At 50.8% G+C, this 135,611-nt stretch overlaps 11 protein-coding genes across 13 annotated transcripts in view; 5 read left to right on the top strand and 6 right to left on the bottom strand.

Annotated features, from left to right (window-relative positions):
* LOC142604036 (uncharacterized) overlaps positions 1-4,966 on the bottom strand; it is a 7,512-nt gene extending 2,546 nt beyond the window's left edge. Inside the window, exons 1-8 of the mRNA XM_075767921.1 lie at positions 4,824-4,966; positions 3,698-3,817; positions 1,619-3,526; positions 1,353-1,465; positions 1,212-1,270; positions 898-1,055; positions 572-734; positions 297-488 (exon numbers count right to left, since the gene is read on the bottom strand). Coding sequence (XP_075624036.1) covers positions 297-488; positions 572-734; positions 898-1,055; positions 1,212-1,270; positions 1,353-1,465; positions 1,619-3,526; positions 3,698-3,817; positions 4,824-4,872 — 2,762 coding nt within the window. The 5' untranslated portion in view covers positions 4,873-4,966. The remainder of the gene's footprint in view (positions 1-296; positions 489-571; positions 735-897; positions 1,056-1,211; positions 1,271-1,352; positions 1,466-1,618; positions 3,527-3,697; positions 3,818-4,823) is intronic.
* Positions 4,967-6,505: 1,539 nt separating this feature from the next.
* On the bottom strand, positions 6,506-9,574 carry NDUFAB1 (NADH:ubiquinone oxidoreductase subunit AB1). The gene is made up of 5 exons (XM_075767660.1): positions 9,376-9,574; positions 9,173-9,295; positions 8,816-8,903; positions 7,477-7,588; positions 6,506-6,677 (listed from the first exon to the last, which is right to left on the bottom strand). The coding sequence occupies exons 1-4, from the start codon at positions 9,526-9,528 to the stop codon at positions 7,497-7,499; spliced, it is 456 nt and encodes a 151-aa protein (XP_075623775.1). The 5' UTR covers positions 9,529-9,574; the 3' UTR covers positions 6,506-6,677; positions 7,477-7,496.
* A 1,327-nt stretch (positions 9,575-10,901) lies between these two features.
* Positions 10,902-20,290, bottom strand: PALB2 (partner and localizer of BRCA2). Its single transcript, XM_075767087.1, has 12 exons — positions 20,150-20,290; positions 20,001-20,060; positions 19,810-19,891; positions 17,427-19,349; positions 15,867-16,678; positions 15,187-15,270; positions 13,859-14,020; positions 13,290-13,375; positions 12,850-13,011; positions 12,572-12,688; positions 12,120-12,207; positions 10,902-11,102 (listed from the first exon to the last, which is right to left on the bottom strand). Exons 1-12 carry the CDS (start codon positions 20,282-20,284, stop codon positions 10,917-10,919), a joined length of 3,897 nt encoding a protein of 1,298 aa, XP_075623202.1. The 5' UTR covers positions 20,285-20,290; the 3' UTR covers positions 10,902-10,916.
* On the top strand, positions 20,276-26,452 carry DCTN5 (dynactin subunit 5). Its single transcript, XM_075767088.1, has 7 exons — positions 20,276-20,418; positions 20,593-20,661; positions 21,167-21,285; positions 21,724-21,835; positions 22,459-22,561; positions 23,294-23,385; positions 26,281-26,452. Exons 1-7 carry the CDS (start codon positions 20,371-20,373, stop codon positions 26,299-26,301), a joined length of 564 nt encoding a protein of 187 aa, XP_075623203.1. The 5' UTR covers positions 20,276-20,370; the 3' UTR covers positions 26,302-26,452.
* A 1,413-nt stretch (positions 26,453-27,865) lies between these two features.
* Positions 27,866-33,461, top strand: PLK1 (polo like kinase 1). Its single transcript, XM_075767563.1, has 10 exons — positions 27,866-28,399; positions 28,497-28,665; positions 28,782-28,926; positions 29,428-29,521; positions 30,060-30,279; positions 30,597-30,755; positions 30,937-31,014; positions 31,515-31,669; positions 32,110-32,292; positions 32,696-33,461. Exons 1-10 carry the CDS (start codon positions 28,013-28,015, stop codon positions 32,900-32,902), a joined length of 1,797 nt encoding a protein of 598 aa, XP_075623678.1. The 5' UTR covers positions 27,866-28,012; the 3' UTR covers positions 32,903-33,461.
* Positions 33,462-33,816: 355 nt separating this feature from the next.
* ERN2 (endoplasmic reticulum to nucleus signaling 2) lies at positions 33,817-47,189 on the bottom strand. Of its 2 annotated transcripts, XM_075767094.1 has the most exons (22): positions 47,006-47,189; positions 44,257-44,374; positions 43,873-43,906; positions 43,186-43,258; positions 42,762-42,834; positions 42,478-42,600; positions 42,290-42,391; positions 41,750-42,011; positions 41,566-41,644; positions 41,326-41,476; positions 40,497-40,618; positions 40,106-40,282; positions 39,592-39,841; positions 39,226-39,316; positions 38,396-38,585; positions 37,534-37,633; positions 37,140-37,339; positions 36,267-36,414; positions 36,028-36,155; positions 35,648-35,771; positions 35,267-35,334; positions 33,817-35,192 (listed from the first exon to the last, which is right to left on the bottom strand). In XM_075767094.1, the coding sequence occupies exons 1-22, from the start codon at positions 47,090-47,092 to the stop codon at positions 35,001-35,003; spliced, it is 2,892 nt and encodes a 963-aa protein (XP_075623209.1). In that variant the 5' UTR covers positions 47,093-47,189; the 3' UTR covers positions 33,817-35,000. The 2 variants fall into 2 exon arrangements, with proteins under 2 accessions (XP_075623209.1, XP_075623210.1); XM_075767095.1 differs by lacking the exons at positions 43,873-43,906; positions 44,257-44,374; positions 47,006-47,189 and adding an exon at positions 43,485-43,855.
* Positions 47,190-52,668: 5,479 nt separating this feature from the next.
* Positions 52,669-59,626, bottom strand: UBFD1 (ubiquitin family domain containing 1). Its single transcript, XM_075767100.1, has 7 exons — positions 59,480-59,626; positions 58,980-59,246; positions 58,678-58,886; positions 57,420-57,485; positions 57,106-57,211; positions 54,530-54,612; positions 52,669-53,267 (listed from the first exon to the last, which is right to left on the bottom strand). The coding sequence occupies exons 1-7, from the start codon at positions 59,508-59,510 to the stop codon at positions 53,157-53,159; spliced, it is 873 nt and encodes a 290-aa protein (XP_075623215.1). The 5' UTR covers positions 59,511-59,626; the 3' UTR covers positions 52,669-53,156.
* An 18-nt stretch (positions 59,627-59,644) lies between these two features.
* EARS2 (glutamyl-tRNA synthetase 2, mitochondrial) lies at positions 59,645-68,241 on the top strand. Its single transcript, XM_075767097.1, has 9 exons — positions 59,645-59,987; positions 60,558-60,713; positions 61,652-61,841; positions 62,131-62,603; positions 63,387-63,495; positions 64,030-64,183; positions 65,404-65,534; positions 66,900-67,035; positions 67,541-68,241. Exons 1-9 carry the CDS (start codon positions 59,882-59,884, stop codon positions 67,622-67,624), a joined length of 1,539 nt encoding a protein of 512 aa, XP_075623212.1. The 5' UTR covers positions 59,645-59,881; the 3' UTR covers positions 67,625-68,241.
* Positions 68,242-68,359: 118 nt separating this feature from the next.
* On the top strand, positions 68,360-82,781 carry GGA2 (golgi associated, gamma adaptin ear containing, ARF binding protein 2). Of its 2 annotated transcripts, none has more exons than XM_010307143.2 (17): positions 68,360-68,523; positions 69,196-69,280; positions 70,205-70,280; positions 70,785-70,883; positions 72,737-72,860; positions 73,912-74,015; positions 74,481-74,561; positions 75,479-75,616; positions 76,709-76,790; positions 77,732-77,851; positions 78,119-78,286; positions 78,542-78,597; positions 78,888-79,033; positions 79,836-80,005; positions 80,983-81,152; positions 81,587-81,697; positions 82,309-82,781. In XM_010307143.2, the coding sequence occupies exons 1-17, from the start codon at positions 68,490-68,492 to the stop codon at positions 82,417-82,419; spliced, it is 1,875 nt and encodes a 624-aa protein (XP_010305445.2). In that variant the 5' UTR covers positions 68,360-68,489; the 3' UTR covers positions 82,420-82,781. The 2 variants fall into 2 exon arrangements, with proteins under 2 accessions (XP_010305445.2, XP_075623211.1); XM_075767096.1 differs by having other exon boundaries at positions 78,542-78,612; positions 82,309-82,780.
* A 723-nt stretch (positions 82,782-83,504) lies between these two features.
* Positions 83,505-103,368, top strand: COG7 (component of oligomeric golgi complex 7). The gene is made up of 17 exons (XM_010301239.2): positions 83,505-83,805; positions 84,288-84,436; positions 84,930-85,046; positions 85,229-85,397; positions 87,327-87,409; positions 88,185-88,307; positions 90,260-90,458; positions 92,522-92,649; positions 93,255-93,409; positions 94,558-94,674; positions 95,206-95,271; positions 96,037-96,223; positions 97,241-97,381; positions 97,839-97,922; positions 99,256-99,370; positions 101,439-101,582; positions 103,059-103,368. Exons 1-17 carry the CDS (start codon positions 83,640-83,642, stop codon positions 103,223-103,225), a joined length of 2,310 nt encoding a protein of 769 aa, XP_010299541.2. The 5' UTR covers positions 83,505-83,639; the 3' UTR covers positions 103,226-103,368.
* A 5,139-nt stretch (positions 103,369-108,507) lies between these two features.
* On the bottom strand, positions 108,508-126,117 carry SCNN1B (sodium channel epithelial 1 subunit beta). The gene is made up of 14 exons (XM_075767631.1): positions 126,042-126,117; positions 123,303-123,534; positions 119,931-120,249; positions 118,628-119,030; positions 117,177-117,370; positions 116,206-116,309; positions 115,578-115,741; positions 115,011-115,118; positions 111,893-112,010; positions 111,083-111,158; positions 110,836-110,893; positions 110,484-110,545; positions 109,518-109,593; positions 108,508-109,044 (listed from the first exon to the last, which is right to left on the bottom strand). Exons 3-14 carry the CDS (start codon positions 120,239-120,241, stop codon positions 108,679-108,681), a joined length of 2,040 nt encoding a protein of 679 aa, XP_075623746.1. The 5' UTR covers positions 120,242-120,249; positions 123,303-123,534; positions 126,042-126,117; the 3' UTR covers positions 108,508-108,678.
* Positions 126,118-135,611: the final 9,494 nt, after the last annotated feature.

Below are 135,611 nucleotides of genomic sequence, written 5' to 3'. Positions count from 1 at the left end.
CCCGCCGCCCCGGCACCTCCCGCCGCCGCTATCAGCCGCCGCAGAGTGTTTTTCTTGGCAGAGCCGAGCCCAAAGCCAACCCTGCCTCCCTGACCCCGGATGGGCTGCGCTGCCCCCACCCCCCCCCTCCCCGGGCACCCACCCGCTCGCAGGGCCGGAGCTGCTGCGGGACCCCCGGGGGGGGGGGGGGGGAGCAGGGGGGAGCAGGGGCATCGGCCCTGCAGCAGGAGCACCCCTCCCTCCCCCTGGGCCCACGCTGGACCCCAGCCCCCCCCCCACCGGCCCCGCGCACCCACCTGCTGCGGGTCTGGTCGGCCCTGGCCTCCAGCAGCAGCGCCTTGAACCGGCGGATGGCGACGGCGGCGACGACGGTGGCCAGAAGGACGATGCTGAGCAGGACCCCGGCGGCCATGCCCAGCAGGCTCTGCTGCGTCACCCGGTAGTCACAACGCAGCCCCATGAACCAGAAATCGCTGCCGACGGGGCACCTGTGCCAGGGCGGGGGGGGGGGGCATCAGGCACCAGAGGGGACAGGACCCGTCACCCCAGGGCTGGTCCCGGGGACACTCACTGGCAGAGGGGCCCCCGGTCCCGGGGGTGGGTGCAGATGCCCTGGTTCTTGCAGTAGTCGCGGTGGCAGAGGGAGGTACAGGTGGCGTTCCCATTCGCCCGGGCCACGCAGGTGAAGCCGGCCCGGCAGGTGAAGAGCACGGCGCAGGGGTCCAGCGGCCGCTCTGCAGAGATGGGGGGTCCGGCTGTGCCACCTCCTCCCCGCCGAGCAGAGAGCCGGGGCCAGGCACGTGCCCACCCTGCGACCAGCCCTGGCTGGGCACCGAGCCCTGGGGGCTACGGGAGGGTCCGGCGATTGTGCAGCCCCGAGCACGGCCCCGCACTCACCCAGAGCCACGTTGCGCAGGACGGGGGCAGCGCCCACCGCCAGCCCCGGCCGGGTGCCACCAGAGCCCAGCACGGTGTTGAGGAGCGCGCCCAGCCCTGGCGCCTGCACTTGCTCTGCCGCGAACAGTGCGTCGTACTCCAGCACCACGCTGCCCTCCCTGCAGGGACACCCCACGGCGAGTCCGGGGGTGGCTCAGACCCCCATGTCCAGCACTGCATCCCGGCATCGCCACGGCGCTGCAGCGTGTGATACTCCCTGCACCCCTCCCCGTGCCAGGGAGCATCTCACGCTGCGGGGCTGCGCAAGCACCTACCTGATCCCCGTCACCTCCAGCCGCAGGAACCCGGGCACCAACATGAAGAGGGGTGAGACCTGTGCAGGGAGGAAGCTGAGCGCAAGGTGGGATGGCCCCCAGCACCCCCCCCCGCCCCCGACAGCCCCGGCCCCTGCTCACTGTTCGATTGAAGCTGTGCAGCAGCCCCCGGCGCTCGTGGGACCCGGGGTCCTGCAAGGCGGGGACAAACCCCATGTCCAGCACCAGCTCGCAGGGGATGCGAAGGAGGGATGCTGTGGGAGGAGAGATGGGGATCAGCACGACAGGGACCCCCACCACTCACCCCAGGGGGACACCACCACTGACCCCCCCCTCATGCTGATGGCCCCTGGGGGCTCTCTCCTCCCGCCATGCCCAAGCAGAGGGTCCCAAACCCTGAGACTCACCTCTCAGGAGGGGCGGCTGATCCTCCACGATGAACACCTGGGGGGCCCTGCCTGCCATGGCCGGCGTCGCTTGGGGGGTGTCAGCATCCAGCTGCCCTCCGGGTCTGCTCGACGGTTGGACCAGGTCTGTGTCCCCGGCAGCTGAGGGGGACCCGGGGCCCCCACGATGGCCCAGGGTCCCGGGGGGAACAGTGGGCTGCTGGGGGGGCCCTGGCACCATGGTGGACAGGTGAGTTGGGGGCCCCCACGTCAACCCTGTGGGATCCCCCTGCAATACAGCAGCACCCGGCTCTGGTGTGACCGTCCCCACGTCCCCAAGCAGTGCTGGGCTGGCAGTGGCAGCTGTGATGGTGGTGGTGGTGGTGATGGCAGTGGCAGTGCTGCCGATAGTGCTGGTTGGCCCCAGGGAAGACGCCGGCTGGGACGGAGCTGGCTGGCGGGGGTTGGCAAGGGATGAGGAGGGGGCCAGGCTGCCCGGCTGCCGGCTCAGTGGGGCAGTTGCTGTCCAGGGCTCGCCGTTGCCCACGTCCACTGGTGCCCCCCCCAGGACTTGGGGGCTTTCAGCAGGATCCTCCCCCGAGCCAGCATGAGGCAGCTGGTGCCCTGGGGACAGCCCTGCCGGGGCTGAGCCAAAATCGGAGCCGAGCCCTGCGACACCCTGGCTGGTCCCTAGGGAGGTCTGTGGGGTCAATGATGTGGGTGCTGCAGAGCTGCTGGTTGGGGCAGGCTGTGGGGATGGGGGGACATGGAGGGACCCTGGGCTGGTGCGGAGCACCCCGCTCTGTGCTGCAGCAGTGCTGCCTGGGGCCACCGAGGTGGGGGGCTGCCCTGGCACAGCTGGTGGGCGCCAGGTCTGATCCAGGGGGACATGGCCGTGCTCATGAGGACCGTCTGTGTCAGGTGGCCCCAACACTCCCGTGGCTGGGTTCAGGGCTGCCCCCAGGCCGGGGGACGTCACCCCTGGGATGCTGGTGGTGGTGGTGGGAACAGGCAGATCTGACCACTTGCCTGCAGCAGGCAGTGAGGTTGGGCCCGTTCCCACAGCTGGCTGGGCTGTGCTGGCCAGGGTGTCCCAATGGCCACCAGCCCCCAGGGACAGTGGAGAGGGGTGAGGGACAGAGCGGGGACCCTGCCATGCAATGTCCGTCCCACGCCACGGGTGGGAGTCAGAGCCCCGTCCCCCTGCCGGCCCTGGCAGCTCCTGCCGTGTCCCCCGCAGCGTCCCCGTGGAGCTCAGCAGCCTCTGCAGCCTCCCCGCAAAGGGTGACGTCCCGCTCACCCCCGGTGCAGGGCTGTCTGTGGCCAGCACGATGCTCGGGTGAGTCCCTGGGCTGCTGTCCCCCAGTGGGACAGTGGCACCCGGGGCCTCCACAGCCCACGGCTCCAGGGAAGAGGGGCCACGTGAGCCTGAGCTCCTCTGTCTCTGCACAAGCCCTGTTCCCGTGGGGCTCCATCCCGGCACGGTGCTGGGGGACCCCCACTGCCCCCTGGCAGAGCTGGGCATCATCACGGAGGATGGTGAATGCGAGGGGATCCCTTGTGGGGTCATGGCACCTTCCACCATCACATTTCCCACAGGGTCAGTCCTGGGGGGAGATGCGGTGGTAGGAGCTGTGTCTGGCTCCACGGGTGCTGGGGCAGGAGATGGCCGCTCGCTGCCTGCAGCTGCCTGCTCAGCAGTGCCTGCAGAGAGCAGGGCCCCTGGGCGCTCGGTGGCTGTTCCATCCCGCACTGCAGGCCCTGTCCCCTCCCTGCCTGCCTGGGGGCCTCCAGGGCTCCCCTGGGGGCTGAGGGGCTCCGCAGTCCCGGCGGGGTTCCCAGGGAAGGGCAGCAGCTCAGCCTCTGTCTGCAGCTGCCCCATGGCCTCTGACGTCGGCACCCGCCCCGTGCCAGCTCCTTGCTCCAGATCTATGGGCAGAGGCAGAAGTGGGGGGACACTGAGAAAGGCTGCTCCACAGCCAGCACCCCACAGCTGCCAGCTCAGCACCCCGGGCCCCAGCATGGCACCGAAGCACATAGCCAGCATGCGGTGCCACAGACAAAGGGCCGCGAGCAGGACGGTCCCAGCCCCAGCGGTACCTGTCCGGCAGTGCCCCCCCATCGTGGTCCCTGGGTGGGCACAGGGGACGGCAGTGCCCAGCATGGAGCCTGTTCCGCTGCCGAGACCGGGGCAGAGCTGTGCACAGCACTCCACGATCACTGGGGAGAGGGGAGAGAGCAGCACGCACCAGCATCAAGCAGCACGCGCCAGCATTGGGCATCAGCACTGGGCACCGTGCCCCCCCCACCCCCAGGAGCTGCCAGCGCAGGCAGTGGGGGTCCGCTCCCCCCCCCCCGCCGTTAACCGTGGGCAGCACTGCCAAAGGGCACGCTCAGGGACCACCCAAACCCATCTGGAAACCACCAGCTTTTGTCTCAGCAAACGAAACCAAATCCTGTCCCACTTGGTCACACTCTGCCACGTGCTGGAAACGCCCGTTTTGCCCCGAACCAAACCACCATCTGGCAGAGCCGCCACGTGCTGATGCCAGCACCACCGGGTCCCCGGGCAGAGCACCGCGCCAGCGCCAGGCCAGCGCCAGGCCAGCGCCAGGCCGGCCATCACCCTGCGCAGGACTCTGGGTCCCCGCTGCGGCAGCGGCTGCCTCGCCGTGCGTTGGGGCAGTCGGTCGGTCACCCGACTTGCTGGGGCTGGGGTCACCGTGCGCCTCTCGGGACACGATCCCCGCTAACGCCTCGCTGGGGCTCCCGCTCCTCCTCCCGCGGGAGCAGCACCCGCTGCCTTCGACGCCGCGGAGCAGCCCGGGCCGGCGGCACGGCACACGGTCGCTGCTCTCACCGGCCGCGTCCCCGCGTGTCCGCCCCGCCGCCCACCCGCCACGTGCCCCCGGGACCCCGCGGCTGAGCCCACCCCAGGCGGGTCCCGGTGACGCCCGAGCAGCCACCGCCCCCTTCCCCAGTGCCCGGGGCCGGCCCCGCCGCCGCCGCAGACCCCGCGGCCACTCTCCACCCCCCCCCCCCCGCCCAGCACGGCATCCCCCCGCCGAGGGACCAGCGGCAGGTCCTGGGACCCCGGCCGGGGCAGCACGGCTGCGGCTGCGGGGCTCGGGGACCCTGTCCGGCCGTGCCCGCTGACTCCCCCGCCCTCGCCCCCACCCGCCCGCCGGTCCCGCGTGGGAGGGCAGCGGCGTGGCTCGGCGCTCACCTGCGGCGGCCAGGAGCCGCGGGAGCCGCGGGAGCCGGAGCCGCTCCATGGCGCGGCGGCGCTGCCGGCTCTGCCGAGGCGGCGGCAGGAAGCCCCCGCCCGCCCCCGCTGCGGCGGGCGGAGGCGCCGGGGAGCCGCAGCCCCCGGCCCGGTCCCGCCCCACCGGCACCGGCACCACCGCCCCACGCCGGGGCGGCCCCGCCCGACCCCCGCCTCTGCCCCGAAGGAGCATCGGGGCGGGGCGGATCGGGGCTCGCCCAAACGCCGAGCTCGGCCGCAGAAGGGCTGAGCTCGGGCTGCGGAACCCCCCCCCCGGGGGGGGGCACGGCCGGGCCCCCGGCACCCGCGCTGACCCCGCTCCGTGCCCGTCCCGCAGCCTGCGCTGGGTGCCGCGGGAACGGGACCCCGGCTCGGCACCCCGGTACCCCGCCGTGGGCTGCACCGCCCAGGGAGAGCACGGGCACGGCTCCTCTGCGGGCACACGGCTTCCAGCCGCCCTCCTCCGACACAGGTTTACCCCAGAACAGCCGCGTTAGGAGCTGCCCAGGGCTCTGCCTCGGGTACGGCTCAGGCAAAGGCTCCCTGAGGGCACCTCTGGCTGCATCTGCCTGCGGTTCCTTCACCAAATCACCCGGGACCGCACCACCAAGCGCAAACAGCGGCCGCAACCGCCACGCCCGGGTGGCAAAGGGATGGTTCTGCAGCCACCGCCGCTCCTGCTGCGAACCGGCACCTCCATGCCAGGGAAGACGGGGGAAACCAGCACGGAAACGGTGGCCAAAACAACTGTTTCCCCCCCCAGTTCCACCGTGCAGCCTGTTTAGAAAATGTTTCAGAACACATTTGGGGTGAAGGAGCGATTAAGGCATTTCCAAAGGCACGGGCCTCACGCACAACGAAAGCGAAACTTGGGCTCTGAAGGCAGAGGGTCACCCAGCTGGCCGAGGGTTCAGCACGGTGCGATTTTAAAAGTGAAATGCGGCTCTAGAGGAAGCCCTGAGAACACCCACACCTCGCTCAGGCACCATGTGCAGCGCCAATGGATTCGGGTCTATTTTCCATCCTCCGCCACCCTGATTGCCAGAGGAAGATATGTTATCGAGTGACACTTTCTTGGCTCGCAGCCTAGCAGTGCCTCCTTGACATATGAAAGTGTTTCTTGGCTCAGAGGAAAAACCATGTAGTGTCCAGAAATAACTCATTTCTGTCTCGGGAGAGATTTAAAGCAAGCCTCCCCTGCTGAGACAGGATTACAGAAACACTGATGCGATTTTGCTTTTCGGCAGCAGGAAAATCATTCCCCCCTTTATTTTCCATCAGGAAAGCAGAAGCCTTTCACAGGGAACTTGCTTGGTTTTACCAGCACTGATGAAATACACAGTAAAGGCCACAGAAGGGCATCTTATTGAGGTTTGTGCACAGCTGCACAAGCCCTACAGGTGCTGCTGGTGCAGAGAGGAGGAATGGCAAAACACTCCCAGTGAGACACGCTCAGAGCCTGACAAACCCACACCCCTTCCCTGCTGCGCGTGGCAGAGCGTGCATTCACCCCGTGGGGTAACGGGCCCCGGCACGGGTCGAAGCCTAGTGAAGTCACTTATCCCTGAAGTGCCCTTCACATGCTGAACGCTAACATAGCGAGCCACCAACAGCGTGGAATGGAAAAGCCATCAACACAACAATGGTCTTATATATTTATTCGTTTTTTATCTTGTTTTTAAAGGACAACACATTCAGACAGTTTTAAATACAACGTCCAAGTACAACTTTCTGATGAAAGCAGCAACAGTACAGCATGTGCGCTTGTATTCATACCCGCTGACACCAGCCCAGTCCTAGTGGTAGAGACATCTCCTGTTAAAAAAAAATCCACATATTAAATATTTTATCAACCAAGAACTACCATTTTAAGGCACAGAAGAATTGGGTCAGGCAGAGACAAGACAAGACCAAAAGCGGGCACGTAATGAGTCCACAGGTCTTCTGGAGGGCTCTGAGAGCAGCAAAGGGGCGCAGCTCCCCCACTGACTTGGGAGGGGTGGGGGGGGAGGGCAGAAGCGCACACAGGAACAAACAGGAACAGGGACCGATCTCTGCTGCGCTGGCCTGAGGCCACCGGCTCATTTCCCCTGCAGCCCCTCAGGGCTGTCACTCCAATAACCCTTTCCTGCCCGTTTCCTTTCCTGCTGTTGGCTACGGCTACGGCCGTAGGAGATGAGTCGCTATGGGCAGCAGGGAGCTGTGCTATCACACACCTCTGGCCGTGCCTACCCCGCACGCTCTGCGCGTGGCCGGGGAGCGCTGAAAGATGGACTTTCATTACTAAAGTCAATTTGCCATCTGCTAAAAGATCTGTGGATAATCTGAGCGCCTGAAGTGCCATGCAGGGCGAGATGAAAGGTCGTTGAGCTCCACATCCTCTCTCCAACAGCAGATGCCTCAGGAAAACACGTGTCCTTCATCCTCCCCACTTGAAGCAGGCAGCCGCTGCCAGCTCCCTCCCAGATGTGCCCGACTCCTGCCTGCCACACAGCCGTACATTGTCACCTCACACCGGGCACTCCCCTCTGCAGGCGTCACACGCTGCCATGCATGTGTACAATGCGCAAGCCGTCGTTACCCGAGACGCTTGCAGAAGCACATTTCTACTTACCCGGCTTTGAAGAATTGTTTTTATTCATAAACATCCTTCTTATCTGCAATGTAATCTACAATCTCTTGTGGACACATTAACTTTTCTGCATCTCCATCAGGAATTTCAAACCCTGGAAGAAAGCACACGTATTTAGCCCAGAACAACAGAAACAGGAGCAAGGCTAAAGGAAGCAATAACTGCTGGCTCAGGTGCCCGCAGCTCGGCAGGGGACAAACACGCAGGGGCCGCCGTGCCGGTCAGAGCCAACACTTCATTGCTACACTGAGTTTCAAGCTGCGTTCTGCCTTACGCGATGCTGCTTCTGGATAAGGGACGAGGCAGATGGAGCAGGGCTGCCGAGCCAGCCGGCGAGTGCCCCTCACGCCTTATTAAAGCCACTGACGCCTTCCCAGAGCTCCCACAGCCACTGCTGTGACAGCGAGAAGGATGCTCCTGGGAACTCCAGGCAAACTGGAGCCCAAAGCCCCTCGGGTTCAGAGTCTGCTGTCGCGTGATCGTACAACCAACAGCTCGTACAGACTCACAGCCGGGGGCAGGGAGCACAGGGCACTCGGCCACGGAACTGGTCTGAAATATATTCCAGAAAATTTACGTTCTTCTTTCTAGTCCTCACAGCCACAGACACACTAACGCTTCACCCACAGTACGTGGTAGGTGTATGAAATATAGAGTATTAGCAAACACCCTGAAAGTGAAACATCTGTGTAGGTTTTAAAGCATGGTCAAGCCCCAGGGACATTTATGACCCAATATGACACATTAGGCATGTACGCCAAAATTTAAGAGCTTTAAATGAAAGCATGAAGAAGGCCAAAATGATGTAAAAAGAACTTGGAATATAAACTAATAAGGAAAAAACTCCACTTTTTCCTAGTAGCATCAGGTATTGAGGATGAAAAAAAACTCTGGTGAGGAAAAACCTGGAGTATCTGTGATTTCACAGGCAGGAGCCAAGATCAGCTCCAGATGCAGCCTTCATGCTAAACGTAATATCTGCTGCCCTCACTGACACGCTGCTGTCCTCACTTCTCCCCCTCCCCAGCAATACGACGAGTGGTGCCCAGGAGGGTACGGGGAGAAAAGCAGCCCGTGCTCCCAGAGGGACCGAGCTCAGCAGCAGACCGACAGACGCCTTCTCCTGCCTCCCACCGGTGCCACCAGTGCCCAACACATGTTCTCCCTGACTGAGAACTGCACAATTTTCTTTGAATTACACCAAAGAAACAACACATCTGCTATTCACAGAAAAGAACTAATACTCCTTTGCTATAGCTGCATTTAAGAATCAGCCAAAGAAAAGCGGCGATGAATCCGAGCATGCACAGCTCTGAATTACCAAATTCGTCTTCCATAGCCATAATTATTTCCACTTGGTCCAAACTGTCCAAACCCAGGTCTTTCATGAAGTGGGATTCAGCTGTGAGCTAGAAGGAGAAACATCGAATTTCAGTACGACAGAACCCGGAGCAGGACCAACGGGTCAACCCGGAGCCTTCGGCCTTCCCGGCCGCCCCGCCACCCACCTCCCCCCCGTCAGAGGGGCCGGCAGCGCCTCTCCCCAGCCCGCTAAACCGGGCGCCCGGCCCGCCCGGCCCGCCAAGGCACGGGAACTGCGGGGCCCCGAGCTCCGCCTGCCCGGGGGCGCACGGAGCTGCCAGCGGCACGACCCACCGCCCGCCCCGGCCCCACTCGCCTTCTCCGGGTCGATCTTGTCGTACAGCTTGAGGACGTAGAGGACGCGCTCCTTGATGTCCGCCAAGGTCAGGGGCGGCAGGTCGGAGAAGCGGCGGCACAGCGGCCAGGCCGCCCGCGGCACCTGCAAGAGAGCGGCAGCAGCGGGCAGCACCGGGCCGCCCGCCGCCCCCTGCCCGCCCGCCCGCCCTCCTCGGGCCCTACCTGCGCCAGCAGCTGCGGGAGCGGCGGGGCCGCGCCCGGCGAGGCCCGCGGGCAGCGGGGGCAGAGGGTGCCGAGGGCTGCGGGCCGCGGGGCGGCCGGGGGCGGCCGGGGCAGGAGGCGGCGGACACAGGCCGAGAGGACACGGGCCGCCATGGTGACCTGTTCCCAGCGGGCACCGCGCCGCGCCCGGCAGCCCGCGCGCACGGCGGGGCGGGGCGCCGCGGCCACGGGCGGGGAGCGGCGGCGGCAGCAGCGACCCCTGGCGGCCGGCGGCCGCTCCGAGCGGAGCCCCGGGCAAACCCCCTCCGGTAGGGCAGGAGGCACGGCACGAGGCAGGGAGTCGTTCCAAAGCTAACAGGTTTAATGGCATTGCACACACCCGGTGCCCGGCCCGAGCGCACGCACAGCCCCGCGGAGCCCGTTAACGGCGGCCCCGACGCACCCGAGCCGAAGCGCCAGGCTCCACCGGTGCTCGGGGCCCTCGCCCCGCCCCAGTCCTCCATCAGGCTGCTCCTGGCTGGGGCTGCCGGTACCGGTACAGGCAGACAGTCCCGTCCCGCTGCCCGGCCAGCAGGCAGGCGCTGGTGGTGGCCCATCGGGCCAGTGCCCAGCTCCCGTCCGGGTCCGGGGGCAGCAGGGCCGTGCACTGTCCCAGCAGCAGGTCCCACACCGCGATGGCTCCCGACGTCAGCACGGCTGCGGCAGAAGCATCCTTCACGTCACCCTCCAGGTACCTACGGTTGTACACCGAACAGTTACAATGCTGCAATTTGTCTGTGAAAACACTATTGCATCATTTTGTAAAATTAGCACATTTTTCATGTACAAAATTAATAAGCAAATTTAATCCAACTGTAGGAAGCCAGGTTATGTTCCATGTTGTATCTCGAGTGCACCTGAGAACAAAGGATGTCAATCCTGCTGCAGCCTCTGTACATACTTGAAAATTGTTTAGTAAGCCCAAATCTCAGTCCACTAATATTTGTGCACGTAGGAAGCACGATGACGGATGTAAGGGCATTGCAAGACTTGAGTCTTAAACAGCTTAGTCTTCAAAATGCAAGACATAGGAAGGAAAAGGTCATCTGACTGCAAACAGCTGCTTAACATAAATAAATCTAGCAAAGTGCTTTTTAAGAGCACAAGAGCTCAGAACGTTTCATTTGCAGACATTTTCTCAGGGGTTTTTGCCTGGGGAATTTACCTGGTGAACCTGGTTACAGCATTTCCACAATTACTTTGTTGGGGGAGAAAGACAAAAACGTACAGCGTGCAGAAAATCAACGCTGCCGTTCGCTGTGGTGAGCGGAGCCCCTCGCCACGCGGTGACGCCGGGAGCTCAGAGGTCAGCGCGCAGACTGGCGCAGGAAGCGGGCAGGAAACGGCCAACACCCTCGCCCCATTCCAGCCTATGTACAGGACAAACGGCAGTGACGGATGCAGCCCCCTTATCATCAGCGAGATGGCAAATGGATCCTCGCCAGCAGGGCTAATCGGGGCTCGTTAAGTGATTCCCCCCCCCCAAAACCACCTCGAAGGAGTTACGAAGCCGGCACGCACAGTCCCCCAGGTACTTGCCTTCCAGCCTGTCCTGGTGGGAGGGAGGAGAACATGACTCCCGTGCTCCTGGCTGTTTTGGGGTTGAAGGCTATCACGCGGAACGCGGGGTTTCCACAGGACTCACTCTCTTTGGCGTGTGGATGACTTAAAACAACAAACAGAAGGCCCTGATAGACAGAGGAAAAATACATCACTAAAAACAACAGCAAGAGGGGAAAAAAAGCCAAAGAATTTTCCAAAAATTAATTGCTACATTCTCTCTATAATCAAAGCCCCATGGACAGTGACACATTATTTTTACTGAATAAAAAAGAAATTGCTTACTTTCCTTATCAAATTAGATAAAAACCAAAGCAGCTGCTGACTGATAAGGGCTGATGCAATACAGAATGACATCTCAGTGACCCAATGGATTTATGCACTTATCTTTCTGCCTGAAAAAGCTGAACTTGCTGTACGATGAGGTGACATTTAAAGTAAAATTTCTGGGCCTCATTTTAATCCCTGGGAGCTTATAAATGTAACAAGAGTTCCATGCAAACCAGCACAGCTCAGAACAGCCACTGGCCAGCACAAAACATGCTGGGACAGATATTCTGAGGAAGTCTGACTCAAGCCATCGTTATCGGACAAGACATTCTTGCCCCAAAAGGTTAAACGCTCACTGAAAACAATCAAATCCTTGATAAACTACAAAAATCCATCTGGAATCATAGCACAAGTGGAAGCAAGTGGCAAAGAATCATTAGTATGAATCTTGGGTTTCATCAGTTGATACCCTTGGGGGGTATATGTAAATAATAACCACTTCAAATAGGTTTTCCGACAATGGCAACGTGCCATCACCACGCTGGCAGCTACCCACTTGTGAAATGGAAGAGACTTACCAAGCACCAGCACTGGGCAACAGTATTTCTGCTTCCCACGCCCAAGATGCTGCTGCTTTGGAATACACTTTGATGCATCACTCTCATTTTATTAGTACACTGCAGAAAGCCAAGAATTCGAGGTAGCAAGTGTGGCTTATTTCTCCTAGTTAACCTATTTTCCTTTGAAGTATCTTCAGTGTATCTAAACAGAGCTGCTATTTCAATCCACTCTAGAAAGCCTAATTCTTTAAGTCCCCACCACAGTTAGTCAGTGCAGTCCACGCGTAAACTGTGCGCCCTATTTCACATACGTACAGAGTCGGAATATGCTCGATGGCAGACTGAAGCTGGGTAGGAATAACCAATGTGCATCTTCTTCAGGAGCTGGCCTGTTTTCACATTCCTGCAGTTGATGAAAATACAAATTCTAACTGCATTTCCATCCTCTGTCTGTTATTTTCTAATCATAGTTACCCCACTACGCAAGATGGACAGTTTTGGTTTCACATAAACCAAACTAAGACACAAGAGGCCACAGGAAGAGATGTAATGCATATGATGCAAAAGCAAGTGGAATTATAGCAGTAGAGTTTATTCACTATCTATCCAACTCTACAGAAGTTAAAGTGCCAGACTGTAGGCCCTTTGACAATTATAATTTCAAATCCGCTGCCAACCAACACCCCTATATAACATCTGCAGCTAGCCATTACAGCCACCACATACATCTGCAAGCTACCTCATTTAATTGCAAAGGAAACACTGACCAGACAACAATGCTGTTCACCACAGTGGTGCCAACCAAGGCGTCTCTCATTCCTTCTACTTCAGCAAAAGCTAAAACAGTTTCTTCGGGGGGCATCAAAGTCTGTCCATCGTTGCTCCTGAATAGCAGATTAGCAAGTGAAAAAAGGCAGTCAAAATAATAAGTATGTGTTCTGTACTCAGCACATCTCCAGAGAGAACCCAACGCTTTTCTACACCTGAGATGTTTCCTTTTCTTCCACCTGCCACGCTGAGACCACCCCAAAACCAGCAGACTCACCTCCCTGTCTCTGAAAGCGATACTACTTCTACTTGCTGCTCTTGCACAGTCCTGCTGCTGCTGACCAGCCTCCTATCCTTTAGCCCGAGAACAGCTTTTATATTTCCAGTTTTTACTAGTGACTGCTTGAATGAGTCATTCTCAGAAGAATAAAGCAGGAGCCTAAACGAAAAGAAAAGTATGCCTAATGACAGAAAGAACCGTAACTCAAACATGCCATAGCATATAAAAATAAGCATGTTTAAACAGTCTACCACCTCTAGGGGCGAATAAGCAAGTCTTTATAGTTGATTTTTAGAAATCCCTTCCATATTTTCCAACTGTTAAAGCAACTGAGAAAGTGACACATTAATAAGAGATAATTTCAACCACTACACAAGAGGAGAGTTAAGCTGCAGCTATTCAGGATGCAAAGCACTAGTAAGAAATAAATACAACACCTTATTTCTCCAATCTCCAGATCTCCCAATGCTATACACACGAGATTACAGGTGTCTGGCAGAGGAACAATCTGTATTACAGGAATCTAGGAGAGCAAAACAAGAATTCAGTGTCACCCACAATGTCCCTTCAACTTTATTCCCATTTTTTAGAGTTTCAAGTAAAGTGATATGGGGCAGAACTAATTTTCAGATCCCTCTGAAGAAGCACACTTAGATTAGCTGAACTCTCTGCTCTTTACCTAATTAAACAATCCCTGTTGATATAAGAGACAAAAAGCGTCTCCAGGGAGTGTAAGGGGAAAAAGCACAAGTCAGTGGCTGTAGTGCAGCCACCGTTCAGTACATGAAGTATCAAATTCCAGCAGATAACACGCGACCACACAAGCTACCGGCCTTCTCCATCAGCAGTGCAAACCATTCTCCTCTGTGCCCGAGGGAATGAAAAATTCATGCCACCTAAAGAACTTACCTTGGACCCAAGACTGCAAGCTCCTTGTATCTTGGGAACTAACACACTGGGACAAGAAAGTTGCCCTAAATTCTGGAAATAAGGATTGTGTTCATACCTCTCCGAGCTGCCAAGTATAGAGCTTTTCCCAGCAGTCAGATGCCAGAGGTTTCCACAGGGAGACAGAACTCTCAGAAGCAGTCACCACACACAGCTTTCTGCTGCCAGCTGCTTCCCACCACATGGTACTCACATCCACAGCGCAGGAACTTGAAGAATCCTGTCCAAAACAAAACAGTGCTGGTTTTCTTCTGATAGAACATGGTTATCAGGTTCAGCCTGAGAAAAAAGCTTGACATTCAGTGTGATGAGAATTTGAGGCTAAAACGTTAAGCTCATGATGTTTAATTTTGAGTAAAATGTCAGTAAGGCACCAAGGAAAACAAGCCTGATGGGCTTCTCTCTCAGAGCAGCAAATATATCGGCTCAATTCACAAAAGTCACTTGTCATTGGAAACAACAGAGACCCAGCAGAGCCCAGAGCTGGGACAGGACTGAGGGCACCGTGGCAGAGCCGTGACAAAGCCCGAGTGCCACCTACCTGCAGTCGTGCACTTGCTTCCCTTGTTGCACACAGGAGATGGGACTTGCAGCAGTACAGACCGAGTTTAAAACTGAACAAAGCAAGGGACTTCTCCTCTCCCTTGCAAAAAAATTTTCAGCTTCAGCCATATTATTTTTGGCTGGTTATGGTAAACCCCCAGGCTTCCTTCTTGAGCAAAACTTTGCACTTCGGTTTGGAAAAGCTAGAGGTGAGCCAGCCCCCGGCAAAGTCATTTGGAGTTCAATGGGCTTTCCCACAGATGTTGCTTCCTTGGCTGCCAACCATTCTCTACCCCGTCCAAGACAGAGGAGAGCGGAAGGACACCACTGCAGGAAGAAGACCCGATGGCTCAGCTGTGCAAACAGTCCTGGGCAAGATTTGCCTTGGTCATGGCATGTACAAGCAAGGCTCCGTTCCAGAAGGGTATGAACATCAACATAGGTATTTGGCCAGTGCTGTAAGCCCCCCTTACTGGGAGCTCATTAGTGTGTTAGTGCCTGAAATGGTGTCAGGAGGCCACAGGGCAGGCAACGAGGGTACAAGGGCTGTGATTGTTTTACCTGGGGATGAGGAAAAATGCAGCAGTTTTGTTTGTTGAGACATTTGCATATGTTTAAACATTCATTATTCAGAAACACTGAAATCCTTTATCAGTCAAAAGGAGATATACAGCAATCTAACCTTTCAGTATGCTTTACCACAACTGAAGGCAGAACTGATCAAACTAGGCAGCAATCTATTTTGTTCAGCTAGCCATTCTGCATTTTTTAGTGCATTTTTGTTAAACTTGGTATTAAAGAGTTGCTACTGATTCAGTAAACAATTATCCAACGGTATCCCACCTTTAGCTTTGATATAAGCTGCAAGCTTTCTTCTCTCAGGCCATCAAGCAGTACTGGAGTCAACTGTTCTGGTACACCTTTTTTCTGCACAAACAAGTAAAGAACGAGGGTAATTCAACTTTGAAATTACATTCAGCACCTGCAAGAATGAGGCAGAAATGTGAATTCACTCTGCATACAGTTGTTGGAGAGCTATGGTTGGAGCGCCTCTTTTTGTACTTGCGTGTCTTTGAAAAACAAGAGATCCCAGACAGGTTATTTCCTGGTTTGCTTCTCTCAGCCTTCAGAATCAAGTCATTCTCTCAGTACCCGTCCTGCATGCCAGTCATTTAATCTCCTTTACCAAATCCTAGCTGGAAATTTTTCCTAAGGTAGACCAACATTATATGGGTACCAGAAACTTTTTGTTCATATACACGTTTCAAACACACGCCCTCCAATAAGCATTGAAACCCGCATCTCCCGTTTCATCAAGCAGGATTTTAAAGAATTTGTTCTTGAGGTCAAAAGACCTTAGGCAACAGGTGAAAACCGAACATTTACTAAGTCAGCTAAAAGACAGCATGCAAGGCTAGCATGCAAAGAGGTCTTTCCCCTGAAGTCAGGTGAGACTCTGGAAAGGGGGACTCAACCACAAAACTTCTAGCTTAGTACCACTGGCAAAGAGGAAAGCTTGTTACCTGTTCAGGAGAAGCTCTGCAGGATCTCTGCTGTTTGCTCTCTGACTGCTGATGCTTTTCCAAGGCCACAGCCTCATCAAATTTATTATCAGGACCTCTTTCAGCTTCCAAAGGAAACATCGTATCTTGTTCCTCCTCTTTTCTAGCAGATCCTGCACCACAGCTGTCCGAGCACAGTGGAATAGCAGACTCTTCGCATTCCCCATCATCCATGACCTGGGCAGATGTTCCTTTGGAGGGACGCTGGCTCGCTTGCAAGGGAGGTATGGAAGGTGTATTGGGGAAGACGTCACCATGTAGTGATGGTAAAACAGCTGGGGTTGCACCCACGACAGGGAAAACAGATGAGGAAATCTGAGACTCAGGCTGAGTGGGAGCACCAGCTAAGACAGGCCCCATGGGAGTAAATAGCAATTCATGGGTGGAAAGTTCCTTCTTGGAAGCTGGGCTTTGCAAATGAGGTAACTTGGGCAATCCATTTTTGAAAGGCAAAATCAAGTTAGTTCTGAGACTTTTTTCTTCTGGATTCATTTGTGCATCTTGTGCGTGCTCTGAAGCCACACCATCTCCAAACACACTAGGAACAAAACCCTCCAAGTCATTCACAGGGGAAGATTCTGATTTTTCAAGTTTTAGTAGTCCAAATTCCTCATCTGGTAAGTGAAAGTCACTGATACCCAGTCTGGGGGCCAGCCACTGGAGACTGCGGAAGGAGAAGAGAGAGCCGCCAGTACTGGGGTCCGTGGCAGGGAGGCCAAGAGAAGCAGAACCCTCTGAACCTGTTGGATAGCTACGTCCTCTTTTGCTCTCATCTAGACAAGAAAAAAACAAGAATACAAGAGAGAACATCACATTATAAAATAACCAGCAACTAGCCTTTTCAGCCTCTCTCATCCAGAGTGTGACTCTGATCTGTTTTCCAAGAAATAAAAAAGTCATATCCATCTTAACACATGGAAGTGGCACTTTTCTGGAAAGACATTACACTCCATAATTGCTCTGCATCAAGCCTTCGGCTAAAATATCACTGCCAAAGACTGCAACTGACTGAGTGCTCGGTCAGTTTGTTACGTGCTTTTCTCCCAACATGTTCTCTTTTTACAATATTCACAGACCCTCAGACTGTAATGCTGCTCTTTGCATTTCATGTTTGTCAACGCTAAAAAAAATAAATCATTATTACACAGACTTAGTTGGAGAAACAGGTTTACATCTCTTTGCTGGAAAATCAGGTCCAGTGTGAACAACATTTGCTCCAACAGCAAAGCAGCTTAACAAGTTCTTAGCCCTCCTCCTCATCCATGCACTGGTGCTCACTCCCTGTCACTGGGCTGAAGCAGAAGTTTCTGGAATTGTGCAAAGAACACGGGCCCCACAATGATCTGTATTTTTTAAAAATATCTCCTGTTAAAAAAAAAAACCAAACAGCTAACACATGTAAGACTTTCTTGAATAAAACACATGGCAGGGCATGAGCAGCAGAGCATGCACCCACTGCGACATTTCCCTGCCTTGCTCTCGGGCTCTAGGTTTAGGGAGTACTTATATTTGATGAAGTACCTTTTGAGACTTGACTGGCTCTCTGTCTTGTAGAGGAGCGCAGGGAGCAGCGCAGAGGGACATTAATCGCCAGGAGCTGCTCAGCCCTGTAGGCTCCTTGCACTTGTTGATTCTTAACAGGCTCCACTGGATATTTATCAGTCTGACGCACACTTAAGTCGGCTTCCAGATCTACTGTATGGCTGGTGAAAGTTTCATTCCCTGGGTTCAGAGAATCGCTGTTCTGAAGTGGATTTTGAACCTGTTCTAACAGAGTCTTAGGGCATTTGCCAAGCACTTGGCCTCCTCCAGGAGCAGGATCAGCACTCATTGGCTGTACAGCACCAGTCACTTCTGTCTCTCCAGACCCAAGAGCTGCAGCAGCAGACAACCTTCTCTCATCTGAAGCTGATTTTTCAAGATTAGCCTCACAGTTTTCCTTTTCACTCTGACATTCATTTGACAGCAGACTACTGCTTTCCCTTGGCGTTACGAGATCCAAACTCTCTGTAAGCTCCTGTGACACTTGATGCACAGGGGGTTTGCAGGTGGACTTTCTTCTTCCCTTTTGTTTCCTCTGCAATCGCCTCTGATCTCGCTTTGTGCTAGTGATACTGTTTTGAGAAGTCGATCCAAGCGATGTGTTGCTACCACTGGACGCAGGAAGAGATTTCTGAGGACTACCTGAATTTGTTGGATCACTTTCTGCACCAAGAAAAGGGAACGGCACGACCCCTGACTCCAAATCATTTTCAACTCTTTCTTGGGAGGGCCGACCTGAATTTCCATCTTTCTGCTTGCACTTACTTCGCTGACCTTTCTTGCTTCTGCCCAGCTGGCTGAGAATTACAGCATCGAGGTCCACTTTCCTCTGGCAATTAGACATGCGTCGAGTTGTCCTGACGTAGTATTCAACGGGAAAGAGAAGCCCATCAACCACCGTGCAAGAGTTCAGTGCGCTTTCTGGAGCTGTCACCTTTTCTGGATGAGAAATTCTTGACTGAATCTCAAGCTGTTGAGTCTCCAACAGTTCTTCAACATTGCCCATAGCAAGTTCTGTAGGAAAGGGATTTAAGCTATTAGCGTCACTTTGATTTCCTTCAAGGCTTTTGCTCTCATTAGTTATAGTGTTATTTCCGTCAGCAGGCAATACTTCATTTTCTGACATTAAATCCAAGAGCCTATGTAATTCTCCCTGATCTTCACACATACTCTCACCGTCCATTTGTTTCATTATATTGGAGGATTCTTTTCCGCCAACACCACTGGTGCCCAGTAAACCAGAGTCACCGTTCTCTGAACACAGCCGTGCAGGCTCACGACTATCAGGTGTGGCCACAGCACTTGGGGACTCAGGCTGCCAGACATCGCTGCTGTCTGTCGGCACACACGGGAACAGCTCAGGCACTCCTGGAGGGACACTGTCTTCAAGCATGTCTTGTACCACTCCTAACGCTGCATCGGGAGGAGTGAAACTGGTTTTTTCTCTCTGCACAAGTGCTGGTCTGGATGCTCTTTGAGTGTTTTCCTCAGCGTTTGGGAGACTGCTTCGCCTGAAGACTGGTGACCGAAGTTCCTCTGTACTGGCGATTTGATTTTTCACCATTTCATCAGTGTTGATTAAATGCACATCACGCACTGATTCCCTGTCCTGTGATACCAGAGCCTTTGTCCGTCTCCTCAGCTTCATCAAGCTTCTGGAGGTTTGGGGTTTCTTCTCCTCAGGCACAGGCCTAATGATTCCACAGCACAGGGTTTCCTGGCTAGCCTGCGTGCTTTCTGCAGGTGAGCTGTCCGGCAAGCTGACCTCATTATTGGAGAATTCAGGAAAGTGTTTAAATGTGACAGATACTTTCTTCTCTGTGTCAAGATCAGAGCAGGTTTTAGTCTGTAACTGAGAGGTTTCATGTTTGTCACCACTAGGAGATATGTTATCTCTACAACCTGTGGGAAAAAATGTCGTATGTTTAAAGTACTCCCAGCAAAGTCCCATCCAAGAAAAACATCACACAGTAAAACTAGACGACTAGGTTAGGAGTGAAAGAGGGGGAATCTCACAGTCGGGATCAGAGAGTGCTGCAGGCCTGGTGGGGAGGAAGGGAGAGGAGATGTTACTGTAGATCACGATTCAGCAGCACTGGAAAGGCCGGGCGTGGCTATGGGGGATCAGTGGATGTGGCAGCAGCTGCAGAGAGGGGACAGCAGAGCTGAGGTCTGCCCCCGCCTGGCAGGACGGGCCGTGGGGGCACAGAAAGGCGATAGTGGCTGGGCTGGGACCCCCGCCCCGGCCCGCCCGGCCCCGCCGGCTGGGCGAGGACAAGGAGAAGCACACGGCAGCTGGCGGGACCCTCCGGGCGCTCCCGCCGACCCGTCCCGAAGCGGGAGGCCGCCAGCCGCCTCCTACCTACGGGGCTCCGCTCCCGCCGGCCTCCTTCCGCCGCCGTGCCCCGGCCGTGGCTCCTGGCTCGCTCGGCTCGCCGCGCCCGCTGCGGACACAACACCGGCGCAGGGCTGGGACCGGCCTTCCGCCACCTCCTCCCGCGCCCGGCCGGGCCGAGCCTCCCCCCGCCGCCGGCCCCGGCCCTGCCCGCTCACCCGCAGGCGGCTGACGGTCTCGCTGTACTCCCTCCTCAGCAGCGCCAGCTTCTCCCTCAGCTGCAAGACACAACGCACCGGGCTGGGGCTGGCACCACCGCGCCGCGCCCGCCGCCCCGGACCCCGCTCGGCCTCACCCGGCCCCGTACCTTCTCCTTCTGGGCGCCGCTGAGGGCCCCTCCGCCCGCCGCCTCCCCCGCGGCCGCCGCTCCCTCCATGGCCGCCTCACCGCGGGAAGCGCGAGGCGCGCGGGCGGTGCGTCCCCATGGCAACCAGGCCGCCATAGGCCGCGCCCGCGGCGGAAGCGCTGGTTGGCGGGAGGAAGTGACGCGCCGGAAACCAGGAGTGGTTGTGCGGAAGGGACGCCGCCATGGAGCTGAGCGAGATGCTCTACAATAAGTCCGAGTACATCGAGACGGTGCGGGGGGGCTGGGGCTGGGGCTGGGGCTGGCGCTGGCGCTGGCTGGGCGCGGGTCGGCTGAGGGGGGTCGAGTCGTGCTCGCTGAGGTGCTGGGGTGTTCGGGGGCGTCGGGGCTCGGGAGGCGGCTGCGGGCTCCGAGCGGCCGCAGTGACCCGTCCCTTCTCCCCGCAGGCATCCGGCAATAAGGTGAGCCGGCAGTCCGTGCTGTGCGGCAGCCAGAACATCGTTCTCAACGGCAAGGTAGGCGGCGGGGAGAGGGTTGCGGTATCCCCCCGTCCCGTCCCGGTATCCCCTCCGACCCAGCAGCTGGGTAGGAGGGGAGCGCGGCCGAGCCGCGGGGTCCCTGTCACCACCGCAGCAGCACCCGTGCTGCTCTGCTACCCGCTGACAACCGCCGTCGGCCCCCTGGGACCGGAGCTCAGCTCTCTGAGAACACAAACGGAGCTTCCTCTGTGGGTGTGCAGATCGTGGTGCTTTTATCCACGCAACAACGCGTTTCTGCTTGTGTTTAAGCCTTGCTTTGTGTATTGGCTCGCTTTGTGCAGCTCATTGACACCATGGGAGCACAGCTAGTGGTTCCAGGCTCCTGTGTCATTTGCTTTGTTATCGCATTTCTTTTGACTAAAAGAATCCTCCGTAAGGTAACGTAATCTCACTGGAGTGGCCTGACCTCTGCACGAGTCTGCATAATAACGGGTAATGTGGGCAGAAAGTTGAGCTCGTTTATCTCTATTTTCTTCTCCAGACAATAGTTATGAATGACTGCATCATCCGTGGTGACCTGGCAAACGTACGGGTTGGACGACACTGCGTGGTGAAAAGCCGCAGTGTCATTAGACCACCCTTCAAGAAGTTTAGTAAGGGGTAAGAGGTCCCTTTCCTTTAGGGAGACTGAAGTTAAAATATATTTACCTACAAAAAATATATATCTGCGTGGCAGAGATCTGTATTCAGATGGCTGTCTTCCTTTTGCAGCAATTTGCAGAAATATGTCCCTCTAAACCTGCCTTTTCCTGAAACTTTAAGCTTTGCCTTGAGGGTTAGCATTCTCTTCAGACTACCCTATGGAAAGGCTGGGATGTATTAAAATAGTGGAGTGAAGAATGTGTTTCACTTGTTCTTTGGGCCATCCTTTAGAAGGACATCAGAAAAGACCAGTCGCTTTTTAGTCTTCCTTAGTATCAGACCTCCCTCTGGTAACGCAGCTGGAGATGGGAGACTCCACAGTGTGATTTTGGGTCTAACAGTGTTGCAGATCAGTCTGTACATTGTACACCTGAAGAAACAACTCTCCTGTCACAGGGTGGCTTTTTTCCCTCTACACATTGGTGATCATGTCTTCATAGAAGAGGACTGTGTTGTCAACGCAGCCCAGATCGGCTCCTATGTCCACATAGGCAAGAACTGTGTCATCGTGAGTGTCGTTTCTCAGTCTTTTCTTTAAACTCTTGAGTATTATTGAGGCTTTGTAACAATGGTGGAAAGGAATCCGCTCCAGCTGGAGCAAGCATATTTACTCTGTGCTGTTCCTTTCTCCTCCTTTTCCTTCTCCACAGAAAGTGGTGTTTTCAGTTTTGTTATTTTGAGGATGGCAGGTTCAGCTGACCATTGTTTGGAAAATCCATCCCAACAATATTGTGGCTAATGGGACTGTCCAGGAAAGACAGTCTTCCCACAGAGGACAAGTGGAATTGTTTCTACGTGAATAACACAAAATAGTCAAGGTTGCTGTCTCTGAGTTGGAGAAGGGCCTGCATGACTCGAGTTCTAGGTTCCAGTTTACGCATCGACATGTGTTAATGTGCACCTGTCCATACATGTGTTAGTCAAAAGCAAACAGACTTTTCTTCTTCAGAAAAAGAAAAAATGAGTTATGTTGGGAAGAGCATTCAGTCAGGGTAAAGATTTATTCCCATGATCCCTTATACAGATTGTGTTTTGAGCGGCTAAATTTGTTGACGTTCAGGTAACTTATCAGGAATAAGCAAAAGCATGTAGTTTTTTTTAAGTATAAACTTTACCTAATCTCTGTTTTAGGGTCGTAGATGTGTTTTGAAAGACTGCTGCAAAATCTTAGACAACACAGTACTACCTCCTGAAACAGTAGTCCCACCTTTCACAGTCTTCTCGGGCTGCCCAGGTATGCTCCCTGTAAATTTACTTGCACAGATAACGTGGATATTCTTATTTTAAGATGAGATTGCTATGACAAAGATGCCTGTTGGCCTAGACGTAAAGGTATAGGGCACTTGGTGAACTGAAAAGTAACAATTAACTTGTGAAACTCGCTGCTTTAGTGTATGTTAGGTAGTTGGTATGTGTTTACTCAGAATAGTATTACTAGGATGGCAAAATGTACACCAGCTGTGTCTGTCCTGTACAGTAAACAACACAGCTTTTCAGGCATCTAGAATTCAGCGGCCATTAGGCTCTGGCAGAGTGAGCACTACTCCTTCTTTGGCGGTTTCTGGCTTTGCAGGTGTTTTGGTGGTTCAAACAGTAGGAAGTCCACTTGCTTGTTATTCATATGTTAAAGGAGAGGTATGAGCTGAGGTATATGAATGTTTAGTTCCAGCCCATCAGCCTGGCTGTGCTGGAGATCTTGCTCTACAAATTGCACACTCTGTCATTTATCTTCTGATAGGAGTTTTATGGGGAACAGCAGAAGCTGTTATGGGCCCAGCTGCAGCAATCTGTCCCAGGGTGCTATGGGAACGATCTTGCTGTATTGCTTGGCTTGAGAGAAGAGCCCTTTGCTGGTCTATTGGTATTTACTTACAGTTCAAAGTCACTGCTTTGGATGTTGAAAATAAGCTTACTTCTGCTTTCTCGTGCAAGAACGCTGATGGTCATACTCTTGTTCTTCTTCCAGGACTCTTCTCTGGGGAGCTCCCGGAATGTACCCAGGAACTCATGATTGATGTTACAAAGAGCTATTACCAGAAGTTCTTGCCGCTCACTCAGGTCTAGTAGCCTATTTACCATGTTTCAGAGCAGTAAAGGCACACAGGAGTATTCTGGGGGCAGGGAGAGGGATGTTGTTCAGTGAGACCAGGGCACGGCCCTCCGCCATTCCTGAGCACTTCTGCGAATGTTCCGTAATACTAATTAATGGTCTGGCCAAGCAGTCCCTTGTGAAAGCTGCTGTGTCATGTTGTTTAAACTTTGTATGCTCATTTGAATGTAATTCATTCCATGTTGTCTGAATTGTGCCATTAAATGTTCCAGAGCTAGGAAAGCTGATCTGAATCCCTTTAGGGCCCCATCCCCTCGTTGCACCTGGGGAACAAGGCAGAGTTGACAGCGCATACTTGGCAGCCTGTGCCTGTCTATCATGTCAGTTCTGTTCCTAACCCAAAGCAAGTGGGTTTACGCTTGCTAGAAGCAACCTCCATCCTAGAACAGAAGTGCTGTGTGGCTGATGTGCGTGTTATGGGCAGTTACTTACCAGGGTTCATTAGACCCAGTGTGTTCCTTTGGAAAAATAGTTGCTGCTCTATAGGCCTCTGTGTTGAGGTGGATGGCCTCTTCCTTTTTTCCCTGTGGACTGCGATTCTCTCCAATAGGGACAGGATATTGTTCCTCATCCTGAGATTTGCTTTAGGACTTTTGGCTGCCATTGAAACCTGTCTTTCTATGCCTTGCCTGACGAGACACTTGTTAGCTTTGAGCTCTTGAAGTAGACGTCAGTCCTGTGCTCTCACCCATCACACAGGGTTAGGATTCTCATGGCTGATGCGTGTTCTACTTCCTGAACATCACAGACCTTAAAGAGCCAAAGGGCTTTAGAAAGAGGATTGCCATGTCACTCAGAGTTCAGTGCAGCAGAAAGTGGGTAACTAAAAGTAGAAATCGGAGGTGGGTGAGAGGATGCTGCAATTGTCCCCACTTATTACCCAGTATGTTTATTCACAGAAAGCTTTTTTGGTGCTTTTCTGCATTATAAAACTTCAGAAGGAGATTCAGGCTTCTTGGAAAGAATGAACGTTTCATTTTGGACATGTAATAGGAATAATTCTTGCTGGGAGCAGCTCTGTGAAAGTTGGAGACAGCTGACGCTTGTGTGCACCTGATTCCGTACCAGACAACTGGCTAAAAATGAATCTGCCTGCTCTGGTTGTGTTATATTAAAGCTTACCATCACCCTTCTCTAGCTTTTAAAACTGGGGCTCCTGCATGTTGTAGTGTAGCAGCTGGGGGCCAGGACACACGTTAGTTATGTAGTAGGTGTATGGCTGTGAGATCGGCAGCCCTGGAGCCTTCAGCTGTTCTGTGTAATGCAAAGTACTGATACATCTTAAGTAGCAAACAGCTGTACAAGTACTAAAGTGTGTAGTAACTACTGTTAATCAAATGTAAAACCACTGACTGGTTTGTTTGTATTTTTACTGTACATAAATTAAAGCCTCTTCAGTTGTTCAAGTGACTCAAGGTTGTGACTCTTCAAATCAAACTTGAGACTAGAGTGAGATTTCTGCTGTGCCTGGGCACATGAGCTGCAGTCTCTTGTTCTGTGACCATTACAGTGTTGGTGCATTAAAAAAGTGAAGTACAGTGTGAAACAGCTTCTTTCTCACCCACAAATGATTCCAGCATTGCTGTTTTATAATGGCTCTGACACAGAATGTCTTTGCTTCTATTCTTTGTGCTGAAGTGAGAATCCTAAAGCCTCTAAAGTGACTGTAAAATCCTCTCTTCAGCACTGAAACGCTAGGCACACCTATTTGGTACAGCCGTAGCTCCAGCAGTATTGCTTTGGGCACTTGGAAATGGGCTGCTTTTTGGATCTGACTCCTTTTGCACCTGTGTAAATGTGGGTTTTTTTAAAAAAAAAAAAAAAAGAGGCAGGAGCTGGAGCCAGCCTCTCATGGCAGAGAGCACAGCTGGGACAAGAAGATGAGATTTTGTGCTGAAGCTGCAGGAACTGGGCTGGTACTGCTGAGCTGTCCGATGCAGCAGATCAGTTAGGTCTGGTTTCAACAGAGTTCAAGTGTTTTACTAGAAGCCCAGGTTCAGCAGGACCGTTGTACCGCCTAGTCCCGTACTGGCTAGAAATAGCTGTTCAGTGGTAGCTGCCTTCCTCGAATCTTCCTGAAGTGGGAGTGGAGACAAGTGCAGAAGGAAGCTGTGTTCTTCCTGGGATCTCCAATGGGTTCGGGGGGATGTCTGTGTGAAAGGCCCAGGCTTGCTGCTTTTTCTACCTACATGAAAAAGTATTAACTGTACCTTGTGTCTGTACTGCAGGCAGCTTCCTAGTTGTCTTCATCTTCCAAAAATGTTTAGTTCCTGCTGTCCAGAACCTGACTAGCCCTTGCAGAAGCCGTTTCCAGTGAGGGGCTGCCCCATCACAAGACCTGACAGGTTTGGGGATTCTTGCAAGATTTCCTGCAGGTCAGATGCTTAGGAGTTTATGCTGCTGCTCACTAGTGCTGTTTTGCCTTGTGAACTTGCTGTCAGCTGTCTCTTGACGGTGGGAAGCTGCCCTGTATTTGGTCAGGAAGGAGCTGTGTGTGCTGTGTTGCCATGGTGTCACTTCAAAGTTTCAACACCACATAGTACATTTCACCGGGATCGCTTGATTCGTGGCCGCAGTTGGGCAGTGTGGAGCTGGGCTGCTGGCGTGGGAGAGGGGTGGGAAGACGTGGCTGCCAAATTAAGGGATGTGAGTTTGAGAGGGAATGGGACGGCAGCTGGGAAGGTCTGAGTGATGCCTTTCCACGATCATTTGAACAGCACAGCTGTAGTGCACGGAGGGATACATCACTGCACAGTTACGCATTTCTGGGCCTACTTTTCCTTTTAGCATGCTGAGCTGACCCTTCTGCCTTAATTAAAACCTCTTTTATTGTCTCCGTCAAGGTGGCCTCTGCCAGGGTCTAAAACCAAGTCGCCACTGAAGATCTCAAACACTGAGCACTGTTAACATTCCTTAGATTTGGCCACTTTATCCTCCTGTCCTCTGAAGCATCCCTCTGACCTGGGCTCACCTCTACGCCTCTGCCAGCTCTGGAAAGATGGAGTGTCAGTAGGTTGCAGCATGGGGAATTACAACTGTCTGATGGCAACATTCAGTCCAGCACAGTGCAATAAAACGTGACTTCCAGGGGAGGGCTTTGCTGCGTAGCCAAAGAGGAGCTGTAGGTGCATGGGGAAGCATGCCCCTCAGGGAGGGAAATTTCTTCTTTCAGGAGTCTTGTACAAACAGCGATCATTTCCAACACCGAGTTGCTGTACTGCTTCATTGAGCCTGTATGCTTTACTCCAGTTTGCTCTGACCAAGGCTGGCGGGTCACACTGCTCTTACTGCAGGGCGTTCGGAGCCTGTGGGGGGGACATGGCGGGGGCTGCAGAACCCTTCTCTCTTTTGCTGTGTCCGCCATCGGCGCTGATGCCTCTTTAGAATTGCAGCTGCTCCGTGTAAGGAACGGTGAGAGCCGCTGCCTGCGAGCAGCCGTGCAGGAAGGTAATGAAGTCACTGGCTGAGCGGAGGCCGTGTCTGCTCTGTGCGGAGCAGAATCTCCCGAGATGATCCGGCTCCACCGTGGGACTGCGCGTGCCTGGAGGGGGAAGGCAGGCTCGCGGGCTGAGGTGCTGCGCTGGGGTTTGTGCCATTTGTGGTTATTTTTCATCGGCGTTTTGTTCTGCGCCGGCAGGCAGCAAGGTGGGGTGAAGGGGGGAGAACGTGCAATACGGTTACTGCTGTTAGCAAGCGGTGGTACATGCAGGGGCAGCTCTGCGGGCCCCTGGCTGATGGTTCACTGGGCAGCGTGTCTGTGGGGCGAGTGGGAAGAGGAGAGTGAAAACATCGTTAAGGATGTCAGGCACAGCTGCCAAAATGTCACCTGAGGTGACCAAGAGGCGCCAGGGGCAGGTTGGATTCTGCAGAATAAAAACCAGCTCAGGGACCAGATTCTCGGGTAAATGTGGAAATCCGTAGGTGAGCTGGGTCTGGATGCAGAAGCGTCACCCAAATCCGCGGGGAAACGACCTGTCTTGGTGCTGTTTCTGTCCCAGAAAAGCCACGTCGGGTACAGCCGCCAGCGCCGATTTCCCTTCGCCAATACTTGGCCTCGGGAGTCGTGTCCACACACACACACACACCCCCCCCGTGGGCGCGGGTGAACGGGAGCAACCGGAGCGGGGCTGGGGCTGGGCAGGGCCGGTCCTTGCTGTGGAGCCCCGCCGTGGGGAAGCGGTGTCCGGGCACCCCACGCGGGAGCAGCGGGCCGCGCGTGGCCGCAACCAACGGCCGCCGAGGCACGCGGCACGCGATTCGCGTTCCAGTCCCGTCCAGCCCCGCCCCGTCTCGCGTGGGGGCGTGGCGCGTCCGTCCCCGCCCGCCCGGTGCGGCGCCTGTCTCTTTAAGCGCGGCGGGCGGGGCGCTCCCATGGTGCCCCGCGGCGGGCGGCGTGGATTTTAAATCCTCTCGGCCAATGGGGAGCGGCCGCGGGCGCGTAACGCTCCGGGGTCGCGTTTGAATCGGGCAGCGGCTGCCTGCTCCTGCCTGCTCCTGCCTGCTCCTGCCTGCTCCGGCACAGCTCAGCTCCCGCTTCCCCCCACCCCCCCCAAACCCGCAGCGACCCGGCACAGCATGAGCGCGGCGGGCGGGAAGGCGGCGCGGCCGGTAGCCCTGGCGGAGCCGGCCCGGGCGAGCGGCGCGGCGGCGGCAGCGGCGGGCGGTAAGGAGGTACCGAAGGTGCTGGTGGACCCGCGGACCCGGCGCAGCTTCGTGCGCGGGCGGTTCCTGGGGAAAGGCGGCTTCGCGCGGTGCTACGAGCTGGCGGAGGCGGAGAGCCGCGAGGTGTTCGCGGGTAAGGTGGTGCCCAAGTCGCTGCTGGTGAAGCCGCACCAGAAGGAGAAGATGTCCATGGAGATCGCCATCCACCGCAGCCTGTCCCACCGCCACGTCGTCGGCTTCCAGGGCTTCTTCGAGGACGCCGACTTCGTCTACGTCGTGCTGGAGCTCTGCCGCCGCAGGGTGAGGGGCCGGGGCCGGGCGGGGGGGGGGGCGGCGGGACCCGCCGGTTGGGGGTGGGGAGGCGCGGGCGTCCCCCGGTGCTGATCGTTGTCCGCAGTCGCTGCTGGAGCTGCACAAGCGGCGGAAGGCGCTGAGCGAGCCCGAGGTGCGGTACTACCTGCGCCAGACCATCCTGGGCTGCCAGTACCTGCACAGCCACCGCGTCATCCACCGGGACCTCAAGCTGGGCAACCTCTTCCTCAGTGACGACATGGAGGTGAAGATCGGTAGGTGCCTGTGACCACACGCCCTACCAGACCCCCGTGGCCGCCCCACGGCGGGGACCCCAGCCCCAGGGACCGGCCATCCGGGGCATCTCCAGTCACACCCCCTTCTCTCCAAGGTGACTTTGGCCTGGCCACCAAAGTGGAGTACGATGGCGAGCGCAAGAAAACCCTGTGCGGGACCCCCAACTACATTGCCCCGGAGGTGCTGGGCAAGAAGGGACACAGCTTCGAGGTGGACATCTGGTCCATTGGCTGCATCATGTGAGTCAAAATGCCTCTGTGCGGCCATGCCGTGGCTGGACGTGGGGCTGGGTGATCCCTGTGGTCCAGGTCTCGTTTGCCCCCCCTGCCCCAGGCTTTGGTGTGAGCCGAAGCTTTGGGCACGCTGTCTGCAGAGCACTTGCCCTGGCTGAGCCCTGCTGCCAGCCAGCACACGACCTACCCTGTGCTCCGCACATGCTGCTGCGTGTGTGTCTGTGGGTTAATCTGTTACACAGCACGGCTGCCTCAAGGCATTCCCCAAAAGCACACACTTCCTCATGGGAAATTTCCCCAGAGGGTACTAGATCCCAGCATCGCCTTTCAGGGGACAGGAACCAGCTACACGTAGCTGTCTGTGCTACTGCAGATCAGATACCAAGTGTGCTCCCTCTGCCAGGAAAGTTCCAGAGTGGGCTTTGGATGGGGTCACTTCTGCACACAAGTCTCTTTTGCAAACTGCCTCATGCCAAAACTCACACCCTTTTGTCTCTGAACACGCAGGTACACTCTGCTGGTGGGGAAACCGCCTTTTGAAACTTCTTGTCTAAAAGAAACGTACATCCGAATCAAGAAGAACGAGTATACCATTCCTAAGGTATGGTGTTTCCCGTGGCTGGGACAGTTCACCTTGCAGCAGTTCTCGGTCAGCCTTCTGCTGCACCGTCCTGTTTCTGGCGCTTAATGGGCTCTCACGTAATGGTGAAATGCCTCTTATTGTGGAGTGCTAGGAAGGGGATGTTTCAGTTGCTGGTGGAGTGAACTTGTAGGGCCAGCTTCCTCTTGGGGAGCCAGCAGCTCCCTTGTAATCCAGCAAAAATCTGAGCTGGGCAGTTGGCGTGTGGGGTTAAATGGACATGCTCAAGTCCATGAGGTCTGGGCCAGGTCCACAGCTCATCCCGCTGCTGTTGATTTGATCTTGCTAAAGTCCGTCAACTTAAAGGTTTGCACGTCATCAGGAGGCAGCTCCCCATACCTGCCCAATTCCGTTTCCCCAGGCTTGCATCCTGCTTGCCTGACGCAGCACAGGAGCTCAGCTCCAAGCAGAGCTTCCCCAGGCTGTATATCCAATGCATTCGTCAGTAGTGTGTGTTCTCCCCGACCCTTGTCTCTAAACTCTGCCTGTCTCTTCTTAGCACATCAACCCCATAGCTGCTAACCTCATCCAGAAGATGCTGAGGTCCGACCCTGCCACGCGCCCAACTATCGACGAGTTGCTGAATGACGAGTTCTTCACGTCAGGATACATCCCCAGCCGCTTGCCCACCAGCTGTCTCACTGTTGCACCTAGATTTTCAATTGCTCCCAGTGGGCTCGAACTGAACGGGCGAAAGCCGCTGACTGCACTCAACAAAGGTAAGAACAAGTGTCCCCAGGTGAGGCTGGGCCGCAGTGCGGGATGAGAGCCTGCCCGGCCTCCAGACCCACTGATGGGGAATGTGGTGCTCCTTCACTGCTTCCCCCAATTCTTATGAAAACCTGGAACATCTTGTGAGCGAGAGAGAGGTGTTCTCACTCTTTGCCCAGAACCAATGCAGGGAGGAAGTGCCAGCGCTAGCTTTAGCTATATGATGTGTAATGTGTTTCCTATAGCTAGGGTAGAATGTAAATCTGGTGCCTTTAGGAACCTACTCCCTGGTCACGCCTCCACACTCTTTTCTTTCCTGGCCCAGGACCAGACAGCCCTGCGCTAGAGAACTTGCCTGGAAAGGAAGATGCGGCTGGGCTGCGGGAGCTGGGAGATGCTGTTGATTGTCACTTAGCAGACATGTTACAGCAGCTGACGGCAGTCAACTCGGCCAAGCCCTCTGAGAGAGTGGCAGTGAGACAAGGTGAGTCTGGGGACGAATCCCCAGCCTTCCTGGATAACTTGCTTCTCTGTCACTCTGATGCTGTTCTCTGAAGTGAGAGACCAACTGACCTCAATTTCAAACTGGAAGCCTTTTGGCCTTGCTTGCTGGAGTGCACAGGATGCTGTGAAATGTCTCCTAACCAGCTCCTTTCTCTTTGCAGAAGAAGCTGAAGACCCAGCCTGCATTCCCATCTTCTGGGTTAGCAAATGGGTGGACTACTCGGATAAATACGGTCTAGGTAAATAATAGGGGGGAATACTTCAGCCTCTTCTAGTTTCTGAAGAGGCTGGAAGGAAGCTTTGATCTGGGCATTGCACAGGTCTGGTTCTCTAATCACAGTATTCCAGTGTGTGTGTCCAAGACTGCTGCCAGGAACGTTACCAAACACCCAATGAATCCAGAGTAGTGGTCACCGAACATCAGCCCTGGCCACTTTAAGGTGGGAAATGGCTACCTGCTGCATGAGGTGGCCGGCCTTGCTCTGCAGTGAGCACGTGCACCCACTTGTGGCAGTTAAAGCTGCTTCTGCAGCAGGTGATGAAGCAAGGGAGGATGACAAATCCAGAGGAGGAACAGTGCCACCCAGACCTCTGCAAAGAGGAGACTCTTCAGACCTGGCAGGGACTTGGTGGAGTGGCTGTCAGGGAACCCCTAGATGATACAACCTTCTGTCTTTGTATTTCACACGACTGGTGGTACCTTGTATTTGAAGGCCTAACGTGGTCCCATTTGAACTAGGTTACCAGCTGTGTGACAACAGTGTTGGAGTTCTCTTCAATGACTCCACTCGTCTTATTATGTACAACGATGGGGACAGCTTGCAGTACATCGAACAAAACAGCACCGAGTCCTACTTCACTGTGAGATCCTACCCCTCTGCCTTGAACAAGAAGGTCAGTCCAGGGGACAGGAGCCATCACTGGGGGGTGGCACTTCTGCCAGCCTTGCTGGGCTTTGGCAGAGTGGGTTCTAGGGAGAAACATCTGTAATTTGGGGTCACTGGCATTCTGCAGGCTGCTTCTTGGCTGGTGAAACATTGCCCCAAGGACATACACTGGCAGCTCTAATGGTTTGCTTCTAGCTGCTGTCTGAGGCTCATCTATGAGCAGCTTCATAGAAATAAGCGCTCACAAGACTTTGCATGTACTAAAGCACTCAGCAAAGTGAATCTCAAGTATTGCAGAACAAGTTGACTTGGAGAATTTGCACAAGTTTGTGCAGCGATGCCTCAAGCTCTGAGAGGTGAAGGAGGGACTGCGATAGCTGCCCCTGTGCTCCCCGAATAGCAGGGGCAATCCTCAGCCTGTCTGCTCACAGCCTTTCCTCTCTGCAGATAACACTATTGAAATATTTCCGGAACTACATGAGCGAGCACTTGCTGAAGGCAGGTGCTAACATCACACCGCGGGAAGGAGACGAGCTGGCCCGTTTACCCTATCTCTGCACGTGGTTCCGGACCCGCAGCGCCATCATCCTGCACCTCAGCAACGGCACTGTGCAGATCAACTTCTTCCAGGTGAGGCTGCTACTCTGCTTTTTCCAGGGCTGTAGCTCTACCTGCTGAAAGAGCCCTGCTATGTGCACTGAGCCAAAGCTTTGCCCAGTGAACTGAGCACTGGGAGGCTCCTTACTCCCCCTTGCTGGTACATAAACCACCCAGACGCTCTTAGCTTGTGAAGGCGCTGTGTCCTTTAGCAGGAGGGACACTGCTGCACAGGCTTAGGTGCAGTGGTCTTGAGCTGGTCAGCCAGATTTGTTCCCCTTTGCTGCAATCTAGGAATGAATGCTGCAGCCTGACGCTTTGTCAGCGTGCTTCTGGGTGCAGCTGGGATGCCCCAATTTAGAGATGGTTCATCCTGAGCAGATGCAGTCCCCAAGGAGCAGAGTGCTCAGGGTGATGGTGTGTTCTCTCCCCACAGGACCACACCAAAGTCATCTTGTGCCCTCTCATGGCTGCTGTCACATACATAGATGAGAAACGGGACTTCCGCACCTACAAGCTGAGCCTCATCGAGGAACACGGGTGCTGTAAGGAGCTGGCCAGCCGGCTCCGCTATGCTCGCACCATGGTGGAGAAGCTCCTCAGTTCAAAGTCTGGCTCAGCCCGTGTGAAACCCTCTGCTTAGACCTTGTTCTCGATGGACTCACCACCTGTGCCAAACTGTCCCAGCTGTGGATGGGGAGGTCTAGCAGCATCCCTGCTCGCACTGTAACCTCTCCACAAATAGCTGGGCTCCCGCTCCTGGCTATGGCCTAGGTGCCCCAAGGAAGCCCCTGATGCTGTGGGAATGACGTTGTTCACTTTGACTGGTACCCAAAGGTTTCTTGCTCCCCACTCCTAATAGAAAGTCTATTTTTTAATTGCATAATAGTCTTTTTCCCCCCCTAACTTTCCAAAGCCAAAAGCCTGACTCAAAAACCAAGCCTCTTGTCTTGAGGCTCCTGGGCCTTCTCCTGAGAGAACAAAGCATGGGGAGAGCAGAACTATCATGTAAGTTATTTGTACATGTCTGTGCCGATGCTCTAGGCTTTTGTTTCCTCTTGTAGAAATTCAGGTAAGATATTTAACGTGCCCAGGGTGAGACTGAGCAATCGGCCTTTTAATACTGAAACTAATGTACATGAAACCTAAACTTTTGTATATTGCATAACTTGATTAAAGATTGTTCGCTGCAGCGTCCAGCCTGTTGTGGTTCCCTTTGGCTTGCTGTGAGGGAAGGAACAGCACCTCTGCCTTCCCCTCCAAGCAAGAGCTGTCCTCTTCACCAGCTCATGCTGCCTGCTTGATTGTGCTGTGCTGCAGGAAAGGGGACCTTGGGGGTATGACAGGAGATGTGCTCTAAGCTGGAGGCTAGAGCCTTCTCATTTCCCATTTCCTTGGGCTCTCTACTACATGAAAGATGCTCAAAGATGTGACTATAGAAATAGGAAAAGTCATCTACTGTAGTAGACTTCAGCTATGCTGGGTTTTCTCCCACCGTTACTGACTACCAGCACCTACTGGTGCTCTCAACCCAGTTTACTTTTAAGCATGACAAGCTTTTTAGTTTTTATTTTTTTATAACATTTTGTATAAAATGCTCTAGGCCATACCGTATTCTGAAAACAGACCAGGTACAAACCCCTTGTTACCTGTGTAACAAAATCCCACACCCCAGCACACAGAAGAATCAGACTGTACAAAATTATTGCTGTTCTAGAGAGGAAGCCGTGCCTAGGGGCTCCCAGGCTGCCCACGAGCCCAGCAGGTGCTGCATGTGGAGGCAGGCTTGTATGAAATCCACGGGCAGGGGGATGCTGTAAAATACACCACCTCTAGGAAACCTGCCCTGCAGCAGAGGCGTGTGTTCAGAGGGAAGGGTCCCTGGGGACAAGGGCCTTTGTGTCCTGAGACAGCTGCTCCTGAACACCTGCACAAACTGCTTGGGGCTCCTGGGCGCAGGACTGGTATGGGGGACCTCTGGCTTGGCATAACAACAGGCTGCTGGTGACTAAAAGGGAGGAAAAACTTTTTCTCAGCCCAGCTGAGATTATAAATTTTGTTATTGGGATGGTGCTGGAGGCCCTGTGCCTCCCTCCAGGGTTGGTGGCAGCCCTGATCCAAAAAGCAGGTCCAAGCCCTGGGGTGGGTGCCAGAAGCTGCTCTGCTGTGCCTCAGCCCTTGGTGGGGCTGAAGGATCATTTCCAGTGTCGAGGCTGGTGTAACAGTCCTAGTCACAACCATGTCAGACACACATTCAAAGAGCAGCTTTCCCAGGCGTGTGGCACGGGAGGACAAAGCACACTGATCCCCGGTGAACACCCGCTGGGACCTGGCGCCAGCCTGGCTGCATCACTCTGCCAGTGTGTCGCTCTGCCAGTGTGTCGCTCTGCCGGCTGGAAAACCAAACACGTTTTCTTCTTTCTTCTCAAACACCATGTCCACCACAGAGGTTTTTTTTTGTTCTCTGACACAAATGCCTTCAGGCTGCTGAGTCTGAGTGTTTGCAAAGGTGGGTGCCCAGAGGGTGCTTCTTGGGCTGAGGAGAGCCCAGGTGAGAGCACCGTGCCACCCTGTGCTCACCTCTTCTGGACCATGCTGCTTGTAACCCACGTCCTGGGGCCCCACCTCACCCCGGGGAGGGGGAGAAGGACTCCCGAGAGCCCTGGGACTGCTTCCAACCGCTGCAAGGAGTGGCCGCAGCAGCCTTGCACCGTGGGTGCTGTCCCAGCGTGTGTCCCCACTCATTTGCCATCACCTCCTGGCCCCTGGCAGTAGTAGGAGTGGAAAAGCCGCTCGTGGGCGCAGACCCTCATGGCCCCGTGCGTGTGCAGCAGCAGCCGGGGGAAGCGGGAGGTGAAGTACTGCACAAAGCCGTCAGGGACAGAGCCCAGGGTCGCCCGGACGTCGGCCGGCAGCTCGTGGTAGTGATGCTTCTGCAGGAGAGAGGAGGGTGAGGTGAGCAGGGGTGGGCAGGTGGCGGGGACGGGGGGAGCTGGGGCAGCTGTACCTTGTTCCTCATGGCCCGCAGGAGGTCACGCACCGAGCCCCCCTTGTAGGTGCGGAACTTCCTCAGGTCTGGGGAGAGCAGGAGAGATGCTGAGTGAGGCAGGATGCGGCCAGGGAGAGGGGCTGCCACAGCCCCCCGTGGTGCCAGTGCCACCCCGTGCCCCAGTGATGCACGGCAGCAAACTGGGGCACTGCTCTGCTCTGCCCTCCCAAGGAAGGGCTGACACATCTACCCACCCTAGTTTTTGGCTCCTATGCACAAGCAAGTGCTTCCTGCCCAGTAAAAGGCACCGGACCCGGGAGCCCAGTCCCTGCCCGACTCTGCGTGAAAGGCGGCAGCAGGCTCAGGCTGCAGCAGTGAGCCTGGCACCCGTGTGCTCACCTGTCTGCAGCGGGAGGGAGATGTGCATCCTCCAGTTGGTCCTCACCACTGACCGTCCCCCCGCCTCCAGGGCCGAGACGATGGGTCCCTCGACAGGCTCCTTCTCGACGCGGTCACTGACGTCCTGCGTGCCCAAGCACAGGGACCGGGGGTGGTTACGGTGCTGGCTCTTGCCCTGTGCCACCCCATCCAGTGCCAGGGAACAGAGCTGGCGCTGAGGGGGGACGAAGAGGGTTTGGCCCTGACCCTAAAGCCAGGGAGCCCCCACCCCTTGCCAAAGTAGCTCAAAATGAGCACGTTGACCTAAACGCAGCTGTTTCCAGCACTCGTTTTTCAGAGCACACCTACGTTCACTGCCCAGGGGGATGGCACACGCTCACCTGGAAGAACTGCAGCTGCTTCTCCTGACTCCAGAAAAAGGGGTGCACAAGGACCACGGGGGCTGAGGGTCGGCACTGGGGCTCAGGGCTGATCATTGCTGCAATCAGCTCTCGTGCAACAAGCTTGTCTGGTAGGTGAAACAACACAGCAGAGAACTAATGCTCCCAAGAAGGACCGGGAGCTGTGCCCTTTGCCTCAGGGCTTCCCATGGGGACATGCCTGTGGGGAAGGGTCTCACCGTGAGCTTCTTCCTGCAGGCAGCTCAGCTGGTAAGAGCCTGACAAGATGTTGGCCTGTCGCCGCAAGCTGTCCCCAAACGGGTGCTGCCCTCCTGACACCACGTAGTAGAAGACGCAGCCGGCTGAAAAGATGTCCACGGCACACGTCTGCAAAACATGAAGGGGGGGGGATGGGACCCTCACGGCAAAGGGTGAGGAAAGCTTTCCCCTTCCCATTTTTCCATTATTTTATGTGAACACTTGGTCGTTTGCTACAGAGCTGCTGGAAAACGCATCGCACCAGGGCTCCTGCCTGCCCCGCTTTCTGGAATCACTGATTCGGGTCCTTATCAGGGAAGAGGGCTTCAGAGGCACAGACAGAACTCAGGACTTCACAGCCAGATGGACACATCAGCACTGCTGGTGTCTCACCCAGCTGTGCAAACCAGCCCCAGTATAAGGTTACGTGTAGCATGTTGCCAGCACCAGTACGTGCCCTGCCAGGGGCCAGTACAGCAACCGGCTCCCAGCAGGAACAGGATTTCCTGGGCTAAACAGATGAGCAGAAGCGTAACCTTCACAGCGAGCCACGGCCCCCTCCGACCTCCCCAAGCCGAATTTCCACGCACTGCAGCCAGCTGAGATGCCCTGTGCCGAGCACAGCCATGCACTGTCTCTGCGAGGTCAGGAGAGCAGGGGCAGCCACCAACTAGGGCAGTCCTGGCGAGGAGAGCCAGTGCTCTGCATCTGGGCTGGCTTTTGGGCTCTCGGAGCTTTTGTCTTAATCGTGTATTTCAGCGGCACGCCACGAGGCTGCTGCCAGCACAGGGGACTCTGTCACGAGGGGCTCAAGGAGGACCCTAGGTGGGGGGAGGCATCCACGGCTCACTGACGGGGTTCTCCTTCGGGGCTTCCTGGAGCACCTCGGGCGCGATCCAGCCCTCGGTGCCAGGGATGCCGGAGCGGAGGCTGAAGCTCTGTCGTCCCCCCTGAAGCTTCTTGCAGAGGCCAAAGTCGGAGATGACAGCTCGGATCTGCCCGTGGCGATTTGGGACGGAGATGAGGATGTTACAGGGCTTCAGGTCACGATGGACTGGAAGAGAGAGTGTGCAGTCACCTGCCAGCGCAGCGGCAGGGCTGAAGCAGAAAAGGGCTCTGCCTGCCGCCCCGCAAGCTGCTGACCCTGCCAGCTGCTGCCTGAACCCCACAGCCTCGGCTGAGGACAGGACCAAGACGGGACTCGCTGCCCTCCTGCCCGTGCGTGGCAGCGGGTCGCTGCCCTCTTACCGATGCTGAGGGAGTGGAGGTGGGCCAGCCCGGACATGGTCTGACGCAGCAGAGACACCGGGTCCAGGCTGCGACGATCGAAGCTGGGGCTTTCCACGTACTGGAATAACATAGAAGTGGAAAGAGATAAACTGAGCCCTGAGTTACTGGGGCAAACAAGGCAAGGCTTGTCGGGAGAGACTTCTCACTAGGCTTACAGAGGTGGAAGGAGACAAGCCCACGCGGAGGCCATTTGTACCCAAGGCTTGCCATTTCCAGGTCTACCAGTCAGCATCTATTCCCTCTGCAGCAAACCGCCCTCACTTGTGTCCTCCGACCTCCACAGCTTCAGCAACACTCCCGCTTTACGGAGCGTTAAAAGGATGCTCCTCCTCCCCCAGGCTGAGTCTCTTCCCAGCATGTGAACAACTGCCCCGGCTGATACGGAGGCTCGGAGCTCCCCAGCTCCCTCCTGAGAGGGCGAATTGGCAGGAGAACAGGGGCAGGGGCTTGACGGACACAGGAGCAATGCTGCTGCTGGCTGCTCTGCCTCTCCAAAGTACCTCGCAGCCTGCCCATGCCCGATCCGACCCCTGTTCCCTCTGACTGCTGGGAAGCAGGTTCGGAGCAGGGCTGTACGCCCGAGGCCAGGCAGGAACACCACAGAGGGCTCTGAAACCAGGAGCCGCTGGCTGCCAACCCTGCCCTCGGGCATGTACAGCACGCTGCTCCCCCAGGAGCACTGCAGGACCTCCCTAAGAGCACAGACAAGAACCCTGGGGACCGATCTGCAAACACAGAGATGGGGATGTCCAGAACCGATCGACAGCCACCCGGCAGTAGTCCCATGCAGCCGCCCCCATGCCCCCAGCACCAGGCTCACCTCCTGCAGCGTGGCAGAGCAGAGCTCGATGGCGATGTAGTGGAACTGCTTGTCCTTCTCGGTGCAGAAGTAGCGGACAACGTGGGGGTGCTCATCCGACTCCCGGAGCAGCTGGACCTCGCGGTCCACGAGGTGGAAACATTCGGGCAGAAGGCGCTTCACGGCCACGTTCCGGCCATCAAACTGTCCTCTGTGCGGAGAGTCAATGGTGGTGTCCCTGCACGGCCCTCCCCAGCCAGAGTGGAGCCCAGCGCTGCAGATGGGCAGCTCAGCCAGGCTCTGGCTGATGCTGGAAACTCGCCCCTTGGGGTCCTCAGCATGGGTCACCTTGGAGTGACTCCCAAAGACTTGTCAAAGCCATGGACAGGCAGAAATCTCTGCAGTGAGCTGGAAACTGGGGGTTTGGGTTCCCCTTTTTGTAGGAAAATAACTTCCCTCACTTTATGCTGTGTTCAGTGCTGGGGGAAGGGGCTCAGCCAGAGCCAGGGGACCCTTACGAGGGACTAGACCTGCCACTGCTGAGAGCTGCCTGGAGCAGGCACAGCCCAGCTGCCTGACAGCCTGGCACAGGCAGGAGGGGATGGGCAGCACAGGGGGGTGGTGCAAGAGGAGACCTGCCCTGCGTACCCGGTACCTGGTTACTGAAGGCCATGAGCCCAGCTCTCGAGATGGGTTTGATGAAGACCATGAGAATGGGAGGGTGGCAACCCATTCTGAGAAGCCCCCGAACCACCAGCCGCCAGCCAGGAAAGGAGCTGCCTTCACGCTGTACTTGTGGCTCCCAGGTGAATGAGAGCAGCATGAGGGCAGGCACCCGGGGTACCACCCACCTGAAGACAAAGGTTCCTCCAGCTCCATGGCCCAGCACATCCTTGGGGTTAAAAGAAACTTTCCCAACTACAATCACATCTGGTTCTGCATCTGCAGAGGAAGAGGAGGACAGTCATCCTTCAACCTATGAGTCTGTCCTATAGGAAGGACATCCAGTTCTTCATCCACCTGGCCATTCTTTGGGTCCTGCTACTCTTGCAATTGTTTTTGTAGCCCATGCTTATCTGGCAGCAGGTTTTGCATCTCCTCCCCCATCAGCTGGGGTGCAGCCCCCTCATCTTTGGGGCATCTTTGCTCCCACTTTGGGTGAGAACACCTACAGACAGACAGCCCCTCGCACCTTGCCCATTCCCACCTGCACACACCTTCAGCAGCCGCTGGGACAGCCGGATCTGAGCTGACCATCCCATTAGACAAGCCCTTCGGGCAGGCCGAGGGGCTGGAGCTCTGCGAGAGCTGCAACGCGCTTCCCTGGCTCAGCCCCGGCTCCCTGGGCTCTGCAGGGACACCCTCCTCGGAGACCCGGCTTGGGAGCAGCATCTCCTGCTGCTGCTGCAGGAGCTGAATCTGCTTCTCCAGCTGCTGCTGCTGCGCCGCATGCTGCTTCTGCAGTTTCTGGAACACAAACCATGGGAGCAGTGAGCTCCAGCGCCCAGAGCAGAGCCGGGGCATCGGCAGGACTCAGCACAAGCCGTGCACGCACCGCCTGTCCCTGGCCCAGCCGGCAGAACACTGCCGCACCTCGGCTTGTTACCATGAGTGCGTACGAGACAGCGTGGGAGCTGCATGGCTCATCACAGCCACGACGCCGCTGCTCGTGCCACAAGCCCTTCAGAAGCGACATTTCCACGGCAGGCTCTTCCACTGGCCACCACTCACCGTGAGCAGGAGGAACAGGACTCCCCCGCCCAGCAGCGCCGTGCCGACGCCAGCCATCACCAGGTCCCAGAAGCCGGCCTCGGGGTAGACCTCCACCTGCTCCTTTGGCGCAGGGTCCGGCTGGAACTGCCCCTCGCTGCGGACAGCCGGCTCCTCCGGGCTGCTCGGGGCCAGAAACTGCAACACACGCCCGGGGCTCGGTGACACCAGAGGGACGGACCGCTGGGCACTCGGGTTCCCCTCCCCACTGCAGCCTTGCACACAGGACCCCCCTCCTCGTGCTACCCCATACTGGGGACCCACCGCCCAGCCCCAGACCCTTCAGCGACCCGGCAGTGCCAGAGGTTCCCCCCAGCGCAGAGGTGGGACCCAGCAGAGCTCCGCCACTCACATCGTCGAACACGGTCTTGGCAGGAGGAGCCCTGGGGATGATGGTTTCCGTTGTCTTCCTCAGGTTCTCCGGGAAGGCTCGTAGCATTGTAGTGTGGACCACAGGAGGCGGCTCGTGGTGCCCTGCGGCGGGAGGGAAACAGAGACAACCGTCAGCTGGTCTCTGGTCACAGCTTCAGTCCCTCACCTCCGCAGCACTGTCGTGGGCTCGCCAGACAGCTCTGGCTCTCCTGGAGAAGGGGTGTCTCTTCTCACAGGAGGCACAAGAACTATCACAGCTACAACCTGCCAGCTCCATCCCCAGGGATGGGGACCTGGAGCAGCAGCAGTCAGCGGAGGAAGGCAGAGGGGAAGGTCCCCTGCGCTCAGCACGCACTGGGGGTCTGACCCTGCTCCTCTGTGCCTCCCCTGCCGCGACCTCGAGACACCACCCTGATTTCCAAACATGCCAATGCAGTGTGGCCTCTCCTGCCATGGCACCTGAGACAGCAATCACGGAGCAGGCTAATTAACCCAGCGTCTGGGCGCAGGGCTCGGCGCACAAGGGCACACCCACCAGCACAGCTAATTGTGAATCCTGCTTCAAAGGGTCCCTGCCCACCCCCGGGTGGGGGTGGCTGGCAGCCCCTCCTGGGGAGGGGACAAGGACGGGCTGCAACTGCCCCAAGCCAGAGACACCACAGTCCCCGAGGGCGAGTCACAGCCTCCCTCCCGTTTGCCCGGCTGAGCAAAGCGGGTTGGGCTGCCACCCCAAAACACAACGGCAGCCGGGGCTGCCCCTCCCCGGGGCGAGGACGCAGGGAAAGCCCGTGCCCCTTGCGGGTCCGCACCTATTAAGAGCCACTGGTTGTGGAGCGCGGTGATGCTGCCCTGCGGGTACTTGACGTCGGTGCTGGGCGTGATCTCACACTCCCCTGACTCTCTCATGGTCACATCATCTGTGGTGGGGCCGTCGATCCTGGCCAGCGTGATGCCCTGCGGCTGGGGGCCCGATAGCTCGTGGAGCACCACGCAGCCGGGATGTGCACCCACCGCGGCTCACCCCGAAAGGGGCCAGCGGGGACACTCACCACCAGAGCCACGCTGCCATGGACCAGGGAGGTCAAAGCGTAGAAGCTGGCCGCATATTTCCCCACGTAGAGCGCTGGCCTGCAAGGCAGGGACAAGCATCAGCCTCCCATCCGTCACAGGTCAGGGAAGCTGAGCAGAGGCAACACAAATGCCACCGGCTGCCACAGCACAGGAACCACGTACAGCAGCTGGGTCTTGGTGGCAGTGAAATCCTTCATGGACTGGTAGCTCCACTTGAGGAGATGGATGTCCTGCGAGTGGAAGGTCAGGTAACGCAGGGTCTCCATGGCCAGGTTGAGGTGGGGGACTCGGCGGAGGCTGTCCTGATGCCACATGTAGATGCCGACCACGGGCGAGCCATAGTTCTGCGCCCACAGGACCTCCCCGCTCTCCTTGTCCAGTGTCACCACCAGCCCGTCTCCGCTCGAGGCGAAGTGTGCCATTTCTAGGCAGAGCCAGAGGGAGGGGGCGATGCAGCGGTGCTGGCTGCAGGGCTTTGTCCCCCCTCTGCCCCCCTCAGTCCTGTCACAGGCCGTGGGCTGCTGCCTGCTGCTGAGAGCCGTGGCTGGCACGGCAGCCGTTCTCCCCAGCAATCGGCACGGCCAGAACCCACCGGCCATGGCAGCATCTCCTCAGGGTGCCCGCAGAGCCAGGGGTCCCGCCGCGAGCAGGGCGCTGGGGGAGCTGGCTCCCGTGGCTCCCATGTGTGCGGCAGCCACTCACTGTAGTGGTAGGACTCCTCGCAGAGTGGTGCCGAGTAGTCCGAGAAGGTGGCGTTCCAGCGCAGCTCCCGTGACTTGGTGTCATACATGGTGATGACATACTCTGGGGATGAGAGCGGGGCTCGAGGTCACTGCCCAGCACCCCGTTCCTGGGACTAGATGGACAAACGGTGAGCAGGACTGGCTTACGGGTACGGCCGATGTAGAGGAGGGGACTTGATGGGCACAGACCATCCCAGGCCTCTGTTGAGAGAGTGGTCTGCTTCTCTCCTGACTTGGGGTCCACGATGAACCAGGTGTCCTGCTTCTTCCCTGAGAATAAAAATATATTTTTTGTAAGTCTCTGCAGTCCTGCTGTCCATCCCCAAGGTTTCCTCCTGTCTCTCCTCCATGGACACGTTCCCGGGAGGTCTCCCCTCAGCCTCTCCTCCTCCCTGGCCCCGGGTCCAGCGGAGCGGCTGGTCCCTGCATACCGGTGTAGAGCACGCCGTCCGAACTGCGGCATGGCGAGGACTGGACCAGCTCTGGGATGGTGAACGGGAGCTTCTGCAACACAGACAGCAGTGTGGATGCGGGACCAGAGAAATGCCTCCCTGAGCAGCAGCCTTCCTGCCTTCAGAAGCAGGGTGGGAAGGAGAGGTCCCTGGGACAGTCCCCTTCTCCTCTCCCGCCTTCACTGCTCAACCCCAAAGCAGGACGGAGTGGTGGGGAAGGAAAGGGTCCCAGCTGTATTTGCCCCACACCCACTCGGCTGACATCTTCCAGGTGCCAAGGACAAGCTGGAGCAACCGAAGGCCCCACGCTCGCCCTGTCCAGCAGGTCCCCCCTGTCCCCCAGCCCGGTGAACCCCCAGGGTGCAGGCAGGCGGGATGCATGCAGTCCCACAGCCCCACTGACCATCAAGCCTTCTTTGTTTTTTCCTCCCAGGATATACAGGCTGCCATCGTTGGGGTCTGGAAGGAATGCTGGTCTGGAGAGGAGGAGAAAGGAGGATGAAATGTGAGCTGCCTCCTGCCCTGGGCACACGCCAAGGACTAAAGAGGAGCTGCACTAAAGAAACCCCTTCAGCAGTTTGCTCCAGGCTGATTCACTCTGGGGCTTGACCTTTCCTGGAAACCTCCAGCACTGGATTTGGTAGGGGATGAACTGCCGCTCTGGGTCAGCACCGTAACTCCATACAGCCACCCTGCACCTACCAGCCGTGCTGGCTCGGTGCCCTGCCCGCCCCAGGGGAGCTCTCTGCTGTCCTGCCTTCCTCCTGCACTTTCAGGTGGATTTTTCTCAACTTCTCTTCTATGCTTTTGTGCATGGTGGTGCTGAGAGGTTCTGGGCTGTCTGTAGAAAGGCTACAATTCAGCAGCAGGGAGCAGCTATTCCTCCTCATCACGCACGCAGTGCTAGCACAAAGGGCAGGTTTAAGGCAACGCTATGTCGTGGGCTGGGAGGTTGATTTCTCCGAGGTTCCCCTCTCTTGCTGTGAATCTGTTGGTTCATCAGGGCAGTCGTGGACCTCCGAAAGGCTCCTTCCTGCACAGCCCGCAGGCTGCCTGCCCTGACTCTGCCCGCGGGGGGGGTGACACTCACTCTGCCACATAAACCGGCACCTGCAGAATAGGATCTGAAAAAGAGAGCGAAACGCAGACGTCAGCGGCCTCTCCCTGCGAGCGGGGACAACGTGGCAGTGTTTACCAAGCGCAGTCAGGCACTTCTATGCCCGGGTCTGCAGCCTATTTGCATTTCAGACCCAGAATAAGCACTGCCAGCAGCGGGGGTCTGGCCCCCCCCAGACGCTCTCCTCCATGCCTGGGGCTGGAGCTGCAGCTGGCAGCGTACCCCAGGGCTGGAGGAACTGCTGGCCCAGACCATGACCAGCAAGAGCCAAGCTGGGGGGTGTATCCCCGACCCCCCGCTAGCAGCAAGCCCAGGGAGCCAAGCTGTGAGCAAGCACCCCCCCGGGTTGCTACTCACCATCCTTCAGGGTCCACTTGATGTCACCTGTGCTCTTACTCACTGCGTGAAGGTTTCCATCCAGAGTGGATATGAAAAGCAGCGTTTCTGGGACAGTCACAGCACCACCTTTGAGGCACTATGGACAGAAACGCTGTTCTCAGAGAGCAGGGCCAGACCTGGGGGCAAGCCCCGTGCCCCGGCCATCTCAGGCAGCTCAGCAGCCCCCCTGCACCCAGCACACTGCTGCAGCAGACTGCGGGGAAGAACCTCAAGGTCCCTTCTCATTCCCAGTGAGGCAAGACTGGGAGGGAAAATAATTTCTTGCACCAGTATTTAAAATCTGCTTGTTCGTCCAGCTCCACCCGCAGAGGACACCCGCAGAATCACATCGGCTAATGGCTGTTTGGAGGTGCTGTGTTTTATAAACCCGCGGCATTAAGCCCTGGCACTAAGGTTGCCACGCTCGCAGTGAGCGGCATCACCGGCAGCGTGCGGTTCCAGCGGTCCCTGGCTCCTGCAGCACAGGTCACGTCCCACCCGTGCAGTCCCGGGGCAGGCACAGCCTTTCCCCTCCTGTCCCCTGGAGCCAGCTGTCCTGCCGGCGGGGATGAGCTGCTCTTCCCAGCCACGACTCCCGGGTGCATTTCTAAAGGTGACACAAACAGCCCAACTACCGGCTCCTTCCAGAAACAAACGAGTTGGGTGACTTTTCATGCCAGAAATGCAATTAATGCTCACCTAGACCTTCAAAGCTACAGATTTCAGCTACCCTGATGTTGAGGGAGTAATTGTAAATTCACGCTGGGAAGTGGAGCTGCTGCTTCCGTGTACAGCGTCCGTACAGCAAGCGCCAGCTCAGCCACCACAGGCTGGTACACACGCCAGCCTCACCCCCACAGCAAACAGGGATCGGCAAACAGCACGGGGACCCAAACGCCTTCAGGCAGAGGCAGGGTCGGTGTGGCCATCCCCGATGCCACGGAGCCAGAGCAGCACTCGGGCTCCCCGCTGGCTGTGATGCAGAAGCCAATCGAGCAAGCTGCTGCCCCGGTCACTCGTGCAGGGTGGCCAAAGGACATCCCTTGGGCCCAGCACGCCGCCCCCCACCTGCTTTCCAGCTGTACCCCCTGCCAGGACCACACACCAGCTCCCTCCCAACACACCTCACTACCACCCCTCTGCTTCGAGCCCAATTCTATTATTTGCCCTTCTTCTTGCTTAATTTTTAAGTGAGGTCAGAGCGAGTTTCCCAGCTCTCGCTTTGTCCAGAGGATGCGGTGGGGCAGGCAGAGAAGAGCGACTGCTCCTCGCCACCATTTCTCCAGCACCACGCAGCCAGGCTGCGAATGGCTGCGAGGGACAGGCCGTGACGACAAGCCAGGCCAGCAGACATGGAGCTCTTGTGGCATGGCCACCTGCACGATGGAAACAGAACCGAGACCGACGAGCCCTCACAGCTGTCAGAGCTATAGTGGGCTCCGTGCTCACGGGCTCTGCTTTTCCCTCCCCCCCAATGTTTTGCAGTTTCTTCCATCTCTTCTGCAACTACTGTTTTTTTGGTGACAGGGCAATCGAACAAAGGCCAGGCTGCCCAGCCTGCTCTCTGCACACCATGGGCAGAACTGGGAGCACTGGGCACCTGGGACCTGCCACCCTCCCCTCCACTCCCAGCTCCAGCTGCCCCAGCAGTCGTTCTGGCCAGCCCTAGCCCGGAAGCAGAGCTGCTGTTCCCATGGGATGCCCGCAGGACCCGTGCTTTTCCGAGGCTCCCACCACACCAGCCTGGAGTCTGCAGCGATGCCGCCAGGGCCAGAGTTCTGCCAGGGGCTCGGGGCACACTCGTTCCCCCAGCGATAGAAGGAGACAGCCGGGCACAGACAGAAACACGGCGCCAGCAGCCACCGCTTCCTTTGCTGGAGCAGCGCTACCGACATCTGCCCAAGCCACCCGGGCATGCTACCCTCTCTGCTTGAAATGCCACCGGCAGCAGAAGCTGCCATCCAGCTCCTGAGGGGTATCTCCCTGCCAGACAGCAGCTCTGCGGGCAGGAGCGGGCAGGAAAGGGCCGAGGGCTCCCAGGGAAAGAGACTCTGCTCTCAGCCCCAGCCAGGCCCAGGGGTGGAGATGATTTTCCAAGCAGAGGTGAACAACCTCTGCCCTGGGCGCTACGTGTGGCCCCTCACCTGGCGCGAGCAGCGCAGGTCTCCATCACACACCTGCCAATACCAGCAACGTACGGCCGTGGCACCCCCACAGGCAACCACCCTGACCCCGCAGACATCGCAGCCCCTCCACCCCACAAACCACGCTCTTCTTCAGGGTGCCGGACCCTGCGCACCCACGCACTCTTGATGTGGGTGCTCAAGCCCTGGACTCGCCGGCCATCACAAGCAGGACGCTCCTGCCTGCGTCGCCACGCACTCACGCCCACGAGTCTCAGGCACACGCAGGGGCTGTGCCTGCCTGCCCACCCACTCACACCCGCACACTCGCGAGGAGGGACGCTCACGCGTGCAGCGGAGCACAGTGCTTGCACACTCGCTTGTGTTTGCACGCTCACACAGTGCTTGCTCCCGAGCGTCACACCCAAGGGACACGTACTCACTTGCGCCGGTACCCCCCCACGCTCCCACCCGCGGGACACACAGTCACGCACAGGCACCCGCACTCTCCCACTCGCAAAGCGCTGGCACCCGCGCTCCCACCCGCGGACACTGTCACACTCCCACGCACCCGCTCCCACCCGCGGGCCGTGGCGCGGCCGTACCTGTGCCGGGGGCGGCGGGACCAGCGGCAGCAGCAGCAGCAGCCCCCGGAGCAGCCCCGGGCGCAGCGGCGCGGCGGGGCCGCCCATGTCCCGGACATGCCGGGGCCGCGACGCGCAGGGCCGGGCCGGGCCGCGCTTATCGCCGCACCGTGAGTCAGCGGGGCCGGGGCGGATCCAGGATGCCGTTTCCGGCCCCCCCCCCCCCCCGGCCGGGCCCGCCGCCGCCCCCCCCCCCCCCCCCCCGGTACCCGCCCCCGGCAGAGCGGCGGCGGCGTTCAGCGGCAGCGGGAGGTCGCAGACTGAGCCCCCAGACACCCCGGTGCCCCCCGTCGGTTTCCCGACCCGTTTGCACGAACACAAGGACCCGCAATCTCGGGTTTAGCATCCCCCCCCCCCCGCCCCGTTCCCGCGCACTCGAGGGCACCGTCCCCATCCCAGTGGTTTTAACACCATTCTGGGGAAAAAAAAATCCTCTCGCTGGTACCGCGGGACAAAGCGCAAGGCCCCCCCCACCCCCCTTTCCCCGCACCGCCTGCTGACCCCGGCCCGGCCCCCGCTCCTGGCAGCCCCTCTGCGGCACCCGGTGGTGCGGGAAAGGGGAGGGCTCTTCCCGGACACTTGAAATAATCTTTAGATTCATTTCAAGAAAGAGCAGGACACAGGTGCTTATAAAAGAGCTCCTTCCAAAAAGACAAACGAGTTGAAAGGGATTTTCAGCAGGATTCAACTCCCCCACCCGCAGGAGTTACTGCCCCTTGCAGTTAGGGCAAACCTAGATACTGAACTGACCGAGAACTTGTCAATTCTACACATCAGGTGAACTGTATCTCACATATTTTGAACTTTATTTCAGTCATAACACTATTGAACTGCCTCAGCTCTTTTTTTTCTTTAATGGGTGGGGTAGAGAAAGTTCCTAAAGCCAGTAGCAAACACGAGCAGCATCTGCTAAGCGTGAAAAAGCCGCGTCCGCAGTCAGCCCCGGTACGGCAGGCTGCTCCTGACCACCTGCTTGGTGCGGGCTGTTACGCAGAAGCGCAACTTCTAACGTCGCAACAAGCTGCCTACACATATAACTTACAGAGAGCATGCTCAGCACGACAAGGACATGTACAGTTCAAAAAGATAGTAAAATCCTGGTTTTGGACAGGGAGCTAAAGAATAATTTTCCTGTAATTCACAGCCTTTTTGTATGGAGTGATACATGGCAGCAGTATACCCAAATCCCCGCCCTGGGAGAAAGGTGCCGATGGCATCAGACGTGACAACGAGTATGGGTTCCCATGGATTTCCGCTTGCATCCAGCTTTCTACAAAGAAACTAACTACAAACCATTGCTACAGAATGTTGAAACACTCAAAGGCAGAAATACTTAATTATCAAACTTTAATTCGTAAGACTAATCTTACAGAATAAAACAATAGGATAACCAGTCAAGGTTACACTTAAAAAAATCCAGCAGTGCAAATCTAAGACTAAATATTTGTCATCTCCCCCTCCCCTGAAATAGGCAATAGATTATTTAAAAATACCGTAATACATGGTACTTACATATTCCATTTAAAATAAATCTGCAGTGGACACAAACATCTAAGTTTTTTTTTTTTTAATATAAAACCAAAGAATGAATTGCTTAGAATACGGTAAGACATAGTGAACTTCCATGAGCCACAGATAAGCGAATCCTTGGCTAGAAGGTGAAACAGCCATATGTTTCATACAAGACTTGCTACAAGCTCTCCTGGTCCCTCTCCTCCCTCCCCACCCCAGTGACAAGGACATTAATTAACAAAACAAGATGCTAACAAGCTAATCCTAACAGGTGGTGAAAGGCTGGAGTACAAAACTGAAAATGAAAACAGCTCCATTGGAAAAAAAAAATCAAGTTACAGAGAAAGAAAAAGTAAACAAAAGAAGGAAAGTTTGGAAACAAACCTTGCTCCGCTGAGTTGGCACAGCGAGCACCCGGAGCAGGGAGCACACGCTGCGCCTGTGCCCGCACAGCTGCATCACCACCGGTTGTAAGGGAACACTGCGGTCGGGAAGGGGAGAGCACGGAACAGACCGCCACAACATGGCACCTTGACAGTGTCATTGCAAGGGAGTTGTTTCTCTTTGGCCCTTAAAGTATGAAGAAGCAACAGATACAAACTGCACCAAGTACAAAACTGAGCAGGCTGTGTGCGTGATACCAGTTATAGTATTGCGTGTTAACAGCTTCTTATCTAGTTCTGTGAATTCAGATCACTTTTTCCTCTTTCATCATCATAACTCCCTTATTTTTGTTACACATTTCTCACCAAACAGTGTCATTAATGGAAATTAATGATTTACTTTAGTCTTAAACTTGATATGAAACACTTGCAATACAAGATTTTCCTGCAAGATACAGTCTCTGTCCAAACCCAAACGAGGTTTAGTGATATACTTTTGCATTCCTAATGCAATACTAATCCAGGAACTGTTTACGCTCACGATGCACAGAGAAGGAAGGAATACTCAACTCGGGACAAGGACAGAAGAACCCACAGTGCTGGGCACAGAGAAAGGAAAGGAATGCCATACAGGTGAGCCTCAAGTCTCAATGCCATCAAACGGCATACGGAGAGCTCAGGGACCGCAGCAGGACTTCCCCCTGAGAGGACGGCAGCGAGGAGGAAGACGCTGCCCGGGTGTTGGGAGCAGCTGCCAGCGCGGCGTGGGAAACACTGGCTTTGTTCTGTGGAAAGCCACGTTTGCGTTACGGATGCTTTAATCCCCAATTAGTAAATCCAGCAAAGCACTCAATACAACTTCACAAGGAATCGTACCCCAAAATGTTCATGGGGAATTACACATATATACAATACGGAATCCACCTCCATTGAAAGGAGATCACTGAATTGTAATTTAACTGAAATAAACTTTTGCACAAGAATCACCAGGTATTACCATAAACTTCCTACGGAAGATTATATGTTGGATCTGAAAACATCTTTATCAGCCAACTCAAAATACTGATTATATTTGCACTTTACACACAACACTTGTGTCTTACTGAGGACTACTTGCCAAATTCCTCCACAGGACCATTTGTTATGCTGAATCTGCCCTGGAGACAATCACAGATATCAGAGTAAAATCCAAAGTCAAGAGAGAGGCTAGCAAATAGCTCCCCGGATAGGCAAGCTGTGACACTACTGAACTGGAGAGATGGTGTTTTCTTAGATGTTAATGATCATTAGTTAATGTCAATAATTGCCTTGGAAAAATCGGTATATACCAGAAGATAAAGCTTCACATTGTTCCAAAAGAGAAAGGATCTTAAAAGCAGTGTTGCTAAGTTCGATTGGAATGTTCATTTCAAAGAACTCCCAAGAAACCTAAGATATTATAGCCAGTTAAAGCATTTTATGTAAGTATCACTTTCCTGTATTTTAATTCAAACTTTGCACATAGAACAAAAAGGTGAAACAATTTCCTTTTTCAAATCAAATGCAACTTGAAAAGCAGCACCTAAATAGGATCACATTTTTCTTAGCTTATAGTATTTTCTTCTCCCTGTTTAAAATTGCTTTGTAACCAATGGTTTTTATATTCATTTTCTTTTGAGATGATTGATTGTACCTGGCACAGGATGCAGAATAATCGTACCCTTGGCAAAGGAGCAGACAGGAACGTTCAAGGCTGCCCTGTGCCCCATGCCCAAGGTGCCCCTCTTGCCTCGGCAGCGATAGATCGGGTACCTGCCCTCCCGCGGCACTAGCAGCAGAGCGTACTCACCCGGGTCGCTGCATCGAGCACAGAAGCCACAGGAGCTCTGGGGAGGAGCTGGAACTAAGCTACATGTCTTCTCAAGGACCAAGCAAACGAAAGAATGGGAAAGGAAAATGGAGTATGAATGGATGTACAGACAGGTCCAAGCAAGTCAAGTACCAATTGGGAGCTGATAATCACAGAACCAACAAGACAGCAAGTGCTAAGGTAACCCCAAGCGCCAGAAAAAGCTAATGTCACCCATTTTCATTATACTGTAGCGCGTACACCGTCTGCCAGGTACTAAATTTTAAGTTTAAGCCTTAACACCAGGATTGGCAACGAGGTAATAAGAAGTGTGACAGCTGCACTTAAGTTGTAATGTTATCTCCAATTAACTAATGCCAAATCCACTACCTGCACTCGCTCCGAGCGTCAGGAGGGGGCTGTTCCAGGGAGCTGACACAGCACCGCTGCAGGAAGAGCTCCTGTCTCAATGCATTTATGTCAAGACACACTGCTGGTGGCTTGTACACAGAAAGGAAATACCTCAAGCTACAAGAGTAACAAGCACATTGGTAGTTTGTAAGTAGGATATGAAACACCTTTAAAATTCGTATCGCATGAATGTTCTCACTGAAAATACAAAGCAAAAGCTGCTTATGTTGCTATCTAGAGTCTACGGGTAAATATGTAATCTTATACCATAAAGTGAACGCTTTTCCCAGTCTCTAAAATAAAAATAAATACTCATTTGGGAATTTGCACCTGCTGAGTTTCAACTGGGCTGTTTCAAGGAGAGTGAAAAATGGACATGGAATATATTAAGATCAGCTATTCCTACAAGGCTATTTCTCCATGAGTTTCACAAAATGTTGAGCTACTTACATTGAGCAATATCAAGCCTACAGTGTTAAAAAAACCCAAACAAACCAAAAACCAACAATCTGTTAGATCCAGGTTTAACACAGAGCAAGACTGATTCAGTCTGACTGCACAATACAATCTGTTAAGGGTGTGCACCTTTTCAGGACTGAAAGGTCCATTCAGAAAACCTGAGATAAATGGCACGTGAATTGCTGAGATGACACGCAGAACATCACAAACCAAAGGCAAGGAGCATTATTTCAGACAGGACGAGATGCAAGAACTTCCTGTAAACTTGAGCAAGAGAAAAGCTGAAAGGTGATTTAAATTTCAAAAGATCAGTTGCTGGACAGATATCCTAAATTTGGTAAGATTCACTGAATAAGAGAACTACAAATTTTTAAATACAGGTCACAAAAGACTACTGCCGTTATTTTAGGATCCAAAGCGGCATCCGAGCTTCCCTCTTCCCTGCTCCCCCCACCCCCAAACAAGGCAGGAAGGTCTCTTTGGTTCACTCCCTTTGCAAGATCTGCATCACTGCTTCACCCCGCTCATGCCAGACAGCATTATGCAGTGCACTCTAGAGGGTTGGTTTTTTTGGTTTTTTGTTGGTTTTTTTTTTCCAGTCAAACAGGTAAGTGTCATCGCAACAGCTGCAAAATGATTCTGGACTGCAACATGCACGATGAAGAAAATGCTCTGAAAAATGTAGCACCCCCAGGGCGGGAGGCAGAACAGGACCAGAGAGGTATGCAGGTGGGAGGGGAACAACTAACATGGCATGAAAGGGGACAGTAAGCAGCGCTGGGTCATTGCGATTACAAAACATCCACAGTGGTATTCGTCTGCTCCAAACATGCTACACAGAGAACCAACCCAGAGCTTCTAGTATTGAAGGAAAAAAAAAAAAAAAAAAGAGAGAGAAAAAACAAAACAACAAAGCAGGGCATCTTTGGGTTAAAAAAATATTAAAAGAAAAAAAAAAAAAAAAAGAGTTTTGCTACCAAAGATTCAAACCTGAAATAAAAGGGCCAGCAGAATATGGCTTACTAAACATCAATTTTGCATATGGTTTAAAGTTTATTTTTAAAAAACTGTTTCTGAAATTCTCAGTCACAACCAAGTAACTAAATTAAATCTAACGCTTGTAACTGAAAGATTATGAAAATATTTGTTTTTGTTCAAACCATGTAAAAAATCCTCAATAATACATTGTAATATTTTCTTTTTAAAACTAAATTGGAAGATCAACTCTCAGCAGATTTAAGTGTATTACACACAATATTTTGTGAATTAAGATTTATTGATTTCCATTGTATTTGCTTTAAATATGGTTGAAGCTGACTGCAGAAAAGGGATGGTGAAATTTTTTTAAGTTAAAAGTAAACTAATGGTGAAAGAACATCACCTCTGGCTTCCATCAATGCCTCGTTTATCATATTTTATTAATAAGTTCCAGGACTATCACATCCAGGGATGTTGGAGGCCTCTCCCAGCAGTGTCCTTAGCTTTGTGTCATTTTCCTGTGCCAGAGGTGAGCGTGCTTTCAAAAATACTGCCACTTTCCCAGCACCGTGTCTTTGATTGCATCAACATATTGAGTTGGTACCCAATAGACCCAGTAGTAAGATGCTTCTGTTGGGCCCAGCTGAAATGCCTGCAAAGTTAAAAATGACAACATTTACAAATGGGAAACAGAACAGCTTATACCAGTGGACAGATACAGCTTATCCACTACAAAAATCAGACAAGTCTGTTATACCTACTGCCTCCTTCAAACACTTAGTGCATACTACATATATTTGGTAAGCAATGAGAAAAGCATTCCTCGGAGAAACAAGAACTGCAAAGTATCAATTAAAATGATGGGCCCTTTCCTTTTACGATATCATAGCAGCAACGAAAACTCTTGGCCAGTTTCAAGAACATGAGGAAATTATTCTGAAAGACAGAATCTGAAGTGTAACTCAAAGTCTCTAAAGAAATGAGCAGCATGCACAGAGTTGAGAAGCCAAACAGGAACTAAGACAATGACCATGTTTTCATAGTCATAACATTTCATAGAATTTTATATTTAGACATAATGTTCTATTCTCAACTTTTGTCAGTATAAATAGGAGAGGAGCACCATGGCATGCCAATAACCTCTATCCTTACTTTAGGATAAGAGTTTATTGTATCATGTTATGAAGAGGACATTTTCTTACATGGGTGATCAAAAATCAAGTATTTGGACAAAGACTAGGTCAGCACCCTCCTGCAGACAATAATTTTAAGGTATAACATTTCCCCTTTATTCCCCTAAAGAAGGAAACAGACTTATATAAAAGGAACTTACTTCAACATTAAAAGTTAGTTACTTTTAGTCTTCGGAAAGCAAGACCTCAGAAAAACCCACAGATTAAAAGAAACAGCCAAAAATTCAGTAGCATTAGCACAGCTCTCTTAAATGTGTTACTTTTCTAGACAAATACCAGTTTTTCAGGAAATTACATATGGGGAAAAAATATTACAGCATCGAATCGCTACTTTTTTTTAAACCTCCAGCAAGGCCTGTTATTTATATAAATACAATGGAAACTAGAAATTAAACTAGATATAGGGAAGTATCACTAACATTAAGAAATCATGAACTATACTGTGAGTATTTTTACTGTTTTATCGCTGTCACAAGACAGAGGATGTGAAATCACGCTTAAGCACTTAATGTTTACATGAAATCAGCCCAGATTTCCACAAAGTAGCAGATACTCAGTATGCCACCCAAGACATCTACACAGCAGACCATGTCCACATTCCCATCTTCCACAACACAAGGCTGGTATTACTATCGGTCTCTGGCTTGCTATGTTTTGAAAGCCTTATTTCTGTGTATTGGCATGAAGTAATTAGGCTGATATAATTAGAGACATTACTTACCATCATGTGATAATCCTCATGTCCTTCAATAGGTTCACTCACCACATTTTTAATGGACCCCATGGGTAACTTTTCTGTTCTCTCTACATTAAAATTGATCAAAGCATTATTTCTGATACATGAGGAAGCAGTATTTCATATTAATTTCAAATACCACCTCCATTACTTCCAAAAGCTCCTCATATCAGCAGTCTCCTCACTGGGTAAAGTTTGGATACCTGCTGCTGAGAAGCCCGTCTTCCATGTTACCACATACCCCACAGCTGGCACTCTAATAATTTAAAGGAATCCAAAACTGGATCACACAGTTCCTCACATTTTATGTCTCCGCATCACATTAAGTACTCAGTGTACCCGATTCAGGAATAAATTCAGTGAGGAGAAAACCCTGGCTTTATCCGATGTTTCCCCATAGGAACTCCAGTCAGACCAGCGGGATTACTCACCCACCGTAGTGAAAGCTGGTCCACGTGTAAGAACATTCAGACTAACTACTGAGGATTACATTAAGCTCTACAGAAATGACAAGGCTGAAAAAGCTGAAAGATAGGCTAACTAATTCTTCGAAAGCCTAGTCCTGGTTTTATCCTGAGGCAGTGTTCAACTATTACTCTAAAAGCCCAGGGAAGGAAATGTTAATAAGAAAACAGGGAAAGAAACAAAAAGAGAAACAAACAAAAAAAAAAGATTACTACAATTACACAACAGACTATTGTCAGCCAGCCAGAGGTAACCAACAAGAATGACAAACTATATGGTTCAGGGCAGACTTTTTCTGTCTCAGTTCTGTCCTCACTTCTTTCTGAAAACTTAACTCCAAGATCCTTCCTTTCAGTTCCAGCCTAAAATTATATTCTCGGCTATAAGACAGCGAAAACCATAAACACTCTACAAAGGAGAAACAGAACCACGAGTTCCTTGGAAATACCTAATTTGTGTGACCCAGAAAAAACCCACCTATCTAAAAACAGCACACAGGGAGATAATCTTAGTAAAGACAAATATTCTCAGTGCTGTAACTAACCTGACTCCAAACCATTCCAGACTCACAACATTCAATCATTGAGTAAAATCTTACTTTTTACTCATTTAGCATCCTGCAAATCAATTACTCTTCACAATATCTCAGCCACAGACAGATCCATATTATCACCACCTCTATGAAAATGACACAGAGCAACTGAGAAACATCTACCTGTAACCAAACCTTAGATTACAAAAACATACCAAGTGATCTGTGAAGCACAGGGAAGCTGTGTGTGGAAAGAATCAGTTTCAACCTTCCAGGACTAGCAAGCAAAAACCTGCGCTAACACCCAGTAGGTTTTATTCTAGCTCTTGCGCTGGTATCTGCCATGAATTTCTCAGAGCAGGAAGGAGTTTTTCCCAACAACAGCCAGCAATTACAAACATTCCCTAGAGGAAGCAAGCCGCTGCTAATTTTGAGAAGTAGGGAAACAGGTTACATGAAAGACAGGTGACTACAAGAAGAATCAAATTTCACAGCTTACGAAACACTAATCTAGAACACTTCAGAAATACTAAACTTGAAACTCATCTAGAAGGTGAAGGAAGAGGATTAATTACCTGAATACTAATCATGTATTTCGAACACGTTATCAATAACAAAAAGATCTGGCTGCCTAACCTACAGAGGAAAAAGAACAATGTCTTGGCTCCATCACTTAGCCCAGGAGAAAAATCACTGCAACTGGTACTGATAGAGGTTTTAAAGCCAGAAAAATCTTCACAGTCAAGTCTACAAGTCCTACAAAGGAAAGGTCAAAAACTTTTGAGATTTCTGCTTACTTTGGAAATAACATAGCAGCTGGAGGTGCCATCCAAAGCTAATATTACCATCCAATTAGGTTACTTTACTGGGACAGTGAGCAAGCACTTCTATTCCTCTTGCTCATCATTATAATATTGTCCCATCTTGGTCAAACTAAAGGAACACAGTTTCCTTTGGAGGCAAGGGGTTATCTGAGACGTCCTCAGCAATGCACGTTATCACCACAGCGCTTTCAGCTCCTTCTGGCACCACTCAAGACGGTAAACTGATTCCTCTGCACTGCAACACATGCCATAGTTTCTGCAGTTGTACATCACTGAAACAAGACACGCAACTAATTTTGGTCGGAAGGACAGATAATGACAGAGATGCCAGCACTCCTAGTTTTAATCCCAGTCCTAAGATTCCGTTTTGAGTCTCAGCCAAGTCATTGAGCCTCTATGCGATGTTGGCAGCAAACCAATGTTTATGAAGTGCTTTTGAGATATGCTAGAAATGCCAAATATAATTTACATTTGCAGCTATGAATAGCAGATTGGAACACTAGTCTACAGGCACAACTGAACTCAAGTTTTTCAAGAACAGAAGTAAAATATCCAGTAACATTCAATGATCTGGGAGAATGGCATTTGAGAAGAGGAAGCAAAACTTAGTTTTGAAGTATTACAATACCAACACTATTCCCTAAACACAATTTAGTCACACCAGAAGCTATTTCTAGGTCACACAATTCACTTGTAGCCCAATTATCAATTATTCATCTCAGAGTTTTAGAGTTGCTCACCTTTTGTACCAATCCATAGCTGGTCTTGCTCAAGTTTAAAGGTCAATCTTACTTTCCCCCCCGACTTGTTGTACATGCCAGATAACGGCACTGTTGGCAGGCGCTCCTACAAAGAGGCAACATAGTAAGTCACGGTGAAGGACTTTAACAGGAAAAGCTATATTCTCTTAACTTTTTAAATATAAGGATGATCCATCTTTCCAGTTTTCTGCTAAGATAGCAAAGAACGATTGAACCAGCAAAGAAAGGTCTCAAACAACAAAAAAGTCTCTCTCTCCTGATTACGACAACGTCTCAAGTACTTGTTTACTTACCTGAACACCTTTAACAGAAGGCATCACATCATCAGGTTTTCCTTTATCCAGTACTTTTCTGTGTTGCTACAATATAAAAACAGAAATTAGAATTTACAGAAATGCAACAGAGCTTTTCAATTTACTTCCAGCTGCACCTTTGACTGTATCCCAGTAGCACTAACAGACAGTTAAGGACTATTCCCAGTCATTTATCACACGGGAAATGGTTAATTTTCAAAGTTAACCGAGCACTTTTTACAACAGCCTAAAGAAATTATACAAATGACTAAAACCCCAATATAAGGCAAAGGGTAACATCCCTTCTACAATATACATAAATATATGTCTATTAAAGAAAAATTTTAAATCCCAAGCCCCACTTTAATATTGTACATGCTGAATCACATAGTTGGCATTTGGCAAGACAGTTTTAACAGTCCAGTGTTATATCCAGTGAACGGCAGAAAACCCTCCACATTTGACAGTGCAACATACCGCAACACAGCAACAAACCAGAACAGATTAGAGCAGTAGTAACTAAGAAAACCATGCTCACAGCTTGTAAGTTGCCGAGTACCTTTAAACAATGATGGAACTTACAGTGAACGTGAGCTATGATAAATTATAGAAAAACAAAAGCATGTTTCATAAAGGTTGCAGTTCAATGATGCACTATTTAATTTTAAATCAAATTTATTTTGAGGAAGGTACGGGGCCAGTAATACCTTCAGTTGAAAACCCTTTATCAGCCCCACTACACCGCAGCACCACCACCACCAAACCGACTTCACTGCACTGCACTTCACTCCCTATTCGCAGGCAGCACTTCAAGATGCGAGAGGAATATTCAACATCCACATTCCCTTCAGTGCTGGGACAGCTGAAGGAACTGCTCTCTTGGTGTTTGTTTTAAAGGCAGCTTTTGGAGATCAAATTCTTTTATACCAACAAAAATCGGTTAGTTTTCAGACAAAATTAACTGCGGTTGAGCTAATAACCATGAACTATTTCTATTATTTACCATTACTTGTCTGAACTGCTAGGCTGTATCTAGCACCAGCAGTATCTTGCAAGGCCCCAGCCTCCGCTAGACTAAACATTTTTCTGCTGCTAGAACTCCTCTGCACAGAGCCCGTCCATCGCTTAGCTGTGATAAAAGAAACCCCAGCCTGCTTTGAGGAGGAACAGGACCCAAAGGCGGCTGCAGAGTATTACAAGAGAACCACGTAAATCCTACAGCTCCCCCATGCCAGGAATTATTGAGATTATCAATAACCTTTTGTCTGCAAAGCGGCTCCTTTTTATTCTCTTCAGCTTTGACCTCCTGTTGAGCAGCTTCTTTGGGTGTATTTACTGCTAAAACATCATTGATAGTAGAGCCAACAACCATTATTTTCGCTCCATTTGTTACTTTGATTTCCCGCAACGTTTTCTCCTCTGGTAGAAGTCCCTTGAACATAACTTTCTGCATAGCAGGTGGAAGGCCTAAGAGGCAAGAATAACGATTACGAGACCGCCCGGCAGCGGCGAGAGGAGGCGCGGGCTGAGGCGGGAGAGGCGGCGACAGCCTCGACAGACCTGTGAGCGAGTGGATCTTCTGCTTCAGCTCGGCCCCCGTGCTGTCCAGGCAAAACTTCACGTCGTACTTGTTCTTGTTCCAAATAACCTTTAGCTCCACCAGCTCCTTCCCGTTCTCCGCGTCGCCGCCGTTGCTGACAGACGCCTGCGGGGGATCCCTGTGCTCCTCGCCCACCGGAGACCTCCCCGCCGCCGGCGAGCCGCCCTCTCCGCCGCAGCCCAGCGGCAGCTCCTGCGCCTCTGCCTCCATGCCCGGCTCCTCGGCACCTGGAGGCGAGCGCACAGGAAGAGGCCGGCCAGCGGGAAGCTTCCCCGGCCCGCCCGGCCCACCCCGACCCGGCTCGACCCGCCCGCTCTCCAGCCCCGGAGCGACCGCCCGGCGCCGCGCCGCCCCCCCCACCGCCCGCAGACTGCCCGGGGCCGGCTCCCCGCGCCGGCGCCTCCCCGGCTCCCCGCCCCACCCCGCGCTGCCGCTCGCCGCCGGGACCGCGGGCTCCTACCATCGGCGGCGGCAGAGGCGGCGGCGGCCATGATGATTGTGTACAATCTGCCGCGGGGCACGCCGGGAAACGCCCGCCGCTGCCTGCTGGGCCGCGCCGGCTCCCGTAGCCCGCCCCCTCCCGCCCCTCCCAACCCGGTGGGCGGTGCGGGCCCCGCAGGCCGCGCTGCCCGAGGACGCGGGCACGGGGGTCCCGGCCCTCCCTCCGGGCGCCGAGATCCCGCGGTACCGGGGGGCTGCGGCACCGGCTGCGCCCCGCCCCGCGCTGCCAGCGCGGCACGTCAGAAGAAGCGTGGCTGCGCCTGTACGGGGCGCCCCGCCCCCGGGCCGCTGCGGGCCAGGGGATTGGCTGGGCGCGCCCGGGCGGAACCAGCGCCCGCGGCCACGTGGGCGGTGCGGCGGGATGGCGCGAGCGCTGCGGGCGCTGCGGGGCGCGGCGGGGCCGGAGCGGGGCCTGGGGCCGGAGCGGGGGCCGGGGCCGCGGGTGCGGTTCGGGCCCAGCCCCACAGGTAACCCCCGGCCCTTGGCCAGGCCCGCCCCTCGCCCCCCTCCCTTCCCCGGGGAGCTCCGCTGCGGGCGGGGGCGGCGCCTTGGGTTGGAAAACGTGAATTCAGACGCTTCAGGAAGGTGTGCCGGGAGAGGGGGGGCGCCCGGTGCCGGGCCGCTCCGCTGGCTCCTCGCACCGGGTGCTCTGAGGTACCCGCTCCCTCGAGTGCCGAGGGAACGGAGCTCCTGGCGGGAGCTCCCGGGCTGGATTCGCCCTGTCGGTGCCGGACCCTGAAGCAGCTGCAGCGCGTTGTGCCGGTTCAGCACCGCGGGAAAGCTGTGCGGGCCTTTCGGGTGAAAAACCAGGAAAACGGGATTTCCTAGCACGTGCCGGCTTCCAAGCGGTTTCCAGGCCGCTTCAGGGAACGTGTGCTTGGAAGGCCGTTACCGATAATTGAGTCCCGTCGCACGGGCCCACAAAGCCAAGCAGTGCCTCCCTGCCCCCGGCAGCGCTGCCCTCCCAGCTCAGGTTTAAAAATCTCTTTATTTGACCTCAGTTATTATCGTCTCCTCTGATTTCCCCATGGTTACAGGTTTTCTGCATTTGGGTGGCCTTCGGACTGCTTTGTACAATTACATTTTTGCCAAAAAACACCAAGGGACCTTTATTTTGAGAGTGGAGGATACAGATCAAAATCGAGTGGTGCCTGGAGCTGCAGAAGGAATAGAAGATATGCTGGATTGGGCAGGTATTTAGAGACATCTTTAATTTTTTACTCACAGAAAGATTCTCCTCTTTTCAGAGATTAATGCTACCCAAATTGAGAGCATTTTGCATGATAGCAAGCTGTGCAGTGTTTCAGATGATGAATTAGCTGAAATGCAGTTATTTCCACAGCTAGGCATCATGAAGTATGTTTTATAGCAGAAATAACTGGTTAAGTTTAGTTTCTTTTGGCTGTGTTGTCTCCCACGGAGTAATATCCAAATTTGTGAAAGTGGCCCAATGTGCAGTTGTAACAAAGGTTGTGCACGAGAGATGTGATGGAAAGGTCTGAAGTTGGATCTCACAGACCTCGCTGTAAACTTCTTGTTTATACAAATTGTTTGTATCTGGAATGTTTGCTAAAAGGGATCTGGAGGTGTCAGTTTTCATTTTGATCCTCTGCTTCTTTTTGAGCTTAGGAACTAAAACTGAGGATGATTTTGGAATACAGAATTGTGATAAACTTAGAGCCAGATCCCACAGATGCTTCTGTTAATGGATGGGTAAACTTCAAAGGACTTTACTGTTGAATTTGGAGTAATAAAATAATTGGCTAAGATCTCAACTGTATTTTTGTGGTATGAGTGTCCTTTACTATAAAAAGGGTGGGTGCTACTTTGTACATGTACACCTGGCTACGTTTTGCTCCAGGTGGCGTATCAGAGCCACTCAGCTATTTGCTAGGTTCTGGGGTTTTTTTCTGTTCATTGCTTCACACGCAATACTGTATATTCTGAAGATGTTGGCTGCTGCTTATCTTCTGAGTCCTGGGCTACACAGATGCTGTTAGCTGGCCGCCCTGGGCCGTCTTTGGACACTCTCCCAAACCTTGCTGTTTCGTCTTCGTTCAGTGTGCTCTGATGGTGGGTTTCACTCTGCCTTTTTACAGGCTTTTTAAGTCCCACCATACGGATATTTCAGGTATTCCCCCTGATGAGAGTCCTCGCCGCGGTGGTTCCTTTGGACCGTACCAGCAGTCACACAGACTTGACCTTTACAGGAGAGCCAGCGATGTGCTTTTGGAGAGAGGAGCGGCGTACCGCTGCTTTTGTACCTGTCAGCGCCTGGAGCTGCTGAAGAAGGAGGCTTTGCGGAGCCAGCAGACCCCACGGTAGGGATTCCTTCTCTGCTGGGTGGTTCCCTCTCTGCTGCATGCTTGCAAAAACTTACAACAATGTGCAGGGCAATAGGACTGTAATCTCACTCTCCGTAGGGAGACAAGCCAGCATAACCCTTAGAGGCGTAGGAGAGCAGCCTCCAGAGATGAGGCAGTTTGATGGACACATGGTGGGCAGGTTACAGCTATAATTTTAGAGATTGATTCAGAGTTTTGGGAATGTGAAAATGGCTGATGGGGTTGGCCTGTGTTAAACTGAGACCTTCATTCTCTTTTCTCAAAGATACGACAACCGGTGTCGGCACCTGACACCCACAGAAGTGGCTGAGAAGCTGTCACAGGGCCTTGACTGGGTTGTCCGCTTCCGGCTGGAGAAGGGGGTGGAACCCTTTCAGGACCTGGTCTACGGCTGGAACAAGCACGAAGTGGCTGACGTGGAAGGTGACCCCGTGATCCTCAAGGGGGACGGCTTCCCCACTTACCACCTGGCGAATGTGGTGGATGACCATTACATGGGCATCAGCCACGTTCTGCGGGGAACTGAGTGGCTGACTTCAACGTCCAAGCACCTCCTTCTCTACAAAGCCTTTGGCTGGGATCCCCCTCAGTTTGGTCACCTCCCGCTGCTTCTGAACAAAGATGGTGGCAAGCTGTCAAAAAGGCAGGGGGACATCTTTCTGGAGCGTTTTGCTCAGGACGGCTACTTGCCAGAGGCTCTGCTGGACATCATAACCAACTGTGGCTCTGGATTTGCAGGTAATGACAACGGGCTCAGAACTTGGTAGGACACTTCTTGTTGCTCACTTTGGGGAATGGTTTATTTTAATAACCGAGAACCAAGACAGTGTTTGAAGGGATGAGGAAATGAGTGTCAGGCGACCTGTTTCTCACCGAAATGCCACCAGGGCTTCTGCAGAGCTCCTGTGAAAGACTGGGTGGTGTGCTGGAATGGTGGAAATCTTTCTGCCTCTGTGCAGCCATTTAAACTGAGTCTGATGCTTAATGAGTTCCCGCTTAGGACAACATTCATCTCAAGGTGAAGAAACTGTCTGTGAACTCTTGGGAAAACTTGTATTCTATGGTTAATAATTGCAATGTCATGTATTACATTTGTCACGCTTCTTGTTTAACCTGAAAGACCATGAGAAGTTGACTCAATGACTCCATTTGTTGCTCTGCTTGGAAATTAAACCTTTCTTGGGCAGAGGAGCCTCCTGGTTGAGTGTTATTTCCTTTTGGCTGACTGATGCAAGGGATGTCCCACTGAAGAGCCAAGCAGAATGTCCCAGTTCCTCGCCAGTAGTTAGCAGAGCCTGCTCATAAGGAGAGGGCAGCTTCCCATGCGTGCTTGCCACAAGTTCCCACCTGTTTGCTGGGGTACATCCCCATTAGCACTGCGAAAAGTGGCTCCTGTGTCACTTCTTCCTTGGGTGTGCTGCTGCCCCAGCCCTGCACCTGAGACTTGCAATGAAAGGCAGTGATGGTAGTTTCCTGCAGGAGAGCGGATGTGTATTATTCCCTTGTTGGGTTATTTTGCAGAGAAACAGATGGGGAGGACTCTGGAGGAGCTGATCTTGCAGTTTGAAATAGGCAGAATTACAACCCATTCTGCCCTCCTGGATCTTGAAAAACTCCCAGAATTCAACAGGTATAAATATCAGTGGTAACTGTAAAAATAATCTGTACATCAGTGAGAATTTATTCCTAGCGCTTGGCTTTGTCTGGCGATTTTGTTTATTGGATCAAGCATGGTCCTAGCGCAGCAGCTTTTTCGCTGTGCTACAGCGAAGTAGAAGTTTCTGCTTACACCATTCCTGTCTCCTCTCTTGTCCCGTGCTTGGACGCTGGTGTCAGGTGCTCTGTAAAAACCTGGGCAGATGGTGTGTACTAGGAGGATGCAAGGTCTTAAGTTTAGATTCAGAATAACATCTAAAAAGAGGCAACGCTTCCAGAGGGTACTTCTGCAAGTACAGTCCTGTGCTACGGGGATGTTGTGCTGCTGAGGGTTACCACATCTTTTGGTCACTGTGGTGCATTAGCGCTCAGGGCTTTGTTGTAGAACGTCTGTCTGGGGTTTAATCTTACTTTTCTAACAGTTTATTTGGTAAATGTTGTGAGGTTGGGATGATTAGATCCAATCTAACCCAAAGTAGTCCAAAAGCAGTTTTCTTCTTTGTTACAGGATTCACCTCACCCGTCATATTGAGAACGAAGGGCTGCGACAGAAGCTAATTAGAGAGTTGCAGTTGCTGGTGGAGCGTGTCTATGGGGATCAACAAGTGGCTCAAGAGGCTTTAGAAAAGGAATATGTGGAGCGAGTCCTCCTGCTGAGAAAAGTACGAGCAGTGATAGCATTGTGTCACCATTTTGGGGAGCTGAGGTTTTGTGGGATTCCTGGATGAAGACTCAGCTGAGTCCTGGGCACTGCTTTGATCTGAGCTCTGAAGCTCCACAGCCTGCAAATGGCTGTCACTGCCAGCTCAAGTGATGGTGTGCATGCTGACTGCCAAAATCCAATGATATAGTTAGCTGACCTGTAGGAATGGGCATGGTGAATATCTTGGTGGTCTTTGCAGAGTTGTAAGCTCATCCGTACTTTTCCAAGCCAGCAGAGAACTCCCTCGGCAGAAGGAGGACATGTCCCTGCAGTGGAAGCAAATCATGGAATTCTAGAATTTTCTTGGAAGACCTCTGTGATTTGCTCTCAGAGCAGGACTGTCAGTAGTGCTGGATCAGTGGCTTTGTCTAGATGAGTGTTGAAAAACCTCCAAGGTGCGCTTCTCCTGTAGCCCAGGATGCAGCTGCTTGTGGTGGGAAGGTCCAGCACCTGGGGCCAGGACACTGCTCACCTCTAGCTTTTGCTGACTGAGCGGCGTAAGGTGCTTCTGCTTTGCTACTGCTCCATGGTTTGGTACCAGAGTCAAAGCAACCTCTTTGCAGAGGTGGATGAAGTTCTCGGTGGTTAAATTAGTGGGGTTTGTGCATTGGGAGCCCTGGTCTCGGTTAAGTAGCAGAGTGCCGGCTGTGGAGGGGACAGAAGATACTGTGGCTCTTCCCAATGCCAGGAAGGAGGATGAGCCCAGCTGTTTCCCAGCCTGCCCCTGGGATGTTACTGTAGTATCTGGAGACTTCCTTGTGAAGAATAAAGCTTTCTTTGTAAGGGCAGGAAGAGACCCGACTGTTCCAGCATGAAGGCTTCGCTGTGGCAGCAGGACAGTGACTCATGTGATTTCCCACTGTCTCTTGAAAGGTGGCAGATGAATGTGGCGAGCCACTTCCCCGGACTAACTCTGAGTCAGCCTGCACGTGGCTCTGCAGCATGGGTACAGTAGTGGCCCTTTGGGCTTCTTCTGTGTTCCTGCTCACACTAGCTGGAGATGGGTGTGAAAAACTCAGCTGCCTAAATGTCAGCGATTCACATTTCCTCTGAGCAGTACAGAGTAAGAGGCAGTGGTGTGTTCGGACCCTCTTTAACTGTTTGTGAAGTCCAGACAGGATGTGTTTGCTCCCCCCTAGCTTAACCCTCTACCTTGACAGCTTTGCTTTCTTTCTCCAGGGTCACATAAGCCTCCTGAAGAACCTCGTGTCATCTGATTATTCTTACTTATGGGTTAGGCCCTCAGTGTCCCGAGAGCAGCTACACACCATTTCTGCAGAAGTAGATGAAATAGGAAAACTAGTCTTAGGGTAAGTGTCTCTTCCCAGCTCTGTACACACCCACCTGCCTACCCCAGAGCATTGCTCTTGGCTCCTGTATTGATGTTGGACATGCTCATAGTTCTTATCTAATTTGCTCTGCTTTGGAATGTGCTATAGTTAGTAACTAGTGAGAAATTCTGTGGTTTTAATTGAAAAGCAGCTTGCCAGCGGGAAAGCTCACATCAGTGCTCGCAAGCAAGAATTGCCATGTCTGGATTTAGTGAAGCACCAAGCGCAGCAGTTTGTGTGCCAGCATGGCACTAGTGAAGCAGCGGCGTTAGCAGGGTTTTCCTGTGCCACCTGATCTCCTGTGTTTTTGTCTGCTACAGCATCAAACTGGACAAGTGTGAGGTGGTTTTGGTCAACGTGTATTCAGATTATGTAATGAGACTTCTGGGTCTCTGGGATGAACCCAGTTTGTGTCCAGCCAGAATCGCTGTCACTTCGAGGAGCTCGTCCCAGGGGGGCTTTTCCTGTTGCCATTTCTTTGTCTCTAGCTAGCAGTTCTGTCTGCTCAGAAACATTGCTGGGATGGCAGACAGTCTGCCCAGTGTAGCACCTTCCTTCTATGCCAGTGAGGTTTGTGGGGTTTTGCCAACGAGTTTCACTGCTGCCCCACGTCCCTCTGCTACTCCACATCTTGCAGCTAGGCAGGGTGGTACGTCAGTCGCCTTTCCAGTTCAAATCTCACCTCTGGACTAAAATGAGCCCCGAAAACCACTTTTGGGAGTAATTCAGGTGGCAGTATCTACAAATTGAGTTATTATTTTCAGCTATCTGTAAAGACGGTTGCCCTCAGTCACTTGTCACAACTGGTGGTAAGTGAATCCAAGTGATGGTAATTTAAATGTCACGATACTCGCTATCCTGGAGGGATAGTAGTACTGCTACCTACAGCTGAGTAGTATCAACAATGGCCCCTGCATCTCTAAAAATCATATTATTAAAAAAGAAATCAGAATTACTGCTTTTGCTGTGGTTTTCCAGATCCTTGGCATAATTTTGTGATTTTAAACTTGATGCTTGCTTTTCTGAACAACCTCTGCTTCTGGTGCTGTTGAAGTAAAGGTACGGTTTCACAAAGCAGAGCCTTAGCAGTGGTATCGAGGTAGAGCAGTCCCACCTGCCAGCCTAGGAGGGTGCCCGTGTGCATGACCAACGCTGCAGTGAGCAGAAGGAGTGCCCTGGCACAGGGCAGGAGTGAAGGGCAGGAAAGTTTACCTTGGCCTGCCGCTGTTGCCAGAAGATTTTGCGAAATCAGCCTGAGGTAGCTGGCAGTCATCGAAGTCATTAGTCATTTCTGGGTAGGAATCCTGTGTTTTGTACATTGTAAGGACATTTTCTTTCCTAAAGGCTCATGACAAGGCAGGCAGCTGTTTTGACTGTGGAGGAGTTGAACACAGACCTGAGAAGCCTCCAGAAGCAAACTAAAGAGACTAAGTACAGCAGCATGATGAAGCTCCTTCGTTTGGCTCTCAGTGGGCAGCAGGTAAAAATAAAAATTCCCAGCCTGGGACCTTCTTTTTTTTTTTTTTTTTTTTTTTTTTTTTTTTTTTAAACAACTCTTTTCTTTCTGATAGCAAGATACTGATATTTGGATATCTTGCAAGAATTGACATCAGTTTCTCTTATGAGCGAAAGTACTGATATACAGCAATTCTGGAAGAAAAGGCTGTTCTGAAAGTTTCAGAAAGGCAGAAGTTGTCAAAGTGTGAATATGCTGGTCACAAATCTGAAGTCAGAAAAGCCTCTGGACCAGTTGTAGGGAGTGTTGGCAAGGTTTGGGTAAAACTGGGATTTTCTGTGCAGTCTGCTTCAGGAGAAAAAACCAAAACCAAACCATCCTTGTTTTGAGATTGCTAATAAAACCCCTACCCTTGCTCTAACAGCAATCTGATAGCTAATCACTCTATCATTTCCGCCATGATGATGCATAAACACGTACTGAAAAGTGTAAGTTTCCATTTGTACAATGACTACTTCTGTGTTTGCAGCATGGACCGAGCGTTGCTGAGATGATGGTGACTTTGGGACCCAAAGAAGTGTGTGGAAGAATACACAAAGCACTAGCTAGCTAATAAGAGACAGAAATGACACCGACAACCAGCCCATGGACTCAGATGATGTAGACAGCACCTGTATTTTTTGATCTCAGCATGATTATCTTTGATGAGATGAGCGGGGCTTTAGACCAGGCAGGTGTCACAGTGATGTTGTATGTATCTGCACTAAGCATAAGCCAGTTTGGGAGAGGAACCGAACAGATTTAGGTCTGTCCTTCTGCTTTCATCTCGTGCAAGTAGACTGGTTTCCGGGTTGGGAGAAAAAGACTTCTATCAGCGTTTAAATTCAGACCGTGTGGACAAAAAGTAATGCTATTTCTGATACCAGCATGACTCGTCTCAAGCGATTGGTCTCTTTTTGGAGAGGGCCTGAGAATCAGGGTACTCACAGCTACGACTACACAGGTCCCCAACACGTACTGTAGGGAGGGTATTTTTATATATATAAATATAATGTGTATATTATAGCTGCTGCCCTCTTAGCTGCCCCGCTGCCCTTCCAGGCTGAGCTGCTCGGAGAGGGGGGACTCTACTCCCTGTGTACTGTGTCACACATGTGGTTCTGCTAAAAATATCCCTGACCAGGAGATTGGGATGTTTTTTCCTCTTTTTGGATGATGATCTTTTAATTATTAAATTAACGTGGTGACTTTTGATTCTGTTCTTGCCAATGGGTGCTCGCCCTGCACGCCAGCGAGGGGAGGAGCAGCCAGAGGGGTGGGTGGGGATGTTTTACCGAGCCAGCCCACAGCCATAGTGTACACTTCCACGCCACGACAACTCGCATGGGCTTCCCACAGGGGTGAGCGGCGGCACGCAAGGAGCGACGGCGGGTGGATCCGCTTCCTGCTGGCGTTGGGGCGGAGCGGAGTGAGAGTCCATGGCTGGCGCCGGGGAGCTGGAGCAGTGGCTCAGTGAGTGGGGCTGAGGGCTGGGGGCCAGCCCTGACCGGGTGGGCACCGGAGCAGCTTCAGCTCCTTGGGGAAGGGTCCATCTCCTCCGCAGAGCCCTTTCAGAGTGATGTTCATGGGTGCTGTCTTAACCTGCTGCGTCTCTCCTGCTCCCCATCTCTCCTGTCCATCCTCAGCCTCAGCCCTGCCAAAGCTATTTGAGTGCTAGACTGGGGAGTGGATAAAGCCAAAAAAGACTTGTTTTCCTCAATTCAGCCGTGCAGGCAGAGCTTTGGGATGGGCACTTGTGCAGCCCTGTTGCAAAAGGGTAAACCATGCCTGCGTGCCAGCACAGTAAGGTTTGCAGTCTGGTCCTGGGAGAGCTGCCTATAAATGATTTTTAACAGTTTCTCATGCTGTGTGCTAAGAGCAACATCATGCTGTTGCTGCTTTGAAAACCTCAGTTCATGCCTGACTTTCACTCTAAGAGTGTGTACTCAAGACTGTGTTTTTAGGCAGATTTTAGTAACAGCTGTTTCCTGCTCGTCCCGTGTCTTCCATTTCTGCCTCTTTTACAAAAAGCCCTAAAGCATTCGGTAGCAGTGCGAGGTCTGAGCTGCTTCCTGCCTTGTGCCACTCGCTTGCACGCCTCTTGCACTGAGGCTGGGTTTTGTTTTTTTTTTTTTTCTGCATAAGATAAAGCCACTGACCCAAGTATCCCAGAGGAAAACTGGGAATGCATCCAGCGGTTCTGTGACCAGGTGAACACCGACATAGAAGGGTAAGGCAGACAGACAGCTCTTTGTGTTCGCTCTGGGCTGTGCGTCTGGCTCCAAGCTTGTCTCATGGCTGTGGGGGGAAACGGGACCTGTAAGCCGCGGTGCAGGGAGCCTGGAGAGACAGTTGCGAGTGTTTGCTGGGCTTTGCTGTTCCTCAGAGTGCCCGTACAAGAACGGGTAAATAAGCTGCAAAGAGGTGTATGGCAACGTGGTGGAGGTTGATGTCTAGGAACGGGCTCTGACATCCATTACTGCAGCCCATGAGGCAGCAGGTCCTGCCACTGTGCCCTCACCGGCCTCTTGGGAGACTGGGCAAGGATACCTGCTGTGGGGTTCTGCAGGGAAGCCCTGAGTGAGCTCAGCCTTGGCTTTTTCTTTCGGAGAGGTGGGAGATCTCTGCTGGGACTTCCCCACCTTCCAGCTGACAGTCTCTGCTCTGTGGAAAGGAGCAGAAACTAATTGAGCAAATGACCTGTCAGAGCTTAGTGAACATCTCTTTCTTTAGAGCAGATGCCTGTGCATTCAGAGCCCGTAGTCTGACACCCATTTCCCAGCAGTGTGTGTGCACAGGAGCAGTCAGCAGGCTGGGTCGGGCTGTGAATCAAAGCTCCTGTGCCTGCCCAGAGCCAGCTCTATCTCCCTGTGCCTGCCCAGGGACAGTCCCCAGCCTCCCCCAGCTGGCTCCCTCCCAGAGGACAGTCTCTGGACATGGCTGGAGGATGGCAGTGGGGTCACACAAGCTGCTTCAATTCATCTCTCGCCCCTTGTGTGTGTGCATGCCCCAGGCTAGCTCTCTGCCAGAGGAAGGGGGTCTGATGTAGCAGGTCATGAATCCAGCAGTTGCTCTTCTCTGCAGGCCAAAATTAGCAGCCTTTGTTTTTCTTGGGAACTAGTGCATTGTCTGACTTGCTTCTGCTACTCCCCAGCCCATCACTTGCACCGAGGCTGCTGGCACATAAAATACAGTCACCTCAGGAGATGGAAGCTCTCCATGCTCTCACAGTAAGTGCTTTCATCCATCTGTAGAGGCAGCAGTAACTTGGAAAGAGAGTTTGAGGGATAAGACAGTATAGCTGTCTCTTCCTCTTAGATGTCTCTCCCTTTCTGTTTCTCTTGGATGTCTCTCCCTTTTAACTTTCCATTGCACCAGAAATACAGAAACCGGGGTACAATGGAGGGAGTCACTGCTGTTGTTCCTTCCCCTGTCATTCTGCTGAGGTGTTTCAGTGGTCTGCAGCTCTTGCTGTTTGGCCTGTGGTCCCACCACAGGGTCAGTGGCCCACAAGTTATTAGTGATGGGTAGAACAGAGCAGATGGTCTTGAACATGCTGCTTAAGAAGGCTGCATGAAGGAAAATTACATGTGCTTGCTCTACAAATTCCTCAGTATCTTGTATTTGTGAATGCAAGAATGTTCTTAGATTTAGTATTATAATGGCAAAGATTTTAAAAATTTCCCAAGACCTGTGTGTACAGTTTCTGTTTGGTACTGTTTTGTTTTCTGCAGGTGCTAGAGACCTGTGTGAATAACTGCGGTGAAAGATTTCACAATGAAATAGCAAAATTCAGGTTTCTGAATGAGCTGATTAAAGTGCTTTCCCCAAAGGTAGGTGGTTGTGGTAACATGGGACATTGCTGGTGGGACACACTGTTTGTTTTGTGCTGGATATGAAAACTTAGAACTAATCTCACATAGAAGTAGAGCAGAATTCATTCTATGCCTCCAAGCACAAGGACTGGATGTGAATCCCCCTGTAAAAGATGTAAGCCAGGGTCTCTTTCTGTGAAAAGCCTTTTCTTTGTGGTTTCATCCAACTTTGCTGGGACAGTCAGAGACTCTGGAGGAGCTTGAAATAGTTCCTGTGACCTCTCAGCCTGTGGCCCTTTTGCCTCTCAATGATTTACAGAACTTTGGTCGGGGAAGTGGCAGAGGACAGAGATGCCAGGAGCTGCCCACAGCCTCTCCCATGATTTCTTATGCTCTATCATCAAGCTCTTGTGCTCTGGCTGCTTTCCTTGTTGCTTTCTCCTGCCAAAGGTTAGCCTGGGTTTGGGTCCTGTTCAACAGGAAGGTTCAGCTTAGGTAGTGGCAGGGGACACCGGACTTCAGCAGCACCGGTGCAGCCCTTGCTCCACCATCATGTGACAGTCATGAATTCATGCAGCCTTTTTGGGGGTCCTGCTGAGAGTGTCCCGAAAGCCAGGCAGAGGGCTCCCAGCCTGCGGGCAGCAACAGCCCTGAGTCATGGGGAGACAGGAAGGGATCAGCTGTAGCTAACGTGGAAGCTGCTGAGTCCCTTCCTGCTGCTCCACTTCCCTGGCTCACAATACATTCATTCAGTATATTCAATATTCTCATTCCTGTTCCCTGCTGTGGAGCACTTTGCTTCTGAGTGCAATTGCTGCCTCCTGAGAAAAGCAGCAGCCATCAGAAATGAGAAGTTTAGTTTGAGAAGCTGAGCTGTGAGTTCAGAGTGGATGTACTGGGTCCCCTGGCACTGCCTCTCATGATGAAAAATGGAGACCTGTTTTATCACAGACTGTGTGATCTTTGTGCCTTGCTCCTCTCTGCATCAAATATCAGGTCTGGGACTTTCTTAAATACCCTTCTCAGCAACTCAGTAATCGATTCCCATTTTTAGTGGGTCTTGCACACATTTACCGCGTGTACAGGCTTCATTTTCCATTACATCATCTTGACAGCAGAGGTGCAACAAGCTGATTTCAGAGAAATGTTTAACCGAACAGCAAAACCTCTTCTTTCAGTCCCACGTTTGGTAAAGGAATTTCAGTTAAACAACAAAGTTTAAAGAATATATTGCTACAGAGAGTTTTGTTTGCTGTTTTGACAGAACAGGTATCATTTAATGAATTAAAAATGTCTAGTGTTTTGGAGGCTTGTGTGTGGCTTTTATCATTCTTCCTGATATTTTTATAATACATTAAAGTGAGTGCTCATAGGCAATAATGAGAGAAATCAGAGAAAACATCCAGGTGCTGAAAAAAGTCAATAACTTTCCTTTCTCATTTTGTTCTGTTTTCATTTGTCTGGGTCTGGCTGAGGCCAGTGGTGCTATTTGCATTGCTGGCAGTTAAGGGAAATATTTCAAGTCAAGCACAGAACTGTCTTCACTAAAATAGAACAGCCTACCTTTGGTTTCAGATTCAATAACTGATCAGAGAAGTTTTTAAATGGTTCCATTTTGATTGTCATATAAGATTTATATAATTATTATACATTTAATAGCATTCCTTGTATTTACAGCCACAGCTGTACACACTGTTTCTTATACCACAAGATACACAGTCGACAACACTGTGCATAAAGTGTTAGGAATCCATTTGCTACTCGGTCTCTGCACACAAACAACTTGGGGCTAGACCCATATGCCATATCTGGCACTAACTCTTTGATTTTAATCTTTTTTGTCTTACTTTACTGTCTTGTTTTGTTTTCAGTACTATGGAACCTGGTCTTCAGAAAAAGTCAAGTCAAGAGTCACAGAAGTAATATTCAGTTGGACAGTCTGGTTTCCTCAGGAAGTTAAAATCCGGGATGCTTATCAGATGCTGAAGAAACAAGGTTTAGTTCTGTTATTTCAGTTTCCTTTTTAGCCTTCCAAGTCACATGGTTTCAGACCACAGATATTGCTCCTCTTTAATTTGTGACTCAGCTTTTTTTCATGAAATGTTGTGTGTAAGGAGGAAAGGACAAAGGCCGCACTTACAAGGCTGTTTGGGTACTTAAGGATGCATGTAACTGTTTGAAGAGATTTACCAAAGAACAGCCTTATTGAGTCAAAGATCGGGCTAGCCTTGGGGCTGTTGCACAGGGAAGAGGTGCAAGACGAACTCAGAGTGATCTTTGCCCTGGAATACTCTCCTAGGATTATGAGGGATGGGTTCAGAGAGATCTTGAGCTGGATTTTTCATCCATTCCAGCATATTTAATAGTCCATATTATAATCCAGCAATTTGTCCAATCCCGTCTTGATATCCCAGGTAGTAAGTTTTATAGCTTAACTAAGAAAGTACCATCATACTTTCTGTGGAAGTTCAGGGGAATTAGGGAATTTGTTTAGATGCTTCCCACCATCTTTGTGCATCTTCGAGCATCAAATGGCTTTGCAAGCCTTCCACCAAGTCCTGCTGCGGAAAGCTTCCTCGCCATCGCTGCCTTCCCTTTATGCAGTGGCTGCTGCGGGCTGGGCTGTCGCTACAGCACCGGCACCGGTGGGGTGCTGAGCAGGGGTGCTGACATTCAGTTGTGTGTGTTTGGTGCCCTACATTTTATGGCTGTGCTGACTGTTGCAATCACACGTGCTCCGAGGTCAATACTGGCGTGCTCCTGGTGCTCTTGCTATGGGAGAATTTTAGCAATTCACCCAGAGGGAGCTCAGCACATCCAAATTTTATTTTCTATCCTCAAAATCTCATTTGGCCTGTGCTTAATTCAAGGGAGGAAGGGAAGTCTTTTGTCTGGGTGCATGCTAAGGCAACTCCTTGCTTCTCCATCTCCTTCTGTGAAGTTCTGGGGAGGGGTGAAGGAAATAGGTGCAAAATCCAATGCACTGTTGAGCACTGGTGTTTTAACAGCTCAGACACCACTGAACAAATATTGTTATCCATTTCAGGGATTGTAAAAGAAGACCCCAAATTGCCAGAAGACAAAATTTTACCTCCCCCTTCTCCAAGACCTCAAAATTCTATTTTTGACACAGATGAAGAGAAATCCAAGGTAAACCTTAGGGTTTTCATGCCTACCCCCTCACTTTGATTTGTACTGATGAGAAAACAGGCTCAGTCATACTTTGGGAGCTTTTGCTGTTTCAGACAGTCTTCAGAATAATGCTGTACAATAGCTAGAGAATTCTCTGATGCTTTGTCAGAAATTTTTGCTTAGGAAAAAGTGAAACTTTTTTTTACAGAAAACATCAGTTTCTATTAAATTTTCCCGAGGGAGGGTTTCTCCAGGTCTTACAGAAGCTCTGGCCCAAATGGCCAAACAGTATGTGCAGGCAGCTGTAAGAGGCAGCAGTATAACCTGGATTAGATTATGGGACATGAACCCACATATTTCCAGGATTATAGAAACCATTATGACACTGGGTGTCTCTCAATACCTGCTCTTATGTGACGTGTGTCTGTAGTATAGTGCCTAGAGACTGCTGCTCACTGCTGTCCAATGCTTTCCCCTCAACAGCTCTTAGCAAGGCTTTTAAAGAGCAACCGCCCTGAAGACCTGCAGGCTGCCAACCGTCTGATCAAGAGCATGATTAAAGAGGTAGGGAGCTCCTTGGGTCAGAAGCTGTATTTGCAGCCGGGGAGGAGACTTGGCAATTCAGTTTTTGACAGTGGGCCCTCTATACCTGACCTCTATAGTGCCTGCCGCCTTATTGGTATTAAAGGGAACACCGAGAGGTGGCAATGGGAACCTCGCTGTGACATCAGTCTCAGGTGAACTGTTTACGCTGTCCCAGAGGAGGGATGAGTTTCAGTATTTGTTATTCCAAAGTTACAGCATGGGATTGTTTTGTTTTGTTTCCTTAAAATATGCCATTGCAGGAAGAGGGAATATTTATACCCAGGAGCATGTATGGCAGGACACTTCCACTTTAGTGGGATCCTGGCAGTAGTACTGTATTAGTGATAAAAAGTTTCCAAAAATAAACACAGTTCCCAGGTGGAAAAAAGCCCCATCTGTACAGAACTGCCTCTTTTCTACAAGTAATGTGTGTGTGCACGTCTGGTGTGTCTGTTTTCATTTTCCGTCTGAAAGGGCATCCCAATTCCCTGCATAAATAGCAGATTTGGTCTGGTTTAATGAAATCCCTGCAGTTGTTTTGAGAGTGTCCTTCTGTATGGCAGAAGCCACCAACTCCCACTCTAATTTTGAAGTCTTTCTTGTGCCTGTGGTGAAACGAATTCTTATACGCCAGCATAAGGACACCTTACGCCTGTCCTGAGATGGGCAGGAGGTTTCCATCTTCACCCTTGACAGGGAGGTGCGGTGCAGCACTGATACTGGAGCTGTTGGGGGCGAGTCCCTACCTGTGCCGCTTTGTGCCTCCTCTACCTGCAATAAGATATTAGCAGGAAGCAACTCCCCAACAAGTGTGACCCAGAGTGACCCAGCCAAGCACGTGCACTGGCTGTATTAGCCAAATCATCATCTACTTTTATTTCATTTTTCATCAAAAGGAACAAGAAAAATCAGCTAAAGTGTCCAGAAGAGTGAATGCCATCAGTGAGGTTTCTGAGAATGTTAAACGTATGGACGAATTACTGGAAAACTACAAGAGACAAGAATTATCCAAATGTGACCAGGAGACCCTACAGGTAAATGCTCTTTTTTCCTGCAGAAGTTCTTTTGTCTGGCTATGACTGGGAGGTCCCAGGACAAAAGGATTCATTCTGCCAGGGAAACAGCATTACCACAGCAAATAGTTTCCAGCATATTTGATGAATAATGGTCCCTCCCATCAGTGTAATGGAAGTTGGAATGGAACTGTCTCCTGCTGTGCTGGTTTGAGTTTCTGTCCAGGTTAGCTGCTCTTCTTGTGGTATCTTATGGGGATCTCACGGTTCTTCCTCCAGTAGTGGCGTAACACATGGGAATCCCCTTGTGCCCGGGCATGGTTAGGTGGGTGTGATGAGATCTGACCAGAGAAGCTGAAAGCTGTGGGTTCTTCAGCTTGTGCTATGGCTTCTGTGATTCCTCTTTTTCTGCCCAGAGTTCACTGGTCAGCTGCTGCTGGTAAGTATCAGTGAACTGAGGAAACATTTGATGTTACTGTTAGGGCTGTCAGAATAGCTTTATGGCCTCCAAATACCTGGAACTCCACTAGGATGCCTACCAGACTCTCAAATTAAAAAAAAAAACAAACAACTTTAGGCAACTGAATTTTTGTAGGTAAGAACTACTCCCGTGGCTATATGTGACGGCAGAGTTTGGAGTTAGATCTCTTTGGGGAGGGCTGCTGCTGTAGATGGAAGAGACCCTACTTTCAGACTGAAAAAGTGGCTGCCTCCATGCCTCCTCATGTCCTAAAACACTGAGAAGAGAGCCACAAGCAGCTCTGCATTGTCTGATGGTTGTTATACTTCCCTGAGTACTGTAATCAATCTATTCACTCCTGTATACTCTGAGTAATTTTATACCGATCTATCTTATACCTGTATGTGTAGAGAGGATGTGATGGCAGAGAAGATCCCAGCAAAGCCTCCTTGTTCCAGTGGCTGTACCTCCAGGCCACTGTGGATTATTAAGAGTGCAGCAACACGCAGCATTGATATCTCTGTCTGGAGCTGGGCAGAAAGTGCATCTTCCTGTTCTAGATGTATCATCAATTACAGGTGGTCACAGGGACAGAGAAGTGTGAGAGTGTCTGGGATCTCCTGAGCAATGACGTGACACATTTCCTTCCATAGACTCTGTTTCAACGCTGTGAGAAGCTCAGGCCACTGCTCTTTCGCCTTGCCAGTGAGACAGTTGACGACGATGAGGCTCTAGGTAAGAGCCAACACCATCCTTGGATTTCTTGGAGGTTAAGTTTGTCTACCTTTCCTTTGACAAGTGGGGGATTCCCTTCCTCTGAGAGGGGGAATACTTAGGCACTTGCTCCCCTGCAGGCAAAGCTTTCCACTTTCACCTTTAAACCATGCCCATAGGAAGTGGCATAAGTGTCCTCCCACTCCTCTCCAAGGAAGCTATTAATTTTCACTTGGAGCCCAAAATTAAACAGTGAATCCAGTTTCTTCCAGCCAAGGTGGTTTTCAGAGGTTTTGGAGTTCTCATGTTCAGAGAACTGAAGGCTTTTGAGGTCTTTTCTCTACAGAGACTGAAGTTCTCCCTGTCTATCAACACAGAAGGGAGAATATTTTTTCATTTCTTAAGAAATATACTGAGGAGGGTCATATGAGCGGAATCTGTGAATTCCACAGTTGTAAAATTTAGCCCTTCCCAGAGGATTACATTTCACAGGCTTGTCCATATGCCTTGAAAACCTGACTGAGGTGATGCCTTGCTGAACAGACATCTTAAACAGCCACCATAAGAGCTCACCTGTGCCTCAACATTTCATTCATACCCACGAATGCCAGGGTTCTTCAGCTGGATTACAGACTCGAGTACACTCGGAAAACTTGCGGAGAACAACAAAGTGCATAAGAGATGGCAGGAACTAGAAGTACTTTAGAGATAGGATCAGATTTCAAAGTGATCTTGATAAATGAAAGAGAGGCCTGAAATCAGCAGATGTATGTGCAAAATGCTGCACTTCAGGAAATGGAATGAAATACTAGTCAGGAGCTTAAGGCAGATTGCCCCACTAGACTTTGCTCTAGGCAAGTCCTTAGATGCACTGTCCCTTTCTTATGAGCAGTTTGGAGAGTGGCGTGGAACTGACCCTTGTGTTAGAACATCAATATTTTGTTTCTTCTCTTGTTTTCCAGCTGAGATACTGCAGGCCAATGACAGGCTCACACAGGCGCTCAGACAGTACAGGCAGGTTGTAGCCAGCCATGAAAACGGTGGTGGAGGAGGTTCAGTCACCAGCTCTGCGGATGCACCAGGTAAAGAGCATCCTGCAGCGTTCCACGACAGTTCTGCTCCTGCATGTTGTGTGTGAGTGGAGTTTGGAAGGGAAGTGTTTCTCAGAGAATAAATATGGACAAAATCCTATAACACAGGAAAACTATTATGTAACCATTGTTTTATTTTACATTTGCTTGATAGAAAATATTCCTGAAGTTCCTCACTTATGAGTCCTTTCGGTCATGCCTGTACCCACATATACACTGCTCCTCTCAGGTCCTTAACTCTTTCTGCTATTTCCAAAGAATGCCGGCCAACTCCAAGACGCATGAAGAGCTATACGTTGATTGACTTCTCTGAACTGGAGGCGACATGCCAGTCTCCTACAGACCAACTTGCAAATGTAACCACCACCTCCCGCCATGGCAGCACAACCTCTACCTGTCTGCTCGACGAGGAGTTAAAGTCATTAGGTTTGTATATGCAATTCAGTACAGTGTTAACCTTGTAACTAGAGTTCATGGTGTTTAATAAAGACAGGAGAAGTTTGACTTTAATATCAGTCCTAAGAGAAATTAGACCTTTCAGCCCATGTCATAAGTTTTCATGATGTAGTTTCTTTAATGGTGTTAGACTGTAGTCAAACTGCTGTTAGACAACAAAGGAAGAACCTATGGAAAACCCTTGGTTTCTGTAATTGATCGGTGGCATTTTGGCATCTTTCTTAGGTCTCAGCAGCTCTCCTGCGGTACAGAAACCACCACCCAATTTTGGCTTAGCAGAGGTGAGTGATCCTCAGGTACGTTAGTCCATAAGGTACGAAGGACAAAAATCAGGCAGGATTCTTGATCTCCTAGATTTCCCTGGCAACCTTTTTTAATGCCACTCTATTCTGAAGGGAAACTGGAATCCTCCTGCTCTACAATGAATATCTCACTTGCAGTTTGCAACCAGATTACTCATATTTATTTCTACTTTAAGTAGTGGTATTAAAAAATGAGATTATTTTCAGTGGAACAGGTGTGATTTTTGCTGATGTCATATAGCATGAACCAGAAGTGCCTTATTTTTCAGACTGCTGTGCACAATGGATATGGTGAAATTGTAAGTGCTGTTCAAACACTGGGACTGCAGGAGGAAGACAGCTGCTCAGAGAAGAATGAATTTCAGGGCCTGGTTGATCAGCACTCTCCACCATCCAGGACCAAGACATTATCCTTGTAAGCAAACTCTGCATAATACAGTCCGACTTTGAAGATGAATAATACTGTTTTACAGCAGTGAGGTTTAGGAAAACCTTTCAACTACAACTGGTTAGTGATGGCAAGCTATCCATCTGTGCATTGGCTCTTAAGCAGCAGTTATGCACCTGTTAATTACACTTTGTGTAATTGCACACTAGGACCTCCCAAGGGTGAGAAACTTGGGGAGACAAATCCCATGGTGATCTGGAGCTAAAGGAACAAAAACCTTACAGTCAGGTCTCTTGATAATAACCCGTGACTCAAAAAATACTTTCCCCAGCTTTCTTCAGGCTGTGGCAAAGTAGTTTCCAGGCATTCAGTAGAAGCCTAACAGTTTGTGAACCAAACTAATCATCCACAGATCTTCAGAGCAAGTGACCATTATGATATGCTTATCCAGTCTGCCATAATATAGGCCTAGAAATTTTACGAGAGATTTCCAGCTTCCTGCATTGTCTTTGAGCTAGAACTTATTTTAATCTCACTGACTAGAGCTTCAGAGAGTCTGTGCATAGGGACAGAAGACTTCCATAGCCCTGAAAGTTTTGCGTTAGTACAAGAAATCAAAGTCTGTCTTAATGAATGCTGAAACAGCAGCTTCTCCATATAAAATAGAGACAGTTTTCAAATTTCTCAAGAACTGAGAGAGTGTAAGCTTGTACTTTTTTAATACCTAAAAGGAGTGAGGGATTTGAACACAAATGGACACAGCAGAAGATGGTATAGACCATGAAGCCTCCCCAGTTAATATAAGCTTTCTACATGCTTGTCTTTCCAGGGAGTTGTCACCAATGAAATTGCCCTTTCCAGATCTTCCAAATAGCTCAATGGCAGATACTTCATTCTCCAGCCTAGGCTACGAGCTGAAGCCTGCTGCCTCTTTGCATCCAGCTTCCCATGATGCTTCTCTAGAAAACCTTTTTGTCCCTTTAATTTCAATTACACCGAGTAAGTGCAATCATTTCTGTGCCCCAGCTCTGCTTACTAGAGGCTTACTAGAACTCTTCTGTGATTTTTGCAGGGGAGCAAGCCAAAGTAGCTTCATGCTGTGTGGGTTGGCTGGAGAAAAGTAATGACTGTTCTATGAAGGACTTAATGTATCTGAGAATTTGAGCAAGTGCTAGGGATTGTACCATGGAAATGTCCTCATCCTCCCTACTCAGTAGTCAGGAGTTTCCTATCCTGGCTAATCTTTGTAATGTGCTTCTAAATTCTTTGCCCTTAGCACCTTTAATCAAGCTTCAAGAGGTTCATCTCTAGAGGCTTAAAAGATATCTATGAGTGGGAGTTGTCCCGCTTCCTAAAGCAGAGTTGTTCTTTTCACCTCTGCTTTTCGATTCAACACTTTTTGGCCCAGCTCTGCAACCAGCTGATGGAGTGTTACCCCAGCGTGGCACCCCAGTGTCTCAGAGCAGGGCACGTCCTGTTAAGAGGACTGCAGAGCCTTGGCCATCACTACTTTTGGAAGAGGACAGGTGCAAAGACATTCTGACCTGATTGTCTTCTGCCTTCGGTCTCTCAAGTGAAGGATTTACCAGGTTTTGGAAGGGCTGGATGGTGATAGCCAGCCATGGATTTACCAGGCAATGGTGATAAGGGGCTAAGTCTTGTGTGTGCCGAAGAGTTACATTTTGCTTTTGCCATCATTGCTGTATTGGACTCCTACCTGACCTCTCCAGCTGACTGTTGAAATCTGAGCTGCTAAATCTCTAATTTAGACATTCAGATTCCTTTCTCTACCTTAGAGGTGAAATGTAAATCACAGGCAGGTGCTTTATGCTGCTTGGTCTGTGAGTTTGCTGGAGGAAGTAAAAGTTTGTATGCGTGCTTCCTTTTTGCTGTTCTTTATCCTGTCTTGACTGTTCTGCCCTCAGAAGGGAGGGGAATCCATGCTTTGTTTCTGATTCTCCTTTTGTCTCTGGCAGGCAGTATCTGTCCTCTTACTGTGTACGACAGGAATGGCTTCAAGGCTATGCTCCACTTCTCCAGAGACCCGGTTCCTGGCCGACCAGATGTGCTGGTGATGGTTCTTTCCATGCTGAGCACATCAGCTCAACCAATTAAGGACATAGCGTTCCAGGCTGTAGTCCCAAAGGTGAGAAGCCTATCATGAGTAGAAGAGAGTGTGACTACTCAGAAATGTCCTGAGGAGAAGGTTTGTCATTTCTTGCTTAGGGTTTGCCTTGCTCATTGGAAATTGCATGGGTCGCTTTCTCTGAACGGTGAAGGTGGTGCCTGTGGCCCCGGTGTCTGTTTCAGAGTATTTCCCTGGCCTTGAGACAACTAGACAGGGCTCCAGACACGCTGCTTTTGCCCCCTGGGTAAGGCACTCGTTCTGCCTGTGTGTGTGCAGCATAGAACTGTCTATTTAGGAATATCTGCCTTTAGATGTAGGCTGTCGAGAGGTGTGCATGTCATTAAATGACAAAAGCTGGCTGACATATTTTTTAACCAGCTCTGTGGCTTGGTAATACTCCCAGCCCTTTTTCAGCGTGGATCAAAAAACGTTTCTTTTGTTTTCTCTTTCAGACCATGAAAATAAAGTTACAGCCAGCATCCAGTTCTGAGCTGCCTGCCTTCAGCCCTTTTCTCCCCCCCGCAGTGGTATCCCAGGTCCTGCTGCTTGCCAATCCGCACAAGGTACGTGTGGTGATTAGCTCTGTTGGTGGAGCACTCAGAATGTCACTGTCATGAGTGGGATATTTGTATGAAAGATGGGGAGAGTAATATTAGCTGGGACATGCAGGGGAGAGAGAGAGCAGTCTGGGCTTTGCTGGAAAGACATTTTTCCCACTGAAACAGCTTTTCAGAGCTATAATCTGAAGGATCAAATGGGCAGTTGCTGCAAGGGCCCGCACAGCTCTGCTTCAGTCTGCCTGCAGTGATGGCTTCTGGTAGACATTGCACAGATGTTTGCAGCTGATGGGACATGAGGCCACCCAAGGCACAAGTGATCGGCGGCAGTTCTTTTAATAATTATGAGACCAAAGATTGGTGTCACTGAGAAGGTTGGCCAGGCCTGGATTGCCAAGCATGCCCTTGGGTGGCTTGCACAGGTCTCCCAGTCAGGTCTCCCTGGTATGTCTTATGAAGATCCAGGTCTTGTTCTGTGCAGAGCTTCCACATGGCTGAAGTGTTCCTCTTCCCTTTCAGAGGGTGATTCACTGCAACAAGGCTGTGAGTGGTGAGGCCGAAGGGGCCCAGGAATCTGCAACCATGACGTGCCCCCACTCTGTTCCTTTCTCTTACAGGATCCCATCCGACTGCGATACAAACTAGCGTTCACGCAAGGTCTGCAGCCCTTCAGTGAGGTGGGAGAGGTGACTGGCTTCCCAGAAGCAGAGCTCTGGGGCAGCAGCTGAAGTTTAGCAGGATTGGACATTGCCATTTTGCCTTAGCGATGGATGGGGAAGGATGTGTGCCAGCAGTGCCGGCCTGGACTCTGTAATGGCTCCTTTCCTTGGGATCCGCTGTCGTCTTCTTCCTCTTGGTTTCTGTCTGCAGGTGTCTGGCAGGAAGAATGTAAACTGGCTGCTTCTGCCACGGTGTTTTTCTGTAGCTGACCCTGCTTTACAGAAAACTGCTGTAGAGTCCTGCAGCCCAGGAGCCTTAATGCTTCTTCTATACAAGTGCTTCCTGCTGCTTTCCAGGCCAATTTTCCTGCTCTCCCATTACTTTTTCTTTTTGAATTAAAAAAAAAAAAAAAAAAGAAAGAAAAAAAGGAAACCTATACCAACAATCAGCCCTGTCATAACCCACTGCTTGGAGCTAGGGCAGAATCCGTTCCAGGGCCCTGCTCGCTCTGTTTTCACTGGCCCTGTGCGCTGATGTGCAGCCAGGAACCTGAGGAATGGGAAGAGTTGGGCTACCTGGCCCCTGGTGGACGTGGGGCCTGGGGAAAGTTACAAAATGGAGTGAAGAGAGAGAACGGGGGGGGGCTTTGGGGCCAGCCTGGGAGAAAAAAACGGCCGAGCGGCACCAGCTGGTCCCCGCCCAGGCCCCGCGGTTTGACTTGCACTGGCCTGGGGGCTTCTCCTCCACACAGCCGCCTCTTGCATGCGAGCTGAACGCCCTCAGTGCCTGCACAAACCCACGGCTGCTCCGAGCCCCCACTCGCGATGGTGTTTTGTTAAGCCCCCTGCACTCCCACCCGCGGTGGTGGGGGTGGAGAACTGAGTGATTTTGTTGCTCGGTATGGTCGGATCAGGCGTGAGGAGGACGGGGGTGTTTCTGGAGGGCGGCAGGCAGCCACCCCCGCTGCAGCGGGGTCCCGGAGGCCCTTCCACGAGACTTTTCTCCGGGGTGGCGGGTGGAGACCAGGCCGCGGGGCCTCCGTTCCGCGGGACACCACCGGGCCGCCCGAGCTGCCCGTCCCCCGCGGGCCCGGCCCTGTCCCGTCCCGCCCACCGGGCCGGGGAACGCCCCGCGGACGGTGGCCGCCAGGCGCCCTCGGCGCAGCGGGTACGGTGGCCGGCAGGGGCCTGGCGGCGCGTTTCCTGGTGCGCTGAGAGGCCGCGGTTGCCCGTGGCCGGCGGGGCCGGTGGCCGGCCTGCCCCTTCCCCGCGGGTACGCGTCCGCGGCGATGGATTTCTCCAGGTTCCTGTCGGATGACTTTGAGGTGAAGAGCTGGGTGAACGCGGCCTTCCGGGCCGTGCAGCAGGAGGCCCCCGGGAAGGTGGACGCCCACGCCGCTACCCTGGTGATGAAGTTGCAGCTCTTCATCCAGGAGGTCAACAACGCCGTGGAAGGTGAGGCGGGCGGTGGGGACACCGATCGGTGTGTTACTGTGATCTCTCTGTCCCGGCAGAGCTGTTCTGAACGCTGAGAAACCGCTGCCCCTGCCAGGGGAGGGTTAGATTGGATGTTAGGAAATATTTCTTCACCGAAAAGGTTATCGAGCACCGGAGCAGGCTGCCCAGGGAAGTGGCTGGAGGTACTGAAAAGAGGTGTAGACGTGGCGCTTAGGGACATGGCTTAGTGGTGGAGCGGGCAGTGCTAGGTTAACGGTTGGACTCGATGATCTTGAAGATCTTTTCCAACCTAGATTCTATGATAAAGTACATATTTGAACTTTGAAGATATAACTAAAGTTTTCTTATGTGGTGTTTTGCTTTGCGTTTGAGTGGGGTTTTTTTTAATTATTGAAGATTATATAAGGTTATCAAAAAACTCCCTCTTTCCTGTGAGGGTTCCCAGGCCCTCCTCACTGTCCCACTTGGTGTTTCTGTAGAAACAAGCCACCAGGCTCTCCAGAACATGCCCAGAGTCCTCCGGGAAGTGGAAGTCTTGAAACAGGAGGCAACGTTCCTGAAGGAGCAAATGATCCTTGTCAAAGAAGATATCAAGAAATTTGAAGAAGACACAGCTCAGTCAATGCAGGTGGGTTCTCATCTTACCCAGCATTTGTCTGCAACTTGTAAAATTCTGAAGTTTCCAGACTTGTTTGTATTAAACAATCTTGTGAACTTAAGATAGACAAAACCACTTCTTTTAATATTAATAGTAGAAAAGTGAGCACGACACAGGTTAATGCAATGTGTATTTCCTGAGGAACAGCTGTTTGTGTTTAAGTTCAGACAGAGTTGCTGTTACCTGGCTGGGGCGCTGATTTCTGCCTGGTGTTAGCAGGGGTGTGTAGATTTTTTCAGGCAAAGTGGATACTAAAAGTACAAATCCAGAATTCAAACTAACCTTTTGTTGTTTGACTTTGGAAACTGTTTTAACATCTCTAGGTCTTCCAGCCAGCTCGTTCTTCCTTGTAACAGGCACGATCGTTTCACCCAATTTTAAAAATCCAAAGTCCACATCTATGGGAGTATTTATGGCACCTATCTTTTGTTTTAATGGGAAACATTGTATTTTTTTCCTTCAGGTCCTGGTAGAGATTGACCGGGTGAAATCTAGAATGCAGTTGGCTGCCGAATCACTTCAGGAAGCAGACAAATGGAGCACGTTAAGTGCAGACATTGAAGAGACTCTTAAAACACAGGTAGGTACCCCACTGTTCTTTTTGTTCTTTGTGCCTTCAGCTATCCAGGGAAAGCGTGTTTAAAAGTAGGTTTTTGAAGTGACTTTAAAACACGTACCTGTTTGTAAAATGTCATTATGAAATTGGTGTTAATGCTTTCTAAGGCCACGTTCGGTAACCGGGTTGACTTTCCCTGGTGGCAGGATGTGTCTGTGATTTCGGCCAAACTAACAAGCATGCAGAGCAGCCTGGCTATGCTTGTGGATACGCCGGATTACTCCGAGAAGTGTGTGCATCTTGAGGCTCTGAAGAACCGACTAGAGGCCATGGCCAGCCCTCAGATTGTCGCTGCTTTTAACTCCCAGTCTGTAGGTCAGTAAGTCTTGGTGTCATTTACTATCAATGCAGAATTTATTTTCCTTAAAAAGTAGAATGTTGTTTGGGTGGGGAGTTTGTCCTGAAGGCCGTTGACACTGGGTTCTGGCTTTTTCTGGTGGAGCCAAATGCCATGAGCTGTTATGTGCTCTGCAGCTGCCTGTGGTCCAGTGCATCTTTCATCCTCCTACAGTTTGGTGTACCCGTGGCCGCTGTGGGAAGTAAGGAAAATGTGAGCTGGTTTTATGGACCATGTAGATGTGTGAAACGGAGGTGCTGAGGCAGGGCTGCCCTGCTGTCATAGTTTAGTTATGCATGGATGCCCTCGAAATGAGAAGTGCTGCTCAAGTAAGTGTAAGGCCTCTGGTTTTGCATTATCATAGTACTACAGGGCATTTCTGCTACTGCTTGGTGTTGTAATCAATAAGGAAATTTGTTTGGAAACATTCTGACTCCTTACTATGTGGTAGAAGTTGTTTTATAAACTCTCCTTTAGAAGATTTGACTTTTCGAACTGTTCTTTGTGCTCCTCCTTCCTTCTCCTACTGCCACAGCACTTCTCAAAAATACCCGTTCTGGTGGTTGCCTCTCATCTATGTGCACTTTGAGGTCCCAGTGAGGATCTGGGGCTGCGGTGTTTTTGCTGCGTAGCACTCTGTGGAGTTCTTGTCTACGTAAAGACAAGGTGCAGCTGTGCATGACTGCAGACAGCTGAAGGGAGCAGAGGAGAGAAGCAGCTCTGTGTGCTGTGCTTCTAACAAATGTGCTTAATCCTTTGCACAGATCTTTCTCTTTTTTCTCCCATTCCTCTGCTGGCTTTTCTTTGCACAGCCTCCTTTTTTTCTTGAACTGTGCTCATCACCTTCACAGTAGGTCCCATGCTGGTTTTCTGCTGTTGCAGTGCATGACCCTTTACAGACAAATTCAAGACAAAGGATGATGTTTTGGAATATTTTTCTCTGCTTTAGATGAAAGTAAATTGAATATTCGTATGCTCTGTGAGTTCTCCACCAAAGAAAACATATTGGTGCAAGAAAGCTGCTGGCAGCAGGTTTGCTGGTATGAGGTCCTTTGCTTAGGCATGCTATTCAGAATAATTCACTTTGAGCACTGTTTGTGTTCTCTTTCAAAATCTGTTCTGGGCATGTGGAGACATGGCTTTTTTTCCAATTGAGGAGAGATTCTCTGTTATCTGTGAAGTCATGTTTTTTCCTGAAGCGTCCAGCTCTTCTAAATGTAGTACAAGTCCGTAAACATATCCCCAGAGTGTCTGTATTCTGTGACTTCCACAGCCGAAGAGCACTTCTAGTTAGTTAGTGTTCTAGTTTATCTGCTTTCTGGGTCCTGTTTGAAAAGCAAGGTCTGTTTCTGACTAATTTCTAATTAATTTCTCTAACCTGAGATGTATTTTGTGGGCAGAACTATAGTCATCCTCCTTACAGTACAAAAACCCCAGACTTTTGAGGAACTTGGATTTCAAAGCTTTGTGTAAGAGTTGACTGCGCCGTTAGTTGATCTCGAGGCAGGTCGCTTAGGTATCAGTGTGAGGAGTTCTGAAAGCAAAGCTGAGGACTTTGTAAGGTATGTTCGAGTTTTGTAGATGGTGGCTTGTTTCTGGAAAATGATGATTTCCTTCTAGGAAATGCTCTGGTTTTAGCTGTCTTTAATACTAGATACATTTACTGGTTAAGAAGTTAATTTTAAGAAGTTAAATTAATTCCTTGTGTCTGCTACCTGTTCTTGTTTGACCGTGGGTTTTAGGCAGTTCTGCTCCTATTTGAGAAGATAAGCAAACAAAAAGTCAAAGTATGTCCTTCTGTCTAGGCTATTGTGCATACTCCCTTAAAAGAAGAAGTATCTTACTTAGACTAATGTCTCACCCTCAGCTTTGAGACTGTTAACTGCCTATTATTTTGTTTTGTTTAGATCAGGCAAAAACATTTGTTAAAGTCTTCACCGAAATTGATCGGATGCCCCAGCTTCTTGCTTATTACTATAAATGTCACAAGGTAAGTATTTTGATAATATTTTAATATGGTGGCATAAAAATTTGAATTCTTGTGTGGCTTGGACTGTAGGGGGAGCTGCTACATCATGTATTTTCCCTTTCCTGTTCGAAGGGGGATGGAACCTGTTCTTTTCCTTATTTCATTCTCTGACTTCTCTCTCTGGCTCTTAACAGCTTTGGTTACTTCCCATGCTTCAGGAGTAATTCTCCATTCAGGGCTTTGTGTTCATTCCTGCAACAGACATAGGATATATGCGTTCTGCTTGATTTCTCTGTGCCTTATGGTTTTGCTTTGCTTTTTTTGGATGTGGCTATGTCAGCAATAACTTTATTGCTGCAACTTGCCAGCTGCTGACTTCTGTAAACTCTTTTCAGGTAAGATTAAAAGTTGGAATTCCAGACAGTTCTGTAGCCATAACCTGATCCTCAAAAGTTCTCTCATGACTGTGACTTTTGAGGATTAAGTTCAAGGCTGGGGCTTGCCAAGTATTTCAACTATTATGTGAGAGTATCAGTTACAGTCTCATTTTATGAGTAAAATACCAATGTTAATTAAATCTTTGAATCAACTAAGATGCCTCTGGCCTCGTGCTGAAAGTCACTTCCTTCTGTGGTGCTATAGCAAAGCGTTATGCTGAAATCTGCAGAGAGGAGCAAGGGTGGGCATTGTGTTTGAGCAAAAGTGCTTTGCATGGGAAGTTCTTGGTTTGAAATAAGAAAAGCTAGATCTGTGACTGTCAGTTCTCCTCTTAAAATGGTTCTTATTACCCCTGCAGGTGCAGCTGGTGGCAGTGTGGCAGGATCTTTGCCAAAGTGACTTAAGCTTAAATCGCCAGTTGACTGAGCTGTACGACACACTCCTTGGGACCTGGCACTCACAACTTCAGTGGGCAACACAGGTGCGGTGACTGTTTAATATTGTTCAGTGTATGGGAGAAGATGAGATTGAGCACGCCCTCTTAACTCTCATAACACTCAGAATAGTTCATCGGTGCTCACTCTTTGAGTTATACTCTGTGCCTTATCAATGCAAGACAGGGCTTGTAACCTACTTTCTGTTTCTTGTCCAGCTCTTGCAGACAAAATTTGATTTCTGGTGTTCTACCAACAGCAAGGTTGCTGTGTTATTGACAGTAAAGCTGCTCTATCACTTTCATCTGTATCTTAAGTTAAATCTAATTTGTTGGTGTTGCAAATGTGTTCTCTTGCAAGACATTTGAAATGCCTGAATTACTTTATCACTTGGCCTGGAGGAAGCCCTCAAGGTCATATTGGACTGATTCATGTCACTCTGTAAGATCTCTGAGGGTTTCTGCTATCACCCCTTGGAGTCTGTGTACTTGTTTTTCCTGCCAAGAATAATGTAGGATCCGAAAAAGTTATTGTCCTTTAGTGAAATGAAGAAATAAGTTCATATTGTTGAGCCTGTAAGAGGTTTTCATCCATGAAGGGTAAGAGATTCTTATCTTCATGTTACGAAGCTCAGTGCAAGTGCTAGGCCTGTACTGCAAAGGAGCTCAATGTTTCCTTCAAATGTATTTTTTCTGCCTAATGATTCGATATGAATTACAGGTCAGATGTCAGCTTACATTTTAGCAGATATTATTTGAACTGGGGATTGTGAGAGAGAAATGGCACATGGGACAAAGCTCGTGTCACTCAATCTCCTGCGTTGCTTCTGCTTTCTGAAGAATTCTTGGACCTTTTTCATGCTATTCAGTATCCATGGCGACCTTGCTGCAGGAGACTTGTGGTGATCCCAGCTTTCAAAGCAAATGAGCAAGAATAGCTGACAAAAAAGCCACAATAAAAGGCTGTAACACATTTTATGCTAATGAAGTTGAGGGTGGTGTGTGTAAATAAAAGTTCTCAGCTGATTTCTGGCCTTTCCAGTACTGACTTCTGCCTATCTGACCATTAATTTGGCTCATGACATAGTGCTATTTCTTCATATTTTCCCCATATGTGTGGTTTTTTCCCAACACACCTACATAAACTGAGTGCTCTGTTTGCAAATACCCTTTTCTGCCAGGTGGTTTTTTTTATTTACTGTAGTGCCTGTGTTCTGCTGAATTCAGGTTTTGACCTATACCTGTCTTCTGGTTTCTTGGTTACTGTATTCAAACCACAGTTTCAATGGTAAAATACGTTTTGACCTAGACTTTTGTAATTGACCTGTCCTGCATGCTTGGTCAGCGAAGTTCTTGTAGTCTCATTAGACCTCCTGTGGTTTGTTGGGGGTTTGTTTTACCCCTTGTAAGGTTTTTTAAATTTTGTTTTTGTTCCCTTTTGGTCGGGAGCTCCTGTCATCTGAGGAATCTGTGATCTATCAGTGCACAAAATGTCATCTTCTTGATCTGTATATTACTGACTCTCACCAATAGGTAATTTTATATTAATTCTTTAATAGAAAGAAGCACAGGCTGTGCTGGGTGTGAAAAAGTCCAGGTCGGGCTGCTACTGCTTTCTCTCCCAACTCGTCACTCCCCAGTTATGGCAGCCTGCCTCTCTGCTGCCAGCATTTGCCAACCCGACTGTTCTGCCTCTTCTGTCCCTCTGTTTCAGCAGCCCAGGTCTCTGTGGCAAGGGCACAAGGGAGATTACAGCAGGCGTGATCGCCCCTGGGAAGCAGTGCTGCTTCTGCCACTGGGGCAGCAGCACGTGTTCAGGAGGGCTGAAGGAGGTTTCAGCCCCTGGACAGCCAGGACCTGCTCTGTTTGGAGTGAGACAGTCTGTCTTTGCTGAGACAGTGACATGTGGGTTGTATGTTGTGGGGTGCTCTCTGGAAGCTATCTGCTTCTCTCTGCTGCCCGTTGTGTTCCTTTTGCTAATAGCTCTTCTGTTACCACAGGTTTTCAAGAACCCCCATGAAATCGTCACTGTATTGTTGATTCAAACTCTGGGAGCGTTGGTGCCTTCCATCCCTGTCTGCCTCAGCACTGCCATGGAGAGAACGGGCCAAGAAACCAAGCTGAGTAAGCTGCTGGAGGTCTATGATGCCACCGTCCACTTCGCAAAAGGGCTGGAAGTAGCAATGCTGCCAAACCTGAGTAAGGTTCTTGCTGAATTTTATTCTGTTCAGTCAACTCCTTTGTAAAGTTCCAGTGGGGGATTTTGTTTAGTTGTACATGGAGGGAGGGATTATCTCATCTACAGTATTGACCAGTTACATGACATCTCCACCTTTGTGTGTTTATCTATATATCTTACATTAAAGATATTGACACAATACAGAATGAGTTTACTGAAGCAGACCTGTTCTGAGCATGCTTGCTGTCTAGAGTAAATAATATTTAGCACTTTTCCTTTTACAAGCATTAGTATTTCTTCTGTCTAACAGATGAGGAAATGTCGCTAGGGAAGCTATCTGTGAAACCCATTGCGAAAGATCACAAAGCATAAAAGTTGAGGAGTTCCCTGGAATTAAGTCACACCTTACTAAACAAGAGAAAACCTGCTTGAAAGCTGCATCCATTGGACTTTTAATTTTTATTTTGTAGTTTTTCTGTTGCTACTGGCTTATGTTTTAATCAAACAAAAATGCAGGGCCAAACATTATTTCTGAACCGTTGGTAGTTTATTCCCTAGCAGCAACCTTGGTGTTTGATTCAAAATCTACCCTATGCTTCCTTACCCTATGATGTTTATCATCTCATTTTGGTCATGACTTGATGAATAATTCCTGCAAACTGCAAAGTAGTGAGGTGCTGTGTTTACATAGATTTATGCCTGATTTGAACTGTTGGCTATTTGTAGTCCTTTATTAATCTGGTAGGGCCCCTTCAAAGACTGGGTATGGGAAAATCTTAAATTAAAGCTAATGGAGCATTCCTAATGCTGTGTTTCCTGTGTTTGGTTCCTCATAACATTGTCTTGAGCTATTTAAACCTGGATTCTTACTTGATCATGTAAATTATGATTACTGGGCAATTTCAGGGAGTATGACACTCTTTGTGTCTGTTTTTGTTGTCTTTGTGATTGTGTACTCTTTTCAGTCACTTTCTGTCCTTGGCTTAGCTTAATTTGTGGTTCATAATAGAAACAATTAAACAGGACTTGGAAAAATTATGTCAAATTCTAGAAGATGATGGAATAGGAAGACAGCTGCTGAACTGTTATCTGTATTAAAAAAAGTAATTCTTTATTTCCATCTCTTTTGCTTTGGGGTAAGATGTTTGGGAAGGGAAATATCTCAAGAATGGAAAGACCAGGTGACTCAGCAGAACAGGGTCAAACCAGTTCCCACACGTGTTTATGTGAGGGGAGGTTTCAGTTATGATTCATAGGATAAGTCAGGTTGGAAGGGACCTCATGAGAAGATCTAGTCCAGCCTTCTGCTCCAAGCAAGGTCCGCTATGGGTTCAGACCATGGTACTTGGGGTATTGTCCAGTCTGATCTTGAAAATGTCCAAGTGTGGAGATAGCACAAGCTTTGGACAACCTGCTCCATTGCTTGCCTGTCCTTAGGGTGTAAAAGTTTTTTGTTATATACAGGATTCAAAGTAATTCTGGTTTGCCGCTAGTCTGAGTTTGGCAAAACTGCATGATAACACCTGGTGTCCAGTTCTGATTTGAGAAATAATCATTCAGATGGAGCTTTTGTTCAACAGAATGGCACTGAGATGCTAAGTTCATGGTTCACATTCAGCTCTGGTTGATGAGCACCGTGAAACAGTAGTGCTGAGTGAATTGAGTTAGCATCAATTATTTTAAGTATGAACGAGGCTTTCTGATAAATGAAGATTGCCCCTGCTTAAAGTTGTGGGAGTAATGTGTTTCACTTCTCAAATGCTTTCAATGCTTTTCTTCTATTGTAGGTTGGAACGTTTAATAGATTTTTGTCACCAAACTGTTTTGGAGCAGTGAGTGATAATTTTCTTGAGGCACTTGTTGAGGTAGAACATCTTGGATTTAGGAAGCAGGTAGAGATAATAACCTTATTTTTAAAAAAATAAAATAGTCTGTGTAGTTGAGACTTAAAGCTGTTGGGCGACATTCCAAGCCTGTGTAGGCAGCATGCTCTAATTGAAGAACTACTGCATGTTGCTTGAAACAAGGTTTTTAGTAGCACGTTCATCTGTTTGTAGACTATAAACCTATGATTCTTTTGTAGAGGAGCAGAACCTGGTAAAAGTGATGGAACTGGTGGAAGTGGTGTATGGTCCATACAAGCCCTATCAACTTGAGTATGGAGATCTGGAAGAAGAAAATCTCCTCATTCAGATCAGTGCAGTGCCCTTGGTAACGTGGCAGTCTTTGTTCAACTACACAGGGAGGGGCTTGAAACATCTACTGTATACAGAAGGGTCTTTGCCATAGTTATTGCTCTCTCCTCTAATTTTTTGGTAATATTTCCTGTTTGCAGTATATTTTGATACTGTTAATTAAATTTTGTTTAAGAAATAAAATTAATTGCAGCAGCACTGTCAGGTCGGAGGTAACTCCTTTCTTCTGCTCCTTCATCCAGTAACTGGCACTGTGTGGATCTGCTGGAGAAAGACTTTACCAAAATATTACTATCAGCCAAGAATCTGCTTCAGGTTTGATAGCATTTACTAAGAACAAGACTGGTGGGAGAAAAGTACTTTTTGTGGAAGATTCTGTTGTTGGCAGAATTGTTTTTCCTTGAAGACCTGGTACACAGAGGATTTGATAGCCTGACTTCTATTAACATTCACTGTGCAGGAGGGTGGAAGCAACCAGCATTGTTCTTCCTTAAGTGTGTCACAAGATTGGGGGATACTGAGAGAATAATGTGCTGCACAAGGTGTCTTTTCTTTAATGCCTGGACACTCACTGAAAGAAGAGTCAGGTTCAACTTTGTTGTTGTTATTGTTGTTATTTAGGAGCATTGGGAAGTAATTGACTGTGTCCAGGAACTGAACCATTCAGTCAACAAACTCTTCATTCTGGCTTCTGGAGCCATCGACAACTGCATCAAACTCACCGATGGACTGGGAGTGTGTGGGCTCCTTAAGGCCCTGAAAGCTCTGTTCACAAAGTAAGGTGCTTCTAGTTACACTGCTGCTTTTATCCTAAGGGAGTAGCAAGTATTCAGTTTGTGGACAAGGACTTTGTAGTTTATGAAAAATGACTGACAGCAGAAAATATCTTTAACTGTAATATGAATCATCTGATATCTCCTCCTACCGCTGCATTCAGACAGTGACTATTTCTTAGGGGAAAAATGGAAGCTTTTTATGGCTAAATCAAAGACTTTTCTCAGTTGTTTTCTATTCTGGTTATTTTTAATAAATACTTTTGGAGGGGAAAATGTTTCCCAAAACAGAAAAAGACAAAATGAGGCTGATGAAAGTAGAGCTCAGTGGGGAAATGTATACTTACTGGGACAAGTAACCTTACATTCAGAATCTACCTGTAAGTGCGAGAGACTCTAGTGGGTGAGGTTCGCTGTAAGTTCTTGTCTTAAAGTATCACTCATAACCCACTTAGATAGTATTCCAGTACTGATTACCTCCTTATTCTTACCTGATATCGAAAGAGCTGCTCACAAGCTATAAATCAGACTGTTGCTCTGCTGCCCTGTGGGGAAGAGGAAAGAGGAAAGCACACTTTTGTGATCTCACCTTCTTTATAGGCAATTACATAGCAGTGTGCATGCCTCCAGCTTATGTGCATTATTTAAAAAAAAAAAAAATAGAAGAAGAGGGGGGTGTGGAAAACAAAATGTTCTCCTTTTTATCCATGTTCTCATCTGGGGAGTAGCTGAGAAAACAAATTCATGAGATTGTTGTCACTGTGTTCCTGGAGTAAGGGCCAAGTGATGTTGGAGTAGCAGTAGCCTAATAAACTTTTTCTGATCCTTCCTAGTACATGTGATTAGTGTAGTAGTAACAAAAACATCTTACTCATCCCTTCTCATGGGAGTGGAGAGTTCCTAGTAATCCATATGCATCAAATTGAAGTAGCTACACAGTATCTGTTACTCTGAGTTTCTCCCTGTCTTCTAAAGTAGGCTTGAGTGGGCTGTGGGACAACAGTGTCTCGTCTGAACTCCTTTTAATATTTCTGGTTCTTACTTAGCCTTTGTAGAGGACTGGATGAGCAAATCACAGGACCTGCAACTATGCTGCTTTCCAACCTAATCTCTTACGCTGGTGCTTATCTCTTCTCCATTTCTCATTACAGGTATACATCTGACTTTACAAATACATTGCAATCTATACGAAAGAAATGTAAACTGGATGATGTCCTATCAGATTCCCTTTTCCAGGAGGACTGGACTGCATTCCAAAACTCTGTCCGGTAAAGGGGATTCCCCCCCCCCCCCAGCTCAGAACTGATTTTTGTATCAAAGTTGGCAGGAAATTACTGGGGGTCAGTTTACACAAGTTCTTAGTGCAGAGTGCAGGGCTATGCTTATTTAACTGCAGTGCTGCTGGGACCATTAGTGTTAGTGACTGGGTTTCAGGTTGCTACTGGCACAGTAAGTACTGTGAGGCTCCCCACCCCTGTCTGGAGCAGGACTGCATGTCGTATCACTGGAAATATCAGCAGCTCTTAGAATTTTTCTCACTGACACCGAGCTGGCCTTAGCCATGATGACAAGAAGTAGCATGTGGATGAGGCTGTTGGGCACAAAAATTCAGTAAGTTATCAAAGGGCTGCAGAGTTAATAGCCAAATTAACTCTTGACAGATGTGTCCCTTGTGGGCTGTGGTTTGGTTATTGCATTTTGCAATTACTTGACACGTGTCTGAGATGGGTTGTCTGGGGGGGGTCTGGCGTTATCTGCCTCAAATCTCACAACGTGGATTTTGTCTTGTTCTTTCTCAGGATAATTACTACTTGTGGCGAGCTCCTTCGTCAGTGTGGAGACTTTGAGCAGCAACTGGCCAACAGGTAAGCATCACTGAATTTAATTCATGAGCTGTCAACATAGGTACCAAGTTAAAAGAAAACAAACTCCAAGGTGCTTTCATCACATAGACCATGGAGGGAAAGCAGAGTCACTGTGGTTTCCCCCCGCTGCCCCTCCCCATCGTTTGAAATGCCGAAGATGGGTCACAGGCTGTTCCACTCAGTCATGTGCCCTGGTACAATCACAAGAATCCTTTTTCTTGGATACCTGGCTGGGAATTAGATGGACTGCCAGATTGGGGTCAGGAAGGAATTTTCCACCAGATCAAATTGGCAAGATTCTGCCCCCCCCATGTGACATGGACCATGAATCATTTGCTGAAATGAATCTAGGTGTGCCTTAATTGATCGATTCCTTGTAACTTGAGGAGCTTCAAGCACAGGCAACACGTAGATCTTTTGTTGCTTGTAAGCAGTGCACTCTTCAGGCTCCTGTACGTTGAAATGCTTTAGTCTGACTTGAGTGCCTGTGCTTGGTGTAGGACATGGTGGCCTGCAGTGCACAAGAGGCTGGGTGTGTTCCATGTTTGCTAGACATTCTGAGAGCACAATCCTCTCTTTCTCATCTCAGTATTTTTGCGGTTTTTGAGTTGCACAGAGACATGAGAGTTGGCTGTAATTAGTGTCTGCCACCAATGAATGCTCACTCCCTTGAAATAACAAAGGTAGTGTTGGTCCTTGGACCAGCGTGAGAACAGTGCTGATTTCAGAGGATTTTGCTGATGACTTTTGTGTACTTGTTTTCAGGATTTTATCAACTGCTGGGAAGTATCTCTCAGACTCCTACAGCCCTTGTAGTTTTTCTGGCTTTCAGGATACCAGTTCTGCAGAAAAGAAGAGCTCCATAAAGAATCCCTGGCAGGAATACAATTATCTTTTGAAGGAGAATCCATCTGAGTATGCCAGCCTTATGGAAACGCTTTACACTCTAAAGGTATCTCTGGTGCTTGGGAGAGCCTGCCTCTATCACAGGATGCTCTTGTGCCCACATTTGGTAGATGAGACCTGGATTCCCCCTACATCCCGATTACTTTTCATCCTGAGCTGCAGCCTTTTGCTGGGCAATGTTCCAAGTCTTCCACAGAGACACTGATTGATCTGCTGAGAGATGAAATGTACAAACCCAGGAAGTCTGGACTCATTCCATCTCTCCCCAGATCCTGGCTATGTTTTGTGAACATGCCCTTATCAGTTCAGGTGAGGGAGATTTTGTTGCAGAAGGCATTGGAAGATTGTGCTGGAGCCATCTCAAATTCTGGAGCCCACATACTGGTTTCTCCAGACTTTCTTTGCCTCTCACGCTCTGCTGCCATATCCATTCTGAAATATAATTCTGCAAGATTATTCATGCATGCATCTGTGAGCAGAGTAGAATGACTCTGGTTATCTTCTTGTGGATCTAAGTTATGTTTGCTATCGTTGGTCACATGTAGTAGTGAAGTCAAAGTTATGAGTTCTGTCTCTTATTTCCTCAGAATGTTTTGATTTCTTTTGCGTTTAATTTACCTGCAACTTGTGCAGCTCTTCCTTCAGTGTTATATGTTTAACTTTAAACCTTTGCTAAATAGCCAAGTTCCACAGCTACCCTTCATGTAAAACTTTTGCTTAATTCCATGCAGGGAATCAGTTAGTTGTGCCCTTTGAGTAAAAGGCACTTTTGCCATCTTCTCTGCAAGTTTCTCAGTATCTGGCCCATACTGGTGCCTGGCATGGCTGGAATGTGATGCTGATTCTTTGTTCTATGTTTCATGGAGCAGTGTGCACTTTCCATCTTGAATAACTGGTTGGAATAGGGCATCCCAAAGGACGTACACTGAGCCATTGGAGAGGAAAGCACTTTTGTATTAAATGGCCTAATAAAGACCTCTTTAAGAATATTAACGTAGCTTCTCTGGGGTCAGTGAAATGACTTCTGTATGTAAACGCTTTTCTGTGTCTCTGTGTGTGTTAGGAAAAAGGTACAAGTAACCACAACCTGTTGTCTTCATCGCGATCTGCCCTAAGCCGCCTCAACCAGCTGGCACACCACTTGGCTTTTGATTCTGTTTTTCTTCGCATCAAACAACAACTCTTACTTGTTTCAAAGATGGAGGTGAGTAATGGGTACACCGATCTGATCCAAACTGGCAGGGTTTACCCGTGGGATACCTTAGGGTGGAGTACAGCTCAGTGTTGCTTACCTTTCTCCTTTTCAGAATGTCTCCCTCTGGTATCACATTTCTTCCATGGGCTACAGTCAGTGGAAAGGTTTATTTCCTTTCGTCCACAGCATTCACAACAGATAGCTATTTTTGCAAGCTCTGATGTTTGAGATGTTGCTTTTCTAACCTGTGTGAGCATGTATTTCCCACAGGGAGCTGTAAGGAAAGGGTGTGTATGTTTTGGGCCTGAGGGAGGGCAAGGGAAGCAGTTTTATCACTATCTGTGTTCTGCTTTCTAGAAGTCCTTGGGTAGTCACAGTTTGTGTTGCTGGGTGACCGTTCCTAGAATATTGATAGACTTCATGCTCCAGAAAATCATAGATTCATTCTGCCCTTTTTACCTTACAGAGTTGGAATTCTGGTGGCATTGGTGAGACCCTGACGGATGACCTGCCAAACTTCAGCCTCACACCTCTGGAATATATTAGCAATGTAAGAGCATGCAAGAGGAGTTACTGGAAGCCTGATGCTGGGGGAATCTCTTTTTTCCCTAGTTTTTTTGTAAAATTGTAGTATTTGTTAAAATTGTTATATGATGGTGATAGATGCTGTGGTCCAGCCCTCATCAGTTGGGTTGTGCCATTCTTTGTAGCTTTTATGAAATCCCTGTCAAATTCTGGAACAGCAAAAGAGCTGTTCAAGGAAAGGTTCTTCTCTAGTGAACTGCACTATTTCCAGTGTTAACTCTTGTAATGGGATGGTAAATACCAACTTTTGTTTGTAGTGCTGAACACTGAGCATATCTTCATGATGCAGCTCATGTAGCGCAGAGAAGTTCCTGCAGTGTGTAATGGAGTGATTTAATCGTACTACGAAGTTTAAGAAGTGTTGAGCTTTTACCCTTCTAATCCCCGTGTGACCTCGTGGTTTCTCTTTCTGATGGAGTAACAACAAAACCTTTCTGGCAGTGGAGTGTCTGAGTGGAAAAGGAGAGTGAACTGTTCATTCCTTCTGACTAGGTACTCCGCAGTTTGGTGCTGCTGAACAACATCCAGATTGCTCTCCCGTTCTCCTGGTTGGTGTTTCAAGTTGCTGCCAAATTTGCAGTTCAGATATTAATATTAGCTGCTATTATTATGCCAATACAACGTATACTTTGATAAGCAAGTTTTTTATGTTACTATCATTCTGTGCATCACACAGGGAACGGATTTTTCAGCAGATTCAAGGTGATGTGAGCTCAGGAAAAAAGCTATTAATGAGCATGAATATGTACTCCCATGTGGGGAGGCAGAGTACTCTGTATCTGCAGCTGGGAAGATTCTCTGTAGCAGCAGATGGTCACTTTATAAACAGGGCAGGTTTTGTTATATGCCTGAAGTTATGTAGCTTATGCGTGTGAATTTGTGACCATGGTCCATGTTTGGGAGTGATACGTTTCTGTATTTCATGATTATTTTGTCAGCTGAATCTGTGTTTCCTCTTCTGTGGTTTCGTTTGGTTCAGTCTCTTAGATTCTGCTCTAGAAAACAAATTGCTGGGAACACTCCAGAGATCAAAGCTTATCTTGGAGTCACAGTTCTCTGTACAGGTTTTTCTTAACGTGATTGTTTCAATGACTGATTCTCTGACCTTGTGAAAAATTATTTCTTGTACAAAGTGTAATGATGAGCAAGAACCAATTTGTTTCTGAGCAAATGTAGGTTTGTGAGTTGCTGTCAAGCTCAACTTTCAGGTCTGGAGTACTCCAGTTGACTTTTTTTCTCTAGCAAAGTACTTGCTTCACTTTTATTCAGTGACTCAGCTCTTTGTGCTTTTATTCTAGATTGGACAATATATTATGTCCCTTCCTCTCCACCTTGAGCCATTTGTCACTCAAGAGGATTCTGCTTTGGAACTGGCATTACATGCTGGAAAACTACCTTACCCCCCAGAACAAGGTAGGGTGAAACCAAAGGCTTGAAGTGTCTGGGGGAAAGCTTTCACATTTTGATGTTACACGGGTGTAATGTGTTATGGTAAAAAAGCTGTTTGAGATCCATTTCCTACTGTCTAGTCATGCCGTTTCTTCCAATAGTCTCTTGGTAATAGGCAGGAGGAGCCTTTAAATAACAATTAAAACTTTTTCAGTTTCATTCAAACCAGAGGCTTTAGCTTGGTCTGTTTAAGTTTAGTGGTCGTTAAAACTGTGGTTTGGGGTGCAGGGTCTGAAGCATTACTGTTTCAGAGTTGGAGCCATATTTAATATCCCAGGTGCAGGCAGTGAACTGGAGGTACCTGGGGAGGTACTGGAGGTACCAGTTCCAAACTCTGAAGGGAACTGTTGAGCCATCTAGCCTGAAAGACTTCTCAAGTTAGCTTCTGTGGCTTCTGCTCCTTATCTGCCTGTCCACTGAAGTACAGTTCATGGAGTGGCGTGGGCTGTCTTAACAGCTTTCTGAACGGGGAGTCCTGCTCCGGCTTTGTGCTCCTGCCCTCTCCTTTGTGCTGGTTCCACAGCAGGGCTGTTTCCATTCATTAACCCCACAGAAAAGTATTCACTTGTTTCTTTTTCTGGCCTACTTTCTCTCAAAAATGTATCAATACAGTGATTTAAGTCAACTTCTTAAGAAGTCTGCTATGCAACAGAGCTGGCACGAAAGCACAGCAAGGGGTAGGCAAAGAGGAAGCTTGTGACCATGTTTAGAAGCGGTGAGTTGTTGGGTTGGCTGACCCTCTCATGTTACGTCCTCATCTACTGCAGAAAACCACCCTGCATCAGTGAATTCTTACCCCCAGACAGTGTCTAAGCTGGGATTCTTGCAACAACAGCTGACAGGAACTAACCTAGTGTGAAGCTTTCCAGCCTCAGACCCCAGTGAAATCTGGAGAGAAAGTCTCGTGAGCTTAGTTTTACACCAGTCACTCGTGGTGTAAAATATGCAGTCCTCCATGGCCTTGCTGAGAACCGTAGTCCCTTAATTTGTTGCTAGAAAAAGAGGAGCCTCTGAGCTCCTTTGATCAGGAATAAATTATTTGTTCTCAAGCACAATAGTAATCCCATTTACTTGTAAACAAATCTTTCGTCTGCCTCTTTTCTCTGTAAATCCAGGAAAAACTACTGTTACAACCTGTGTGACATGCTAACCTATGCCCATCTGTGACAAAGGTTAGGAGCCCACAGTCAGAAACTGGTCTGCTGTCTGTCTTGTTTTGGACAGGTTTTGTATCTTTGAGAATTCCTTTTCTTAAGGGTCCAGAAAGCACTGAGGAGTTCTTTCTGAGTGTCGTTCCTTAATTTCTTGCAGCGAGCTAAGTTTTGGCTCACATTCATTCTTCGGGTGGCTGTCCTTACCTGTTGTGTCATTAATCCTGCTGCAGTTAGCAACAGTAGCTACATAATGCTTCCCAGCACGTTGGCACTGCACCATGGTTTGCTGTGGTTAATCTGTTCTCGGTGTTTGTTTCCACTGACAATCAAGGAAGCGTAGAGCTTGGTTTTTATAGTCTTCCTGTAGCCTTCTGATAATACGCTCTTTAGTTTAGGTTTTAGCATTATTTTGTCATCTTGAAGCTTTTACATGTTTAATAGTTTGTTAATTTTCAAAACACTTATGAACACAGAATGCCTTTAGGGCTTGAAAAAAACAAAACCCAACCTGTGAATCCTTGTCATTGTAGTAGTTTGTAAACTAGTCCTGGAAGATGATCCTGTGAACATGCCAGGCAGTGTCCCTGATCCCAGCCTGATCACCTGTCACCTCTGTGGAAATGACTTAACCTGGAGAAGTAATAGAGGAAAGTAAAGTGGTTTGGGTCTTGAGCTACCTTTCAATGTTGTATAGTATCAGGGAGGATATGTAACTGCTTTGATTACTTGAAAAAACAGCTGACAAACTCTGAATCCTACTGAACACCTTAATATCCTGTTGAAGAAACAGTTCACCATTTATGAATTAATTTTTGTTACAAAACCAGCAAATGCAAGTGAGTGAGATTGCTGTCAGCTAATGAGAATTTTCTGTCCAGGAGATGAATTACCTGAGCTGGACAACATGGCTGACTACTGGCTGGGCTCCATCGCCAGAGCTACGATGCAAACTTACTGCGAAGTCATCCTGCAAATACCAGAGCTCACAGTGCATTCAACAAAGCAGCTTGCCACGGACATTGGTAAGCTCGGTGCAAACATCATCCTGAGATCTGTTGCTGTAACACGTGGGCTCCTCTGTCATTACCTTAGATTTAAAGAAACTGCCGCCTGGGTTTCTCCTTTAGTTGTGAGCATGTTAATCTGATTCCCGGCGTGGTGGAGTGGTTCCCAGCTTCTCTTTTGCAAAGTGTTCTATCACATCCCTCTTTGAGGGAAGGGTCGTGTTCCAGTAGGTACTTCTGCTTCTTCACTGCTTCGTGTTTCTGACTGTAGAAGTCAAAGTCCTGAACTGAGAGGATTCCCTTACAAACCGCTCTTAGCAAGAAAGATCTGTATGTAATCTTTTCAAGCGTGGCACTGCTCTTTCCCTCTCATCGAGTGCCGTGTATTGCCAGTATGTGCCATATAGGGAGTACACAGCATGTGCCAAGCCTGTTGGGAAGTGCTCCAGTGGATTGTGAAGGGGGCAGCTGGTTGATTTTTTCCATTCACTTGATAGCCGAAATAAGGAAGATCAGCTAAAGGCCTTCTAAAAGTTGTTGTGGAGCACTTGATCAGCATCCTTTTTTGCCAAACCTATAGGATCAGCTCCCCTGCTGTGGTTAACTTACTGCCCTGCTGCTCTGAAGGTGCTAGATGACTAAGTACTTTCAACATGAGGAAATTTTCAGCAGCAAAGTGGGACGTAGCTGGGGCACATTGTTCATTTCTGCCTTCTTCCGTCTGCGTAGAGTGACTGAGGGAGGACTGATGGAAGGGGTTGGGGAAGGTGTTTCTGCAGGGTGTGGAGGAGATGGGTTTTTCTTAGCGAAGCTGATGAAAGTGTCCCCACAAGACCACTACAGCTGTTGTAAACGCCAGTTAGTCCTTTCTCTGCTGTAAATCATGGATACTGACTTCCCCATGGCCAAGCTCAAAAATAAGGATACAGACAGTATCTCCTCCTCAGCTCACCTGAAAGTGTGCTTGGGTGCCAGTGAACTCAGCTTGAATGTTTTTTCTTTTTTCTTTTTTTTTTTTTTTTTGGCATTGCTTAGAAGCAAACCAGTAGATTAGAGGCTGGTTGCTCAGCATTGTCCCTGACATCCTTAATTCCCCAGCTGACTTTCAATCAGTGAGCTGCAACTCCCTCCTGCCTTGACAGCTGTTCACCTCTGCAGAACTTGCCAGCTTTGTTGCAAGCTCTTTGCCTTCGAATGTGTGATTGTGATCTTTTGTCCATGACCATGGTGACCGACCACCCTGAGGATGTCATGCACAGATACTGAAACGTGGCAGAATGTGTCTCAGTCCTCTGAACAAAACAGGTGATTGTCCAAACTAGTGTACAGGAAGCCAAAAGTACGCACCAGTCAGTACAGTTAGATTTCAAACCCGTTGCTGTTTTCTGTGGGTTTGAGCTAGCGGTGACAGGATTCTAGCTGTCGTGAAGAACAGCTTTCATTTGCATGGAGTCTGTTGCCTGTTCAAATACATGTTTATCCTTAATCTTACAGATTACTTAATAAACGTGATGGACGCCCTCGGCCTTCAGCCATCAAGAGCACTGCAAAACATCGTAACTCTGTTGAAGGCAAAACCAGAGGACTACCGGCAAGCTGCAAAAAGCATGCCCCGCAGAATGGCCAGCAGCATCGCAGCAATGAGAGGCCTGGAGTGTTAGCTGTAACGTCCCTGCTGCTGGACGCTGTTCACGGGCTGAACTGTTTGGGTTGTTTTTATTTCCCTATAAACTTTGCAAGGACACTGGGGATTAGGGGAATTTATTTCTGAATAACTTTTAATAAATGCCTTTGTCTAGGAAAAGCTTGTTCCATTTTTTCATCTTTAGAAATGAGGAAAGATGTCGTACCACCAAATTTACCAGAAATTATCTGGATGGCCTTGAGTAGGCTGAGCAGTGCTGGCTTCTGACTAGAAATGTTCTGCCAATTGCTGGAAAGTTCATGCTTCATGGCTGTCAGATGACTTTCTTTTTCAGAAAACTTAATCAATTCTGGATCTAAAATTATGGGGTAGGTGCAACAAAGATCAACTGATTGGAAGATCTTTTACCTGGGGGCAATCGTCATTGCTCAAGTCTGTCATTATTCACAAAGTCAAGAAGACAGTCTCATCAATTAGTAGATGAGGCATGATCAAGCTCAACCCTGAGAATAAAACCAGTTTTGTAGGTTGTTCCTTGTGCGATGAATGTATTATTCTGAAAGCTATGACGTTTATAAGAAATTTGATGAAAACATTGCTTTCTTATAAAATTTATTAAAGCTTCGTATATAGATCTTTGTAAAACAACTTGTCTAGCCTAAGTATGCTTCCAACACTTCCACAGCTTTTTTTCTTAGGACAAAACTGGACAGAATACCAAGCAATCCCAAAACTGGAATGGCAGCTGTGTGAGATGGTGCTGGATATTGGAGAGGAAAAACATCTTTCTTCCACTTATCTGTATCTACTCCTGCAGTTTTCTCCTCTTCAACACCAGATGCCTTGGGGGAATAGTTCTTTTCCCAGCACCCATGATTTTGCTTCTTCTTTAACTTGGTTCAGGCTGCTCTAATCAGTGTTCAGCCTGATCCACAAATTTTTCTGCTGTCTTTGCTTTTTGGCTGGTTTCTTTTTTTCCTGGCAGCTGTCATTTTTTTGTCCTCCTTTTTTTAGCCTGATACGTTCTCCCCTGGGTGACTGTGTGCTTAGCTGCCGAAGCTGTGTCTCTTCTGGGCAGTCCCATGTCTGATTTTGTCACACCACCATCTTTCCTGTGTTCTGTAGCACACATGTAACATGCTGATACAGGCTTATATTTTACCAGTGGTATATTTTTTAGTGAAATTGGATTCTTTTGCTGTTTTCAGCTGGAGTTTGGTGATGATTTGTTGCCAAAACTGCAGTTTGGGGAGGTGAGGAGAGCAGAGATGCTTTGTAAACGGTTTTTGGGTTTCGTGAATTTTGGCACCTAAAAAAATTTCAGAGCAGGGAAGTAAAATGTGTTTTCTGGAATGTTTTTGTTGTTTTTTTTTTTCTTGGCAGAGTTTTCAGTTATATGTTTACTCTTTTGTTGCAGAGTATGAAGAGTCTATTAAAAAATTCACCAAATGAATGGGAAATTTGGTATTGTATTGAGTTGGGACTTCTCAGGTGTCTCGTTTGGCTGGGATTTGTGAAGCCTTTCCCCCGAGAGCTCTGTGCCTGGTCCTGTGCAGCGCTCGGCCAAGTCGCCGGTCCTTCCAGCGGCTGCACTGCTGCTGCAGCAAGAAAAAAACCCCTTTGCACAAATACGCTTATCTGCAATCTCCATTTGGGGGAGAGCGCCAAGCTGGTAAAGAGCCGAAGTCAAGTACCTGAGACACTTTCCACTTTTTATTAGTTGTCAGACGCCCTCTATAAACCAGCAGTAACTGGAATAGTAAACTGTCTGTGTCCTGCCAAAGAACATGCTGTTCTGATTTACCCTTGGTGTGAGACAGGTGAATCTGTTTGTGCCTCTCCCATCCTTCTCCTGCCTTGTCACTAGAAGGTGAGGATTTTTGAGGCTGTTCTTTGCCTCCTGCTATTGCATGTCACAGGGCAAATGGCCCCGGGCAGGGACCCACCTGGGGCTGAAGGTGAGAGAAGCTGGAAGGTGCGGACTGTCCCACCAGCGCCGCAGCCCGAGACCTGCTGCTGCCTTTTCTGTTCATTACAGTGCTGTGGCAGAGATGCTGGAGCCCACCCTAGGGTGTCAGGAGCCGAGGTGCTGCATTTCGGAGTGCCTCGGGGAGGGCTGGCCTGGGAAAACAGCGCTGCCTTCCCCCTCTCTCTGCAGCCCATCGCATTGCAGCGAGCTCCTCACGGATCCCACCATTTCAGCAGTGCAGGAGCAGGGTCAGGGCGATTGTTTTGCCATACGGAAAAGCATCCAATGTCTCTGCAGTATCTTCATGTTTGAACAGCTATTTGGGTTCCCACATGGCCGGACACTGGTAGTGACGTTGACAGTGGTGTCTGTTGGTGAGAGCGTGGGAATAGATGCCCAGGTTCTTGTTCTCAGCTTTCCCAGTGTTTTAAGCAAATTGCTCTATTGTATCTTTTGCAGGAAGCGTTTTTTCACTGTTGCAAAATCATTTGGAGATCTTTGTAAAGGTAAGTATTGGCTTATGTGTGTACATTGAACGCTGAATCAGGAGGGGAGGGAGGTGCTTGTTTCTGACTCAGCTGCGATGTGGGATGAAGGGCTGTCACTTCACAGGGCCTCTCCCTTTTGGTGAAGGAGGCTGTACGGTCGTTTTACGGTGCTCGGGGGGGAAAGCATCCCTTTAGGGAGAAGGAAGCGAGGAGTTGGGCAGGAAAAGTCTTGGACAACTCTTGTACGAGCTGGATTCCTCTGTCTTTACAAGTGTCCCAACTGCCTTCCATCTGCCCTGTCACTGCTCTGGTTGGTTTTATGTGCTTGCTGGGCTCATGATGTACGCAGAGTTAGATGGTTTCCTGTAGGAGAAGCCGTGTTTGTGGACTGTTGGTCATTTCCTCTTGCAAACAAGAACCAACTGATAAGGGTCTGGGGGCAGCCCATGGATTTGTTAAGAACGTGCTCCCTGAATCAGGATTTTTATTCCTCATATCTTTTAATTTAGGTATTCTCTAGCTGCAGATGATTGTAAATTATCCCTATTTTTCCACTTCTCATCCCAGTCAAGGTCAGAGGCAGGTATGGTTGCTCACCAGCCCAGGAAGGCTGGGATGAGTTCTGTGTGCCAGGTCCTCGCGTAACTGTTCCAGTTTGTAAGGAATCTGGTGCTGAAGGGTGAAAGTGTCACCTGCCTCTACTCCCAGTGTCGTGTAGCAAGTCTGTTGTTTTGCTTAATGTATAAAAGATAATCATATGTTGTTTCTGAGGCAAAACTTCTTCTGGATGAATTGTTCCAGATGCTAAAAAAGCCTGAAAAGCATTAGTTGGTGGAATGAGTAGGAAGTTCTGCAAATGAAACTGCTCTGTCAAGTGGCATAGCGTCAGCTTCTAAATAACCTCCTTATCTCCTGATTTTTCCAAGCAGTGGCAACTAAAACAAACACAGCTTCCAGCTCAGGAGGCCCATGAACCGTGGGCTGCCAGGAACGTGCACCAGAGGAAGGGCTGTTCTGCACATGCCCTGCGTGCAGGATTTTCCCGTCGCTTTGGTGTCTGGGCACTGTCAGAATCAAAAGCCTTGGCCAGGTGGGTTGCTGAAGCACTGGTCAAGAAGCAGTGGTGAAACCTTCGCATGGTTTCTAAATCGGCTCTAGTATTTGGCTCTGTAGGATCTGTTAATTTGTCCATTTTTGAGCATCCCAAAACATTTCCAAAGCTGTTTCATTATTTAAGAATCTGAATTTAATTTTAAAAAGTGGTTAAGCTTCTTGTTCTTATGATCACCAAGTGAAATTGGAAAAAAAAGTCTGTAAAAATTCATATATTGGAAGTAATAGAAAATCAAAACTTTATTTTAAATTGCCATTACTTTTGGAGCTAATCATAAAATTTTAAAAATTCATTAGTCAAGTCTTATAAAATTAAGGCTGCAGACATTCTACGTGTTATTATCTTGTAACTATGGCAGCAGTGTTAGAGCAGCTATACACTGCTAATTAAAGGTTTGACTTTTTCAGTGAATTTTGAACACAGAAGTTGCCCTGTGCGGGGCAGTCAGCTGTGCCGGCAGCACCGCGTCTGGCAGATCGTCCCCCGTTTCCTCGGTCCTGCTGATGGTGGTCGTCAGCAACTAGACCCACCACTTCCACCACCCAGGGGAGATGTGCAGACCCTGGGCACGCTCTGCCCCCGCAGCTCTGCACCAGAGCACCCCGGGCTCGCTCGGGAGCTTCAGGCGGAGAAGGAGCGCGGAGCCCCCTCGCCGCTGTGGTTGCCCCCACCACCCCGTGCTTGTGCCACGCCGGGCGCTGTGCCCAGAACATCGTGTTCCCCGGTCGCGTCATTTAACCACACGATCCTGTTTCCTCTTGAAGTTTTGCAGAAGTACTTCAGTATGGCAGGTCCCCGGTGGGTTGCGATGGGCTCCTGGGAAAGCTGCGGGCGAGCTCGCCGCGTTGCTCAGCGCAGCCCCGCGGGGATCCCCAAAGGCCCTGGCCACCCGCCTGGCGGGACGAGCACAACGCTTCCCCTTCTTGTGAGTCGTGGCCGTCAGGCTCCTGCCAGCGCTCAACTGCAGCTGCTGCCAACAGGAAACTTAAAGGCAACTTTTTAATTAATTTATTTATTGCCGAGAGTGTGGTACTGTTAAACGGCCTGGCACTTCCTCTCCACACCTGAATTTTTATGGAGGCTGCAGTATTTATCTCTGACACGCAATAACAGCCGTGCCCACCTGCGGTGCGAGCGTTAACAAACCCTGAGCAGCAAACACAAACAGAGCACTCTGGGCTCCAGAAGCAAAGGGATGGTTTTCTTTCACTCTCTTTCCTTTGTAGTCGTTTAGGGGTGGAAATACTGCAACCTCAGAAGTCAAAAGTGCCTTGGGTCCCAAGCCCAGGGTCAGACCCACGGCGCAGCACAGCTGCAGCACACGATGCGCCATGTCTCAGAGTCCTCCAGGTCGCGGCCGTGCATCCACCGTCGGGGCAGCCTGGCCTCTCCCCAGCACCACCCGCCTCGCCGCTCCCTGCCAGCGCTGCCGCAGCCCTGCCTCGGACCCCCCCCCCCGGCGCAAGCCCTGCCTCGGACCCCCCCCCCCGGCGCAAGCCCTGCCTCGGACCCCCCCCCCCGGTGCAAGCCCTGCCTCGGACCCCCCCCCGGTGCAAGCCCTGCCTCGGACCCTCGGCGCAGCCCTCCACAGCTGCCCCCATCCCGCTCTTCTCACTAGCGAGTGCTTCTCACCCACATGTGAGCAAAACCCCTTGTTAAAAAGAAATGGTGACTTATATATAGCAATACTGATTTATACAGAGTCTATATATAAAGCCAGACCCTGATGCTGACTCTATGAGATTTATTACAGGGTTTATTAGACAGAGCTTCTTCACAGTGAACACTTTACGTGGGGGAGGGGAGCACAGCCAGGGCTTTGTAGTTCCTTCCTAATTTCGACAGAGTAGAAGAGTGCTCAGCAAACGCAGCTGGAGCACGGCGATGGGGCACGCTGCTCACTCGGTTTCTGCGTCGCTGTCGGGACCGAGGACGTCGAGGGGCTGCACACGCAGTGAGTCGTAGTTGGGTGGGGGGGTGCCGGGCTCGGGGGGCAGTGCCTCGTCCCTGGGGAGGGCACCTGCGTCCTCGTGCTGGAAGCCCAGGTTGGTGTGAGCCTCCACCAGTTCTGACACCGTTGGGGGGGCGTCTGGGTACCGCGCCTGCGCCCGCTTCTGCTTCAGGCCTTTGCACCAGCTGATCACATTAATAATGGTGATCCACAGCGAGTCAATGATGATTTCCCCAAACTCAATGAGGCACAGCACCGAGCCTCCCATCCAGAACCCGAACTGGCCTCCCAGGCTTGACAGCAGCCAAACGATCTGCGGGAAGGAGAGCAGGAGTGAGCCAAGGTGGTGGACTCCGGTCCCTGCTCAGCCCTGCCCATCACCGTGCATGCTGGTGCTGAGCCAGGTGATGCTCCTGTCCCTGGGACCTGCCTGCCGAGTCCCTCGCCTTGCGGGTGCCGCTCTGCAGGGGCTGCGCTCCCTGGTGCTGCTTCTCAATGAGCTGCCCCGCACTGGTGAGGGGACAGGATGTGGGGGGGAAGAACGAACCAAGGGCTGCGAACTGGCCGGTGGAGGCGGCTTCATCCGCGTCCTCACTACGGCCACGTGAAGCAGCAGCACCGAGGGATGCGGCAGACTCCCAGTGAGGGGCGTCTCCGGCCAGGGCTGATCAGCCCCGAGGAGCTGAGCCCTGACTGTGTGTCTGGGGTGACTTGTTTCGGCGTCTGCTCGCCAGGCGCTTGCAGCACGTTGCGGCACTGGGCAGAAGGGCAGGGATGGGCACTCACCGTCGTGGCGGCAGACTCCGAGATGGTGCGGTAGTTGTACTCCTGGAAGTAAATGTTCAGCTTGATGATCCCGTTTCTGTAAGGGACAAACGGCAGCTCAACACAGAGCCGGGCCGCGGGCATCCCGCACCTCTGCTCCAACGCCAGCCCGTGGGAAGGGCTGCGCAGAGCCCGGCCGGAGCCGCTCACCAGCGTCCACTGAAACGTCTGCCAGGCACGTGGAAGAAGTTAAGAAGTGCCACTGGCTGCGAAGGGAAGAGACGCGGTTCTGAAGTTCCTGAAGTTTGGGCACCTGGAAGCTTTTTTGGGGCTGTTTGCTTTGTTTTTCCCAACCGTCCTGGTTGGTCTAGAGGGGCCATTGCCCCTCCTTGGTGCCCTGCACCTTGGGTTCCTGTGTGCACGCGCAGAGCGGCTGCGTCACGGCTGACTGCGTTACAGGGGGCTTAAGGCATACAGATCAGCCAATCTCCGTAAAAGCGTTTCCTGCTTGTCTAATTTTTTTTTCCTTTGGAGAAAAAACCTCCTCTTTCCCCCCTAATTCAAGGTTTAGGTTCTCAAAGGGTAACTCACCGGTTACCCTGATTTTGGTGCATCCCCCCTGCTGCTGCTGCTGGCAGATTCAGAGATGCAAGTATGAAGGGATGGACGTTAGAGTCCAGGAGCTGGACCCTGGGGGTTCACAGCTTCAGAGCTTCCAGACTCCTACATGGAACTGATTCGAGGTGCTGCGGTTAACGTCGATTTTAACTTAACTGCGCATTTGAGTTTGTCTGACCCAGTTTGTCACTATGGAGAGCAGAGGATATGCATGAAGTGCACTTTATGTATCTTCCAGGCAAACAGGCGCCGAATCTTGTCCTCCCTTTGCATTAACACACATGTGCTCTGGCCCATCGCCAAGGTTCATGTTAATCTAATGTTAACAGGCTCAATAGAGAAGATAAAGTGGTTATTCCTTTCACTTACCTGTCCAGAGTCACATTTGTTGACATATCCCTTTCATAAGACAGAATATGGAAAATCCAGTCCTAGGAAAACAAAATTTACTCAGAACCGAGCAGAAGCATCCTCTCTGGGGCAGGAACCCAAGGGAGTTGCAGGACTCGGTGAGGGACCCCCGGGGAGGAGGAGCACTGTGGGGGGTGTCCCCGCTCCTGTCTCATGCCCTGGCACTGGGGATTGTTTGCATGCTGAAAATGTGTAATTTAGCAAAGAGGCACGTGCTACCCGGACATTAGCTCTGAAAATACTGAGTGATTCATGGGGCTAAGAACAAGTAATTATTAACGAATGTTTCAAAGCAAGAAATCAGTGTTACCTCTGAAGCTTCAGACGGCCAGTCTGCCATGGAGATGGTCATCTTATACTGTGTGTCGCTGGAGAGAGGAAAGGAGAACATTGGTACACAAGTTTCCCTTTCTCTGAAGTCACTGGAACTTCAGTTCTCATGCAGAAAAGCAGCCCTGCATGATTTGCTGCCATTTTAGAAAGGTCAGAACTGATGGGAGATGAAATGCAGGATCCCCTCCACCTTTACCGCTGCCAGAAATGGTGTATGTACTTACTTGCACGTTTCCTTACAAGAGTCAATACAAATCTGTCTGTGCCTTATACTTGATCTCAGTGATGAATAGCAATATGCTGTTTGGTGAAAACAAAAAAATCAAAGCGTCTATTTAGATAAGATCCCCACTTATTGGATTATATCAATTTCATTTAATAAAATGAAAATTTAGGTATGAGCCTGCTGCACAGGTTTGCTAACCTTCCCTTCCTCGAGAAACTCGGACAAAGTGGTCCGACAATTTAAGAATAAATAAAAAAAAAAATTTAATTTTCTGCAGACAGTTTATAGAAACTGTCAGCTTGCCCGATATCAGTGGTTTTTGGCCCAGCCCTGGCCAGCTGCAGGGGTAGGTGGGCAGCTGCCTGCATGGAGCCGTGCTGCTGGGCTCTGCCCAGTTGTGGGGGAGCACCAGACCCCCCCAGCCTGTGTGCATCCTTGCCGGAGCCCATTGCCCCTGCTCGGGGCAGTTTGTCTCTGAACTCTTCAGGCACAGAGGCCTGGAGCATGACCCCTTTTCCATCTCTTTGGTACCCAGAGGCTCCCGTGACCTTCCCCGGCTGGAGCTGGCTGCCCGGGAGAGACCTGCCTCAGGGCAGCATGGAAGCTGAGGCCCCTCAGCCCCAGCCAGGACCAAGGTTTCACCCCTTCTCCCCGGTACTGACCCAAACGGCCACGGGGAGACTGCGCACAGGCAAAAGCTGTTCACCTGTTGCATTTACAACAGTAACAAAGCTCCTGTCCGCTCCCACCCCTCCTGCGTGCCAGGACCCTGGGAAGGCTGCGCAATCAGTTTTGTTCATGTTCTTACCCCAACCTGGGTTATCTTCGTTATTGCAATAATTTACCCCTTCAGGTAAAGGAAACATATAATGACCACATCCACAGATTTCAATCATGTGATTTTGGAAACAAGAGCGCAGGCAAGCCTGAAAAAAGGGAAGAGGGAGCTGCTTAGACGTGGGCTGAACCTCCCTGCCTGCCTCTGTGCTGCTGGAGTCTGCGCTGGCTATGAGAATTACTCGACCCTGAGGTATTTTCTCTCTCTTGCGCTGCACGGCTGGTTTTGTGGCTGCACGCAGAGAAGGCTGAAGCCACACAAGGAGGGGGTGCTGCCAGAGCCCATCCCTGCCCGATGGCGCGATCCCATCCTCCAGCGTGCACGGAGCATTGCCAGGCACTACGGCAGGCTCTGGAAGCCTGGCACAAGTCACACGGGCTTTAGAACGGAGAGACAAGGTGGGTGGGTAAGCTGCCATGTGTAGAGTTGCGCTGCAGTTAGGGTTTTCTTTATGATGCGTTCTTACTGCTGCTCCTCCCGGTTTTAAGGTACGTCCCAGTTGTGAGTTGCCCATGGGTACGTCACCTCGCAGGAGCAGGAGGGAACTCAGTGCCTGCTCCCAGCTGCACAAGAAACTGCTCATTTCTTAACTATTTAGGGCTTCGTGGAAGTAATACGGAGTTTCCAAAAAGGAATCAAAATGTTCTACTACACTCGTGGACACTGCGGTTGTCTCCAGGCTTTAGACGACATACTGACAAAGGGCTGGTTTCCACTCTAAAGCAGGGACTCTAAAAATACTTCAACATAAAGAGCAGGTTTTAGAAATCTGAATTATCTTATCTGTGCATCTGCTTCTCTCCTGGAAAGGATTGCAGCCGCAGCTTCGGCAGCGTGCGAGCCAGGCTGCAGCACTGCCATTAGCTCAGCGAGGCATGAAGTTAATCATCCGAGATTGGAGTGGGACTCGGATGAAACAGTGCACAAAGCAATAACAAAGTCTATGAAAAGATAATTAAATTTAACAGCTCCAGCTAGGTAGAACAACCAGAGAATTTCTGTGTGGTACAAAATGCTTACAGAGTTCACTGCAGTCAGGGAGTGATGGAAAAGCCGGGTTTTCCTGAGAGGTCTCTGAAGTGATGTGAATTATGTGGACATAGAACCCCAGTCAGCATTTAGCAACTTTTAAGTAATACTGCAATCATTTCAAGTATTTGCTTAAATGTTATATAAGCATCTTTAAAAGTAGGGTAAAGCGGTCCAATTGTTATAATTACATATAGGCAGAAATATAAAACCCCTGCTAGACCAAAGCCCTCCCAACTTGTCTGGGGTGTACTCTTCAGGCTTTTGTAAATAACCCCCAAAATGGTTTTGATGTTTTCCTTATTGCCAGATCTCACCCTCCAAAAATGCTTCTCCCTTATGTGATAGCCTGTTACAAATTAACCAGCGCTTAATGTTTACACTATATTTTTCTTACAGATTCAAGGTTTACAAACACTCAACTTTCTCATCCCAGTTTTAAAGTGAAGAAAAGGCAAAGGTCTGTCTTCATTTCCTATACAAAACAAGCAGGCATTTTCAGGGGAAAAAAATTACTTAATTCTCTTTAAGAGAAAAGGATTAAAAGGGCAGAAGTGTTCGGGAGAGAAATCCCTCCTGTATATTCCTCTCCTGTCAGGGATAAATACTACTTGTGTACACAAAATACAAGTTTCTTTGCACATTAGAGCAACGCCATGGCTAAAACTCAGAGCACAACAGTTCTCCAGATAGCTTTTATCCCTGCAGCGTGCCCCGAGCAGCAGCAGCCACCCCATCTCACGAAAAGTGTCGCATTAACGTCTCCGCAAAAGCTTCCCAGAGCCGCGGTGACCGTTCACGTTGCAGGACGGTGCCTGCGGTTGCTGCGGACGGAGCAGCTTTGCCGTCCTGGTTACGGCAGCGCAAGAAGCTCTGGTGATTGCTCAATAACTCCTTGAGTTTAGAGAAGTTAGCCCGTCGGACATGGGTAATGACTAGAGTCTACCTCTTGCTGGTTGATCTACGTATAATTAAAAGATTTCAGCCAAGCATGGAAGTTGTAGGGAAAAAAAGATACTCTCACGGCTGAAAAAAAGAAATTAATTGCCTTAACGACATGGCATGAACAGTTATTCTTTTTAAAGGAGAAAAACTGCTCCGCAGCCTCCTGTGGCTTAGGTGGGCAGCCGGCAGAGGAGCGTCGGGCTAACGCTGTGCCTGTCCCCGTCCGGAGCAGATCGGGTCCCCGCTGCTGCCCCCGAGGTCCCTGCACGGAGCCTGGGACTCCGCGCTCCCAGCCGGACACTCTGGAAGATGTCTTTTCCCAGCGTTTCCTACATTATTAAGGAACCGGCATTAGCCAAAGCTACTGGGAGTTTCAGCCCATTTCAGACGCTCTCCCCTACAACCGGGGCTGCTCGGGGAGCCAAAAGGGGGGAAACTGAAGAACCAGGGGTTTTTAAGGGACCCAGGTGCACCTTGTTCTGGCTTTGCCTGGTTTTCAGGATGGGTGGGAACCCTCCGCTTTGGGGAGCCGAGCTCTGAGGTGACAGCGTACGAGGAAAGGACCAGCATTAAACTGCGCTTATATATATGGAAGTAAAAATATTGGCTTTTTTGTTTGCAAGTTAGTAGGTGACACATAGCAGGGTCCTGTGTAACAGCAGAGATCCGGGGGTTTGCTGTGCTTTAGGCTTTTAAGAAAATTACAGAAATGACCATTTTCATCCCTCTCAAAATGAAACAAACTTCATACCTGGCTAAGGACACAATACCTACTGATGCCCTTTCCTGGCCGTACGAGTTGTTTTGAGTGAAGATTACATTAAGCTGTGCTGCCTGCCGGAGCAATGTTCCTTATCTTTTGAAGCAAGTTTTAATACTTGCATCATCAGGTCTTGCTCCTGCAAGACAGTTATTTCCACTGGATCCACTGGGATCATTTCCAAGCCTGGGGCTATTGAGTGTTCAGACTCAAGTGCCCGTTTATTACCAGAAAAGAAGGTTCCCATGTTTAGGTTATGCTTTCTACTTTATCATTGCTGATGCTCCAGTAATCCTGCATGCTGGTTAAAGACTTTTCCTAAACAACCCTGTTTGATTTAAAAACATGTTTTACCTGTATGGAATAGGAAGTATTATATTGGCTATAGAGATTTTTTACAGGGACATCAGACCCGTTCATGGTGCAGTCACTGTAGGGATAACCCATCCGTTCCAGTTCATCCTGAAAGAAAACCGAAACAGCAAACTTCAGTAGCTAGCGCTCCTCCCCAGGTCCCTGGTGCCCATTTTCTAGAGACTCTGTAATTCCTGTATTCCCTGATGGCTTTGAAAAAAATCAAAGAATCATTCAGCGGCAGAGCTGAAAGAGATGCAGCCCATTCCCCAGGGCTGGATCGAGGCAGATGAAGGTGTTCAAGAGCAGCATGTTTTAGCAAGGCACCTTCTGACATGCTAAAGGAAGAAGGAACAATAACCTGAGCTCAATATTTTGGCTTCAGTAAAGCACTTTGCCAGGACAGTTACATAAAAGTCTCCATAAACTGTTCCAGCCCACAGCTAGCGTATACCTTGACTCTTTTGGTTTGAGCCAGTTCAGCCAAGACTTAAAACAAACTTGGTTGCAGTCCCATCAGATAACATTATTCTCAGACAATCTGCTCTAGAGGAATGCCAGACATACCACTAACACGCCGATGGAGGTTTCTGTCCCGGCCATTGCATAGATGCCCTGATCCTTAAGGAAGGGGAAGCTCTTCTGTTGATGCAGCATGAGCCTGGCCCCGGCAGCGGATGACAGGTAGGGGATATAGTCTTGCTGGCTGATGTCCAGAATTAACTTCAGCCCTGGGACACCAGACAAGACACTCAGAACAGGAATTGTATAGAAATGCGAGTCTTTGGGAAAAAATGGAGTCTATTTTCTCATTGTGCACAGAAATCTGTTCCTTGGAGAAGAGCCTGGGTCTGGCTGTCATGGCAGCCTTGCATGTGCATAAATACACACGATGGTGAATGCACAGGATGGAAAGATCTGATTGACTATTCAGACATTGCCTCGAATATTTCAGCCATCCAGATGTTACACTTCTGCAAAGTAACATCTGTAGTCGCATTGCTTGTTTCTATGTGGCACATTTCCCTTCTGGGGGCTTTTTCCCTCCTGGAAAGGTTACTCCCTGCTGTAGTGCTCCAGAGACACAGAAATCATAAATCTGTTGTATCTCACAGAGATGGCCACTGAGAGACAGAGTAACTCCCAGCACTTCTGGTCCTTTAGCTCCTTCCTCCTTAGCAGAGCGCGCTCTTACCAAACTCAGCTCCGGGGTTGGAAGAATTCAAAGCCTCTTCGTCCATGCCCCAGTTAAAGATGTAGCAGTTACCGTGGTCTGGGTGGTAGATTTGAGTGAAATTCCTGGAAGAATCATGCACATAAAACTGTGACTCTCGGGGAGGACTAAAGGATTATAAAATAATGCATCTGGTAGGACTGCTTTTTGGCAATTACATCTGGGATTCACTTTAAGTTGCTCCATTTGTTGAATGCCTGTATAGAAATTTCAGCTGATATAATTTCAATCAATCTGCTGTTGAAAAAAAGCAGAGCAAGGTACTGGTGTGTACTGAGGCGCAGCCACTGGGGATAATGCTTTGTCGGAATGGAAAAGAATCATCTGTCACACAGATGAGAGAAATAATTGCTTGATCTGAGCTACGCTAACAGGTTTTGGCTGGTGTTATATCGTTCTTTGAAAATAATTCTCTGTTGCCCTCTTTGCAGAAGGGGCATTGCAGAGGGGGCAGGACTCCTTGCAGCCTGGGCTGCCCCTGTGTGCTCGCGTTTCTCAAAGCTGGATATCTAAATTTGGCGTTCATAAGAAACGATGGCTAAAATGCATTTATCGGAGCTTTGTGTAAAAAGAACGGGGGGCTGTAACCAGGGGCTGCACTGCTGTGCCAGCAGTATGCTGACTCAGCACCTGTGCTGGCAGGTCCCATCCTGGGTCCCATCCATGGACGCTGTTAGTCTTGATGTGTCATGAGCAAAACCGCCCATCCAAAACTAAAACTAAAGCCAGCACTACCCCAAAATAACTTGTTTCAGCCAGGATCACATCCAGAAACCCTCTGGGAAATGTTGTTAGAGTTAAGAACCAGCAGAAATCTCTTTATTAACTGATATATACCTTAAAAAGAGAAAAGAAAAAGGCTGTCATGCCTTTAGCATCCTGTACCATTCCTGATGTGACAGAGAAGGGCAGGGAGCTCGGTGTGCACCTACTTGTAGTTGCAGGGTTCAGCCCCATAGAGACACGCCAGGATCATGTCTTCTGCCTGGTAGCCCATCTTGATTCTCTCTTGCAGCGGGACTTTGGAGAGGATGCTCGTGGACTGCAGGATGTACCACTCGGTCACCGCCTGCGCCGCGCTGGTGAAGTTCCTGTAGGTGCAGTTGTCGGGGCCCTGATGGCTGCACTGGGGACACACAGCAGGCAGGTCTGACCCCGTCCCATGGCGGGGGACGGCAGGAGGGACGTACGGCATGGCATGCCCCCTCTCCCTGCGCGCGCTCGGCTTGATGCCAGTCCTGCCTGCTGCTCCCCGGGAAATGAGAGGTACGGCCAGACGGGAGCTGCGGAGCCGGCTGCCACATCTGCATGTGTTTACAGACGCGTCCCTTCCCCGGGGAGATTTCCCATCGGTCCCAGCGTTACCTCCACTAGCTTACAGAAAGCGTCACTTTTGGGTCAATTCTTTAAGACCGGAGCTGTCCCAGCTTCCAAGGTCTGGTCAGGCAGGGTCCTTGAAGCCTCCGTGGGAGCAGAGGGTGGGGGGTCACGAGACCACCATGTGCCTCTGCAGTGAGGACGGCAGCGGGAGAGGGACAGGGGCAGCAGCTGCAGCCTCTCCCCAGGATTTTGGGTGCCAGACCCGAGGAAGAGGTGAAGGCGGCAGGGAGCCTGCGTGGAGTACATCTGCCCCGGCTCTGCCCTGGGCTCAGCCTGCAGCAGGGCTGCGCTGGGCAGTCCCAGAGGATGTACAGCATTGTCCTCTGCGCTGCGGGCAGACTCCACTGACCAACGCCGTGCACAGCTCAGTTACTGCCCAGCGCTTCCAGCATCCCTCTCACCAGAGGCTGACGGACCTGCTGGCAGGATCCACTCCGTACCTCTGATGCGGTGCTAGGCTGCTACGTGTTGTCAGTCCCTTTTTGCATGAGGGGCCTGCTGATCTGACTGATGTTAGGCAGCTACCTACATTCACCATGGACTAACGTAACACAGCTCCTTGCTGGGCTTCCTTTCATTTAGGGCAGTATATTTAGGGTATGATCCTGCTGCAGGCCCCATGTGCGGAAATCCAGCATCTTCAGCTGGGTGTCTGGCTATGTAACCTGCAGGGCATCAGATCCCCCCTCTGAAATTTAAAAAAAAAAATCTTAAAATACCTCTGTGCTGCCTTCCTCAGAAAAACAACACACAGCCCTGGAGCCTTGAAATAACACGCCATAACTTGCAAACTGCCCACGGGCTCCGCGTGCCCTGTACAGAGGGGGCTGCCAGCGCAGGCAGCCCCCGGCCCCAGCGCAGCCGGACCAGAGCCCTGCAGCAGAGTGGCCACAGGCAGCTGGTGGGGAAGAGACGCCGATCTCCATGCTGCATCCCTGCCGAGGCGCCCAGCGCTGCTCATCCCTTGCCCCTCCCCGGCTGCCTCCCGCGGGACCCCTCTCACCAGCTTCACCGCCAGCTTGTACTTCTTTTCTTCCGACGTCGTGTTGGCTGGGGCAGGTGGAGCAGCCGTTTGGTTGCCTGCAGAGGTTTGGTTGCCCTCAGCGGTATGGTTGCCCGCAAAGGTTTCATTGCCCGCAGAGGTTTCATTGCCCTCAGCAGTTTGATTTCCTGCAGAGGTTTGGTTGCCCGCAGTGGTCTGGTTACTCTCAAAGATGTCCAGGATGACGGGGTTGTCTTTGTCGTGCTCGTCGATAAGGACCAGGGGTATCTGGTGCCAGAGCTCCAGGTCGAGTGGTGGGGAGGCGTTCTCGCTGCTGTTCCACGGCGCAGGCTGCAGGATCCTCTCCAGTGCTGCTTCAATGAGCCTGTCCAGTTCTTTCAGCAGATGCTTCACCTCTGAGTATCTGCAGGACAAAGAGCAGTTACCAGGCGGTGCCAAGGCAGTGGGGATGTGCTCATCTGCTGCTCCACTTGCCTGGATCTTCCTGGGCACCATGGATCACTGCCTAAAGATTTACTGGAGAACAACGGAGCCTCTGTGCAGAGCACAGCCAGCTCAGACTTGGGCATCCCAGCAGCCTGCAGCCAGGTGGAAAACCAGCAGAAGGATAAACAGAGTGCTGTGGTGGTGAACAGTGTTTTGTCACAGCAGAACTGAATTGGTTGTATTTCAGTAATTCCCTGTAGTTTACACAAAACATCTCTAGCAAGCAGAGAATAAAAAAAAAACCCCAAATAATTCCTGTGTGTCAGTCGAGAGCATCTTGCCTTGGGCTAGGCTATTGCATGGATATAAATTTGAAGCAACTCAAATAAAAATCAGTTACTGCTTTGAAATTGTGATCAAGTTGTATCCCTGCAGGTCCCAGCAGATCCTACTGTTTAACCAGCTCTTAATGGCCGGAGTGTGAGTGATAAGAGGTACGTTCACAGGGAGGAAGGAGAAAGAAAGGAATTGTGGGGAAAGATCGAGAGACTGATTTTAGTTGTGACAAGTAAGTTGAACTTCGAGTTTTCCTTGAGCCAGGGAAAGTTTGCAGGGAGGCAACAACCATCATTAGATTAACTGATACAGTAAGGAAACCCAGGCAAACTCGCAGGCACACGGACCCTGCGCCGGCCCTGAGCCGTTCCCCTTTACATCGTTCTCCTTCGGTTTTTAGTGCCATTTGGTGAGTCAAAGGATCATTTCCATTGATGCTCCTAACATACCTGAGACAGGAAGGGATCCACAGTACTTTATGCTAAAACATAACTGAGGGTGTTAATGCATGACTGGGTAAATTAGGCGAAGAAAAACTTACTTGAAAGGGTTGGCATTGCAGACCGTGACTGCTGGGAACTTCATGGTTTTAAAGCCAATAGAGAGAGATGACGTGACGTTATAGGAGAGGTAGGTGTTGATGAGGATACCCCACTGCCAGAAGACCAGAGATGCAAAGAGCAGCGTTAGGAAGAACCAAATTAATTTCTTCTTCGGCCCCTCTTTGATGATGCGCTTCGGGCCGTGGGTGTTGGTGTTGTCGCAGTACCAGACCAGCAGCTCCTTGTAGGTGTAGCCAGGGCCCTTCTGCAGGCGGTGCAGCGCCCGAATGAAGTACTTCTTCAGGTTCATGCTGCTGTCTGCAAATGGGAGAAAAGACACCAAACCAGCTATTTTGAGAGGCAAGGTTTGTATCATGCCAAGTACACTTGTGTTGTCAGCAAAGCAAAGCTGGAGTGGTCATGTGATGGCACGACCGTGGTTTTATAACCCGGAGAAAGTCAGAGCAGATGTTCTGCAGGGTCACGCCGTGGCAGTGAAACAGCCCCCCACCTCCCGAGAAGGCACAAGGGGGAGGTTTGCACTTTGCAGTTCCAAAAGCGGCAAATGTTTTTGACATGTCCCTTCTGGGGTCCCTTCTGGCCCCATGAGAGTCAAGTGACTTGGACCTGTTGGAGACGAGACAGCTGTGCCTGCGGTGACTGACTGAGAACTGGCCCCCGGGCCCTGCAGGTGCTGCAGTAAATAACAAGACATTTTAGCGAGTCGGTGTTCTGTGTGCAACCAGGTACGTCTCTAACATCGCCTGAGACCTTTGCCAACACTAGATGGACCAAGCAGCACGTGCATGAGCTGGTTTCAGGTAGAATTCAGGCTAACAGCGTTTAGGGTTCAAGCTAATATAGGGCTTAAGACAATTTTTCTTAAAAGTAAAAAGTATTACAGTGCACCAGGCTATTGGAGGGGGCAGGAGAAGAGGACCTGGAACCAGCAGCACCTTTCCCAGGGCCAGGAATGCTGTTCAGTGCTGCCGCCCGCCAGAGGAAGAACAGCGGATTGGTTTTTTCCACCAAATTCCTTTGTCTTTCAGATACTATCGGTATGCTTCCACTGCTCATGTGAGGGATGCTGCATATTTTACATTCACATTGTGAGTAAATAGAACATTTTGTGCTGCTATTTTAAGGCGAGAATTTCTGTTACTAAATCTTAATATCCCGAGGCAGGATTTCAAAACAAACCCGAGTCAGCCGCTTAGAACATTTTTCAGATTTAAACTGTAGGAGAACAGGATTTAAGATTAATGCGGCTTATAACTCTGCAGCCTAGAAGAAAGAGTGCTGAAATAATACAGCGATATTTCAATAACGAGCAGTACTCTGCAATGTAGAAACTAGATTACCATGAAGTTACTTGTAGATAGGCCACCAAACGTACAAAAGGAAGCTGAAGGGTGCGCACAGGCAACTTGGGGAGTGGTGGCAACTGTGTCCTTCTTACTTTTCAAAAAAAGCCCAACGAACTAATACTGATTCATTGATTTATTGGCCAGATCTGCAAAATCTCCTGAGTAGTATATACAGAGTTTGATAAAAGTATAAACCCAAAGGTTTTATATGATGTCTCACTCCACGATGCAAAGAGAGATGACGATTTTCATTGCACACCCTATTGCGTGTGATGTTAGACACAGCCTAACACCAGGAGGTCTTGATGGAAGAGTGCTTTGGAAAGAAGAAACTCCAGCTGCTTCCTCAGAGATTTGAGGGCAGGCTCTACTCTTGTGTGAAAGCGCTTTGTTCTCCGAGGAACACGTGTCCTGGGACTCGGACCTCCCGGACCCCTGAGCCACCAGTGCATCATTGGCTTGTCCTCCGTGAACTCGGTGCCACAGAGGTTCCCACCCATGGGTGCCTGCAGAAGGGTTTATTCACAGAAGGAGCTTACATTGCGTCAGATGCTTGCTGGCGTTTGGACAGGACTATAATAAACCGAGGAGGAACACCGTTAGCCTCTGCTTGGGTGGCTTAGGGAAGACGCAAAACACACGCGGCCATTCTGCCTGAGCCGTCTGCCGCCGCGTGTGAACACAACCCCATCTCAAGGCAGAGCCTCCAGACTGGTCTCTGCTTTATAAAACAGTATCGTCAAAATACATTTACACCCAGAGAGACTAGCAAGGCAAACTAGTAAATATTTTCTGTCTTTTAAGAAATCCAATAAAAGATTTAGATTAGATTAAAATTTAAAACACACCTACACTGCACTGGGCAAAATCCAGCCCGGCTGGACCTGACTGGCCGCATGCCCTGCAGCCTGTTTGCTCTGCTGCTCACAGACCGCGCCGGCCAAACACGGAGCGTGGGCTCCTGCCGAGAGTCCGAGACCTGCCACAGAGGGATCCCCATTTGTCATACAGATCTTTGTCGGTTGCTCATCAACCTGACATTGCAGTAAGAAGTGATTATTTCTTTTTATATTGTTTCCTCAAGATGGATTTTAGGGTTGGTTTTTTTTCGTGACGGCAACGTTGAGACACATACTTATGGATTGAGGAGCACACACAGAGTAAAAACTCTACTTTCATAACTGAGTAAAGTTAAAGATACTGAACAGCTAATTTTGATGCTGCTTTATCTTTGTTCATGGTTTTGCAGGAGTCATCGATACGCTTGTTCTCCACCTTGAATTTAATTCCATTTAACCACCTAACCTGAGAGTGCTCTTTGCAAAGTCACGGTATGCATGCTAGTGATAGCAAGGGGACGATGCTGCACTAGGAAAGGAAGACCAGCTGCAAATCAGTTTTAAGCAGAGATTAGAGTGTTTCCAGCTCGCTTTATCTCTTCAGCTCCCCAACTGTAAAAACACCGTGCTGAAGGGCAGCATTTTCACATTTTTAAGTTACATTCAAGCTACACTGTGGAAAATAAGATAAAATTAGTTTTAGATATGTTTTAAAGTGATTCAGAATGGTTTTTTTTCCCAATGTCAAAGCTACCGGACCTGTTCTTTGCAAGTGCTGCTCTGTCCCACAGCCCCTCGGGGCACCTGCCAGCAGGAGGACAGGCACAGGGATGGGGATGGCTGGAAGAGAATCCTCTCACAGGATGCTTGCAGCATCCCTGCCCCGCCATGAAAACACATGGATCCCAAAATTAAAAAAAAAAAAAAACAAGTTAGCAAAGGTGTGCTGGCAATACAGCCAAGCAGACAGTCACAGGTTTTGCAGGGGATGTCTTAACACGGCAGCAGAGTGAAAGACCCAGGTTTACACTTCCTTTAGGCATAAGCTGTGCTTTTAAACAGATCATTTGATAAAAGAAATGGCATTAAGCAAAAGCTGCACTTCGCCATATTTGGGTGACTTTTTTTTCAATCTTTTTTCTCATTTTAATAGGTTTCTTCTTACCTTTATTTTCAGAATGTTTCCAAATAGTCTTCTCCTTTCTTTCTCTCTGCTGAAAGCCACTCTGTGTGAGGTGCCTTGCCCGCTGGAAGCCAAAGCCCCTGTTACTGGGGGGCTCCTCGCCCCGGGCCCGGAGGCTCAGTGCTCAGATGCCGTAGCTGTTTGCAGTGGGGATGGTACTGGGTTTGGAGCCAGCCTGGATCCTGTCCTGCTCTCCCCCATCAGCAGGCTGTACCTGGAGCAGACGGGTGACAAATGAGGGATGAGAAGACCCACCCTCCATTGGCCCATAGATGACTGTCACCCCTTCCCAAAACCCCCTCCGGAGAAAGGGAGCGGAGGCTGCTGCGGGACAGGAGCTGAGGAGATCAGGGCTGGGGACTCAGAAGGTGCTTCCCCCTCGATGGACGTGCAGCCCGGTTCCTGCTGGTGTGTGCCGTGCAGGGCAGTCTCACGGTTACAAAAAGTCTGTCCCTGCTGCCGCCCTCAAATTCCCCGTTATTCGCACAGCATGTGAAGCTCAAGGGCCTGGACATTTGGCAGCTCCCTGCTGCCGCTCACTGGATTTATTTCTTGTCTGGCTGCTCCACTTCCAAGGCCCCAGTCAGGGAAGGGGAACACGCACTCATTTGGCTCCCCCACTCCTTTTCCTCCTTTGCATTTTTTATTGTCACGCTGCTCCGTTTGCAGGACTGGCCTCTAACGTGCAGATAAGAACTGGCTTCGTTCTCCCTTGCAGGCGAGCGGTAGCAGTGCGTTACTGCTGCTTTACAGCCCCGAGGGTCCCGGCAGCACTCGCAGCTCACAGCGCGCTCTGTAAGCACCGACCTCGCCAGCCTGCGCTGGACCCGCTCCGGGGAACCACCACCGCTTCCTTCGCCACCTCCCCACTGCCGTGCTTGGCTCTGGGCTGCCCCTTGTCACGCTGGTCTCATCTAAAACGACTATCAGGAGCCGACCCTAGGGCCACGAGAGCTCTGTGGTGCACGGGGTGCCACGTGCCCTTCTCCTGGCAATACCTGCATCCCCGTGATTACCGAAGCCATTCTAAAAGCAGCTTGTCCCTGGTTCTAACATGGTTTGCTTTGTGCTGCAAAGGAGGTGTCCTCACCTTCCCCCAGCAGCCACGCGTCCAGCCCTGCATCATCCCAGCATCATGCCAGGTGAAACTCCTCCGCCTTACAGGTGAGATCAGACTCCCACATTACGAAATGATTGTGTTGACTGTGTTGAATTTCCTCTGGGATTTTCCTAGAGCAATTGCCACTTAGAGGAAATAAAAGACATAAGCAAAACTCAGCACACTCTTGGAGGCTCCAGGGTGGTACCTCGGCTGCAAAAACATTCCAACACTGCTGGGCCTGATACTGCAATTATTCACTGCTTTCTCTACTGGCACACACAACAGTCATTCCTCTTTGATCACCAGCTGCTCATCTGCCATCTTCTCCAGAGCCTGATGAAAAGACCTTGTTTTCCTAGAGAAGACATTTAGGCTATCTAGTGGTATTTTTGCAAGTTGGAGGAAAAGGGTTTATTACGTCATAAGTTTACAGGCTGGCAGTTGAAAAAGTGGAGCAGCAACATGTCAGTGAGCAACGAAAGCCCGTTCTGAGCCCGGGATCACAGAGTGCTCAGCAGATGCTTTGCCTTGCTGTTGTGTGTGCGGCTCAGACGCCCATAGCCGCCCGGACCTGTGCAGGCGCCTCCACCTCTCTAACCCTGACGGGCACGCATACAACACTCGAAGAATATTTACAGTCTGGAAGTTTACATAGCATTTAACTGACTCTCTGCACCATATGTTAGACTCTCCGTCCCTGCTTCCCTTGCCTGCCTAACCCTGTGTTTCCCGTGATGTCCCTGTCTCCTAGGACGATGACAAGCCTTCCTTCTCACGTGCTGGTAAGGTCACATTGCTCAGAGTTAACTCTGCTGCTTGTGCAATGAACAACGTGAATCCTGGGACGTAAGAGACGCAAAACCCGCCAGCATCTCCCTCCCCACCTGCAGATCTCTTATTCTGCAGTAAGGCCGGTGTCCCGGAGAGGGAGCATCCTCTGCCCTCACCCGGGAAGCAGCAACCCGAGGTGAATGGCACATTTCCCACAACAAAGGAAACGGACAGTGAAATATTCAGAAAGCTGCGGTCTGCTTCCATACCTTTTATCAGGGAGATTAAAGAAAACCCTGTGTAAACAGAGGTTCAGTAAGAACGACTGCACACTGCACATATCCAGAATACCTGACTGGATAAAAAGACCAAAAAACAAACAAAACAAAACGGAAAACCTGCACCGCTGTTGCAAAAGCATGCAAAGATCGGGTGACTTCACGTCTGTATCAGTGCAGAAAGACACCACGACCGAATCAAAGCTTTTCATTCCACACCCCCCCCCAAAAAAAACACCCCAAAAACATGTCAACAAAAGACCCTCCTTATTTTTCTCCTTTTATAAATAATATTATACCTTAAAACCGCATCCTCCACCGCAAGAAGCAGGAGGAAAAAAACCCGTAGTCACATTTAAATGCTGACATTTTATCTAACCCACGCAGGTCCTGACCCAATAAGCTGGTCCCTTCGGTCCCCCGGGTCGCCGCCGGAGGGATGCCCGCGGGCGTACGCCCGCGGGCATCCCTCCGGCGGCGACCCGGGGGACCGAAGGGACCGTCCAGCCCCTACCCCGCTCTCCCACCCGGGGAGGGGGGTCCCCACGGTCGATCCCGGTCCCTCCGTACCTGCCGCCCGCGCGGCTCCGGCAGCGCTCCCCGCTGAGAGCGGGCCCGGCCCCGCCACCTCCCCCGCCCCGGTCCCGCCCCATCCCGCCCATTCACGACGGTGCATCTAAACCCTCCCTTCCCTTCAGCTGGAGTCGCTCCCAGTTTAGTCGTGGCTCGTCCAGGCTTCGTTGAAACCTTGCTTTAATTTGTTCCCAGCACTATTTAATTTTCTCCTAAAGCTCCCCACCTCCCCAGGAATTGCAGCCGCTTCTGCTGCTCCTACCCCGGTCCTACAAAGACCATCAGATGCGGGCAGTGCAGGATCAGCAACACAAACTTCCCCATGACACAAGATGTTGAGGAAGTTGTGTCTCCATCCTGCTGCTAAGAGATGAGCACCTGTCCTTGTTTTTTCCCAAAAAGAAGAAAAAGTCCTATTAGAATGGCAGCCGTGGGGGAAGGAGTGCTTGGGTTGTAGCTGGGATGCGGACAGTCGCTTGGAAAGTGCAGGGAGACTTTCACAGCAGGACCGGGTCTTGTGGCCACTGCCCCAATACACAAATTGTGCCGCAGCAATTTACGGTGTGTTTCTCAGTCTGCTTTGAAATGTCCGAAGCGCCAGGACATCACCTTGCTGCTGCTTTTCTTCCCTCGTGCCAGCCATCCCCTGTGACAGGCCTTTGACATAGGTTAAAGAACTGCAGGCGAACTGCAATAGTATTTTGAAACAGGTTTATAATCCTTTTTTTAAAAGATCTTATAATCTTACTTTTTAAAAGAAGTGTAAGATCTTGTAATGTTTTTTTTTTTAAAGTCTCATGGAGCAGCTGTGTTTACTATCAAGACTGCTGCTGGGCATGCTTTCCTGCCCGTGTTTTGTACACCCTGTGTCTTTCAAGCGTGGACTACAGAAGATGTTGATGCTTAAATAGAAGGAGTGGAAGTCTGCCTTGGCCGGACCAGCAGGCTGGGTCTGAAAGGAGATATGAGCTCTGCTTCCATAAAATGACAATGAAATTAAAAGACTAAGCAGCGCTTCTATTTGCTTCCAAGGGTGGAACGCAAGCGACTCAGACGGGGCCGCGCACCCTCACGAGCACCCTCGTAGCCCGGTTGTCTGCGATTTTCACGGTGGTTAGCATGTACTTTTGCATTTTATGACTTAATTTCAATCTCAGGTGTGTTGCACACTGATTCCTATTGATCACGTAATTAATCCCTCGGGGGGGTTGAAGAGACGCACACACCTCCCATTTATTTTCCGCGTTTTTCTACGCTGGGGTGAGTGCACTGGGTGCTGTGGGGTGGGATCCCTGAACACAACACTACTGTACAAACACGGTTTAGAGCTAAAACTTTAAGCATCTTGAGCGATTGTGGGAGCTGTTAACTCCTCACAACAGAACAGTAAATGTGTGTAAACCTCCTTGGAACTATAAATCACCATAGATCAGCAAAGCATTGTAAAAGGTAACGATTGCCTCTTGCTAGGAAAAGTAATCACAGGTTCTTGTTCAATCAGGACTTGGTCAGACTTTCCCAAATGTCCCTATGTTTCGTTGTTTGGGAACAAAAGGGATTTTTATTTTTAAATTGCACGGGTGTACCTCCTACCATTATGCCAGAAGTGGAATGCGGGATTGTGTTTAAACAGTATTTCCAAGTGAGGCTAGAACGAACAGGTTTGATGGTGAGCACCGGGACTTACCCAGTTTCTAACCTCTGTCCTGTCAAAATAATTGCCCTTCTATCGTTGCTTATTTCCCCCGAGAACAATGTCTATTACCAGCACTGGCAGCTCTAAGGCTGAAAATAGAGCAGGCTGCATTTGTTCAGTGGTTTGAAACATCAGCTGTGAAGCCAGTGAAGCCAAGTGACCTTGAATTTGGCTTGACTTTGCGTTGTCTCTCTTGCTTGCTTCATGAGAAAGTTTATTTCATAAGCAAAAACCTCCTGCTAAAAATACAGCTGAAAAACACCATGGAAAACTCTTCTGCACCCCAGGCATTGTGTTCTGAGTCAGGGTGTTGTGCTGGCGTGATGCACCACTGATGGCAGCTAAATACAGCTGAGAAACTGGATACACGGGGCAAATCGGCCCAGAAAATGGCACCATCGGTCTAACCTGTAGTGTTTTGAAAATATCAACTGGTCCTAAACTTATCTGGTAAAAGGAAAATATTTTAATGCTGACTGGAGTGGATACAAAGAAGGCTGAAAAGGTTTCTGGGCTGGTTTTTAGGCCTGTATATAAAGACGAAGAGTGGAGGTGCTTGTGTCGGAGCCCAACGCAGAGACCCAAGGACAGCTCTGCAGCAAGGAAATCACCCCAAAATTACAACCCCGTTAGTAGGACTGAGTTCAGGTCACCGGCAAAACCATATGGCTCGTTCATATCTGGTTCTGTGTAAATCTCATTGCTTTTGGCCAAATTATGCCCTTTGGCACGGTGTGCGGGGGGGGGACACGTCCCAGTGGGGGGTCCCCACCCAGCATAGCCATGGTGGCAGCTGTCAGACCCGAGGTCACTCCTTGGTGCTCAGGGATTTCATGAGGATTTGGAAAGGCTCTTTGGGGTCCGGAAACAAGACGGGTGCCAGGACTTTGCTGTCCTGCATTGCCTGCCTGGCCTCTGCGGGAGTCCCCTCCCGGGCAGCCCCCCTCCCTGCCCGGGTGCCGGGGCGGTGTCGCCAGCTGCCCTGCCTACGGCTGATGATAGGCACTGCCACCGCACATGCACCCGCTGATTAGATTGCCATTTAGCAGGAGCTGCGAAATGTACGTGCTAAATATTAGTCACATCCGCAGCCTGACTTCCAGTCCGACAGCTCTGGGGTTTGCAGGCAGCCCTCCTGCAAAGGAGGAGCGCGCGGGTCGCCGTCGCCATCGCTCACCCCGTGCTGGTGATCGGCGCTGCAGCCCTGGCAGCGGGGAGGCTGCTCCTGCTCCATCACCCGTTCCCATGCAGGGTGCAAACAGGCTCATTCAGCACTTTAATTGCTCAGTTTATCGAGTGCACTTTCAGAGACACGCTGTCACTAAACAAAATAGAGTAATTTAGTTGTGACCAGTAAAATCAGAGTCAAATGATAGTGAGCATCTCACAAGCCAACCTACACCGGTAACCGCTGCATATAAAACCTTTTTAACTGACCTCTGTTTGCGTTACAAAGATCAGGCAGTAAAACCAAGACTGGTTTTGTTTTACAAGCAGCAGAAGAGGAGAGGGAAGCGGTTCCCCCCCCCCGGGCTGGCTCCTGCATGCCTGGCACGGCGCGGCAGCCGTCGGCCACAGCCTGGCAGGCGGGACAGGGGCTCGGGCCATGCCGGGGCTCGCGCCGCTGGGGTGTGGGTACCACCGCTCTGTGCAACTCTGCGAGCAGTGCTGTTGACTAGAGAACAAGAAGGATGGGGCAAAACCCAGCTGAGGCACTTGTCCCTTCAGCCTGAGCGTTAATGACACTGGTCGTTGCATCTCGACTCGCCCCGCCAAGGCTGCGCTCCTCTGTGTGTGTGAAACCGAGCCGGCTCTCGGCACAGGACCGTGGCAGGCTGCGTGCTGAGGCAGTGATTTGTCACCGGTGGGGTTTCCCCAGACCCGCTCTGTAACTAATTGGTGTGACAGGGAATTAGTTGTCCTCATTTGCCTTTCTGTCATAGAAGTTTACTGGAAAACATAACCAGCCTGCCAATATTCCGCCTTCTAAAGATGCGGTAGCTGTGGGTGGGCTCAGGTGCTGGGGATGCCACACTGCCCCGGCGCAGGCCAGGGAGCGCCAGCGTGGTACCAGCCAGGATGGTGCATCATAAAGATCCACATGGGCTGGTTCTTTATGGTCCTCTGCCATGTTCTGGGGGAAATGTGAAATATTTTGTGGCCGATGACGTTTTATAACAAGAACAAGAGCGGGAACGATTACTCTTCGTGATTATCCAGGGGAACAGCTTGTACCTTTCAGGATTCATTATGTAAACTTGGGTGAGAAGGTCTTAAAACACAAGTGAGGAAGGTACTGCAGCAAGAGGCGTTGTGAAAACAGTGTGATTCACCGTGGCTCTGGCCGGCACCTGCATTCAGCCATGCTTCGTGGTGATCGCATCTCCCCTGGGACTGTGGCACATTTTAAATTGCAGGTGAATAAATCTAGTGAATACACACATTTTTTCCAACTGAAGAAACATATTTGGCCAAAATATATGAGTGGAAGGAGACAGAAGTGATCCCGAATCAGCATGCTGAATGGGGCCAGGCCTGCGTTCGGAGACCCTGGAGGTTTGCTCTCAGGCGGGCGTGAGGCAGGCAGGTTGGGGATGACACGGGTTCATGTCACTTGGCCCGACAGAGGCTTCGCTGCGAGCGTCCCCTCCTGCGCTTCGCATCCCACTGCTTTCGGGAACGCGGCCTGACGGCAAGGCCGCCGGGGCGAAAACGCTGTCTGGGGCAGCGTGGGGCATGGCACTGGCAGGAGTGTGTGTGAAAGCTGCTCAGGGCTGGCAGCCTGCCTGCACGCCCGGCAGTGTGGGGAGGCTCAACCCCCTCCAGGGGGATGCAGCTCCCACCTGGCTCCTTCTGGAAGGGAAACTGAGGCAGGAGTGTAAGACTGGGAGAGACAAGGTGGTGCGAGAGTGTTACAGGAAAGTGCCAAATCACTGGGTGATGATACAAGAGAGGACAAAATGCCAGGAACATGTTGTCCGTGGCCCCGAGGGCGGGTATGTTTCCCTGTTTATACCTCGGGCTGTGTTGCAACTGGGCTGGGGAGCAGGCGCAGCTGCCGGGTCAGCACCCCGAGCCCGCGGCTGCTCTCGCCCGGGCCGAAGGGAAGAGCCCTGGGCAGCATGGCCGGTTGCTGCAGGAACCCGCTGCGCGGCATTCCACCCTGCGGCTGCCGCAGGGACGGTCAGCAGAGCCCCTGCCCACTGCCACCACCGCCACCCCCCCCCCCCCCACTGCCACCAGCGCCCGCATCACCACCCCCAGCTCCCCAGGGCCAGGGCATCCTGAGCCCCCACTGCTCTGGAGAGGGATGAGTGGGCTGAGCGGGATGAGTGGGATGAGCGGGATGGTCCCTCATGTGCTCTGGAGTGGGATGAGCAGATGACTGGGATGAGCAGGATGTGGGAGAAAAGCCTTTGCTTTTGGGAAGAAGGGGGGCAAGTGGAGAAAGATTTCATAAAAAAACCCCAAGGGACTGGGGTGCCCTTGCAGCAAGGGGAAAGCGTCAATCCCAAGACAAAAGCTGTTCAGGAGCGATGTGGTCAGATAATTGTGCTGTTGCTTCAGAAAGCATTGAGTGCCGGGTGTGCAGTGCTGGGAGCTGCAGACTAGCGCTCATTTTGGGAGCCATTGTGTGATCAGCAGCCCGGTGCCCCCAGCAGCCCCCACCTAAGCGAGTGGCTGAGCACAGCTCGGTGCACGCCTGGGGCTCGTGGGGCCGGCTGGGCCGGGCTGGTGAGAGCACACTGGTTGTGGGCAGAGCTGGGCAGGCAGACACGGGCGTCTGGCAGAGGAGAGGGCTGGTGCTGGTCCTGCCCTCGGGAGCAGCATGGCATCGAGCCGCCAGCATGGCACAGGGTACCAGGAGACGTCAGTGGGGACAGGGAGAGCCTGGACCAGTGCTGCTCCATGGCGGGAGCGGTGGCTCCAGGGTCCCCCGGCACAGGAGGGAAGTCTGGTTTCTTGGATGGGATTTCCCAGCCTGGCCTGGGACTTCTTCTCTCCTTCCCCTCCTCAGGCATCGGTCACACTCAGCCCAGACTCTCGCTCTTCCTGGGGTTTGTCAGCTGCCACCGGTGCCGCCTGCCCAGCCCTGTGCCGGTGGAGGCGTGGGGAATCAGTGATGATGCCGCACCTCCCAGTCCGTCCTGTTCACAGGGAGGTGCTGGCGTCGGGATTAGTGCCGGAGCCATGTCACAGCATGTCACTGCAGAGGGCAGCTGCTGCATTTGTGGGTTAACCTCTGACTCACGCTTGCCTGAAACCGTTCCAGCACTGCTGCAGCTCGGGCCTGTGCTTGGGATGCTCCGGGTGTCGGCAGCCCTCCCGGGCTGAGGCTGCGTGCAAATGCTTCTGCAAAGCACCGAGCACTGGCCGGGCTGGTGGGGATGGCTTGGATGTGACGTGGGGAATTGCTCCAGGCGGCTGCCCAGCTCCGGCTGCACGGTGCTCACTGCTGCAGTGTCACTTGAGGTGGGCAATGGGACTTTCAAGCCAAGGCAACGATTTTGTACAATACAGTAACTGCCTGCCGGCACCCCCCATGCCACACGCCTGGCTGCCGCAGCCTCCCGAGCCGGTTCGAGCCCTCGGAGCAGCATTGGTCTGGGACTCCGGCCACAGCTCCAAGCAGAGGGAAGTCACTGCTGGCTGTCGAAAATGCCTGTGGCGTTAGCGTGGCATCGATGGGCTACTGGGGTCTGGTGGCAGCTGCGGCTGCTGCTGGTGAGGTAGCACTGATTTCCCAGGCTGTGGGGCTCCAGCTGAGCAGGAGGCACGGGTGGGCTCTTGCGGGACAGAGCCCCTCATGTGGGTGTTCCCTGAGAGGGCTCACTGGAGAGCACAGCAGCAGCAGCAGAGCTGGAGCGTCTGGAGGAGAAACCTCCTAATGTTGACAGCTATGGAGCTGCTGGCTCACTCTGTCCTGAAGGTGAAAGGGTAAAATTAAAACATCCGCAGTCTCCTGCCCTGTGCCCTGTGTCCCCAGAGCTGTGCCTTTTCCAGGGCACAAGTGGAGGCTCACAGCCTCAAAGGGTTTTCCATAGGCATGTGCTGGAGATGCCTTTCCCCAGCCCAGCTCCATTTATATTAATGAGGCATTTAACTCCCAAACCTGTTTGTGGACCACTGCAATGTCACCCAGCGTGGAAAGGGGCCCGGGCAGCCTTTAACCCCGTCGGTGCTGGGGGCAGCCTTGAGCAGCCATCCCTTCGCTCCGGGGGAGGCTGGAGTTACCCCTCCAGGCTGACATCCCGTGCGGCTGGGGGTGGTGGTGCTTGTCCAGCTGGGACCAGGATGGGGCCAGGCTGCGTCTCAGATGTGTTTTCCAAGGAATCCAGGACTTACTGTTCATTGTCACATCCTGGGCAACTTTTTCATCCCAGTTGACTGGGAGGTTGGATGCTCCCATTTTTCTCTTGATTACCAGAGGAAATTTTGTCTATTAGGGAAACCACACATCCTTCCTGGATTAGGTTGTTCTGTCTTTGAGTCCCTTTTGTGCTGGCTGTTCATGCTGAGCGGTGAAACAGCCAGAGTCAGGGTGAGAGTCTTGTTTTCCACCCAGGAAAAGCCTTTGCCCAGCAGATTTTATTCTTTAAAGTACTTAAACAGCAAGTCCCGCTACTGCCACTGGAGTTTGTCTCAGCATAGCTCGCCCCTCTCTCCCTGGTTTTCCTGGCAGGTGTTTGCCCAGGATGAGAGCCCACGTAACCTTTGCAGTGCTCCTTCGGGGGGGGGCAGCTGAGGACAGCTACAAAAATTGGGCACCCTCACAAGCAAAATGCCTGAGCTACTTGGGTTAGGGTTGGTTGGGAATATTTTCCTTACAAAAACTGATTTGGTCTGTGCCTCCAGGGCTGTTGGGGGCAATTGTGTATTAACTGAGACAAAGCTAGTCCTGGGTATAGCCAGCAGACTCCATAACGTGGTGTAGGGAGGTGTCTGTTCCGCAGCAGGACGGAGAAGAGCCGGCAGGCTCCATGTGTTTTCAAACGCTGTTTCTGCCTGGACTTGCCGGGAAAGGCACTGGTGGATTCCTGCTGTCCAGCAAACCTTCTCTGAGCAGCTGGATTTTCCTCCTTAGCCCCCCCCGCCCCCAGCTCCTCCGTCACCCTCAACTTTCTCCCCTCTGGCAGTGGCTGCTGCTGGGAGCTGTGGACCAGCTGAGCGAGGTTCCCCCTCTGCACCTCCTCTCCTCCGAAGGGCCGGTCCCGGCGTGCGGGCAGCATTCCCCGTGAGTCATCGACACCTGCCCACTGTGGGTTTCTTTCCACACCTCTCCCCAGCCCATCCTTCACGCCAGCACGGAGGCAGCACTGTGCCTGTGGTGCTGTCTGCACCTTCCCCACGTTTTCGGGTACCACAGCCACTCCCTGCAGCCCCGTGGCACCGGGAAGCCAAAGCCGTGGGTCTGTGTGGTCAGGGCCATTGTCGTCCCTGCCCAAGACCTTGGACACCGTGACCGTGGCCAGGTCCGGTAGCGAGAGGAAGGTCTGTCCTGGGGCCGGCAGGCGAGCGGTGGGCTGACGGTGAGCGGGGGGGCTGCCTGCTCCCGAACCCTGCCCGGCTGGCCGGGATCCCACCGCACCATGAGCCTCCTGGGAATGCTGTCCCCATGGGAAGAGACCAGGGTTCCCACCTGACCCTCAGAGCAGCAGTGGAGGAGGAGATATCATCGAACCACAAATTTTACTACCTGTTGTTACCATAAACTCCAAGCCGAGTTTCTCAAGCACTTTAAGTTTATGATGTTTAGTGTGTGTCAGACCTGATTCTCATACCGTCCCAGGTAGTTTTCTGTGTTTAAGATGACTCAGGAGTTCAGTAGAGTTCAGTATTTAATTCACGATGAAGTAATGCGTTTCTGTAGCTACTCCATGGCTTTCTGCCTCCTGAGGATTATTCATTCATGCAAGAAAAGGTGCTGTGCCTGCTCTGAGAAGTAAATGCAAAAAGCACCTACAGAGAACCTGCACTTTCCCAAAGACTTTAAAGTGACTGTTCATGTCAAAAAGTGTCCGGCAGGACACACGTCCCGGGTTATTGACCAGAGAGGCCTTACGGGCGTGCTATGCTTCAGCAGCCTTGCTCTCAATCAAATGATATTTTCCTTATTAGAACTACAGTTATTGCATATAAAGTTTGACCAGTCAATACACTTGCTGTCTTGCACAATTGGCACCACTTAGTTTATTTTAAAAGGCTTTTAAAATTACAACTAGTTGAAGCGTCATCGGCTTTACAGCTCTCACCCAGGTCTGGCTTTGCTGTGACGAACGCTTTACTGCAAGGCTTTGTCTGCGCTGTGAATTCCCAGGTACCCCAGAACACGATCTGGGCACCAGCCTGCAGCATCCATGCGACACAGCTTCCGGCTGCTACCGTGATGGGAAGCGTGGCCGCTGATGAGCACCGGGGACATGGCTACCCACCGAGGCTGTGCCCCCTCAGCCCGTCCCAAGCTGCTCTGGCGGCCGGCCCCTTCCCTGTCTGCGGGACCCAGGTGCAGCACGATGCTCCAGGCAGCAGCTGCAGGGGGTTTCCTTCCTTCCTTCCTTTGCATGGTTAGCACCTGCTGATTTAACCCAGCTCTTGGTGCTGGGGGGTTGTTGGGAGTGGGGCAGAATCACTTGAGCAGCCTGGGAGGAAGAGGAGTCCCTGTGTGAGCAGGCTCAGCAGCAGAGAAGGAGTTGTGCTGTCCCAGCAGCAAGTGAAGCTCCTACAGCCCCTCCTCAGCACTGCCCGCAAGCAGAAGTGAGCAAACCTTGCAGTCCCTGTGCAGAGCTGCAGTCTGCTGTGTGCACACACAGGTATGGATGAGGAACAGGAGTGTGTCCCACTTTGCTTGCCTTTTTTTTCCCAGGGAGATG

The sequence above is a fragment of the Balearica regulorum genome, chromosome 15 (assembly GCF_011004875.1).
Source record: "Balearica regulorum gibbericeps isolate bBalReg1 chromosome 15, bBalReg1.pri, whole genome shotgun sequence".
Classification (NCBI taxonomy): Eukaryota; Metazoa; Chordata; class Aves; order Gruiformes; family Gruidae; genus Balearica; species Balearica regulorum.
This window is presented reverse-complemented; position numbering and strand designations above follow the sequence as displayed.

Coding starts and splice junctions, on each gene's coding strand:
- DCTN5 (XM_075767088.1), top strand. CDS start 20,371: ATGGAGCTGAGCGAGATGCTCTACAATAAGTCCGAGTACATCGAGACG. Junction 22,562..23,293: donor AGTCTTCTCGGGCTGCCCAG/GTATGCTCCCTG, acceptor TTCTTCTTCCAG/GACTCTTCTCTGGGGAGCTC. Junction 23,386..26,280: donor AGTTCTTGCCGCTCACTCAG/GTCTAGTAGCCT, acceptor GTCTCCGTCAAG/GTGGCCTCTGCCAGGGTCTA.
- UBFD1 (XM_075767100.1), bottom strand. CDS start 59,510: ATGGCCGCCGCCGCCTCTGCCGCCGCCGATG. Junction 57,486..58,677: donor AGCCGCTTTGCAGACAAAAG/GTTATTGATAAT, acceptor TTTATATTGTAG/CAACACAGAAAAGTACTGGA. Junction 57,212..57,419: donor CTTCTGTTAAAGGTGTTCAG/GTAAGTAAACAA, acceptor GCCTCTTTGTAG/GAGCGCCTGCCAACAGTGCC.
- SCNN1B (XM_075767631.1), bottom strand. CDS start 120,241: ATGAACCTGAAGAAGTACTTCATTCGGGCGCTGCACCGCCTGCAGAAG. Junction 119,031..119,930: donor TGCAATGCCAACCCTTTCAA/GTAAGTTTTTCT, acceptor TTTGTCCTGCAG/ATACTCAGAGGTGAAGCATC. Junction 109,594..110,483: donor ACAAATGTGACTCTGGACAG/GTAAGTGAAAGG, acceptor TGTCCCTTACAG/AAACGGGATCATCAAGCTGA.
- ERN2 (XM_075767094.1), bottom strand. CDS start 47,092: ATGGGCGGCCCCGCCGCGCCGCTGCGCCCGGGGCTGCTCCGGGGGCTG. Junction 43,907..44,256: donor CAAGTGGACCCTGAAGGATG/GTGAGTAGCAAC, acceptor TCTCTTTTTCAG/ATCCTATTCTGCAGGTGCCG. Junction 36,156..36,266: donor CCTGCAGGAAGAAGCTCACG/GTGAGACCCTTC, acceptor TTCACCTACCAG/ACAAGCTTGTTGCACGAGAG.
- PALB2 (XM_075767087.1), bottom strand. CDS start 20,284: ATGGCGGCCTGGTTGCCATGGGGACGCACCGCCCGCGCGCCTCGCGCT. Junction 14,021..15,186: donor AGCTTATATCAAAGCTAAAG/GTGGGATACCGT, acceptor TGTTTTGGACAG/GATTCTTCAAGTTCCTGCGC. Junction 12,208..12,571: donor GTGAACAGCATTGTTGTCTG/GTCAGTGTTTCC, acceptor CATCAACTGCAG/GAATGTGAAAACAGGCCAGC.
- PLK1 (XM_075767563.1), top strand. CDS start 28,013: ATGAGCGCGGCGGGCGGGAAGGCGGCGCGGCCGGTAGCCCTGGCGGAG. Junction 30,756..30,936: donor GAGAGTGGCAGTGAGACAAG/GTGAGTCTGGGG, acceptor TTCTCTTTGCAG/AAGAAGCTGAAGACCCAGCC. Junction 31,015..31,514: donor CTCGGATAAATACGGTCTAG/GTAAATAATAGG, acceptor CATTTGAACTAG/GTTACCAGCTGTGTGACAAC.
- EARS2 (XM_075767097.1), top strand. CDS start 59,882: ATGGCGCGAGCGCTGCGGGCGCTGCGGGGCGCGGCGGGGCCGGAGCGG. Junction 59,988..60,557: donor GTTCGGGCCCAGCCCCACAG/GTAACCCCCGGC, acceptor CCATGGTTACAG/GTTTTCTGCATTTGGGTGGC. Junction 64,184..65,403: donor GAGTCCTCCTGCTGAGAAAA/GTACGAGCAGTG, acceptor TTCTTTCTCCAG/GGTCACATAAGCCTCCTGAA.
- GGA2 (XM_075767096.1), top strand. CDS start 68,490: ATGGCTGGCGCCGGGGAGCTGGAGCAGTGGCTCA. Junction 68,524..69,195: donor GGAGCTGGAGCAGTGGCTCA/GTGAGTGGGGCT, acceptor TTTCTGCATAAG/ATAAAGCCACTGACCCAAGT. Junction 81,153..81,586: donor TCCAGGCTGTAGTCCCAAAG/GTGAGAAGCCTA, acceptor TTTCTCTTTCAG/ACCATGAAAATAAAGTTACA.
- NDUFAB1 (XM_075767660.1), bottom strand. CDS start 9,528: ATGGCGGCCCGTGTCCTCTCGGCCTGTGTCCGCCGCCTCCTGCCCCGG. Junction 9,296..9,375: donor TCCCGCAGCTGCTGGCGCAG/GTAGGGCCCGAG, acceptor GCTCTCTTGCAG/GTGCCGCGGGCGGCCTGGCC. Junction 8,904..9,172: donor ACAAGATCGACCCGGAGAAG/GCGAGTGGGGCC, acceptor TTCTCCTTCTAG/CTCACAGCTGAATCCCACTT.
- COG7 (XM_010301239.2), top strand. CDS start 83,640: ATGGATTTCTCCAGGTTCCTGTCGGATGACTTTGAGGTGAAGAGCTGG. Junction 93,410..94,557: donor CTGAAAGCTCTGTTCACAAA/GTAAGGTGCTTC, acceptor TTCTCATTACAG/GTATACATCTGACTTTACAA. Junction 101,583..103,058: donor GCAGCTTGCCACGGACATTG/GTAAGCTCGGTG, acceptor TTAATCTTACAG/ATTACTTAATAAACGTGATG.